Source organism: Glycine max, chromosome 8 (assembly GCF_000004515.6).
Source record: "Glycine max cultivar Williams 82 chromosome 8, Glycine_max_v4.0, whole genome shotgun sequence".
Taxonomy (NCBI): Eukaryota; Viridiplantae; Streptophyta; class Magnoliopsida; order Fabales; family Fabaceae; genus Glycine; species Glycine max.
In genome coordinates this window covers 46,705,488-46,809,573 of record NC_038244.2, presented here as the reverse complement: position 1 = coordinate 46,809,573, position 104,086 = coordinate 46,705,488, and the positions used below count along the sequence as shown (strand labels likewise).

The 104,086-nt window shown below is 32.8% G+C and overlaps 9 protein-coding genes and 2 pseudogenes across 15 annotated transcripts; 5 read left to right on the top strand and 6 right to left on the bottom strand.

The window, feature by feature from the left end:
* Window positions 1-11,514: 11,514 nt before the first annotated feature.
* LOC100803183 (galactolipase DONGLE, chloroplastic) lies at window positions 11,515-13,700 on the bottom strand. The gene has a single exon (XM_003530859.5). It carries the CDS (start codon window positions 13,198-13,200, stop codon window positions 11,731-11,733), a length of 1,470 nt encoding a protein of 489 aa, XP_003530907.1. The 5' UTR covers window positions 13,201-13,700; the 3' UTR covers window positions 11,515-11,730.
* A 10,886-nt stretch (window positions 13,701-24,586) lies between these two features.
* LOC100306168 (uncharacterized) lies at window positions 24,587-27,018 on the bottom strand. The gene is given in 7 exon segments (NM_001251708.2): window positions 24,587-24,929; window positions 25,339-25,412; window positions 25,494-25,591; window positions 26,441-26,521; window positions 26,606-26,697; window positions 26,789-26,833; window positions 26,970-27,018. Coding segments are annotated over 6 exon segments (381 nt in total). The 5' UTR covers window positions 26,817-26,833; window positions 26,970-27,018; the 3' UTR covers window positions 24,587-24,921.
* Window positions 27,019-35,941: 8,923 nt separating this feature from the next.
* Window positions 35,942-39,386, top strand: LOC106799623 (extensin-2-like; annotated as a pseudogene). Its single transcript, XR_005892465.1, has 3 exons — window positions 35,942-36,466; window positions 37,510-38,950; window positions 39,040-39,386. The product of XR_005892465.1 is annotated as an extensin-2-like (transcript).
* A 6,072-nt stretch (window positions 39,387-45,458) lies between these two features.
* LOC100802664 (extensin-2-like) lies at window positions 45,459-46,791 on the top strand (annotated as a pseudogene).
* Window positions 46,792-48,712: 1,921 nt separating this feature from the next.
* LOC100805865 (clathrin interactor EPSIN 2) lies at window positions 48,713-56,707 on the top strand. 2 transcript variants are annotated; one of them, XM_006586223.4, is made up of 15 exons: window positions 48,713-48,934; window positions 49,084-49,207; window positions 49,679-49,761; window positions 49,898-49,949; window positions 50,070-50,149; window positions 50,230-50,308; window positions 50,570-50,653; window positions 50,781-50,926; window positions 51,209-51,547; window positions 52,594-52,635; window positions 52,732-52,824; window positions 52,896-53,101; window positions 54,184-54,362; window positions 54,786-55,770; window positions 55,891-56,707. In XM_006586223.4, exons 3-15 carry the CDS (start codon window positions 49,727-49,729, stop codon window positions 56,337-56,339), a joined length of 2,769 nt encoding a protein of 922 aa, XP_006586286.1. In that variant the 5' UTR covers window positions 48,713-48,934; window positions 49,084-49,207; window positions 49,679-49,726; the 3' UTR covers window positions 56,340-56,707. The 2 variants fall into 2 exon arrangements, with proteins under 2 accessions (XP_006586286.1, XP_003532328.1); XM_003532280.5 differs by lacking the exon at window positions 49,084-49,207.
* A 1,097-nt stretch (window positions 56,708-57,804) lies between these two features.
* LOC100806389 (2,3-dimethylmalate lyase) lies at window positions 57,805-63,229 on the bottom strand. 3 transcript variants are annotated; one of them, XM_003532281.5, is made up of 8 exons: window positions 62,651-63,229; window positions 62,298-62,579; window positions 62,087-62,209; window positions 61,769-61,919; window positions 61,109-61,332; window positions 60,318-60,354; window positions 60,053-60,201; window positions 57,805-58,153 (listed from the first exon to the last, which is right to left on the bottom strand). In XM_003532281.5, the coding sequence occupies exons 1-7, from the start codon at window positions 63,113-63,115 to the stop codon at window positions 60,083-60,085; spliced, it is 1,401 nt and encodes a 466-aa protein (XP_003532329.1). In that variant the 5' UTR covers window positions 63,116-63,229; the 3' UTR covers window positions 57,805-58,153; window positions 60,053-60,082. The 3 variants fall into 3 exon arrangements, with proteins under 3 accessions (XP_003532329.1, XP_006586285.1, XP_040873664.1); XM_006586222.4 differs by having other exon boundaries at window positions 61,109-61,206; window positions 62,651-63,202; XM_041017730.1 differs by lacking the exons at window positions 57,805-58,153; window positions 60,053-60,201; window positions 60,318-60,354 and having other exon boundaries at window positions 61,109-61,325; window positions 62,651-63,202.
* Window positions 63,230-64,589: 1,360 nt separating this feature from the next.
* Window positions 64,590-70,020, bottom strand: LOC100805326 (solute carrier family 35 member F1-like). 2 transcript variants are annotated; one of them, NM_001255784.1, is given in 12 exon segments: window positions 64,590-64,976; window positions 65,618-65,679; window positions 65,791-65,877; window positions 66,354-66,422; window positions 66,605-66,656; window positions 67,245-67,327; window positions 67,630-67,706; window positions 68,240-68,434; window positions 68,718-68,775; window positions 69,328-69,422; window positions 69,500-69,600; window positions 69,822-69,992. In NM_001255784.1, coding segments are annotated over 12 exon segments (1,032 nt in total). In that variant the 5' UTR covers window positions 69,833-69,992; the 3' UTR covers window positions 64,590-64,834.
* Window positions 70,021-72,795: 2,775 nt separating this feature from the next.
* On the top strand, window positions 72,796-77,469 carry LOC100802132 (probable methyltransferase PMT19). Its single transcript, XM_006586221.4, has 6 exons — window positions 72,796-73,762; window positions 74,313-74,523; window positions 74,903-75,206; window positions 75,577-75,966; window positions 76,707-76,784; window positions 77,234-77,469. The coding sequence occupies exons 1-6, from the start codon at window positions 73,055-73,057 to the stop codon at window positions 77,433-77,435; spliced, it is 1,893 nt and encodes a 630-aa protein (XP_006586284.2). The 5' UTR covers window positions 72,796-73,054; the 3' UTR covers window positions 77,436-77,469.
* A 652-nt stretch (window positions 77,470-78,121) lies between these two features.
* On the top strand, window positions 78,122-91,226 carry LOC100804792 (DExH-box ATP-dependent RNA helicase DExH9). Its single transcript, XM_003532278.4, has 13 exons — window positions 78,122-78,581; window positions 78,659-79,078; window positions 79,154-79,492; window positions 79,569-79,673; window positions 80,296-80,406; window positions 80,925-81,175; window positions 81,504-81,627; window positions 81,716-81,998; window positions 82,093-82,247; window positions 83,202-83,351; window positions 83,435-83,667; window positions 89,234-89,498; window positions 90,761-91,226. The coding sequence occupies exons 1-13, from the start codon at window positions 78,351-78,353 to the stop codon at window positions 91,037-91,039; spliced, it is 2,946 nt and encodes a 981-aa protein (XP_003532326.1). The 5' UTR covers window positions 78,122-78,350; the 3' UTR covers window positions 91,040-91,226.
* Window positions 91,227-93,370: 2,144 nt separating this feature from the next.
* LOC100804262 (uncharacterized) lies at window positions 93,371-93,996 on the bottom strand. Its single transcript, XM_003532277.5, has 2 exons — window positions 93,893-93,996; window positions 93,371-93,773 (listed from the first exon to the last, which is right to left on the bottom strand). The coding sequence occupies exon 2, from the start codon at window positions 93,755-93,757 to the stop codon at window positions 93,527-93,529; it is 231 nt and encodes a 76-aa protein (XP_003532325.1). The 5' UTR covers window positions 93,758-93,773; window positions 93,893-93,996; the 3' UTR covers window positions 93,371-93,526.
* A 1,258-nt stretch (window positions 93,997-95,254) lies between these two features.
* Window positions 95,255-103,121, bottom strand: LOC100803733 (casein kinase 1-like protein HD16). 2 transcript variants are annotated; one of them, XM_003532276.5, is made up of 16 exons: window positions 102,453-103,119; window positions 102,230-102,358; window positions 102,084-102,157; window positions 101,889-101,958; window positions 101,754-101,809; window positions 101,299-101,370; window positions 101,064-101,158; window positions 100,909-100,975; window positions 100,648-100,777; window positions 99,975-100,193; window positions 99,067-99,197; window positions 98,334-98,508; window positions 98,147-98,237; window positions 96,189-96,346; window positions 95,691-95,879; window positions 95,255-95,607 (listed from the first exon to the last, which is right to left on the bottom strand). In XM_003532276.5, exons 1-16 carry the CDS (start codon window positions 102,753-102,755, stop codon window positions 95,548-95,550), a joined length of 2,019 nt encoding a protein of 672 aa, XP_003532324.1. In that variant the 5' UTR covers window positions 102,756-103,119; the 3' UTR covers window positions 95,255-95,547. The 2 variants fall into 2 exon arrangements, with proteins under 2 accessions (XP_003532324.1, XP_040873662.1); XM_041017728.1 differs by having other exon boundaries at window positions 102,084-102,358; window positions 102,453-103,121.
* Between the last annotated feature and the right edge of the window lie 965 nt (window positions 103,122-104,086).

Sequence of the window (104,086 nt, the reverse complement as noted above, 5' to 3'; positions counted from 1 at the left end):
AGTAATAAATTCCATAGATTTCTTCTAAAAAATTTCATATATTAATTCTTTAAAATTTTGAAATCTCTCCCAACACCATTGTAGGCCCGGATTGAGTATTTTTTTTTTTTATTCCATTTTTCCTATTCTGGGATTGAGTGATTTTTAGTTATAAGTTTCAAAAACTTTATAAATAATCATGTTTTAGTTTTTATTTTATTTTTATTTATACTTTTAAAGTAAAATCATTTTAAAAAAATTTTATCTTATTAAAATAAGTTTAAGGGTGCTTGTTTAATGTGATGACAGTATTAGCATTGATGTGGATGATGACAACTATACTCATGATGTAAAGGGTGGCAACACCCATAATTCTAGGATTAGTGGTGATGATATTTTTAGTGTTGATTGATGATGGTGTCATTAGCGGGGATGGTTTGATGATAATTTCAATGATGATAATGCTAGTATTAATGATCGTAGCGACAATAATAATGATGATAATAATTGTATCAATGATGGTGATGATCATGATTGTGAGTGTCAATGATAACAGTCATAATTGTTTTTATATTTTAAAAATGAATATAAATATATTCTAAAATTGAGTTAAAATTATTTTAGCTCCATTTTTTATCAAACACATTTTACTTTGAGAAGTAATTTGAAAACCAAAACCCAAAATTTCAAAACAATCACAAGCGGATTGTGGCATACATGATCCTTTATTTTTAGAGAAATGAAATAAATTAGTAAAACATTTGCTTTATTTAATTAGTTAGGTTAACATTAGTTTCTATTTATCATTAGTGAAGAGTTATTAATTATTTTTTAAATTATCAAAATTTATAAATTAAAAAATATTTAATATACAAATCATTTTAATTTTATTTTATATTATTTTGTATGTTTTATTTTTAATAGTATATATATATATATATATATATATATATATTACCAATTTAGAATTAAATTTCATAAATTAGCATGTAAATTATTTATATAATTTTTTAAAATTGATTTTAATATATAAATTATTTACACAAAATTATCCATAGGCAAGACAATAAAATACTTGTTTTATTTTGTTAACTATATTAATATTATTTTATATATATCATTAGTGAAGAGTTATTAATTTTTTTTGAAATTATCAAAAATTATAAATTAAAAAATATTTAATATATTAAATCTTTTTAACTTTATGTAAATATTTAGAGTAAAAATAATTGGTATATTGAAATTATATAAATAATTTATGTATTGTTTTATGAAATTTAATTATAAATTGGTAAAATAAAATATATAAACTATTCAAAATAAAAATAAAAATATTTATATATTAAATATTTTTTAAAATTTTGATTTTTGATAAATTTTTAAAAATAATAATTCTTGAATAATAATACATAAAAAATAAGATTAATGTATTTAATTAAAAAAATTAGTATATTAGTGATTTATTGTATTATTTATGAATTATCTTATTCATAAATAAAGGATCAAAGGTTGAATTCTTATTAATATATTTTTTATTTTCATTTTTTTTGTCGTAAGTGTCCTTAAAATGAATGAGTTATTTTAATTGTCAAAGTATTCGTACTATTTAAAAATAGCAATTATTGCAAGATTTAGCATATTTGTTACCAAATCACTAACATCACATCCAAACGATATGCCTTCGAAAGAGTGATGTGGAGGCAACAGGAGAATACGCCTATTTTGTCAAGATCTTAGGTGTTCAATACTCAAAAAAAGTTTAGTTTGAATATATATATATAACACTATATAAAAATCATTTTTATTTTATATAAATTTTTAAAAAGAAAATAAAAATATAGCATAAGTTCTAAAAAAATGATGAAACTCAAATAAGAACTCTTTTAGCAACTATATATAATTATTAATATTTTAATAAGTTAATAGCGTAAACATTGAAAATAATTTTTATATTATTATTTAATTATAAATTATCTTATATAAGATAGATTTATTGATGCTATAATAATTAACTTAATAATTATACTGATATTGATTTTTATTAGTTGAATGCGTAAAATATTGAGTTTAATGGTAATGTATTAATTGACAATTAATTTTTTTATGTTGTTAATCAATCAGAAACTATAGTTGATATGAATTTTAAGTTAATTATTAAAAAATCAATAAATTTATTATGATTTGTGATTAAATGACATTGTATAATCTGTTTTTTTTTTTGTTTTCAATTAAAATCTGTTTTAAAGTAGTTTTGATTCTTAATTATTTTCCGTGGGCCAAGTACAGCCACCACTTGAACAGTGTTAACACTCAAGAATTTCATAAATATATCTTGATGCTTCGGTGTTTAATTAAGGTTTGTTGAAGTCAAGTCAAGCAAAAGATTTGTGCAATGGAAGCATGTATCACGTACCTAGACGGTTTTTATTATACGCTGAACTGTTTTATTTTTTAATTGGTAAAGCGCCAAGAGTCTTTACTTTGACAGTGATATGTTACAATTGGTAAAAACAGGGCGCAAATTAAACTGAAAAATGGATGGTAGTAGACATCGTAATTAATCAAACTAGGGTTCCTCTTTTGATGGAATCTAATAATTGAATCCTGCGTTTACACCACAAAATCATGTAGTGGAAACAAGCAAGTAAGCAAAACATCCTTGAAAAACTCATTGATATAATATTCTTTTTTAATTACAAAAATATTGAAATAATTTTTATTGTGATCCAAATGGGCCTTAATATAGGTTCATAGTGCAATGGACTCAATCCAAAATATCTCTAATAAATGAGATATGGGATGTCAATTTTTTTTTTATCGTTTTTTGAGATAGTAGAACTTGATTTTTAACATATTCTCAATTAAGGCAAACATCTTAAACTTCGATTTCATATCACTTGTTAAACTCGTGTCAACATGTGTTATGAAGACAATATAATCTTATTTAATATATAGTGTCTCATCAGAAAAGTTCATACGTTCTACCATGTTAACCATGTCTTGCTACATCAAGAATTCTTTAAAAAAATACTATAGAACAAACCATGATTGTTAATTTTGATTGGAGTGACAGGTAGTGCTGGATCCAAAAAATTTTCTCGGTGAACGTAAGAAATAATTTATAATATTATAACAAAAAAATATCATCAAGCTAGTATAAAATATGTAATATTATGACAAAAAAATCTAAAATATTTATACTTTTACAAATTATAATTATTTTTTATATTTTGAAAATGCTCTATGATTTTTTTATCGTCAATACTTTACAAAATTAAAGGTATAAAAAAGTAAGATTAATATCAATTTATTCTCTCTATTTTATTTCTTATATTTTCTTACATTCATTTTAAAACAATTCTTCTAATAGGAGCAATATCTATTTTTTTATGGGAGCAAATTTTTTAATTACATATATACAAATAAAAAAAATATTGTGGGGGTAATTGTCCCCACACCCTGTGATGATTTGTATAGAGATGTTTATGATCATGTATGATTAAATCTATGACCCAATCCAATAAAAAAATAAACAGGATGGATTACATAAGATTTATGTCCTTTTTGTTAATTTAAACTCAATCTAAATCAACTTGATCACATTTTGTTTGGATCATGTGAATGTGCTTCAAAATTTAATTTATTTTAAATTTTAAAATAATTTTATAAGAATAAAATATAAATAAACAATCATGCATAATGCATAGATCCAAGTCTACATTATATTACATCCCAATCATATATAATTAAAAATTGGTTAAATTGGATTGAAGGGAAACCCTTAAACCTACCTTTATTAGACTATGTTTGGATAACAGTTAAAAAATAATTTTTAATTTTTTTAATAAACAAAATAAAAAAGAGAAAACATATACCATGAAATTTTATTTTTTTTAAATCTTCCACCTTAAATCTAAACATGAACTTACTTTTCCAATCATAAAAAAAATCCCAACATGAACTTAATAGTTAGGGATGTCTAATTCTAGAAGTCATTGCTTTCGATTTCAATTAAGGAGGCGCTGCAATTGAAAAGAAAAATAAAATCTATACTACTTATAGTTTCTATAACTAAATTAATGTGCGATCATGATTTTTCTAAATTGAGTTTATCTCATAATTGTGAAATTTGGTTTGATCCGATCGATTAGACGGATTAAATCGAGACCCAATGATCTAATTAGATCGGTTTTATTATTGGATTGATGACGTAATTAACTTAAGATATTTCATTATTATCGATTGTTATTTTTGAAATTTTAGAGTATGGATGAATTTTTCTAACTCAAATAATGTTAGTTATATATTTATATATAATAGATATTGAATTTTTAATATATACCAAATCAAACTAGACTAATTACTGATCTACCAGTTGGACTATTACATATCTATTATCTTGACCGGATCAATTGGATTTCATAACTATATTTTATATAATTATAAAGAGAAATAGTTTAAATTCCTGTGCAATTAAAAAGACATTACTTTTAGTCTCTACATGTAGTTTTCTTAATGTTTATGCAGTGTAGCACTGGTATTGTTGTGCATTGGAAACGTACGTTCTCCACTATGTTTTCGCTCCAAAAGATTAGGAGGGAGGGGAAGTAACAATATGGTGACAGGTGGGTCATAGTCATAATCCATCCTAGCTTAATTTATTTAATTAAATTATTTAAATATAAAAAAGAAAACTTTTCAAAGATGGTGTTAAATGAAAAAAGGATAAAATGGCTCGACCCGAATATGCCGGATCAAACCAATTCAATAATAATAAAAAAAAACTAAAGGTAAATACATGATAACCTTAACAGTATTAGTTTGAAATAATCCCATTAATTATCCACTTCTAAAAAAAAAACACAAATCAACCGTAATGGCATTACAGCGCATCATTATTATAACTTTTATTATGTATTGTCGAAGTGCCTAAACGCTAGTCCTATGAATGGGTCAAATCTAAATACACCGTTATGTTTTCTAATTATATTTCAACTAAGACTACTCAAGATTGTATTATTAGCTTTGATGACCGTTTCCCTTTTAAACTTTTTGTTTAATTTATTTTTATTAATTGTTTGCAATCGTTATACATTCCATAATTTTTATCACATATACCATATAATACTATTATAAAAAAAATCCAAAAATACGTAAAACAATTACAACTTAATGGCAATGACTTGGTATTTTTGTCATATTCATTTAGTGATATAATATTATGATATTATCACACTCAATTTTGTCCGGATATTTAAAAACATTTAAAATATAAAATGAAAAAAGAGAATGTTTTAAGAAGAATGAGGTTAATAAATTCTTATTTTTTGTTAGAGAATATAAGAAGATGAAGTTATATTTTAAATTATATTTATTTCAATGATGCGTTTGTTATGTTGTTAGAAAGTTAAGAGGAAGACTAATAACTCGTATTTTTGCTTTTAATTTAAATTTGAGTTTTATCATGATGAAAATTAACTCAAAAGTAAGTTGTTAAATTGTAAAAAAAAAAAACCCTCTTAATCTCACCTAAAAAGTCTCACATCGAGTAAAATACTCTATTTCATTATTTTCTTCTCCCATATAAAAATTAAAAAAGACCACCATTATTAGTTACATTCAAGAAAATGATTATATATACCCAATTCAAAGTATAAGGTCTATTACTTAGTTTATTTATTTATGAGAAATGCTAAAAATACATTTTTAACACATTTTTACTAATATATTTTCTTTTATTAATTAAAATTTATTAAAAACATTACATTATAGTGGGTCTCATTACATCTTATTTAATGATTCTTAATTAATTTTGTAATTTTTAATAAATTTTAACTAATAAAAAAATTATATATGATAATTTATAATTAGATGAAATACACTTTCAATATGGATTGAAGTGTTATGTCTTATTAATCCTATATTTTAATGAGACGAGTTATGACAATACAATCACTTGAATTTAATTTAAATTCCACAACACACAAGCCTTTTTTTAAAGAATTACATGAATTTGAGATTCTCATTGTTCCAAAGGATCGGATATAAAGAGAGAAAATCAAACATTTGAGTTAAAGTTAATTTTTAAAAATTATTTCATTTGAATAAAATTATTTATTTATTTATTTCAAAAGTGAAAAATAAATATTTTTAAACTTATCGTAATTTTACATATTTAATTAGAAATATTTGTCTTAAGATGATCATTGTAGAGTGCTAATATATTTTCTATGGCTAATCAACTATAAAATTCAAATTTGATTTCCAAGATTATTTCCTTCTCGAAAAAGCTTTTCAATATTTTTCCTAAAAGTAAATTTTGGTGTCAATTTCACATTTTTCATCAATATTTTTTTAGTTTGTCATTCATTTTTTAAATTAGGTCCTTGAATATCTACTCTTTTTTTTTAATTGGATCCTTCAGTCTAATTATTATTGCAAAAACTTAATCACAAAAACCTAATTAGTATCAAAATCTAATATACTCACTTCTGCAAGGCTATCCTAAGTATTACCTTTTTATGTTAGTATTCTCACATTCCTTTGTTTATATTTTCACAATTATAGGTTCTAAACTCAATATTCTCAACCAAGTTTTTTAATCATTATTTTGATCTCTATAGGTTCATTCATCCAAAATATTATTTCACAAATCTCTTTAGATTTTACCCCATAATAATCTTATTGTAAACTCACACAACTGACTCAAACAATTTATTTTCCATAAAAAATAATTTACTGACTTAAATAAAAATTGTCAAACAATTCAAGGACCAAGGAAGTAATTTAATAAATTATATATTATTACAAGTATTTACAATAGGTAAATTACTAAATTCTTTAAGCACGTTAGCTAATCAGAATTTAATTTCTGATCATGTATATAAAAGGAAGGTTTTGTTGGAAGAAATTATATACATGACTTGACGATAAAATTCTTAATTAACCTTAAAAGAATTATTGTCCACTTTCTAAGAAATTGCTTTAAGAGTTAAAAGTGTGACAAAGGGAGAGAATCATAGAGAATAAATTTACTTAATAAGATAATAAATTTATCTCTCAAATGAGTTATCTATTAATAACTAACTCAACTCAGGATCAATGTTATCTTTAATCTCATATAAAATAATTTGTAATCTATGATACTTATATTATTTTAAATTATCTATTGATGATATTAAAAGATAATATAATAATTATTGATTGATACTAATCTACAATAAATATTTTAACAAATTGAGCACGTGGTTTGCATCGGCTTGGATCATATGGTCACATAGAAATTATATACACTTCAAAAATAAGTATGTAAATGTTGAGATACGTTGAATTCAATAAAATGTATATCTTGGTTATAGTTAAGTGTTAAGGCGGAATGATTTTTCATTCTCCTTCTATTAATAGTGAACGGAACCAATGTAATGTCTTTTTATTAAAATTTTATTTTTTTGGAACCAATGTATTGTCTTTTTTTTTTTTTTTTATTTTATTGGAACCAATGTATGTTTAAAAGCTGTGCTGAAACTATTAACATACATGTTTTAAATCATAATATTTGACGTTTATGACTTCAATAATTTTTAAAAAAAAAAATCAAAACACCTTGTAGAAACCAAACCAATTGAGTTGCACCGCAAGGGTATGAGATGGAATTGATGATGCGTAGATCATTATGTTATATTTCATTTGGTCTCATATAAGAAAAAAAATGATATACTAAATTAAAAAAATTAGTTAATTATATTTAATTACATTAATTTTAATTAAAAATATTTTTTCTTTTAATTTATTATTTATTAAAACTTGATATCAACAATAAAATAAAGATTATTTTTCTTCTTTATTTTATGTTTGAGATCAAACGAAATATGTATATAAGAAACGGTAAAAAAATTTAAGTCGGGGTTGAATGTTATTATTACTAGACTTGACATTATACGGCAACATCAAAAAGAAAATAAAAGAAGTCAACATATATTTTTTTTTTCTGCAAGTATAATCATGACCATATATTTTTTTCCTCTTTCACATTCAATGATTTTTTTTTAACAGAACATTCAATGATTCTAAGCAGAACTAGAATGACAATAATTTCACTTCCTTCTCAAAAAGATAGCAATTTCACTTCATTATCTTTTGTATTTGTCACTAAAGCTGTCTTGATTAAAATATTTCTTTTTTTTTTGTTATATTCATTATTAAATGTACTTTCTATAATACCCTTTAATATTTTTTCCTATTTTTTTAATCACATCATCTATTTGATATAACGTTTGTTTTCTCTTTATTTTTCATCTTTATTGTAATTATAAAAGAGTTGTAAGAATAATTTTTTTCTTTTTTTGACTGAAAGAATAATTGTTTTCTCTCTTCTCTTTTTTTCTAGGTGATTTGATATTTGTAAAGAGGATAAAGAAAAAAAGTAGCGTAAAAATTGCCTTTATTTCACATTTTGAAAGGATTCACATTTTTTTTTTTGTTGCTACTTTATACATCTTCGTGTTAATCAGAAATGAGTCTCGTTTTTTTTTCACAGCAAAAATTATATCATTGATTAGAAGAGGTTTGTCACAAGTAGTGACAACCCAATACAAGCCGCTAAAACATAACAGGCACGAAAATGAGTCTCTTTTACTTTTTTCTCTTTTATATCTCAGGTAATTTGACATTTTATAGTTAATTTTCATATTCTCACACTCCTTTTATTGTACCTTTTAACAATCATTCTTTTAATCCCTCTCTTTCCTAATTAAAAGGGTTTTTACTTTATTAATTTCAATAATATTCTAATGCTAGCTTGTTTAAAGAGAAAAACTTATATCTGTGTAATGGTATCAACTCTGATGTTCTTACGTCTTTTCTCTTATTCACATTCTTTATTTTTTTAATCTCGTTTTATTTCCTAGCTCATCACTCTTCTTACGCTCTTTTCTGTTTTATCTTTCTCTTATCAAATGGGGTATATAAAACTCAAATAGCTGGTGTCAAAAATATTTTTTTACGATACTATTGATTAGGAGATTTTATAAATTTGGGAGAAAATTTTTTTGGCATTCATTTGGAGATTAAGTATGCAGTTCAGATCGAGACCTAGGCCTGCATTTAGACGAGGAACTTCTGGATCAAACAAGAAAGCAAGTTATATAGCTGTAGTCCTGAAATAATTCTACGTTACTTACATGTAATTGATAGGATTATTTTACGAAAAACACGTACACAAAATTCAAGCATGTACGATAATTATTAACTACACTCTAATTAAGAGGGCAGATCCTTCAAACAAAGAAAATCCCTTGTGGAAATTTCAGTGCCACATGCGACTGAACTTTGGAAAGATTAAGGTTCATTTTACCTTCAGATATCATATAATCAATAACCGAATGGGTAATATCTGGGAACTATGTGGAGCTTGAGTGATCTCGAATAGGATATATCTTGTTCAAAGGATCTTAGATAGCATCAAAATATAAATTTATCGCCCAAAAAAATTGCTTAATTAGAACTTTACAAGCTTCTTGATTCTTTCCAGGCCATGATTATATATAGTAAAATTTAAAAAAGGAAAATAAAATTAAAATTAAAGTTACGAGAAATAAATAAGAACAAGTGTATGAAACAAAAAAGCAAATAACAAACACCAGCAACTAGTACATACGGCTAGTAATGATTTTTAAACATCTCAATTTTTTAAACATCCCATAACACTTTTCATTTATTTTTATCATTATTTTTCTATCATATCACATCATTTAATTTGCATTTTCAAGAATCACATCTCCAGTATTATTATGTTTAGGAATACTAGCTATTCTCATGAGCATATTTGGTTGATATTTAGTAATTAAAGAAAAACAAAAATAAAATATAATAAAAGAAAAAAAAAGTGAAAGAAGAAATGTGAAAAATTAAAGTAGGAATTAATAGATGGTTATTGTATAAAATAACTTCTATTTTCATGTCAATAATAAAAAAAAGACTCATCCTTCTCCTTGAAAATAAGAAACAACATAATTATGATTTTTTTTTAAAATCTAAAAAGAAGATTTTTATTAAATGGTACCAGAAGCACCTTAGTAAGTTACAGAAAGAGATACACAAAGGTTAATTAATATTAGATACCGATGCTAGATGCTAATATCTATTAACCACTGTCATAAAAGCTACTCACTCTCAACCAATATCAACGACTGTCCTAGCTAGCTCAAATGTACTATCACCTGCCACTTTTACAAATGTCAACCTTATAAATTACAAATTGAAGAATTTCCTGCCTATACATGAATCCGTACAAATAACACCGTCTTCCTTTGCACTTGAACATTTACCCCTGTCTATGTATTATTTTAGTTTCTAGATGATTGTGTATTATTTTAGTTTCTAAATGCAATCATCAGGGCACACGAACCACTGGTCATATGAGTAATCAAAAGACAATTATGAGTAATTGATATTCCTGAAAATCAACAATTACATGGAATTAATGTTTTTTTCTAAAACTTATACCATCAAACATGGATCGAATGTAAAATTTTAAAACTCACTCTTTCGAGAATCTTTCTTGATATCTAGAAATAAACATAGCCTAGAATAACATCTGAGTATCTAAAAATCATTTTTGATACACAGAAGAACTTAAAGCAGTGGTAAATTACGACTTTGAACGTGTCACAGCCAATTCCTCTAGCGAAGTATGATCTTTTGGTGATTGGAAGTATTTGTCTAATCGTCCCTCTAATATATCAAAGAGAAAAAGAGGTTAGAAGGAGATCGTGGTTTTTTTTTTTAAAAAAAAAATCTACAAAACTCATATCATTGAAATGTAAGATCAATTTAACAGAAAATGAAATCTAAAGGAAAAAACATATTTTAAAGAATAAAGTGATATATGAGACCTTTAGTTAACAAGTGTCATCTTTTTATTTTAAAAAATTAATATAACAAATGTTAATAAATTTAAAGTTTAAATTTTAATTATTTTATTTTTGGACCAATATGTTGAAATGGTACCCGAAGTACCTGAGAATACACTTACATATGATAAAATCCAGATGCTAGCAACAGGGTTAAACTGTATTAATACCCAGCTAGATATAAATATTGCTTAACCCCACAGTTACCACACACAACAGGATAAAAACCAAATCTATAATTGTTCTAGACATTCCCAACCATCTAAATATCCCACCTCACATAAATGATAAAACTAAGAGTATTAAGCTTTACATATAGTATCCGCTTTCCACTGCACTACTCGTTCCCTGCACACCAAACCGACACATCGAGAGAACATACTTTGATCATTGAGTATAATATTCGAGCCAAAACAAACTCAATATCCCACTCGCGGTTTCTTGTTTATCCAACTGGAATTAGTTGATGCCCTAACTGTTATCTTCATATGCCCTGATTAAACAACATATATAGGAGAAAGATTTTCAGTTCACCATCCCGTTCTCCTTGCTCCATGTGTGGTGAGGTAAAAAAATGAGTGAACTGCAGAGAGCTGAGTTATTGCAAATTCAGTGTTAAAAAAATGGAAGCTGCATATTATTCACTATATATACGTTGCAAGTTATAAACATGGATTTGAAAGCTTCATCAATTTACAAGGATTTACATACATATATAGACCTCAGCAGTCTGCACTCTTCATTTTACAATTTCTAGCTATAGCTAATTCCTTTCTACTTGTAAAACTATATATTAATCAGTTATCTACTTTAATTTCATTACTTAATTACAAGATACTACTTACAACAACAAAAAAACCAAGCCAAAAAGCAATTCATCGCTCCAAGAACACAATATGTCCCTTGAGACTGAATTCAGCAAATCATGGTAGTTGTATGCAGTTAAGAATCCGGGCAAAGTTTTCATGGTTTGCGAGTTGAAGAGCAACTCTGTTGCTTTCTCCAACAAAGAATTTACTCCATCTCCATCCCTTTTGCGCTTATTTGGACGCCTGAGAAGGGAAATATAGGTATCCAAGTCATGAACGCAAGAAGGGTTTTGCACGTTGAAGAAATCAAGCATTAGTTCAACCCCCACATGAGCATAACACGAGCAACTCCAAGGGAACTCGTACCTACCACCCAACAAAACCCTAAAATTCTCGTTGAACACAACACCGGGTAGTTTCGTGATGGGGTCATTAACATTCGCTATTCGTAGCACTTTGACACCCAACTCCTCACAGCGGTGCTTGAATTCGGAGTTACCAACTCTTGGTCCCCCAAATGAGAACACAGTAACGGGCACCTCAGTGCTGCCACTCTTTTTGTTCAATCCAAGCTCGGCTATGTCATAGGCAAGCAAGATGGCCAAAGCACTTCCCATGCTGTGACCAGCCAAAGATATGCTAAGGTTGTCGTTCTCCCCTTTGTACCTGTTCATCAACCTTGACACCTCAGAGAGAAGCTGTTCCCTGCAACTCTCGAGTCCAAACTTGGAAGCTGAGCTTTCATCTGAGGTGTAAAGAGAGAGAAACCCTGACTCCACCTTCACTTGAGGTTGTGGATTATAGGGATCAAGCATGGCCGGTGTCAATGAACTCATCAGGTTCGAAATCCATTCTTGATTGGTAACTGTTCCGCGGAAAGTTACCAATATGTCTCTCCTGCCAAGTCTCTTGACAGCTTCATCTGATGACACAGCCACGTAACCAATCCACCGACCAGAAGAAGAAGAGTTAGTGATGTTGGGGAGGTTTATGTTTATGTCAGGTGTGGCATAGATGTACTTAGTGATGTTGTAGCCAGAGTTTGACATTCCCACCTCACTCAGCATCCTCTTCTTCCCGTACTTGCAGTTCAAGTATCGTTTGGAGTTGGGGTCGAGATCAAAGGCCTTGTATGAGGCGGTTACAAACTCGCCATAGCGAATGATCTCTTGGCGGAGAAGAGGGTGCAAAGGCTCCAAAAGGTTTTCCCAGTTGTTGCACCCTTGAACCTCTCTCCAGAAATTGGAAAGAGTACTAGTGTGTGTGGGCTTTGTAGTTATTGTTTTGGAAAGAGTACTAGTGTGTGCATGGCTGGAATTGGAGGTGCTGGTGATTCCTAGTATGGAACTCGTAGCAGCAATTGAGTGGCTAAGGGGAGACAAGTCATGTTTCTTTTTCATGGGAAGTGAAACCTGCCCAAAGGGGAGAGACTTTGTTTGCGAGAATGTGATGTGATTATTGTTGGTTCTGCTGCTGGGTATTGGGTGTGTGACAGAAGCCATTAAAGGAAGGAGAAGAACAATAAGTGTGTGTGAGTGAGAGAGAGAGAGAGAGAGAGGCTTCTTCGTGGATCAAAGGAAAGACATACAGTGTAGTTTTAAATGAAGAAGTGGAGAAGGGAATTGTGCGTGATAGGAGACCAAAAAGGCATGTTAGGCGAGGATTTGACCGAGACTTCAAAATTCGTATTTTTCGTTGAGTTTCTATTGTTTATATGGTCGGTTAGACATTATGTCACGAGTTGTTTCCCATTTTTTCTTTTTGTTTTCTGTTGCGGCTGGGCTGAGTGGAGTGAAAATTAAGAGAGAGTACTTTAATTAATACTAACACGATCATGTGGACCCTGTATTTTTTTTCTCTTGATTGAGGTTGACTTCAACTCTATATGCCAAAGAAACAGTTTTCATTCCTCTACCACGAGTGATCAAATATATTGAAAATTATTTCTGTAGTAATTAATGAAACCGATATCTATCGCAGCTGCAACCTTATTCATATTTCATACTGTCCTCTGACTTTCTTATAAATGAACTATGATTTTTTCTCTATATTAATTAAGGATACATTGATGAGGGTGTGTGTACATATTTGGTAAGCTAAGAGAAAAAATTTCATGTTTGAAAATTGTGATTTTTTAGAATAAAAAATTTCTGATAATTATAACATTCATCTACTTCAACCACCTAGCTAACATGTATTATTTTGTTATCCCTCTCTATCACGTTAAATCAGATACTTACATTTCTTTCTCTTTTATATCTTTTTTTTTTAAATCTTGTTCAGTGTCGACACAGATTTGTGGTGTCTACAAACCATTAATTTTGTTTTATCTAAGGGTCAAGATCTTGTTATTTGCTTTTAATTTACAAGCAAGTTTAAGGACATGTGGTTACTGTTTTACAGAAATCATATGGTTGTACAAAATGTTCGGTACGCGTATATATATCTTTTTCATATTAGGTTTAGGAAAGTCATCAATAAATTTTGATTCCATCAAATTTCATTTTCAGTGTGTATGTCAATTTTTAGTTTTAGGCTGCATGGCATTCCTGTTAGATATTATGTTCATGATGTTTGATATTCCTATGCCTAATTTCTAAACCAAAAATTACATCTTATTTATTAGGGGGAAAAGGAACAATTAAATTTTTTTAAAAAATGCGTTTAAGCATTAGAGATTTATTTCTTAAAAGTGTAGTAACCTGATATATATAAAATAATTTAAATCGTCATTAAATAATAATTATTAAAAAAATTAATCATCTTACCATAATAAATTTTAATTGAAAGACTGTATAAAACTTTTTACACTATCCCTATATAATTTTTTTTCTCATTAATTATTAGGCATAGAGTATATGTATCCGGAGTATATATCTTTTTCCTATATTTGTTTCATAGATGAACAAAAAGTTATAAGAGTAGCAGTTGGAAAGTTCCCAGTCTACTAATTTGCTACTACCAACATAAGAGTGTCTTTTGCAGTTTTAATTTGTATTAGTTAGCCGGGATTTAGGTTTATTTGATTAATGAGAACGAAGGATGTGCGTTAGGATTTTATTTTATTTTTCTTAGGTGTATAATAGAGAGTCTCTTTGTAAAAAATTGATGTAGTGTGTATATTTAGGAATAAAATTGCCTGAACCATTTGTTGGGGACTTGTGACCTAACTTGCATTGAGTCAAGGTTAGATTAAGCTTATTTATCAAACATACAAATCACACAATCATGAACAGCCAAATTTTGATAATGAGCATGCATGATAAAGAACTTCAATTAATATTTATTAATTCAATTGAACTTTAATTTGTTGGTTAATATATGGGATTTAAACTTCTTATATTAACGTTTATGCTTGTTTTTTTTAAAAAAAAATAAAATCCGGTTGCATTATTTGCAATCTCAAAAATTAGTATCCTATAATATAAAATCTGTTAAAGGAAAAAAATAATTTTATTAAATTAGGCATAAGTTTCCTCCGCAAACCCAAAAGTAATAATGCACATAAACAGTGCATAGAACTTACATGTGCAGCAGCCCATTTATGAAATATGTTCAGCTTGTAAAGTTGTAATCAATTTCAAGATTAGTTCTCATTTTAACCGATATAGATACGTACTTAATTGTCTCTGGGCAAGGATTGGGGGCGATTGCAAATTGTGGATAGTAAATGGCACAAGATGATATATTAAATAATTAAGCTTTTAGAGAAGCAGCACCGACAATTTTATTTGGGTACCCCTGAAGTATTGGGTATTTATTTCAGGGCAATTCAGACGAGTGGCAGTTGTTGTTTGACGCATGCTTGTGATTGGGTTTGGACAAACTAATGAGAATAGGAAAACAGAAGCATATCACACGTACCGTACAATGAACTTTCAACACGGACACGGTGCTATTATTATGCCATATATGGTGACGACTTTAATTTGAAGTCAGCTTATATATAACTTACGTGGCTCTATCCAGTGAAACCTTTTGGTCTTATGATCTATCTATCTCACACACATTTAAATGCTTCACACTTAGATCGTTCAGTGTCTATATATGGTTCTCTCTCATAATAATATCAATACTAAAAGGTTAGCTAGCTCAGTGTGGCGAGCATGCATGTGTGCCCCTTCACTGCGGCAGTGTGGCATCATTCACTTTTGCGGATAATTCTTTTCAAAGTGGTCGTCAACTTTTGACTCCCACCCACCAGCTATATATCAATGTACCAAATAATTTTGTAACCTGAAAAAACACAGCTTCAATAAAACTGTAAATCATCTAATAATATATATTCATTACTACATTAGTGTTGTACTATATAAACTAATTAGTTCGTTCACAATATAAAATGTGGCATATTTGATGAAATGATGATAGATGACCAATGCCTGAGTACTCTCAATTACAACCTTTTTCATGGCGCGCGCGTAAAACACACAGTTTGTTTTTTTGGCTCTCATGATGTTATCTCATTTGAATGGAAAATTCTATTGATGCTTATATACAATCTTTATAACCTGAAATGATTGGGAAATAAATTAAACATCCTAGCTCTTTACCGAAACATCTTTGTAGTTTTTCCAACCCATGCCTTCGAGGAACATATATCCTAATTAACTTGACAAAACTTGTCTACGGATAAGTTGTTGTCTTCTTTACAACATAATTAACATGCAGTTGTTCATACTACAATCAATCTTCTCAACCCCAACCCTAAGTACAGCTTTCACGTCAATCCTGTTGGTATATAGCGATTTTCAAGTAAGCATTATTTTGTTGATGTCAACAAGCATTTGTGCAAATAAGGCAATACACTTTTGAGGAACATGTTAGTTAGATCTAGCTATCACAAGCTTAACACATAATGCCTTCTCATGTTAAGCTTTAGATAGGATCACACCTATTGATATGGTTGCTCTCTGGTAACAAATAACACATCAATTCACATAGAAACTCTCACAAATATACCTAAATCACTTTCAGCTAAAACCTAATCTACGATAAAGAGCACAATGCAACAAGAGTATAACCAACAAACAAAAAGCTAAAACCAAATGTAAATACACACAATGGGGACCTGGAAAAAGACAAAGAATGAGAGAGAGAGAGAGAATTACTTGGAATTGGTGTTACTGTCAATGATAATTTTGGCAACAAATAGAAGAAGGGGAGAGAAAGTGAGAAATGCGACGAGGAAATTTTTTTAAGCACATATGACTCAAACTTAGTGACGGTTTGACAAACCTTATAAGGTGACACAAAATTAATTTGTATTAATCATATAGTTGGAGTAGACGAGAAAAAAAAATATTAGGTGATCCTGAATCACCACTTAATCTTTAGTTTTGACTAATATCAACATGATATGTAATTAAGTGTTGTTAATTTTTTTAATCTTAATTTTAAAAACTTAACATGTCACATAAAGATTGGTTAAAGCTCTAAACAGATGATAATCTAGGATTAACTAATAATATCTTGAGATTAGTGTAAAAGATTGATGTGTTAACTTAAAAGAAACTATTACATTTAGAAAATAGTGTCATTATGGTCAACCTCTCATTTCTTTTACATTGAGATAAAAAAAAAATCATTTCTTTTACATTGAGATAAAAAAAAAAAATTGAGACTGAGGTTGTGTCGAATTAGATTTGGTGTCTTGACTTACGCTAACATTTTGATTTTATTTCACACATTTCTTGAAATGATTTTACTGTAATTTTGTAGAATAAGCTGTGTAACATCATTATTCACTAGAGTAGGAGAAAATAATAATTTACCCAAAGACTTGTTTTTTGATAAATTAAAATAGTCTAATAATATGAGAAGTATCCTTAATACGAACTTTTTTTTTTTAGATTCATCCTAATTCGAACTCCATTCCTGGTGTATATGCAAGAAACTTTTGGTTTTTGATATCAAACTCTGGTTTTCTTTGAATCCATATAAAAGTAAACTCACCGAAGCAATAATTTTTTTCCCTCTAATCAGTATCTTTCTTTTATTAAAATTGGTATATTTAATTAGTATATCTTCAATTTTGTGTACATATAGTCAGCTTTAATTCATGCAAGCACCGAAATATATATATTAATATTAATTAGCTTTGACGGGGACATGGTTGGTTTAAGAATGTTCTACATATCTTAGATTTCTTTTCCAAAATGCAAAGAAGAGAAACTACAATCAAATTAAAATGGTACACTGTCATCATTCATCGCTTTCAAAACTAGTCTGTTGTCATTTATGAATATTAGCTTTATTCAACTTGCTACTGACTAGTAAAATTTTGCAAACTAAAAGAACGGAGTATCCATTAATTATTCAATTCCTCCAATACTAGCATACCCAGTTTTGGCAGCCATGTCTCATGTCACTAGACTCACTATAGCTACTAACTTCCTTTTATTAATGGTAATCCGAGACGATTCTAAGATATCCAACACTTTGAATTGAAAGTCAATGGGCTCGCAACCAACTTTTTGCATGCCTCCCACGATTGCATGCATGAACAACACTTTCTTACTTTACATTGCAAGTAGATTCATATTCTTTTACATTCATCCTCTTTGAAAGCTTTATATACATATCTAATTAATATATAACACATGTTATGGCATAAGATTAGATCGAGAATATTTAGAGCTACATTATAATTAAATAATCGTTTAAATAAAAATAGGTTGTAAAGTTGTTAAAAGGAAGTCGATTTTATGACCATGGAAAGCAGCCCGATAGAAAGAATCTAATTAATTATATTGACAAATACTAATACTAATCAAAGTTATATGGAACTAATTAAGAAAATAATATTTAAAAATCATAAAAAAAAATTATTTATTATGTCAAAAATATAATGCTTAATATTTATTTTATCAAGCAATAACTAACATTATATTAACTTAATATTCTCTTAACCTATGCCTTAAACCTGTTATTATGATTTTACTCTTTAATATTTACAATATTCCATCAAAACAAAAGGCACAACAACATCAAGAGTTATTGTTGACTTTTTTTTAGTACTACACCTCAATATAACTAAATTTAGTTTTAATTTTCTAAAAATATATATTGTTGATTTATTTCTCATAATTTTTTTTACAGATATATAGTCTCTATAAGTTATTATCAAATAATTTTGTAATACGTACATATTCCACTTTCTCTCGCATGCGTGCTCCTTCTTTCTTACACTCGAACCAATTATCTAATTCTGTAAAATGGTATCAGAGCTCTTCCGCATCTATTTATGAAGATCATTCACAGACGATTTCTTCTTAAAAGTTCATTCATGGCAAATCAGTTAATATATCATCATCTAACAAATTCATATATCAAATCCCTATTGAATGAAAGTAATTATTATCATTCTTTGTCCAGATCAAAGAAAATGGTCTTGCTCTCCAAAGAACAAGTCGAGGTTCATCCATCCATGCATGGTAGTCTATACGTACACCACAACCTTAGATCCAATGCATGAAGCATGCATGGTAGAGGCGCAATATACATATATAACATACTATGGTATATAGTTTCATGGTTTACATGCACGATCAATTTCTCTTAACTAATTTCTATAGCCAAATTTTATAGAAATCTGCAAACAGATAGACTTCAAAATGTCTGAATTGTAGCCGAAACTATAGTTGCTTTGGGAAAAGCTTGAAAGTTAGACAGGTAGGTCCTTATAGGGTTCTTTAAAAGCATCATAACTACAGGCAGATGCGTAGGCTATTCTTTAAGAGGCTAAACGTGAAATAGGTTTGAATTTTTTATTATTAATCTATCTAGCTAGGACGTACATAATTTGGTAATAATATTTAGGATTTTAACTTCTAATTATAACAAGCTAATAATGTACCAATTTATTCTTCAAATGATTTTTTTCCTACTTTTTTTTACTCATATTTTTCCTACTTAAAAATTTGGAAAATAGAGTTTATAAATAAGAGAAGATCTAACATCAATAGTAAAAGACCAATAAGATCGTATAATACACAGCAATTTATGTGCATGTGTGAAAGAGAGCTAGAGTATTTTGATGCGAAGAATTAATATCTTGACTATCTAATTATTTATATAGTCAACACTATTTTTTTTATTAAAATATACCCTCAATATATAGAGAGAGTCATATATACTAAGAATTTAAATATAGTGTAATTTTATACTAACAAATTTATGGAAATATCATTATCAAATTTTATTGTAACTATAATTTTTAAGGATAATGTATAATATATAAATCTATATTTATTTATATATTGTGACAGCAAATAAGAAGTTTATTATAATTATATTCTTCGAGCGGAATTGGACTTTTATTAATCTCTTAGTTAAGATCTTGAGTTTAAATTTTATAGATGAAAAACTTAATTATGAGAAGAGATCTCATTCATACCAATAACATGGTGAGAAGAAGAAGAAAAACACTATAAAAAAAAAAAGTCCATTTAGCGACTGCAATTTTGTGTCTGCAAGTATCAATTGCAAATAGAAAAGATGGAGATTCAGCAATGGAATTAGCACCGATAATTATATATAATATTTTGCTACCGAGGTTTGCAGTTGCTAATGTTGTTTAATTTTTGGCGACTCATATATTGGGTCACTAAGGTTGTAAAACAATCATTCACCATTAAATATTAGAGTAGACAGTCAAATTCGTTTTAAAAGTTTGATGCAGTAATAAATTGATTCTTAAAAGATATACAATATAAATTTAGTCTCATGAAAATAGTGGGATAAATTACTTATGTCATTAAATTTAAAAATTATTTTGTTATTAAGTTATAATGTTTAAAAATAATTTAATAATATATTATATTTATCGAAGAAAAATTTGATATTAAATTTTCTACGGACTAATTTGTTGCAATTTTTATATATTTATAAACTAAAATTTAATTTTTGATCCTTCATGAGCCAATTTGATTTAAATCCCTAATCTTTAAAAAGTACTTGTGTAGAGGCCATTGCATCCGTAATCTTTAAAAATGATAATTGATTTAAATCCAATGATTACTAGTGTGAGTACAAAATTAAATGTGAGTATTAAAATCGTCATTCATGCAAATGTAAGTTTGAATTAGAGTTTTTTATTATTAAGAAACTAATTTAAATGCATTGACAATATAAATTTGAAAGATTTTATATTGTCATCTTATATATAATAAGTTTAATTTTTTCTATAATAATTACTAAAAAAATATATCTAATATAATTTTTAATTATTTGTTAATATTGTAAAAATATTTATACAAACAATGCATCAAAAAATAACTTTTTTAATTAAATGCGGATGTAAGTATAGTTCGTAACCATTTTCATTTTCACTGACCGCTCTGCTCCGTCCATATGGCAGGTAGCATGGGCCTGTGACGCGTGGCCCAAGTCCCATGTGAATATGGCATATTTTGAAATTTTTAACGTAATCGTGGACTGGCAGAAAAATTGAACTTTTTACCATAATGAATTAAAGCAAAGAGAAAGCATGTACTAATTGAAACTAATAAACATTATGAACAAAAAAAAAAAAAAGAAGAAGAAGAAACTAGTTTACACTTTTTTTGACGAAAGACATCCTGTTTATAGTGACCTTCCACGTTTGTCATTTGCTTCAGCTTTTTGGTTCCTTGGTCGCAAGAAGAAGCTGAAGACATACTATTTAATTGGTTTACGTGACACTACACAGTTTCAGTACTCCGTGGCCAAAAGTCACAAGTTATTGGTACTTGAGCATCTCATTGTCAATAGTAAACTAATTTCGTTCTCATTGATAACACTTTCTAAAATGATTTTAATCTCACAAAAAGGACACAAAATTTTTAATACACACATGGCTTCGCGACGACCACCATAGTCTTGAAGAAGAAAAAATAACCTTGTGTATTTTTTTCGCTAATATGAAATCAAATGCCCTAAACCACATATTTTTTCTCCAACTATTTCATGTCCTGCAGCGTTGAAAGCAACTTTATCTTGTAAGGCAGCAAAGCATTACTCGAAAAGTAGATTCCCTTGGGTAAATATAATAAGAAAAATAGTAATGCAAAATAATGAAAATATAGTAATATACGGAGGTGCAAGCTTACATGTTTTTGTATATATATTTCCAGTTATTTTAAGTAAAATTTAAATACTACATGTGAAACAGGAAATGCCAATGTTGACACAGAATTAAATTTGTGACAACAATTATGATATGTCTCCAAAAATAGGTACATGATGCGAAGCTGACAAATGCCATCCGTATGATGTTTTGAACATAAGTGGGGGTTATTGAAAATGGAATGTAGCGTATAACTGTATTGTGCAATAAACTTAAAAGTGTGTCGGATACCAAAACCAAGGGTTCCGTCAAAATCGGAGAAGATGACATACAAAACTTACCCCAGGAAGTTAGTGTAGTCAGTTCAAGTGTGAATGACAAAATTCGAGCAATGGAGAGAGATTGAGACACGATGAATGTTAGAGTGAAGTTAAATTTTCAACCAGTGATTGATTAATTGGTTGGTTGGTTGATATGGTATTTGCATGGAAGTTTACTCGAGTTACAACAAACAAGCGTTACAAAATCAAATCTAATTTCGAACAAATGGTTTTGTATTGCGTGCTATGGTTATGTACCACCTGATTTTATGAATATTTCTAAAAGAGAAACCTTTTAGTTATTGTTAAAAGTAATAAGGCTCTTATATTCACACGAATAGAATTTCTAGGTAATGTACACTACCAAAAAAATGTCATTAATTTATAGGTAAAAGGTATTAAATATTAAAAAGTATTTATTTGAATTCAAATGTAGCTATGACTTTTTAAACTTATTTTTTTTATAAAAAAATATTTCTTAATAAAATAAGTAATTTTCTACTTTTTTATGTATTTGTTTAAACGTTTTTTTTTTAAAAACAGTTTTTTTTAAAAAAAAAACAAATCAATCCGCTTCTTACAAACATACTTTTAATAAAACAATATTTTTTAAGATTCAATAAATTGACCCAATATCTTATTAATAGTATTACAAAATGTCTACCATTTTAACTTACACATATCAACATTATATATATTTTAGTTCCTTACACTCTGTCTATCTCTCTACATTCTGCTTTTCTACTTATATTTTAGTCCCTTACACTATTGTTTCAAAGCACAGGAACTGTGTTCTAGCTAGTTTAGTTTATTTTTAAAAAGAAATCTCACTTGTGCAATAATTTGTATACCAAAAAGATAAAGAAAGAAAAATAATACCTCCGAACTCAAATATAGACAAAATTACTTAATTTCACAATAATTACGGAAATTTCATATATAAAATAAATATATTTTGTAAACTACCCTTAATCATATTTATTTGAGATAATGCTCACATTTTAGTTAACTTAAGTGTATTTTTGGAATAATCACATGAAAAATAAGTTTGAATTTGTGTGTCTGTGTGTAACGCCCTCAATTTGATTTTAATCTTTTTGAATTCAATTGCTTGGTACCAAAATCAACATGGATTATAAGCTAATAATAGGTTTGATTCTCTAAGAAACATTTTGAAAAAATCCCGTTTAGTTGTTTGTTTGTGATAGGATCGGAGAATGTGACAAACTAGGTGTTGTACTTCAGTTTTGTGTTTGGGTTCTTTGATTTGAAGACACCATGCATGCTGTTTTCCATCTTAAAGATTAAAAATAAGGTCTGATTTTCAATTGGGTGCCCATGCCAGCACATGATGTCTCTTAATAGTCCATTTTAGATTTAAATGTACACAAAAGAAAAGATAAAATGTGAAATGATGTTATCCATTAAACAAAGATGACAGAAAATAAGTTAAGGTGGTTTGATCATGAAAAAAAAATCATTAGAGATTATTTAAAAGAATAGATTATATAATTTTTAGCCTAAAAAAAAAAGAAAAGAGACCAAAAATGTTGAAAAAATCATCAAGAGAGATTTTGAACTTAATATTTCTTAAACTTACATTTTAAGAGCGATGAATAATACTATATGATTTATTTAGTCAATCTCATCTAGTGGGACAAGATTTTGTCGTTGTATACATTAATATCTCCCAATAAATTACTGTAATTTATCATGCGATTCTATGTAGTTCCCCATTAACATTCATCAACAATTATGAAGTTTTCTGTAAATAAGAAACTATGAAGTTTTAAAAGATGTCAAATTTTCCTAATACTTGGAAGTATAAATCTAATTTCATGTGAAATGCCAAATTCATTTTAGTAATACACGAATACCATGTTTTTTTTATGATTAAACAGGAATAAACGCCGGAAAACAACAGAATTACATTTGATTTAGAGCCATAGAGGCATTACAAATCAGCATGTCCTCCATAAAACTTGAAGGGTAATAAAAAAGAATACAAAATCATGGTCAATAGATAGACCAAACTTTGCAAAAGAATCAGAATCGGATTCCATGATTACATTACTAAAGCCTACGCAGACCATAGATGAGAGCCCACAACTCACTCTTGAAGATATTATCAACTTGAAGGGATCTTGCAAACCCCATGATGGTTGGAGATGAACCCCCCGCACGCCGTCAAACCAGAAAATCTAGTATAACCAATCCCTCTTGCGGTTGTCTCAGCCCAAAGCACAAATACCATGTTAAATAGCGTGGTCGGGTCTAAGCCTCTACGGTCTGAATCTTTGTTGGAAAATGTGATTCACATTTTTTAAATCTTTTTATGGATCAATAATTAAAATAGAAAGGCTCCATTCATGAAAACTTGAAGACATAAAAACCCAAGTCATTTCTCCACATTTTTTTTATAGCATAAAGTTTAATTCCAACACTAACACTAATAACCCGTGAATCTTTCATAAACCAAAAACATACAAAAAGAATTTCAACATCCTTTGGCGAGGTCTTGACAATGACAAGGCGCATAAAGCCGAAGGTTAATATATGTTCAGTCTGACATCAGTAGCAAGCCCTCATGCTATCAGACAACTGAACAGCATAACCAGCTTGTATTCTTGTTTACATTTAAAGCAACAAAATATGGCTACCAAGTACCAACTCTTCTACATAAATAACATGCTGCGATACTTCTCACTAAAGGAAGCTAATCTGCCTGATGCAAACTCTTGGAAAAACTAGCTTAACATTGCATTCATGCACAAGTCATTGGAAAAATTACCAATACAATCGAAACCCATGATTAGCCATATACTAAGGCATCAGTTAAATCCCTTCTGTGACAATCAAGGAGCTGAAAAGTAGTAGAAACAAAGATTAAGCACTATCCAAATCACCATAAATGATTGTAGCTAATCTTACACATTCAACAAAAAGTGAGGGTGGGTGTTGCAAAGAGAAAAAAGGAGAAAGATAGACATGCATGCTTTACAAAGGCCCTGCTTCCTTACTGCCCATAGGCCTGAAACTTCTGACTACCCCTCTCCTCTTTCTCTACACACATACACATACTAAGTTTCTCTCAGAATTGAATTAAATCGAAATAAATGGATTGTGAATTGATATAGGCACATTTATAGGACCACCATTCTTTATTTGAAATAGTAGTCAGAAGTCATCATAAAACTATAATATCTGGGTTAAATTGTAATTTTCATCCAAATATATTTGTCTTGAGAATGAATTTTCACAAGAAAACTTACGAGAGATAAACTGTATAATCCATCCAACAACAGGGATATGATAGAGGAACACTTTGATAGATGACCAAAATCCACTGCAACCAAAAGCATAAATGATAAAGTGTAGAATAAGTTTTGTAGTCTCATAGAGTTCAAGAAGGATGTCATCAACTAACCTGAAGAGAAAAACACAACTGTATATTTCAAGTATTATACCAACAATTGGCCACCTCACACAAATGAAAAAGAGACCTAGTAGAAATGATGCAGAACCCTGCAAAAAAGGCAAAGCAAGCTAGTTATCTCCATATAGAATGTTTCATTATTGATTCATAAAGTATTTCGAAATTCTATATAGGTGGATAAAGACACCAAAGAACTAAGGTTAAGATATGATGTAGTAGTAGAAGAACAAAGGACGAAAGATACAACAGACTGGCATCCATTCAAATAGAACATTTGCGGGGCTTAATGTTCATCGCAGAAAGAGATGCTGGAAATCCAAAGCAAATAATTCCTTAATTCATCAGGGTTAGTACTTAGAGTAAGACAGATTAGTGACCTAAACCTAACAGAATCCTGATTTTAGTAAGAATTATTGGTTTCTAAAGACAATTGGCACTGGGGAAAATCTCATACAGACAAGTAGACAAGCAGGAACTGACTGGGACAAAATCCAATTTCTCTGCTCCAAACTATCATTGAAACAAGCAGAAAATAATACGTTGCAAATAAACTGTGAACAAGCCTCTCAATCAATGAGGCATCAGGAAAATTGGAAATTTTAAGGGTTATGTATGTCAAAAATAAATTTGAGATACTCCATATATCAAAACTAGCACATGCATTTTCTTGGAGTGCTGGAAGGAAAGTTCTGATTATTCTGAACATAATTTAAAATTTGATGACAGATACTTTCCATTATGCAGTGTTTGTACAGCAATTTTACTAGGGTGTCAGCTATCAAACAGATAATTGGATTGGTTATCTGTTACATGACAGGCAAAGCAATCTATCTAGTATAGCCGATCCACGATCAGCATTCAATTTAAGGAATGAAAATTCTGCTCTCTGATTTAATGCAAACAATTTTTGCAATGAAGAGGGAGGGAGAGAAGAGTGCCTTAAAGTTTGCTCTATATGTGAAGAGTGCCCACGTGGAACGCCAACCAAGCAAAATGGCTACCCCTGCCAAGGAAAAAATCTGATACCAAAACCGAAATTAGGGTTATAGCAACCTCAATTGAATTCGAAATAAAAAAATTTAGATTGAAGAAGTAAGGCTCACATTTCCCAGAGCAAGCAAACCACGGTCAAAGAAAAGAATTATGCCAAGAAATGCGAAAAATATGCCGAAACCAATTAGGCCTATGCCAATCTCTGTCCAAGTTCAGACACACGCAGTGTCAAACACTTAAATTAGAATAAACAATAAAGAGAACGCAGTGGCATTGCTATGCTTCTTACTTACTCTTTATCTCAGTTATCTCATAGGCCATAATTGATTAGTCAAAAACTGCACCATAATTGACAAGAAATGGAGAGTAATCAGATCATGAATTAAGATACACTGCCCCTAACCCTAATTCCTACGACTAACTTTAAATACCAACCAAAAAATGAGTAATAACTTCAAGTTTTGGAAAATTCACCTCTAATAAGATGAGTTGATGCAGAAGAAGGAAGAGGATACTTGACGCTGAATTGCTGATGCTGTGTTTTTTGTTTTTTAATCTAAGTTTTGTACTTGCTATGACAGGCCTCTATGTTTTGGTCTCGTGGGCTCTAGCCCAAACAAACAAATAATAATGTTGGGAGGTTGCTTTCAACATACAAAGAAAAAAAATACATTAAAGGAAAATTGGACACATAGGTTGAGTTTGTAAAACCATCTATAATGTATAGTTATTTCTCATAGTTTCATAGGTCTTATAATTTCATATAGATTTAAGTATTTTAAATAAAAATTCACTTCAATACTAAGATTGTTAAAATAAGGACTTAAATTAATTTTATGATTCTTACGCTGTTTAAAAATATATTATTTATGATATAATATTATTAAGCAATGATGCTTATATAAACAACTCGGCACCATACACTTCAATGGAAAAAAAGAACTTAAGCAACATTGCTTAAAGTTAAATAACTCATGTAAACATCCTATTGGAGATGCTTCAAGTTAAAAGTAACTAATAAGAGAATTACTTCCATGTTTATGTCTAGGATTAAGTGTTTTTTTCCGTTAAAAGAGTTTCTAACATGTATCTAAACATGCACATAATTATTAAGACACATTTCTACCATATTAAGAATTAATTCTTAATGTAAAATAAACAAATTTTTAGTGGTAAAAAACCATAATAATTATTTTTTACTCCAAGTACATGAATGAGGCTTTCAGCAGTTCAGAACCTATTGTCATTCTATAGAAATTATAAGAGAAACACAAAATTCTTGCAGTTATCATGGGATACAAATTTTGAAGCATCTCAAACAAAGTGAAGAGAAGTTTGCATCAGAGGAGGATCGCACACCAGATAAGATTTTAAAAGAGTTTTTCAATTAGGAGCAGTTCGTGTCTTGGCTGTTAGAATTAATGATAGAGACCTTCCTTTACAATAGGAATGGTTGGTTGTTAGTACTCTCGAGTCTCGTCAAGTTTGGGCAACTTAAAAAGATTCTTTGCTTCATAAACAAGGGCCAAGATAGAATGGGAACATATAGTAGACAAAAGAAAGAGATAATTGTGTGAAGTTGCAAAATGATTTGAGAATACATTCAATGGAATCGAACTCTTATGAAGTAAGCAATTCACTCTAGCTAGAGAGTGTTAAAATATTAATCATTTATTTTTTTAATTAACAATTAAGATTACTTATTTTATTCCTACTCACTTTAGAAAAATAAATTCTCATTCAATCATAGATATAATTGAACAATGCCAATTGCAGTCTATTTCAGCTAGTAGACATCATAAGAGTTAGAATAAACTAATGGAATATTGAAAGAGTTTAATTTAATTGATTAAGTAGGGTGAGTTATTATAAACTCTTTCATATTTATGTTAGGTATAAAAAAAGTAACTATTGGAATTGAAATTAACTAAAAATTGCTTGTTCTTCTTCTCTAGCATTATAATCTTTTATCTTTTTTATTTATTACTTTGATGTCTTATGCATCATTATTTCTTTCTATTTTTCAACAAGGGAATAATTGAAAATTTAATAACTAATGCTATCTTAGAATTTAATTTTGAAATAATGAATCAACAAATTAATATTTAAAAAAATAAAAATTTAAGGAAATTAAAAGAAAAAGAAAAGCTATATAAATTTGGACTAAAATGCAAAGAATCACTTTTAAATATAAGTTGTTGAACAGTTTTGTCATCAAAACGAATTCTTATACTTCATTTAAATTAATTTTATAGAATCTTTTTATACATACATAAAAATATAAATATACACTGATATGCATCATTTGATGATTTTTGACAGTCGATCGTGTCGGTGTAGCTGGAGATCAGGGAAGAGTAAGCACACGATACCATACACAAAATGTGTATATATGAAGAAAGAAACACAAAATTTAATTAGCTTTCAACTAGCCGTTAGTAGCTGTGTGGTTATATTCTCCTCTCCAAAGTGTAATATGCCATGTAATTGTACATCTATAAACTTGTATGAATGACTTAAAATACTAAAACTTGTCGAACTTTTTGCATGATGTGTGGCTGCTGATCCGAATTTGTCCCCCCTTGATCGCTAATCACGTGCTAAAGTGTTTGCGTTTTATTGGAAATTTTTTAGATGATCAACTGAATGATCATACTATATAATGTTTATAGTCATTACAACCTACTGTACCACGTGAAATAAACAATTATCTTTTTGTAATTAATTAATATAAATGGAATATATACTTGCCTGTTTGAATTGGTTTAAATGGAGAAAATGTTTTTTTTTTATAATTTTTAAAAAGAATAGTTTATTTTATATACAAAAGTTAATTTAGATATTTTAGAAGATTTTAAAGTGTTTGTATATTTTGGATTTAAAAGTTGTAGCAGATAAAAGAAATTTTTTAATGCTTGAAAATTCAGAAGTAGGTTTTATTTTATTGAAATGCAAATAATTATTTGTGCAAATTATAAACTATAAGATACAATTTATAGTGATAAGCAAATGATGTTGTTCATTCTTTTGTTAGAGGAGCCACATCTCATCCTAGACTCAAACTTTATTACCATATTTCAACATGTATTTTCTATACTATCATCAATAAATTGATGTGATTCGGCCAGTTTTTGTCAAAAAAAAAAGAAGTTGTATTGACCGGTAAAATATTTTATTAGTTATTTATTTTAAAATTAAGCAAAATTAATTTTGATATCATTGATTTTCAATTATTGAATTAATTTAAAAGTGTTGTATTAAGAATGTGTTTTTGTTGAAAAATTTGTTAACATTAAGACAAATAGGATCCATATGGAATTGGTTTTTAGCTTTCAAGTTGAAAATTACTTGTATATTCTAATATGAGTGGTAGGCCAAATCTTCACATTTATATACAAGAGAAATTACATCATATTTTATCCCAAAATTTTAAAGTTGAAATTTATAGATTTTTTTTATTTATATAATGCTCAACTTTTTTACTTTGAACTCCAATAGTATGTTTTCTTTTTATATGATTTCCTAACCCGTCTTTAATATTTTTTTGGTTATAAATTAATATCCCTTATAGGCAGCTTATTAATTCTAATTGTCTATGCAAGCCACAACACACATGCTGGCTGCAGGTTCGAGGGGATATTTTGCTGAAGTTATTGATCATTAACTTAATGTTTGTTTAATGCTAAACTGAGGAATAACATAACAAAAAGACAAAGAGAACCCTAGAGTATTAGATAACTTTTCTTGAAAGTATACCATTGGGCAGATATTTGTTATTCAAACAAGAAATATGCACAGCACACGGTGCACGCATATGTTTACTCCCTTACGGTACACAATTGGCAAATCATATCCTATCCAGATAGTAAGTGGATATTTGTCCTTTACCTACATATTGGGGATATTATTTATCTGTTATTTATCTAATTTTTCTTAATTTGTAAGAAACCGAATCGTATTAAAAATTGGTAATGAATCATAATTCCCTTGTCTCCATTGAATATGGTCTAGCAAATTCTAATTGAATTTATGACCTAATGAAAATTTAAATTATCAAACCCGAGAAATCAATTTTAGAATTTCAAAATTCACCATTTTTTTTACAATTTTAAAAATGGGTTTTAGTATATATAATTTGGTCAAAATATTGAATTAATATCATAAAGCGTAGGTAAATTGATAATGCGAACTATCATGTGGCTCAAAGAGTCTAGGAATTAACAAATTGACAACTGATCATAATAGAAAGGGAAAATCAACATGCTGCCTTTTGAAGAGATTGACGATGCCAGTCAAGTTCTTAAAATCATGGTATATATAATACTAGAAATTTTGATTCACAAAAGATTAGACTTTCATTTTTCAACTGCATGATGTAGATAAAGCTGAAGACCTAAACAATTAACGTGATTCGCGTGATTTTCTCTTTGGGTAGAGAACGCGTAACGTTAAACTGTCTCTACAAGTTGAACAAAACATTGCTTGCATAATGCAAATAAGTGAATACTTGAATTTTGGAGCACCCACTTTTGGTTTTCCCTATTAACCTATTTTAATTATTGTGAGTGATTTATTTGATAATATTCATTTTATTGTTCTATGGTTAGACTTTTTGCTTCCTATGATGAGTTTTGAAAAGAAATAAAAAATGAAAAACATTATCAGCACGGAAACTTCTAGTGAGTAGCGATCGTTTAGATAAAGTATTTCTTCAGTTTTTGATAAAATATTAAGTATGCATTTGCATTTCAAATGCGAACGTGAGAACGAGATGGAGCTGTAGACTGTAGTTTAATGGAGAGGATCCTCAATCATAAGTAATTATATTCATAAGATGAGCGTGGGCACATGGGAGTTTGGCATAATTTGTGGTGTTGAAAATATGAACATCACTACGTGGGAATTCAACATGGAGGCAGAGAAAGAATATTCAAATATTAATCTAATTGATGATTTATTCCTTTTTTCGACACATCAGATCATGACCAGAAAAATTAAAATTAATTTTCGTCATATGATTTTATTTTATTTTTCCTTTTCAGTGCATATTCCTTTTTTTTCATATACTATCTTTTGAAACTAGCTAATATAAGAATACAAAATTTAAGAAAAAAAAATCAATATAAGACAACTCAGGTGACTATCAATTATCAACTAGTAGCTGGCATAAGGCAATATATATGAATATATATTATGCTATTAATTGCATCTCTTGATATTATATAATTCAAGTTAAATCTCAAATTATCAATAAAATTAACATTAACTCTTGGTCAGTATCCGAACTGGTCCAGTTAATCTTAGCATCTTCGTTTTCATGTGCTCGAGATTGGAGGACAATGTAAGTTTCAGGTTGGATCCTCGTTTCTGTACAATTATGATGGCTCCATTAAGAGTGAATCACGGTGAAATCCGATCACATACAACAACACCTCCAAAGTGCTAAGGGGAGGCGCATCACTTCACGATAGCAGAGATTAAAGAGATGGACATAATACACATTTGAATGCTCTACCTAGGACGTCGTCTCAAACGTTAGAGAAAATTTGTACAAGAACATAAATAAAAACATAAATGAAACCGTACATTTAACAAATAAAGTGATGTAATGTAACTATATTAACTAGAAATATCTAAAGATTAAATTTTCACGATTTAAAATAAAAACTTATAAAATTATAAATTATTGAGTGTTTTCTAGAATATACCATTTTTTTAATGAAAAATGTTGTTATTAATTAGCTTATTAGTTTTTATTAATAAAATAATTTAAACTCACGATCTCATCTTCATTTTTCTTCTTTTATTATCAAATTAATCTTATATCTCTTAATACGCATTTTATTTCACTCTAGAAATCCAGTCAATTCAATAATTGTCCTTGTTTATGACCCAACCAAACCTAGTTTGTGATTCACAACTCGATCCACGATGTTCAACTTTTAGCTTTTGCCTAATTTTTTTAGTATGTTTACCTTTTTAAAAATATGAAATTAATTTTTCAATTACAGTCTACAAAGACTAGATCTAATTAATATAAGTGACATTTTCAAAACCTAAACTTAATTTTCTCTGAAAACGCAATTTACTTAATACTAGCATACAAATTCTTATATATTAGTTGTCAAAGCCCAGTTTTTTAGTTTATCATAGTGTCTCCTTTATGCACTTCACTTCAGAATATTATGGCAAAATAGAAAATAATATCTTAATATATATTGAAACATAATGATTGACGTACTTTGCAATAATTATGATAAAGTTGGAATAGTTATTAAAGTTTACTTAATGAAGTTAATGTATACCTATCTAATTACCATATTAATTAGCTAGGATTTTGGGAGTATTTACGAAATATTTTAACTTGGCAGACAATTGTTTTACATATAAAAATACATATACTATGGTCAAAAAATAAAAATGCCTAGTATGTGTAAAACAAAATATGCTCTTGCAGTAAAAAAAAAAAAAATGCTCTTATTTTCTCAAATGTAAATTCTATGATAAATTTCGAATTTTTTTGCCTGGCAAATTCTGGATCATATACGCTAGAGCGATATGCTTATCTCCTATTAATTCACGCCCGTTTCTCATCAAACTGTAGTCATTACAGATCAGTGGGTTATTTAAAGTCTTCATTTTCTTTTTCGCAAAGCATTCAAAGTCTTCATAATTGTAATAACCTTTTACTAGTAGTACACCTAAAGCTGAGAATTTTGGAACAATATTGGTAAATGGAGTGGTCCTCTGAATGACTTTAACATAATTAGCTCCTCTGTAAGGCAAACTCGTTCTTTGACTTTCTCTAATTTTATCCTATAATATGTAGATCCTATATTGCATTATAAGCATAACAAAAAAGGCCACAGCTACACCGGTACCCCATACACGTCTGTGGCACTATCACATCCTTCTCTCTTTCTATCTTAATTAATACCTGCACCGATCTATTCTGACTATCGAATTTAATTATGGAACTAAATTAAGAACATTGTCCAAATCAAAAATAATGATCAAATGGCTTATTTTTCCATCAACAACAATCATCACAAATTCGATGAAACATTATCTAGACTTAAATTGAGAGACGTAGTATTACACGGCATTGACTGCCATTAATAAGAATAAAAGAAAGAGGATAAAAGGAAAGCACTGGCTAACATGGTTCTTAATTAGAATATGCATGGTAATTAATAGTAGCTAGACGCACATGGGGACATATGCAAATTAATTTGAATTGTAAGTCACTTAAAGTAAAACTTTAGGTTAAATGAATAAAACAATTATTATTTCATACACATGTGAAAAAGTAAGATTTTCTTGTTACAAAATGTGAAATAAGATTAATGATATAATGGAGAGAGAGAAACAGAAATATTATATAAATTGCTGTACAATTTTATTAGATGAGTATACTTAAATTCTAATTTCATTCCATTCCGTGTGTATATACGGTTCATTTTGAAATAGTTCCGTCCGTTTTTTTACAAAGCCGACACTCAATTATTAAGTGCTATATATACAATGCGCAAATAAAACTATTTCAGTTTCTTGGACGTGTTCAGAAATGTTACATGTGACCAAACAAAGAAAACATTAAGAAAATGATTTATCGAATACTCTCGATCGATCTGATATTGATATAATATTGTACTGGTCCGGAAATTGATTAAAAAAGGTCTGATTTTCACGAAGATAAGGGCGTAACTAAATTTTAATGAGGAAGAATAAAAGAAAACAATCATGATTTCCGCACGAAATGAAGTTCTCATCTGGAAATACATAGTTTGTTGAAGTCGATTTTACCGGCAAAAGCTGCAATGTGCATTTGATGCTGCTGCTTACAAGAACTCATATACCATCATTGACAAATAGCGCTAGCACACCTGAGAACAAAATTATTAATTACTAAAGATAAGAAAAGAAAATACTTGTGAGAAAATTAATTAAAAATAATAGATTCTTTTTAAAAGAAACGAAAGTAATTATTTCTTAAGAAAACAGAAAACATATATCCATAAGCAGCTTAAATTATATATTAAAATATTACACACATATATAGCATGTTAATTTTGGGTACGTACGCGCGTAACTGAGAATATGTAAATTAATGAACGATATTTTATAACGTATATATAGTCTTATACTTTTTACTTGCATGGTTGCACACATATAATTATTATATATCCAAAGGTTGCAATGGCCGCTGCTTGCCATTTCTTGAGCAAATCAAATTATCATGACCCTCATGGATTTCTCCATTATGCGAAATACACTATTCACTTTACCTTATTACCTCTGAACAAAAACAATAGAAAACAATTAGAAAAGGAAAAAGGATCGATGAAAAAAGCATTTTGAATTTTCTTTCAGTCAATAGAGGCAACTGAGCAGCTGAGAGAAATGATAAGAGAACAGAATTATTTGGGAACCTTTTGATTCATTATTGTATAGACTAGATCAGGAGCCGATTTATATTTAAATGAGTTGTTGGAAATTTCAATAAAAAAGAATCGAGTTAGTTGGAATGGAGCCATATGGAGAAAAATAACCAAATGGAAATAACATATTGTACTTAAAAAGTCACAAGGCCAGCTAGGGAAGCTTCATTTAACGCATTATTAAAATTAAAATGGTATCAACTGGACATATGAATTGGTCCCTCGATCATTACAGCTCCACTCTATATGAACTATTCCACTATAAATATGCATATCATGCAGCTTTTAGTCATCAATAAATCGTCTAGGATATACTATCATAAACATTGGAATACATAGACGGATTATTAGGGATTGGTAAAGGCCATCATTCTCATTTTCTATTCTTTAATGATCCGTAGCTGTATCCATACTCCACCCCACCACCCCACGACAATCCCCCCCCCCCACCCCCCACCAATGACACAACCCACAAACACCCCCCCCCCCCCCCCCCCACCACCAACACCCCCCACCATCCCCACCCCCCCACACAACACCCCCCCACTCCCCCCCACCCCACTAAAAATCTCCCACCACCCCCCCCCCCCCACCAAAAAAATCCCCCCCACCCACCCCCCCTCCACCACCATATTACACAATCGCCTCCTCCCCCATCTCCATCACCCCCCACCCTCCCTACTACTACAAAATCTCCCCACCACCCTCTCCCTCACCCCCTCCTACTACTACAATCTCCACCACCCCCTTCACCTCCACCCCATACTACAAGTCTCCACCTACTCCGCTCCACACATACTACACCCCTACCATTCATCCTCCTCCACTACTAAATCTCTCCACTCCTTACTATTACCACCACTCCCATCCACCACCCATACTATTACAAGCTCCCCCACCTGAAAATCTCCGCTCCACACAACTACTACTATAAATCTCCTCCACCACCCACCCTTCTCCTTCACCTCCTCCTCCTTACTACAAATCCCTCCCCACCCTCCCCCCCCACCTCCTTACTACTATAAATCCCCCCACCACCCTCTCCATCACCTCCACCTCCTTACTACTACAAGTCCCCACCACCACCTTCACCATCACCACCACCACCATACTACTACAAGTCTCCTCCCCCACCTGAGAAGTCACCAGCTCCAACACCATACTACTACAAATCTCCTCCTCCTCCATCTCCCTCACCCCCTCCTCCATATTACTACAAGTCTCCGCCTCCTCCTTCACCATCTCCTCCACCACCTTACTACTACAAATCTCCTCCTCCACCATCTCCTTCACCTCCTCCACCTTACTATTATAAGTCTCCACCTCCTCCTTCACCGTATCCTCCTCATGTGCCTTACTACTATAAATCTCCACCTCCACCATCTCCTAAGCCTCCTCCATACACTCCATATCCTCACCCTCACCCATATCATCACCCATTGATTGTTAAGATTGTGGGTAAAGTCTATTGTTATAGATGTTATGACTGGAAATACCCCCAAAAGTCGCACAACAAGAAACACCTCAAAGGTACCTACATTACTTTTATTTTTTTACTATTTCATTCTAATACATTCACAATAATAATATTATGAATACTTCAAAAATGTTACTTTTTGGTAATATTAATCTGTACTTTTGTTTTTCTCAAAATTTTAATTTGGGACATTGGCTGCCATATATGTTTCTTTAATTAATTTTTCTTTTTCAAGCTCATATTTTTATTTGTATAATTACATCGATATTGTTATGTGTGTGTTGTTGTGTCTAGAGAAGTTCAACTGCATTTATACATAAACAGTTGTTTTTAATACAATATAATATTCTTATAGTATTTTAGTCATATTTTTTTATTTTTTCTATTAAATCATTTAATTATTTGATATTTTCTCATTTTTTTCTTTTCTCTATAAAATTTGTAAAAAAAACTAATATAAAATAATTTTACAGTTATAATTTCTCCTTTTTTTATTTAGTCAACTAGTTTTTTTTTGTAATTATCATTTCAATTAAGAAATAAAACATGTTTCAATTTGAGAAAATATTTTAACAAAAAAATATTTTTGAGAATCTTGATCTATGCTAACTAATTAAACAAATGACCAACCTAAACATATACTACTTTTTAAAGTACCTATATTACCCTTTTCAAACAGAAAGTTGTCAATTTTTTTTTGAAGAGGACTTTAGTTGGAATTTCAATAAAAAAAAATACAATTTTTGTTGGAAAATAGAAAATATTGTTTAGAATCGACTATTTCTTATGTAATCAATGAAGCCAACAATCAAAATATGAAAAAGCTAGGATAGGTTAACTATTTTAATTTTATTTATATTATTTAAACGTTTAAAAATAAAGATTTATTAATGTAACACATGCTTCTTTTTTTTCGTACACGTGTTTTAAAAACACATCATAATGTTATAAGAAATAACTTTATTATCCCATTTTGTGTTCACAAAACATTTCCTTCCGTTAAAATTAAAGAAAACAATAATGTCATGGTTTTATATGTTAGATTGATTTGTCAATAACATGTGCGATCCACACATTTAATGGCATCGTTAATTAGGTGCCACGGTCGAAGTGACTTGTGAAGTTGGGAGCAAGACCATAAAAGCTTATGGTAAAACTAAGAGCAATGGAAAGTACAGCATCACTGTTGAAGGCTTTGACTATGTGAAATATGGAGCCACAGTCTGCAAGGCTAAACTCCATGCTCCTCCTAAGGATTCACGCTGTAACATACCCACCAAGCTTAATGAGGGAACCAAATTGAAGGTGAAGTCCAAGGATAAGTATGAAGTTGTGCTCAAGGCTAAGCCATTTGCTTATGCTCCTGAAAAGTCATATGATTGCGAAAAGCCCAAGCCCAAGCCTTCCCCTACTCCTTATCACAAACCATATTATTACAACTCTCCCCCACCCCCTTCACCCTCACCGCACCCACACCCTCCTTACTACTATAAGTCACCACCTCCACCACCACCAACATACTATTACAAATCTCCTCCCCCACCTTCTTATTACTACAAGAGCCCTCCTCCACCATCACCATCACCTCCTCCATATTACTATAAATCTCCCCCGCCACCATCACCATCACCACCTTCACCCTACTACTATAAATCTCCACCTCCTCCCCACAAAGATCCATACCATCCTCCTTACTACTACAAGTCACCTCCTCCACCATCCCCATCACCACCTCCTCCCTACTACTACAAGTCACCTCCACCTCCATCTCCATCACCACCACCACCCTACTACTACAAGTCACCTCCTCCACCATCCCCATCACCACCACCTCCCTACTACTACAAGTCTCCACCTCCACCATCCCCATCACCACCACCTCCATACTACTACAAGTCACCTCCACCACCATCCCCATCACCACCACCTCCCTACTACTACAAGTCTCCACCTCCACCATCTCCATCACCACCTCCACCTTACTACTACAAGTCACCTCCACCACCATCCCCATCACCACCACCCCCATATTATTACAAGTCACCTCCACCACCAGACCCATCACCACCACCTCCTTACTACTACAAGTCTCCACCTCCACCATCTCCATCACCACCACCCCCTACTACTACAAGTCACCTCCTCCACCATCCCCATCACCACCACCTCCATACTACTACAAGTCACCCCCACCACCATCTCCATCACCCCCACCTCCTTACTATTACAAGTCACCCCCACCACCATCTCCATCACCACCACCACCCTATTACTACAAATCACCTCCACCCCCATCACCTTCTCCACCACCTCCTTACTACTACAAGAGTCCTCCTCCACCATCTCCCGTTTCTCATCCTCCCTACTACTACAAATCTCCTCCACCCCCAACGTCGTCTCCCCCACCTCCTTATCACTACGTGAGCCCTCCACCACCAACCAAGTCTCCACCACCACCAGTTTACATTTATGCTTCCCCTCCACCACCCATCTACAAGTAAGCTTGGAATTAAGAAGCAGCAACAATAATAAGTCATGTAAGTTAGTAATCTTAAAATAGATAAATGTCTATTTTATATGCATTTATAAACTCTGAGAAGTATTGAAAACTTTTATTTTATTTCAGGTTCTAGTATTCATTGTGGAATAAATTTCCGTTCCATTTGGAGCAGAGTTAAGCATATAATTTGTTATACAAGTTCTTTGAATAAGAGTCTGAGTGTATCACCTCTAAGCTACGATCTTCATGACTCATATGAGGTTGCTTCTATTTATTTGGTGGCCATTTTTCAAGTGTTGTTCTTACTAAGTTCAAGGAAGCGACAAATCAAAAAGATTCAAGACAAGGAAGCAAGATTAGAAATGTTGATATCAATTCAGGCTGCTTTTAGAGCTTTCTTATTTGTTTCTTTGTAGATTAATATGGTTGATTGTGTATGATTTCATTCAAATTATTGTGAAATTCTTTTAATATATCTTTTTGTGTTGTTTGCAATAAATTTGTCAATATTTGCATAAAAAAGCATAATAATCTACATATCCCCTAAATTTAGGTCGTGTTTCTTTCCACACACACACACATATCCCAAACCTACATCAAAGCTCCAAACCTACCTACACTTGCATTAAAGTAACAATCGCACCAATCAGCATTTTGTGGACGTTGAAGCCCATTCTTTCGTATTCAAATCCTACCATAGCTAACTACGTGTCCGACGAGGAGCTTGATGACAAAGAAGTTGTTGAGGTCACCGAAGAAGCATGACATTTTGAAAAAGGGGAGGAGGAGAATAAGTAGATGGAAGGGAGAGTCGGAGAGAGAAAGAAAGGGGCGATAAACTAGAACAGGAAAGAATAACACTTTTTAAGGAAAATAATAATAATAATAATAATAATAATAATAATAATCCAGTGTAACTTGTCTTAAGATAAGCCTGCACTTATCTCAAGAAAAATTTAAATCCAATGGTCAAAATAACTTTTCCACTATGGTGGACATGACTAGGTCCCAGGCTAGTGGTGACAAATGAATTCATTTATCCATTATCCAATTAATTCATCCACAATAAATTCATCTAATTTATCCATAAAAAAAAATGGATGGATTCAAATCCATCAATTTATATAATTGTTTTTATCTCTTTTTTTTCAAACTATAAAATCAATAGCAATTTTGTCTTTTTTTAAAAAAAATATTTAAATATTATTTTTTAACAATTTTTGTTATTATACCATCAATTTTTATTTTCTGTAATTTTAAATTATAAAATCAATAGTAATTTTATTTCTTTTTTTGTAAAATATCTTATCCGAATATTATATTTGACTAATTCTACTTATTATATAGTAGGTTTTATTTTTCTCAAATTTTGTTAATCTATAATTATTAAAGAAGATGAAAGATGGATTCTTGATTCACATTTTGTTAATATACATTGAAGAATTGATAAAAAATTTAGTACATATAAGAATAAGGTCCCGTGTTTTAATAGATTATTATTGTAATTAACATTTTAAAACATTAATTTATGAATATATATTTTTATGATGTGTTAGATGAATTTTATTTTTTATTATCGGTCCTCACAGCCATTTGAGTTTGGATTGGCCCCTGCTCATATGATATATTACTGTCTAATGGCTTCAATTATGGCCTAAGTCATGTTTTTCGAAAGTGAAAATCCCTAAGCCAGTGAGAGGGAAGAAAAGAAGTGAGAGGGATTTGGGAGCGAGACAGTTTTGATTATTTTAAAAAACATGTCAATATATATAACTGATGTTGGAGACGATTAATGAAGTCATTTTATTTTTTAAAAAAAATGCCTGCAATTACTTGATTTTCTCATATCATATAAGCCACACCACCCCATGCACGTCTATATGCCACAACCACGATCTTATCTCTTTCTAACTTAACATACATGCACCCCCCACTGATCTATTTCTGACTATATATGGTATTTAATTAGCATTGTTCAATATATATATATATATATATAAATATATATATATATATATATATTATATATATATATATATATATATATATATATAATGATCAAATTAATGGTCTAATTTACTTGAGAACAATTATCACAAATTAAACTCGATGAAACAGCTAGACTTGAATTCAGAGACGTAATACGTACATGGCATTGACTGCCATTTAACAATGGTGATCATGAAGGAAAGAGGATAAAAAGAAGAAAGGCACTAACATGGTTCTTAATTAGAATATGCATGGTAACAGTAGTCAGACGCACATGGGGGAGATATACAAATTTTAATTTAAGTTACACAGTGAAGCTTCATTTATGATTTAGGGTATATTATGTAAAACAAATATTATTTCATATACACACATTGCACGTTCATATAATTCTTACTTTTTTACTTATATAATCAAAATAGTGGTAAAAATATTTTTTTCTAATTAATGTACCGCTTAAGTAAACTTAGATTCACCAAAAATAATATTTTAAGGATTTCCTCCAATGAAAAAACACTACTCAATAAAAAAGGTTGTTAACAGGAGAATATTAATTAATAATATACTTCGTGCAACTGTAATTATAATAATTCCGTACGTATCACATGCATTAGAATGTTTCTATTAAGAAACTGTCCTCATACAATATTTTACATAATCTTTTTAACGACTAAGAGAGATAAAAAATAAAAGAATTATAAATTTTCGTAAAATTAATTTATTATTACTAATCATTTTTCATTCCGTGTATACATACGCTTCATTTTGGAATAGATATATATCTATCTGTGCGTTCTTTTAGTAAACCGACACTCTATATTGCGCAAATAAAACTGTTTCAGTCTCTAGGACGCGTTCAGAAATTTTCCATGTGATCAAACATTCAGAAAACTCATCGATATACCATTTGTTACAAATAAAATACGTGTAATATATATATAATAGTTATGAATTATGATCATGGCCAGGGGTAGGGGTATCCAGTCCAGAAAGACTAAAAAAATGTGGTTTTCAATAAGATATACGGGCATAACTAAATTTTAAGAGAAGGAGAGGAAAAACAAATTAAATCATGACTCTTTCCACAAAATGAAGTCGTCCAATACCTTATTCCTACAAATCTTCTCCTCCACCATCTCTTCCAACTTACTATTATAAGTTTCCACCACCTCATTCACCATATCCTCATATCCTCGTGTGTGTAGTATGATAGTTACATAAAAATGTTTCTAATAATTGTAGGAAAAAAATTAGGATTTATTTTATATTCAAAATATACAATAATAATAAATAAATAAATAATAAATTAATGCATCAAAATGTAGGTTTTGAAGCAACACATTTTTTTTAATAGTCTAAAAACTCTACTTGTATCTATACTCAGGTCAATCTTTATTATCAAATTCTTTGATGGATGAAACTCTAAAGAATAATTTTTTTTCTACTTTTCACGTCTAAAACTAGACTTGAACCTTTTTCAGTCTTTATTTAGTACGCTTTGCCTCATATAGATACTTTTATTCATAATATTAAAGAGATATGGATTTGGGTGAGAAAAAAAAGAAAATATATAAAATAATTTCATTTATATTTGTCTTTATAAAAAAAATATTATCTCATATATTTTATTTTAAGAAGCTTACTGATTTAAGATAAAGATAATTCATAATTAATCACATAACTAATTACAATAATTAATCACATCCTTGATACATAGCAATTGAATATTATTCTTATTTTATGGACATCTTCACAATTATAAAATAATATTCCCTTTTTATATATTAATTATATTATTGGTCCTAGCAAAAAATATAATAATATTTCACTAAAATATTTATTTGATTAAATTAAATTCTCTAATTTAATTATCAAAATAAATTATTTTCTTTTGTAAATATTGAAATACTCGTTTGTGTGTGACCTTGTAGGTTCAATACTAAATTGATAATAAATTAATCATAATTAATTTATTAATCAAGTTAGGCGTTTAACAACACTCCTTAAAGTCCGGATAACCTGAAACAAAATCTTTTTCCCTTCGAGAACCAATAGAAGAAGAATATAATATTTGCTTCCATCATAGGTTAACTCTAGAGTATAGTATTATTGTCAAACTCTAATAAGCTAACACATGAATGACTTAAGAAACTATTTTCTTCTTTCATTCAATTGCCTTAGTCAATGTCTTAATTCTAAAATAGAACTCAAACTCATTACCTAGAATTGATGGATTCCTTCTTGATTAATCATTAATTTTACAAGTATTTAATCATATCTAATATTCATTCAACTAGTGTTCTAAGACATTAGGCATCCGAAATTAAAATATACAAATAACTTATTAATTACTATGATAATCTCGTGTTAAAGATCATTATTCAATAAAAATTTATTAATCTTTATTCAATAAAGATCATTACATATATATTAATCTATCATGATTATTGATGTCCTATTCACGATAATCATACTATCAAGAATAATTTGAATTAAAATTATAAAAAATTTGTTTCTCATTATCATAATCTCTATCATGATAACAAACATCTAATTTTAATCAATGACTTATCAAATTAACAATTTAATAATGAATATGATAATAAAATAAAGAATAATTTTTTACAAATTAATAACATAATAAATTAGATCTTCAACATACGTATTTATTCTCAAACATCTTAATACTATAAATCTCTACCTCCACCATCTCCTAAGCCTCATTCACCCTACTACTACTACAACTCTCTTCCTCCAATCTCCACCTCCACCATCTCCAAAGCCTCGTTCACCTTATTACTACAACTCTCCTCCTCCACCGGTCGTGTATTCTCCATACATTCCATATCCTCACCCTCACGAATATTCCCACCCATTGATCGTTAAAGTTGTGGATAAAGTCTATTGTTACAGATGAAATGCCCTCAAAACTCTCACAACAAGAAACACCTCAAAGGTGCATTCATTACCTCTTTTTATTATTATTATTTTTCATTTTGATACACATGCACAATAACAATATCCTTTTTATTATTATTATTTAACTGTAATTTTGTTTTCTACAATATTTAATTGGGGAACATGAGCTGCCCTTTTGCTATGTTTTTTTTAATTATTTTTTATTGGTCGTCAAGCTCATATTTTTATTTGTATAATTCTATCAATATCATTATGTGTATCGTTGTGTTTAAAGATTTTCAACTGCACTTATAATTGAAACATTATTTTTAATCAAGATATAATAGTCTTATAATATATTTTTAATCTTTTTTCTGTTTTTTTTTTCACTTCCACTTAATTTTTATTCTACATTTCTCTCTCATTTGCTCTTCTCTATATCAAATTTGTTCAGAAAAATATAAATTTAATTTACAATAATAACTTCTCTTTTTATTTATCCAGTTACAGTTACGAGACTGGTTCGATATTTATTATAGAAGAAATATTATTAAAAAATTATAATGGGACAATTTTTATTATTTTTTTTAGAGTATTTTTGAGACACATCTATATAAAAAAATTAAAGATAAAAATAATTAAATATATAATGCCAATTATTTATATTCGAATAAGAAACCCGTTAATTATGAGGAATCCAAAGTTTCAAATCATCTTAATTATTATCTTCTTTCTTGTACTTTAATAGAAAATATTGTAATTTTTAAATTACAAAATAATAATAATAACGATAATAATAATAATATTTTCTCTTTTAATTATTAATTTTTATTGATCTATCCATTTTTAATTGGAAAAAACTTAAAAGTACTCAGAATCAACTCAATATTGAATTAATTTGCGAAATTGACGATTGAACTATTGCTTAATTTTCATTCGGGTGTAACATTATTTAGTCAACTATTTTATAACTATCATTTTAATTAATAAAATCATTTTCAGAATTGATCTATGCCAACTAATTAAAGCAAATGATTGCTCACCTACACTATATTACTTATTGAAGTACTAATATGTCAGCCTTTTGTAATCGACTTTAGTTGACATTTTTATAAAAGTACAAATTATTGTTGCAAAAAATAAAATTAATAGAAAATAATTATATTTTTTTGTTCAGAATCGAATATTGCTGATATAATCAATACAGCCAACAAATGAATGTGACGAGAGTAGGTTCAACATGTTACTTTTTTTAATAAATTTTTTCAGGAAACTTTTTTTTAATATTTAAACAGTTAAAAATTGACACAGCTTATTAGTATTTGTCTTTAACACTAACTTATTTTTTATTTAATTTTCCATATAAATGTGGGTGTTAAAATAAAACTTAAATAAGTAATTTTTTATTATTCCACATTGTGTTCACAGAAACATGTTTCCTTCCTTTAAATTTAATTTAAAAAATATATAAAAGATAGTAATGCTCCCTAGTGATATGATAAATTGATTTGTAATTTGTGTGTGTGATTCAAACATTCTACTCAACCGCTAGGTGTCACGGTCGAAGTGACATGTGAAGTAGGAAGCAAGACCATAAAGGCTTATGGCAATCATAGTTGACGGCTTTGCGCAAAGCTAAACTTCCTGCTCCTCCTAAGGGCGCACGTTGTAACATACCCACCAAGCTTAATAATTGAAGGTGAAGTCCAAGGACAAAGTATGAAGTTGTGCTAAAGGCCAAGCCATTTGCTTATGCTCCTAAAAAAACCATATGATTGCAAAAAGTCCAAGCCCAAGCCTTCACCTACTCCTTATCACAAACCATATTATTACAATTCTCCACCACCCCCTTCACTCTCACCACACCCATACCCTCCTTACTATTATAAGTCACCACTTCCACCACCACCATCATATTATTACAAATCCCTTGCTCCACCTTCTTATTACTGCAAGAGCTCTCCTCCACCATCACCATCATCTCCTCCATGTTACTATATATCTCCTCCACCTCCACCTCCACCTCCTCTCCTAAAAGAACCATTTCATCCACTTTACTACTACAAGAGTCCCCCTCCACCTTCACCTTCTCCTCTCCTTCACTATTATAAATCACAACCCCCACCATCTCCATCATCACTTTCTTCCTACTACTACAAGTTACCTCCCTAGCTACTTCTACAAGTCATCCCTCCACCATTTCTGTCACCACCACCTTCATACTATTACAAGTCACCTCTTCCACCACCCCTATCACCACCACCTCCTTACTACTACAAGTCACCTTCACCACCAAAATCCATCACCTCCACCTTCCTACTACTACAAGTCATCCCTACCACCATCTCTATCACCGCCACCATCCTACTACTACAAGTCACCTTCTCCACCACCTCCTTATTATTACAAGAGTCCTCTCCCACCATCTCCCACTTCTCATCCTCCTTACTACTACAAATCACCTCCACCACCAATGTCGTCTGCCCCAGCTCCTTATCATTACGTGAGTCCTCCACCACCAACCAAGTATTGAAAGCTTTTATTTTATTTCAGGTTCTAGTATTCATCGTGGAATAAAGTCAAGTTCCATTTGGAGCAGTGTTAAGCGTCTTATTTGTTGTACAAGTTCTTTGAATAAGAGTATGAAAGTATCGTCTCTATGCTATAATCTTTATGAATCGGATAAGGTTGCTTCTATTTATTTGGTGTCCATCTTGCACATCTTGTTCATACTAAGTTCAAGGAAGCGACAAACCAAAATGAGGAAGTAAGATTTGAAATGTTGATGCTAATGCAGGTTGCTTTTAGAGATCTCTTATTTGTTTCCTTGTAGATTATTAATATTGCCCATGGTGTATAATTGGATTCAAATGATTGTGAAACTCTTTTAATTATATCTTCCTATGTTGTTTGCACCCAATATTGTCAATATTCAATGTTAAAAGGAGCATAATAATTTGCATATCCCCTCAATCTTTATCTTTCTTTTTAATCAGCAAAAGATGAATATTTGTACTGATGTGAGAGGGGTACAAAGGGTACCCAAACCTAAATCTTGATTGTGTTTCTTTCCAAAATTTGATATACAAGTTACTGCAGTTTTAACAAGTAACTCTAGAGAACCAAAATCCCATTGAATCATAGATATCTTTTTTTAATCAGCCAAAGGAAATAATTTTATTAAAACAAAGGAAAGGTACACGAAATTCCTTCCCCTGTACAGAGATCACAAAATAACAAAGGTTACAGGTAAAATACAAAGAAAAAACATGCAACCTCACGTGCCTGTAAAATCCATTTCCAGCTACTTATAACGTACACCTGCAATAATTGGCTAATCAAAATAGTAAGCAACAACTCCCTACAAGGAGGGGCCGAACAAGTCGTGACCACAAGGAAAGGTAATTCAGTTGGTATGAATATAATTGACCAAATCACCAAAAAAGAAGATACAATTGACCAATACCAAGTGTATTTCATAATGTTGAGTGTAATTCAGTTGGTAGATATCATAAGAGCTAATTAACTAACGGAATTAAAATAACTAAAAAATAGTTTCTCTTCTCTCCTTTATAAACTTTTATCTTTCCCATTTATTGCTTTGATTTTCTAGTTGTTCTTTTATCTTAGTCAAATGAGACAAAATTACACCTTACGAATATGCAGTGCACTGCAAACATTATCATCATTGGCCCAATAGCCGCAGAGAAAGTATGCATAACTATAACGATGGAAAGGAAATAAACATCAAGTTAACAGAAATATTTGGAAAATTAAGATGCAAATGCAACTAATTAAGAGATGACTGGATAGTTATAAGTTTATATGAAACAACAAATTCATGCATGGTATAGCTATTAGGAAGAGTGGCATTGCATAAGCACTAAGTAAAATCTATGATTCCATAAGGCATGAAGAATACCCAGCAGCAGCGTAAGGGTGGAAATTCTTCCTGCCGCCTGTTTCACTAGAATTAAATTCTAAGGAAAGAAGTGGCAGAGGAAACCTCAGCCTCAAATTAAATGACTCGATACGATGAAATAAGTCCAATTCCATTAACAAAGGGGGATTTGATATATAGCTCTTTTCTCTGGGAACATTTGCTGCAAGAGAAGAACATTTCATAATCAATCTAGTCTAGAAACTTTTATATAATACCAAGCCAGCAGGATCTTTAACACAATGAACTGGTGCAGGACATTCTAAACAACACAAATAAGTAACATACTAGAAATTTCAGAAAAAGGTTATTGTTGGAATAAGAAAATTTAAAAGTACACGGGGTGTGAATAGCAAAAGTGGGATGAGAATAACAACTTATAGGTTCTGGACTTTTTCTAACACATTGAAATAAACTATGATGCATCATTAAACTCTATATAGTCTAGTATTATAACACATGAATATGTTTATATGGATGTTATCTGTATGAGAAGACGTCAAAAGTGTAGTCCGATAGTAGTGAAGGGAAGGGTGGGTCAGAATTGGCATACTAGGCGAACATGTTTCGATTTATATTCACTTTGTTTTTCCTTGTCAACACAAGCTGGCTTGCTTTGAACAGGCCTAATTTATTTTGAAAAAAGCATCATAGAATAATAGACGGTTGATCCACCAAGAAAATAATACTAGTAAGATATAAGTTGGCACATTGGTGTCATGACAACAGAGACAAGGACTTGAACCCATTCACCAAATGCCCCCTAGGTACACTCGCATCATTATTATTACCCATATACTTACTTTCTTTTTTTCTTTTTCAAAACCAAGCAAATCAGATCCCAATACTAAAAATTTAATGGCCTAGAATAATAATAAAAGCATAGCCAATAAATAAATAATTTTAGCAGTAACTAATTTTTAATTAAGAAAAAATATAAAAGGTAATTGTTCCCCGCGTGTAAGTTGCGCTGTCTTGCTCGTCCTTTATGCTTCCGTTTAAGATTAACTCCGAAATTGTAGAGAGAGAGCGTTTTTGTGTTGTGTGTGTTTTCTTCTGTCACAACGTAATACTATTATTATTGTTGTTTGGGACACAACAACTCAGAGAGTTCTTGCAAATTTGCAATCTCTCTCTCTCTCTCTCTCTCTATCCCCTTTCTGCCGACGATTTTGTTTGTCCCCTTTGGATCAGGTTCGTTCGTTTGTTCGATCTCTCGGATCAGATCTGGATTCCTTTTCATTGCTGCGTCTTCGATCTCCTTTCTTTCTTTCTTTTTATGCATTATTGTTATTACTATTCGCAATCTCTTCGGTGGCCAATGATTTTTATTTTATCCTTAGATTTCGGATTTGATTTAGCTCTGCTGTATCTCTTTGGTTTGGATCTTCTGGCTGTTTTCTGTGATTCCAATGACAGAGTTTCATTCAATGTGTTTTGATTGTTTCAAGTTTGACATGCCACAAGGTGAGATTTGAGATGTGATGCGGGATAATGATGCTATCCTCCTGTTTTTTCAGAATTAAGATTGATCTCAGCAGAAGAAGATTCATGTTGGACTTATTTTTGGTTTTCGTTGTTGATCTTATATAATTGTGTTTCAATTTTGAGGTTATGATATTACTTTATACATGATTCATTTCACTCGTTATATTATATATATACCGACCGTGCTGACTGCAAACATTATTAATTGTTTTTTAATGCTGTCTGGCTTATTTGATTAATGTATCAAGTTTCTGACTAACTGGCATCTTCTGAAAATTATTGTAAACTGCTGTATTAAATTATAAATATTAATGCAACAACAAACAGATGATAATGCTTGAAAATATCCTCTTGGAATTCAAGTGACCATTATATTGTTGGGAAACTCTAAGCTTTTCTGGAACCGATGTGTGAATTTTTTTTCAAGTGAGCTTTATTTGTACATTGCAGTTCGTGCCCTTGTTGTTGGTTTGTAGCTTTTGCTGAAATCCAGCAATAATGAAGAAGGTTATTGGTCAAACTGTTAGGGACCTGTAAGTATAACTGTTCGTTATTCATTAACTCATGATTCAACATGTCATGTATAAAATTGCTATTTTAGGTGTTTATCACTATTTTAGAGGCCAATTGTATTTCCTAAATGTTCTACTCTTCATTGTATTCTTGCAGTAAAAGAGAAGTAAATAAGAAAGTGCTGAAAGTTCCTGGGATTGAACAGAAGGTAATTTTTGTATGCGATACTTGCTCATGAAATAGATGTTTCCTACCCTTAAATTTATGTATTATAATCTTATTTTGCAAAATCTGATGTAGATTCATTGTTTTATCTCCCCTCTTCTAGGTTCTTGATGCTACCAGCAATGAACCATGGGGTCCTCATGGATCACTTCTTGCAGATATTGCTCAGGCAACCAGAAACCCGTAAGCTTGGGTTCTTAATTGTATGCTTGACATATTGTGTATTTGACTACATAGAATCTCATTTTTAAGCATCCATGCAGTCATGAATACCAGATGATCATGTCAGTAATCTGGAAGCGAATTAATGACACTGGCAAGAATTGGCGACATGTCTACAAGGTTTTGATCAGACTATTTTATGTTTTAGATACAATTGCTAGCAGATGCCGCTAATTTTGTTTACATTTGTTGTCACCATCAACTCTACAGTGTATCTTCCAATTTGTGAAATCCATTTTAATACTTGTTTATATCCTTTGCAATAACGATGATGGGTTGTTGCACATTAAGAATTATCTTTTTGTTTTTTGCATTTGTTGTTGATCTTACTCTCTTAAAAATTATGTGTTTCTACATTAACTGCCCTTTGTTAAACATCAGGCTTTGACAGTACTAGAGTACTTGGTGGCTCATGGGTCAGAGCGAGTCATAGATGAGATCAGAGAACATGCTTACCAAATATCAGTAATTCTCATTTAGTCAATCCTACTTTAAACTTAACATAGTTATTGCCATTCAGGTTCCTAGTTTTGTTGAGATGATCTAAAATTTATAATGTGACCTGATAACATTGTAATCATCATATGAACAGACATTGTCCGATTTTCAATATATTGATTCCAGTGGAAGAGATCAAGGAAACAATGTCAGGAAGAAATCTCAAAGTCTGGTTGTCCTTGTGAATGATAAAGAAAGAATCATAGAAGTTAGGCAGAAGGCTGCTGCTAACAGGGACAAGTAAGTCTCCTCTCGTTAATTCTATTGATATTTTGTATTTTGTTATTTTCCAGTTGTAATGTAAACTTGATATATACCCCCTTGATTAGCAAGCATAAGACATTGCATTAGTAGATAATTTCTTTTTAACTTCCCCTGAGTTTTAGAATTTGATAATCTGTATGTCTTCTGAGTTTCTGGGTTATAGATCTAAAATACACAGTAGAATATGTGAAATTTGTGTGAATGTATGTGAATATCTCAATTTCTAGGAGATATTAACTGTCTTATATGAATCACCAGGTTTCGCAACAGTACAGCAGGTGGAATGTATAGACCTGGTTCATATTCAAGCAGTGGAGCCTATGGTGACAGATATGATGATGATCGTTATGGAAGCAGGGAAGAAGATAGAAATGGCTATGGTTATGGAAAGGAAAGAGAATGGGGCAATAGAGATGATGATCGACATAGTCGTGATGGAGATCGTTATGGCAGAGATTATGAGGATCGTTATGGCAGGGATGGATACAGAGATGACGACTACAGGGGAAGAAGTCGAAGTGTTGATTACCAATATGACACAAGAAGCAGGAGCTCTGATAGAGATCGTTATGATGATGATGGACAACACTCATCTCGGTATGAACCTATATGATTTAATCCCCGTAATTCTAAGGGCTGGACTAGCTCAAGCTTTTATACACTTGAGTCTAGTGTACTGTTAAGTTTTTTTAACCCTAATTTGTTACTTAAAATACACCTGTATCTTGAGAATCTCTGTGGAACTGAAAGATAAAAAACTTTGATCCTTTTCTATGCTTGAGCATTTAGGGGCATCATGCATGACCCTTTGTTTAATAGTTAGTTCTAGAAGTTCATTTAGTTCTGGCAGCATGACCTTCTTGTTCTTGTATTCATGTTTTCACATTATTGCTTCAAGTTGATGAAATGTAGGCTGTTCATTAGTGACTGATAGCTTTCATTTTGAGAAAAATAGGTTTACATTTTCAAGCTTTCCAGATTCAAATTTTAACAGATGGTGTAGAGAACCCAAACTATTCAGTACCTATGTGGCTTTTGATCTTTGTTTTAGTTATTTTAAAATGGAATATAGATTGAGCAATTTTATGTCAGTACATCTTCCATCATGCTTAAATAGTATACTTTTCAGTTGCAACTTGCAAACTCTAATCATCTATAAAGACAAACCTTTAAGAATCTATGTTTGACTATATTTGAAATTTGACTTGGTGATTAATTTGTGAAATCAGGATTTTACTTCTCATGGCATTTCAAAATTAAATTAATTTTGTCACTAAAATAGAAGCTAAGTTGCTAAATAAATGCTGCATAGAAGGAGTACTATACTTTATGTAGTGGTAAAAAAATGGTGTGTGATTTTTAAACTGTCAACATAATTATTGGAATGAAGTTTTGTCTCTTATGCATAAGAATTTATGAAAAGGTCAAAACAAGCTTTATATTTGTACCCAACTACCCATTTAGAGTGGGGTCTTGTGAGATCTATTGTTGCTTGTCCTTGGCCATTTAATTGTCAGAATATGAATATGGCTTTAGTTTCATCCTTCTTGTACTCAAATGCTAGAAAGAGAGTTGTGAACTATTTGCTGAGATGTGAATCATTCGGGCTTCTAACTTTATATTTTTATGCTATGATCTCTCAGTGGAAGCAATGCTAAAGCTGAAGACCAATCTCTGGAAGCAAGGTAAATTTGTCAATAGGAATACACCTTTTCTCTCTCCTGTAAGCATATTGCTGCTAGGCATTTTTAAGGTTGATAATGTACGATACAAATGGGCAGGCTTGAGCGGAAACTTTCTGAGCAAAATATGGGTGCTCCTCCTAGCTATGAAGAAGCTGTCAGTGAATCTCGCAGCCCTGTACACAGTGAAAGGTATGAACTTTTATACTACAGAAAGCACTTATTCACAGCAGAATCTGTTACTTATATTATTTTGATTGCAGAGATGTGGAAACTTCAGCAGCACCTGCTCCTAGAGACTCCTCTCCTCATGTAAATGATAATCCTAGTCAAACCTCTGCTCCTACGGGATCTTTTCCTGTAAACAATAATCCAACCGAAGCAACTACTGCTGCCAGTACTGCTGTATCTGGAGCTCAGGAAACTGAGGCGACTGATGATTTTTTTGACCCACGTGGTCCTGCATCAGGTGTTTATATACAGTTATAGTATTATGCTGGTCACTAAGTCTTCTGTCTGTTATCAGTAGTATTCTTGTAACAGTTTTTCCTGATTTCTTGTTTTGAATAATTCTTACATGTTTGAGTTGAATTTATTTGTACATGTCAAATTATTATTCAGTAGATCATCTCTCAGTTTCATAGGTGGAGGTTGGGTTTCTATTTTAATTGTTGGGCTGGAAGTTTGAAATATATGCCTCATTTGTAATTTGATTTGCATATGCCTTTGCATTACAAATATTGTTTTCTTTAGACCATCCCTTGAGCATTCATGATGAGTATATATCTGTTATACACCAAAGTCTTAACAATGTGGTTTTTTGTCCTAAACACCATGAGCTTGCCTCACTTGGAAAATTGTTTGGCAATATGAAAAATTTCACAGCATTTCTCTGCTGGCCTCATGTTCTGGTAACCAGGACTGTGAAATAGGTGCTGGCTACCTTTTATTGATGATTCTTCTGTAGTTTTAGATTTTTATCCTTGGACAAATTAATATCATACAGACTCTGGAGTGGTTATATACACACTATTTCATGCATAAATTTGAAAGATTTTTGAAACTGAATCTAAAATCCATTAATAAGAATAAGTTTCCTACATCCTTTAGTGGGAAAAGTTGGCCACTCATTAATGTAGCTCATACTAACAATTCTTTTCATTTACTCGTATTTTGAGTAGTATGTGACACAGCTGTATGCATGGTTTGTGGTCAAGATGTAACACTCTAGTCATACTTTGCTCCAGCCTCCAATATACTAATGAAATCAATGGCTTGAATTGACATTTGATGAATTATCATTGGCAAGCATTTGGGAGTTTAATGTTAATATGAGTGCTTGTTTGGATTAGTTTATTTTGGAGAAATTGATTTTCTTGCCAGCTTCTTGAGAGAGCTTTTAAAAAAAATTATTATTTCCCCAAAAGTACACTGAAACAATCATAACATCAGTGGTCTTGAAGAGCTTGCGTTAATGCTTTAAGACTACTTTCTTTGAAAAATAGCATTTACTAGGCCTTGTACTCATGATATCTTTATATTTCTTCTTAGCTGCCCCAGCCACCACTAGTAACGTTGAAATGGACTTGCTCGGCTCCCTCTCAGACTCGTCCTCTTCAAATGCATTATCTCTTGTACCAGCTGCATCAGCAACTGCAGCCCCTGATGCAAATGCTGGATCAACAGCTTCCTTTGCAGCACCACCATCTGGGTCCAATAATTTTGATCAGGTAGGTATTTGTTCCATAGCTTTTACTTTTTCTAGTGAAAAAAGGATATCACCCCTCTTTTCTATGTTTTGACATAGTACTAAAAATAATGGATTTGCACTTGACTTGGAATTCTTATAGTTGTCAGCTTTATGCCATATTTTTGTCCATTTTGATTTAGCATGTGTGACCAACTGGGTAGGTGGGGAGTTTTTGTTAATAAATGTACCATATTACTTAATTACTTAATTATTTATCCTATTTGTGGACCAAAATGATGGAGATAGAATTCTGAAAATTATTTTCTATTTCTAGAAAGGGCATATCTTTCTCATAACTTGGCTTTGAATAATCTTTTAGATACATCTTAGTGTGTATAAAACAGTCCCCTCTGTCTGTTAATCTTTGTTTAAATAATATATTTGCTGGTTTGACTTTTGGCAGTCTTTTGAAGATCCATTTGGTGACTCGCCATTCAAGGCTTTTACTTCTACTGAAACTGCTCCATCTCAACCCCAGACATATCAGAGTATTGAGCCATCCCAATCAAATGGCCTTAATGCAGAAACAAACTCTAACTTTGGGTTTGGGGACTCATTTTCTGTTGTACCATACTCTGCACCTGTTTCCTCTGACGCTCAACCTTTCTCTACAAACTCTCAGTTTCCGTCTCAAGATATGTCATCTTCACAGCCAGAAACAGATATTCTTGCAGACATTCTTCCTCAAGCACCATTATCTGAGATGCATTCACAGCAGAACATTCCAGTTCCTACAGATCAATTTTCTCAACAACCCTTTTCTGCTCCTAATGGCCAACCAGGACAAGTACAATCATCCTTTTCATCTCCCTCCAGTCAATATGCACAACCACCCTTTTCATCTCATGCTGGTCAACCTAGCTTGCATGCATTTTCATCTCCTACTGGCCAACATTTGCAGTCGCCTTTTGCTTCTCAAGGTGGCCAACCTGCACAATCAGGTGGTATGTATGGTGGATTGCACTCCCAGGGTGGATATCCAACCATGTCTCCTCAATCCCAAAATGGATATAATGGGCATATGAATAGTGGGAACTTTGGATCGACAGCAGCTTTTCCATCACACATGGCTCCCCAAGCTCCAACAGGACAGCTGTCACAGGGCACCAACTTCCCCCATCATGGAGGATCTACTGCTCACACTGCTCCGCATTTGTCTTCTTATTCTCCAACTCATCAAGCATCACAGTTTAACAGCCAGAGCTTTATTGGACAACAAGGGAATGCAGCCCCCTATAGCTCACCAATTACCAATCAATCATTTGCTTCTAATGCTTCACAATCCAATTCTTTAGTTTCTCAACCATCCAAGGACAAGTTTGAGACTAAATCAACAGTTTGGGCAGATACACTAAGCAGGGGATTGGTTAATTTGAATATATCTGGACGTGAGTGCTTAGACCTGAAAACCTGCTGTTTGTAACATTTCAGTTTCTACAGCATACTTTAAGTAGGACATTGATCTTGTATGGACAAACTGTTAACTTCTATGTTTTTTTTACATGCAGCTAAAACAAATCCATTAGCAGATATTGGGGTTGACTTTGAAGCCATTAATAGGAAGGAAAAGAGAATGGAGAAGCCCACTACCACAGCTGTAACATCAACTGTAACTATGGGTAAAGCTATGGGATCGGGTTCAGGTATGGGTCGGTCTGGTGCTGGTTCTCTAAGGCCTCCTCAAAACCCAATGATGGGTTCTGGCATGGGCAATGGTCCTGGTGTTGGTATGGGTATGGGAGGCTATGGAGGAGGCATGAATGCATCAATGGGTATGGGAATGGGGGGGATGGGGGGAATGGGTATGGGACAAGGATACCAGATGCAACCCCCAACTGGATTGCCTCCCGGCTCCAACATGCCAGGTAATTATAATAACTCCATGATGGGTTCAGGTAGTTATGGTCAGCAGCCATATGGTAGTTATGGTCAGCAACCATATGGCGGCTACCGATGAGATAGAACATTATGCCTAGATAGCAAGGTGAAGTACATTACTGATTGTTTTGCTACAAGTTGAGAAAGAGAAATGCCAATACAGTGCTACTAGTAGTAGTCTGTATTTTGAATTTATAGCGGTGTATCATTAAAGCTGCAGTTTGCTGTAAAGTGACCCAGTGTGATGTATGTGTATTTCTTGTTATAAATATGCTGTTACCATTCTTTTTGGGTCACCCTTTCTGTAGGTGCTTTGAGCATCAATGTTGTGTACCAGTGACTGGATATAATAACCTTGCTTGGGTTATTGCTTTCTTTGCTTGTTCCTCATTTTTTTAACACCAACAGGTGGTTTGATATTAATATAATTTTTCCATTGTACTTTTAGGATCGGAATTCACTGGTTTTTCTTTGAAGCTTTATAATTCTTGCTGAAAATTCGTTAATAATTCTTGCTGGGATAATGAACTCTGACAAATGCAACTCTAGACCCGTGTTAAATATTGTTACCCCCAATTCTGAACCATACGTTTTTTTTTCTTCATATTTTGGAGTTCTGTTAGGTAGTCTACTTGGTACGAATATCTATTTCTTCTGTCCCTAATTATAAGCTTTTTCAGAAATTTGTTTATCTTTTTTATAAAAAAAATCTAATTTTTAGATGTATTAATTATTATTTTTTTACATACTCTTAATTATTTTCTCTCCAAATATTAATGAGAAGCAAATAAGTGCATAGAGATTTGTCTCAGAAAAAATGAATAGAGAAATAAGAAAAAGGATAATTTTGAAAAAATATTATAAAAAACTTTCAGATTTAATGTTATTAATTAAATTTTATTTTTTAAGAGATGTGAATTTGTTTAAAGAGTCATATAATTATAATTGGGGAATAATATGGAATGGAATCCATTTCCCTTATTCTTGGTAGTGGCCTCCTTTTGGATAATTCTAAAGCTAATGTTACACGTGTAACAATTGATCCTAAAAAGGCATCAAGCATTGCTAAATGAAAGCATTAACAAGTCGCGTAAAATAAGATGCAGAGCTTTTGGTGCTGTATACTTTCGTTTAAAGTTATCTGATTCTTTTTCCTTTAGATGAATGGTGTTGACACCATGCTTTTTGGTGTTGGACATTCGTGACTTTGGTGGCGTCGATACCATGCTTTAATTGCTTTCTATGTTGGACACTGGACTTCTAGTGACGAATCCGATGCCATGATTTTCGTGTTGACACCAGAATCTTGTGTCCCAACATTTAATTTTACAAAATTTCACCTTTTTCAAAATTATTTAGCCTCCAAATTGTAAATTGCATTTGGAAAGCCAATTAAATATAAATGAGTATACTGGGAATCCAAGCTATAACATTTATCTTAAGTTCTAGTAAAAGTTGCTTAAAAATAATTTGAAGTGAAAGTAGTCGATGTAATTGTAAATAGACATATACACAACTATAGATTTAAAAAAACTTAGACGCCGTTTTGCATGAAATTGTGAGTTTCAACGCTCGGTAAACTTATCTTAGCGATATAGGACATGAGAATCTTTCTCCCTATCAGAACAAATAAATATAAAAATGGGCTGACAATAAAGGGAAAAATTATTTTCAAGAAATTTCCCATTCCTGACTATAGTTGTAATAACTTTTTTCTTTTTCCAGTATTTGGATAATAAATCCATGTGATATCTTAAATTACTGGTTCCCGATGACCATGCTGCTTGTACCACGTCCGGCTTCCTCACTTCCAACAACCGAGCTGTTGTGCCTAGATCAGGTTTAACCCTTAGCTTCCAGTTATCACCTTCATCAATATGAACCATCAATTTCCTGGAACATCATCATCAACAGCAACGAATATAAGAAACAAAGCTTTCTCATCCAAATGTTCCTGACATGATATTGTAGGAAATTGGCTTTATGGTGTCACAGTAGTTAATGGTTGTTCAGAAAGTGCAATTAAACAAGCCAACTTATTCCAATCGTATACTTGAATATAAGTAACAGTTAAACAAAAATAAATATGTCTTACCATACCACTAAAGAAAAGAAATTTGTAAGTAAAACAATTATGATTGCCGATTGTCATATAATACAATTCATAAATCTGGAATTACATAAATGAAATGAAAGAAAAGACAATCAAGAGTCTTTCCATTTATTAAATTCTTTATGTTATGCCAAAGACGAGAATTAACAAAAGTGCAGGAAGCAAAAGAATACACAGATTTAATATAGTTCGGCTCATATGACCAACATCCACACAGGCAGTCTGAGAGGTCTTTTTCTTTAGAGAACAGAATTTTACTGGGTACATCATGGTAAAAGGGAGATAAGAAATTAAAAATTTGCAAATGCAACAACACCAGTAACCCAGGAGCACAACATAGTTTTTAGCAATGAATGTAACAATTTCTGGTAAGGGAAGTTGTTGGATAGACATGATGTGTATCAAGTACTTTAAATTGTTGGTCAATATGCAATATGAAAAGAGGATTTATCTTTTCTGATTTGGTTCCGACCAGTCAGAAAACATGTTTCCAACTTTCTATTAGCCCGATGCACAAACTCCCAGATGCTATATCAATTTATGGCCGAAATAAAGATTCCACTGAGTCAATAAATATCACAAGCAATAAAGTGAACTAGATGATATATTGGCATTGCATAATAGGTTTCAGAAAACCTACAAGCAATAAATTTTTCATTCGCTCAGTAACTGATCACATACTCCACCATAGGAAAGAGCATGACGCTAGCTAATCAAATAAAGCTATAATTACTGACACCTCATAAGTTATGCCGAAATATCTAAAGTGTGCTATTCATGATCAACAAGAAAATGTAGAATAAGATAATAACACTTTCAAGGAGCTGCAAGAACCCCCCCCCCCCCCTCCCCCCTCTTCCTTCAATTTTCTAATTGTAATTCTGATGGTTTTAGGGGTCAACGATGGCAGAGTTGGTGGATCGCACTCACTTGGAGTACTTGGCATCATAGGAGTAGGATTGTATTCCTAAATGAAAGCTTTAATGGTCATAAATTGATGGAGGATGCATTAAACCTGGAAAGAGGATTTGATATCCCATTTCACTCGTGGTCTAGCAGTATTAGGGATGTTTTTAGTACTCGGGGGGAATAGTATATAAAATGTACGGTTTTGAGGGTGGGTGGTTACCTAGCTAATAGCCAGATCTTTGGTTCTCTAATACTTATTCTGTATATTGTATTAGTTAACCATAGGTCTGCTCTCGTTGATGCTATGCTGTTTGTAAATCAGTACCACTTGTACTGCTTTCACTAATATATATATATATATATATATATATACTTTTGCCGATCAAAAAAAAAGAAAATAAGCCAAACTTTTGATACTCAGTTTTGCTGGGTTTGGTAGAAGTAAAGCCAAAATTTTGTGGCAGTTCCCTGCTCTTTGGTGCATATATGGTTGGAGTGTGATTCTCATGTCTTTAAAGAGAGCTCTCTGAGTGAGAAGCTTCTGTAGGATATGGCACTTGGCTTCTAGTTGGTGTAAAGCTCATGATCTTTTTAAAAGGGTTTCCCTTATCTATGTTTGAGGGAGTGGGTATCTTTGCTCAATTTTTTTTTTTTATCTTTAGTTTGAGTTCTTTTTTAGGAGGACCTCTTATCCTCCAATCTCCTTTTATCTTTTTGATTAATTCCTTCTTTTATCATAAATAAAACAACAGTAGTCCAGAACAAGTTACCGTTAGACTTGAGAAAAGTTATGTCTGGAATCACTCCAGAAATACTTGAATTCTGTCACCCATCCTGTCTTGAAAATCTAACAAGAGTTTCCCCCCAACTTCCTCAGTAGCATCATCTAAAAGCTCTTTGATGTTTATGCCACCCAAAGCTGTATAGAGTTATGAAAAAAATAACCAACAAAAATTGTGAAAAAGAAGCTTTGAGTCACAAATTCAGAATAGATATATACAGTAAACTATAATAATTTCTAAATAGTAATAGTACCAGGAACTATGTTTGTGATTCCATCCAGAAACCCAGCCTGTATATAGCAAATTACATGTATTAGGAGAAAAAGGAAACAGGAAATCTTTATTGGAGAAATATTCAATTGAACATACACATAATTTAAAGATGAATAACTGAATGACCAGGGAGGGGTTACCACAGAAAATATGTATAACCATTACAAAACAAAAAGGTTGGAGATTGGCATTTATAAAACAAAAGTCATGTGTACTGTATTTCATTTCTCTTTCTGTTTTTCCAAATAACAGGGAAGAAGGGCAAGCACAAAGTGGTGGAAGAAAGGTGGTTAATTCAGGAAACTGGGATGTCCAATTATACTACTTACACCACTATTTCAACTCCAAATGAATCACTTTGATTATTAACTTGAATGCAACATATCTGATAGTTCTTCTTCCCAAGACTAATTGTTCAATTAAAACTAGAGAAGTTCACGAGGTTTCAATGGTAGCAGCAAATAACAGTGAGATCAATGTATGCCACTTTGCAAGCACAAGGGACAAGCAAAAAAAAAAAGTTAGAATAGTACAAGTACACATGGATTTTTGACATGTCCGAAATTGGGCTAGAATTAAAAAGAAATTATGTAAATGGAATCCACAATGTATTGGGATTCTAAAGATAAAGTTGCAGCAACTTATGGTAAAATCATTCTTATCAAATGTGAAAATCAGTAGGCTGCATCCTTAACTAGTTCTGACCAGTTAGTTAATATGAATAAATCATTATTCTTTTTTTCAGTACCACTGAAAGGTATGATAACTTACAGGAATCCTAAGATCAAGTCTCTCAAATCCATCTCTGCCAGTTATTTTTACTCTGAGAGTTCGAGACCAGATACCAGAAAAAGGGTTCCTTGAACTATCTGCACCATATTTATTGTACACATCATCAGGTGTTATAACTTCCACAATTGGATCTTTGAAACTTTGATTTGTCTGCTCTGTATCAACTTGATCTCGCCGTTGTATACTGTATAGGTTACTGCTCTCTGACAAATAACTAACTATTACTATGAGAATGCAAGAATGGAATGCACAATATATATTTACAATGTGAATATCAGCATGAGACCTTTACTTCTATCTTTGTTTCTCCCCTAGAGCTGAAACATAGAAATTCACTAATGAAAAAATAGCTATCTAAGTTTCTCTTAAGTCGTGACTATCTACGATTAATTAGATGGCCTTTGTTTATTTTGATAAAATACTAATGAAATATTTAACTTGATATTCAGCATTGAACATATCCACTTCACATAAATAGACCTTAATAAAGTTCAAAGGCTTCTCTCCACAAGCAGATGATTTCATAAGGTTATTCATCACCATTCATCAACCAACCCGTCCCAAGCCCAACACGTTTATGAAAGTAAAGGGCTATTATTCACTTAATTTTGTGTTAAGATCTGTCTATCCTATTCCTACCTCTCTTGGAAAGCTGCGGATTGGTGGTTGTAGCATAACGCTTCTCTTCTTCATAGTAAGCATTGAAACCTAAGATATCCTTAATTTCTTCAAAAGATGGCATGCTTCCGGGAGGAGGAATACGGCCACCTCGAATGGCAGTGAGTGAATCCTACAAATGCAGTCATGTTGAACAATAAGGCTTGTTGTAAAGGAGTTAAAAGGTGAATATAACTAAAATCAAATCAAATCAAATCATAAAACAAACAAGTATTTGGTAGCATGTCTCAATCCTGAGCTTATCAGCACATGTAAGTAATATGAAGGAAGAGAAGTGACCTGCATTGCTCGTATAGAAACCCCGATCAAGGAAAGTGGATACGCAACAATTTTAAAACCAATATCTTGAAGCTCCATAGGATTAAGTATGGGTGTCTTGCCACCTCCTTCGAGCATATTGGCCTACACAAGAGAAGAGGCACAACACAAGTGAACAAATGCATTCCCCGCCCTCTATAAATATAATCAAATATAATAAAGAGAAAGGTACCATTTTGGGAACGAGCGGAGAAACGTCGCAGAAAGCCTTCATCTCTTCCCTGGAAGCAAGGGCGTCGATGAAAAGAACATCAGCTCCAGCATCCGCAAAGGCCCTTGACCTAACAAGCGCTTCCTCCAACGACACAGCTTGCCGAGCATCACTGCGCGCCACAATCACAATGTCGGAACCGCTCTCTCTCCTCGCATCAACGGCCGCCTTAATCTTCATCACCGCCTCTTCTCGAGAAACCACTCGCCTCCCGCGCGTGTGCCCACACGCTTTAGGAGAAACCTAACTAATTAAAAAAGTTAAGTAAATCGAAGATGAGAATTATTTGATACAAAGCAAACTAACAAACTGACCTGATCTTCGAGAATGATTCCGGCGAATCCGGCTGCGATGTATCCCTTGAGAGTTCTCTTGAGGTTCATGGCATTGCCGTAGCCGTTGTCGGCGTCGCCGATGACGGGAATGGAGACGGATTGGGTGATGAGTTGTCCCTGATGGAGCATTTCGGCGTAAGAGATGAGGCCAGTGTCGGGCAAGGCGAGGCTGGCGGCGGAAATAGAGAAGCCGCTGCTGAAGCAGAATTGGAAGCCGGCGTTCTCAACGAGTTTGGCGCTGAGAGCGTCGAAGCAAGCAGGACCTTGGTGGACCCCTGGGGAGTCCAGGATTCTGCGAAGCGCCTTCGCAGGTGAAGAAGAAGCCAAAGAGCATGCTACGCCAAATGATGATTTGGATTTTGATAACAGCGAAACCGAACCAGATTCAAATCGGAAGAGGGAAGAAAGGGTAACACTGCTAGTGCCAACCGCTGAAACCTTCATTGCTCACTGCACTTTCATTACCAATCTAATTTCTATTTTATAACCATTCCCAAATTTATTCTACTCTTTCGTATATCAATTACAAAACATATAATTACTCCTTCCCCTCCGTTCACAATATATGAATTTTAAGATTTTTTTTTATAAGTATTAAGAAATATATATATTAATTAACTTCTTATTATATTTTTTATTTCTCTACTTAATCGTTCATTAACTCTTTTTATACACTACTCACACTACTATTTATTAAAGATAATTTTAGAAAAAATATATATATTCAATGTGGCATTGATTTTAAAAAATGACATATATTGTAGAATATTTTTTTTTAAACATCATATATTCTGTAATCAAGAAAGTAATAAATATCTCCTGCATGGTACTCGTACGAAGAATTAATTTGTAAATGTAAATTATTTTTATTTGAACTGAACTATAAAATTTGAATGAATTTATTTTTCATTCATCATTAATAAGCCATTAATTTTACTGTACCAGGCAATTTATTATTAGATGACCATGCAAACAAAGTCTTTACATCTTATGGGTAATTTAATTTTAACTATTTTTAAAAATAATTAAAGCTGAATTTTCATATAAAAATCTTAATATAAAACATAAATGTAAAATAGTTAATAATTATATTTTTTTAAAAGTGATTATTAAATAATAATAATAAATTATGTGAAGAAACAGCGATTCTATTTAACACTAGTTTGATTACTATTTTTTAAAGTAATTTTTTTGTTTTGATAAAAGTTATTTTAATTTAAAGTTCGAACCAACTTCCAAAATTCTATTTTAAACAATAAAAATTGTTTGATAAGGGTTAAAGAAGAAGAAGAATTAGAGTTTGATTAAAGTAAAAAAAAAAAGTAAATACATAATTTTGAATGGTTGTCCACACTCCCCCAAAGAGTGACAACCTAATCCCACATGCTTCCCTCTCTCTTCTCTAATCTTCATCACGGCCTCCTCCCGCGCGTGTGCCACACGCTTTCGGCTGACCTGGTCTTCGAGAATGATTCATGGCATCGGAATGAAGCCACTGGCGCCGAGAGCATCCAAATAACTACTTCTACTTGCTGTTCACTTTATCTCATTATTCAGCATTTCCCATTATTGAGAAAGAAAATAACATCATGTGAATTAAATAATATTTGCACAAAATACATTCTTCAACTCCAAGGAGATACTTTGAATGAGAGGAAAAGGTTGGTGGTGTTTTTTGTTTTTTATTTCAGGTCAGTCAGTTGATCCATGTTGCTCGATTATATTTCTTATTTATATTTTTACCCCTTCCATTTCTTTCTTTTCATTCCTTATTCATGTCACAACAATTTCCAATAATCAAAGACAACCTTAAATTGAGGACATAGAATTACTACTACTACTACTAATTTGACTCCAAAAGTTTCTATTTCTTTAAATTAATTTCTTACTTTAAAATATCAGATAATTAACAACATACTGACTAAAAAGTTGGCTATTGATCTCCAGATGATGAAGAGTTTTCTCAAAATTCCATCAAACGAAACTTTAGAGGATCCTTTAAATTACAAGACATGTGAACAAGAGCAGCATCTGAAGGAACATTATCTTCTTGGAATGCAATCTTGCAGGAGCTGCCAATACATAATAAATTTAGACTAATCTCCATTCTCTTGAGGATACTTTTCCTCATGGTTTTTCTGTGTATGAATCTGTAGGTCTATACTAAGCTACCCATGTTTTTGAGCTTCCAGCCGCAGCTCCTTTGCTATGATTTCCTGAATTGGCTTCTTCATCTTGTTTGACTGCAGGGCGATGATCATCGATAGCAGCGTTTGGAGGGTGTTGATCATCATCTCTGTCCCCTCTGCAATAAGTAAGAAGAAACACCATAGTGAAAAAAAAAAAAAAAAGACTCAATCTATTAGAAACATTAAAGGATACTCAAGTCTCCGTTTCCTGAATCAAGCTAGAGAGGAAAACAAAATGTGAAACAACGGCTTTTGAGAAGCACAAGATTATACCTACAACAGCTGACTGACCATATTGTTAATTGTGAAAAATCCTTAAAAATATAAAATCATGGGCTATTTATTAAAATCATCCTTGACCTTGAGCCAATGGAGCATTCATATATGTCTTTCTAAATACTACTGTGTCAATGCGTCATGAAAGAAAAAATAGAAATTCAGCAAGCAAGGAATCCCGCCACAAACAGATACAGAAACCAATAAATTAGGAATAGCTCAATTTCCCTTACTGGGCACACATCTAAATCAACATAAACCCCATCACCATTGACAAAGAAAGTGGTACCAAGCTATGCCCACACTTCTGATATAAATGTGTGGTTAATGCTCAATGCTCATTGATACTCAATGTAGACGTTAAGCTATGTCATAAAATGCTAGAAACAGCAGAATTAATCTAGAAATAATTCAATTTTAGAAAATCCTCGATGAACATCACAACAGTAACTATATGAGAAGAAAGTGCAACAATACTTACCCTGAATAGATTATGAGCCCAATGGTAACGGCACCAAATGACACAAAGTACATCCAATCAACCTGGAAATCATAATTAGCTCTAGAGATGTTAGCATGCTGAAAATGCGGCTCACATCTCATAGGAATTTCCCCGTGGGAAAAAATAACAAGGTTGTAACATTACTATCAGACCTTCTCATGGTACGCAAAAATACGAATTAAGACAGCCCACATGTCTGAGGTCAACAGAGACAAATTTAGCATTGTAGAACCATTGATCTGTAACAAAACAAGAGAGTATATTTAACAATACTACATCTCAGTGAAAGCTGGATGGGGGATATTTATCATCCGTCTCCCTTTGTTAAGCTAAACTATACCATGAATGTTCAGAGGGAAAAGTGGCACGCAAAAGATGCCATTGCCAGTTAGACATTCATAGGCTATAGAATAAGTTAAATTTCTCCAATGCTAGGAAAGAATTTCAAGAAATTTGATGGGAAATAAATTTTTCAAAGTACTACATAATTATTAAATTGTTTTGGTCCAGAATTAAAATCAGTGTAAAAAATGATAGAGAAACACTCAGAGAGAGAGAGAGACAGATTAAAACCAAAGAACTGCATTCTAGAGTTTTTTTAATCAATTATTTTGTTTAGTTCCATCTATTTTCTTTTTGGTACATTTATTCACTCATTTCATTCCACAGTCATAATAAAAAATATATTCAGAATATCTATGGTTTGAAACCACACCTTAAGCAGAACAGGGACTAAAGAGTAAAACATAAACATGGCCACTGCAAATCCAACAAAAGGAAGCGCCTGAAACCAACATTGAAAGAAATGAATATAAATAATAATGCTTACAGATCTTACATCACACTAATTAGCATTTTGTGACAACATATATAACATTATAACTTGGTATCAGACATCCTAGTTAAAGTGAAATTCTATAGTATCATTTTCTCAATCATAGTGAGAGAGTGATAAAGAGAGCTTACTGCCTCAGCCGACCAATGAATAGATTTAAGTTCATTGCGCTCAAGTATGCTTCTGTAATAATAATTAAGGATACAACAGGAAAAAGAAATGCAATAATTCTAGTCAATGGACATAAGTTTTTATTTTTCCTTGATTAAATCAATGTGAATTACATATCAAAACATCACTTTTAGAAAAATAAGTAATTAATTTTAGAAACTTGAAGTTGGAACTTCATTAAAATTGTATTTCATTCACCTGTGACTACAACTCGATCAATTTAACATTTCAAAGTAAATTCCCAAATCAAAATCCATAGTACAGTATAATTATGACACAGAACAATTTGTTAAATTACTGAGCAAACCAATAACTATTTGGCATAAAAAATGAAGTTAGATGCTTAAGTTATGCAACAGAACAAGCATCTATTGAAAGGTCAAACAAATATGATCATGCATAAAACAATAAATCCCGGAAGGAATGCTTGAGCCTCTGCAGCTGCTCCCAAATAGATTCCTCTGTGCAAATTTAATGGGAGAAATAGTTTATAGAATGTACAGCACCTTGTGATAAATATTCAGACAGAAAGCTAAGACAAAAATCAAAACAGCAAGAACCCATAGTCCTCCTAATGTATGTAATCAATTTGAAGGATACATTTGAATGGCACTGATAATGCCACCAGAGAGACCTAACATTGCCATAAGCTCAACTCTATCAGCACTTTTCACAAGAAACTCCTGCAATATAAAAGAAATAACAGCAACAAAAGGAAGATTACACATACTGAAACACTAATATAAGAAGTCAGGCGGGAATGTGATGGGAGTGCATCGCAAGAATTAGCCCAAACTAGTGGAACACAAACTGTGAAATACTAACTTAATAAGAATTTACATTTAGGACAGAAAGCACGTCCTTTGAATAGCAATCAATATTTTCAATAGTAGTTAGTGAGTATATATATTAATTTTCTTGTGCCACGCTATCAACTGCTCGAGTGTTGCAAAATTATTTTGAAGCAGAAGTACAATCAGCTTACCTCACTGACATTACTGATTGCATACAAGGTAGCACCGGCAATAACAAGAAGGTCCCCTTTACGAGGATTGCTTCCACCTATAACAGGTGAATATGACATCAAACTACTACCATAACTGGAATTAAGCATGTTACTGATGATATTAAATATAGGATAAAAATTTACTAGTTGCATGGTTTCTAAGGATAAAGATATGGAACACTTGCACACACTTTTTTTATGCGCTTGAGAGGGTGTATATACTGTTCAAGTATAAATAAAAGATAAGTTTAAATATCTTTATAGTCCTAGTAATTTTTCACTTTTTTGTTTTTCATCCTTGTAAAATTATTTTTTATTTTTAGTCCTTGTAAAATTATGTTTGCTTTATTTTTAGTCCTTGAAACATTTTAGATAGTAAAAAAAAAGTATTATTTAAAGCGTTATAAGGATAAAAAACAAAACAAGCATGATTTACAAGGACTAAAAATAAAAAAAATAATTTTGTAAGGAAAAAAACAAAATTATAATTTTGTAAGGACAAAAAAAATATACTAAATTGTGAAGACTAAAAAATATTTAAGCCTAAAAGATATTGATGTCACTAGGCAGTACGTAAAAAGCCACCCACCTGCACGGTCACCTGAATGAACATCAGAAAACACAACCAAGACAAGGCCAGCAACGCAAACAACTACACCAGTAATCTTTTTGAATCTATATTTTGTTTTCAAGAAAAGCCATGTAAGAAGCATGACGGACGGAATTGACCAGCAGTCAAGCAGCATCACACTGGTGAGTGAGGTGTATTGGTATGCCTTCACAACTGTTCGGTAGATGAGAATTACTTTAGATATTATTGCAAGTAAAATCATCTAAATCAACATATGACTTGCTTCATTTTAATACATAGGAAGAGTCCAATATAAATATACAAGAAAGGAAGGTCACGTTTGAGTAATTTCTATATGAATATTAAAATTTGGGTCATATAGTTTAGTCATCTGACCAATGATTGTTTGAGCAGACTGCATATAAATATATTAATTTCACCAATGTTTTTTACACTACTATATAATATCAAGTCTCTGGAATCATGAAACACTTACCAAGAAAATTTGCTTCTACATCAACCAATCCGAGAATTATATAATAGTACCATTTTGCCTGTGTTAGAAGCATATGAAGTTAGTGGAGTAGTCATCAAATGTTTTACTTACTTGAGAGGAAAACAGAGTAAAAAGTAGTAGAACAGCTGATCTTCCTGAAAAGCAGCACTCTCACACTCTCTCCGTGAAGCAGAAATAAAAGAATATCATTTCTTTTGCTCAAAAATTAAGAAGTCATTATATAAATACATGGCATGTTTTTACTATTTGCCACCCACATAAAAAATTTGCAGATTGGTGGAATGGTTGGAGCATCTAAACATTGGTAGATCAGGCATCTAAAGAATTACCCCTTCCAAGCAATAATTTTAGCAGCAGAGCAACAGAAAGAAAGGGAGATTTGGAGAACAGCAGCAGTTTTACAATAGAAGGAGAAGCATAAGGAGTTTAAGAGTAAAATAAAATACACGGATCATGCAAAAACTGTTAAAATCTTCTTGCCATCAATCTCTTTCAATCCCAATAACAGACTTAATCTTTAAAATAAAAAAAAAAACATTGCATCATATATTTGCAAATAATAAAACCCTAATGGCAATAGTATTATAACCTTGAGTGCTTTCCTTCGATATAGGAGAACAGTTCCATAGACAAGCGTCAAGAACACATAATTCAGAAACGACTGTGAAGTTGGAGCATTAATTCCTACAATAATGAAAAGAATTAAAAATGAAAATTGGCACGAGAAAGCATAGAATCGAAAAGAAAAATACTAAACATACCTTTTTTAGCCAATTCAGAGGAAGTGAAGCCGGTGGAAGTGATGAGAAGAGAAAGAAACTGACCCAAGCCGAGACCTATTAACGTGTTTCGGGTCCAAATCCTGGCAAAGTCGAACATCATATTTCCCAACACAACAGAATGAATGAAAGGTTGTTTTAATTAATCTAAATTCCTTCTATCTATTTAGAAGAAGAAGAAGAAGAAGAAAGGGAATTTGTGTTGTGTTGGGTGGTTGAGAAAGTGAAAGACAAGCCGAGACGAAACGAAACCAAAAAGCATATTGAATTTGAAGCAATGGGTAGAGTTATTGATCACACTCACTGCATGCTCATAGTCAAATCAATCTCTCTTTCACTTCCTCTCCCGCGATTGCACCATTGACCTTTATATATACAACTTGTCTTAATCTAATTTTTTTAAAAATGTAAATTATATTAAATTCAATGACAAATAAAAAATTTATTCGTATAAGAAACTTAATCTTACTAAAAATCTACACAAAATTGATAATCTTTAAAAATCAACTTATTTTCCAAATACAGGAATCTTATTTAAACGAATGGGTTGATTTTATTCTTTTAATCCTCGTGGGACCAATTTTGAGGATCACCTCCCAAATTATCAACTTTCTTTTGTCTTTAGGTAAAACATCATTCTCAAAAGCTTCCATTAGTGCGTGCTGCTCTACGCAATTATGTTTTCTGAAATTTTGAACATAAAAGAAAAATTGTATGAGGTATTTTTTTTTAAGTATACATATTTCAAAAATATTTTATGATTACATTAAATATTTTTTTCGTCACACGTATTTCAAACACATACTCTAAAATTTGAAAATTTCATTTTATTGTCAATCTTTTGTATTGAAAAATGTTTTCAATGTATATAACATACATAGGTTATCTTTTTGACTTGTGGAGTAGTCAAAAAAATCGTATCTTAGGTTACCTTTTCCTTTTAATAAACCAAAGTGGTGTACAGAAAGTTATGCTCACTCTAAATGATGATGATTAACACCCTCTTTCAGCCGCGTAATGTGCTTTCCCTTTTCTTTTCGGCTGTTTCAGTTCACTTTACTTTTTATTTGCTGATTTTAGGTTCTGCCTTCATCTTTTTACGTGGGAAAATTCCACGGCCAGCAAGGTACAAAAGATGTTGGACTTGGACCATTATCGAATATGGTTAATTAATTGTTTTTAATAGACATAAAAAATTAATTAATTTTACTATGCTGTTACACAGGCAATGATTGATAGACAAATAATGTTATTCTCACTCTCTTTTTTCTCTTCACACCATTTAATATATCACATATTATTGTTATCTCCCTCTTTGTTGTGAAATAGTATGTGTCATAAAAATATGTTGTTAAGTCCTTAGTTATTTTAAAATTAAAAAAAAAAGTCAATTATATTTTTAATAATAAAAAATATACATTTTTAATGTACAAAAATAATTTAAATTAATCTAAATATACATCTAGGACATATTTATTGATTTAAAATGTTTGTATTGTCATTTCAAATCTGATAGCATCAAGTATCATATAATTTCACCGCAAAAATAAAAATGATTATGTTTTATGAAAGGGGGGTTGGATTTGCCAAACAACAATCCAAACACGCATTAAAATTAATTTTATTACCAAATGCGCACTCATTAGTATAGTATCAAAAAGTAATCTAATTAAGTAAGGTGTAATTTTTTTTTTTTTCTTTGAACATACAAATTACAAGAGAGCAACTTCTGTGGACTGTGAATCTCTGTTGGAGCAGACTCATTCCCCAATGCCAGATCTCAATCTAAATTTAAATATTTTCAAAGTCAAACCAGTTACTGAATCAAGGAAAAACACTAATATACTCGCTCGTCTAATTATACTTATTGTTTTTTTTTTGTTTAAAAAGTAAGAAGAAAATAAAAGTAGAAAATCTGATATTTTAATTTTTTTTTTTAGAAAAGAAAAGAAAAAAATATATGATGATATAAATATCCTAAATAAAAATTAAATTTTGATAAAATTGAGGACATTTTTTGTCTTTTACGTATCTGCGCCAAGCGCAAGTTAGCAACTCGACGCCAACATACCTTGGAGGGGCCAAGATAGACGGCCCAAGGTCAATGGGCCCAAAACTAAAATCCAGTCCAGAACAATAATCAACTAACCGTGTTATTTCCATTCAAAATTAACGTTTTTTTTATATATTTTTTCTTGTTTTATTTCTCTTAAAACGTTACTTATTTCATCTAGTAACTGTGGGTTACTTACAAGTTCAAATTTTACTTATTTCATATATATTTTCATATCAATTACACTCAGAGTTACATGTTTCTTAAAATGTTATTTTTTATAATCAAAAGGAAATATTTGTTTATATTTTTTTCAATAATTTATTAAAGTATTATAATGAATTATTCTAATAGTATTTTTAAAATACTTAAAGAATAATATATCGACATCTTTAAATTTTTAAAAATAGTAAATGATTTTTTTATTCAATAAATTCTTTTTAAAATTGTTGGCAAATGTCACATTACATATGCTGTTGTGCATGCTTCAGAATCTTGAACGGGTGCAAGCTCATTGGAATTTTGCATTCCATTTGTCTGCCCAATTATACCCTTTGCTTCTTGTGATAATCAAACTCTACTATCACATAACAATATATAAATATGCATTGAAGTTTTAATTTTTAATAAAATTGAATTAAATTTATAAAAAGATAGATTAAATATAAAGTTCCATCTATCTTATTTGCTCTGACTTATTAGATAATGGTGGAATATAAAGAATGATCATATTATTATCATTATTATTATTTTTAAACAGTGACTAAAATCATTCTTAATTTTTCAAAATAAATTCATATTCTTTTAATATTGAAAAAAATAAAATATACATTGACACTATAAAGAGTTTTTACATTATCAATGAAGAATTGTCGTGTATACTAATTTGATTAACTTTTACAGTATAAAATTTATTTTGTTGAATATATAAATTTTAATTTTTTTATATAATCATCACTAACTTTCTTATTTCACATATACTCTTTTTTTAAGTTTAAATATTTTTATTTGTTATTTTTTTTATTATTGACATATCAATTTTCCTTAAATATTTTTAAATTTTATATATTTTCAATATCTCAAATATAATTATAAACTCATGTATGCTGGAGATACTTACATTTATGATTTAAGAACATGCATTGTTTTCTTAGAATAGTTACATGTGTAATTTGTGAGTCATTCAATTAACAATTAAGAAGGTTTTACATATCTGATCCAGGCATTAGTTAGTTGGCATGACATTAGCATAGAATTAAGAGAATTTATATGTAGTCTCCTAAATTTAAGAATTTTTGTAGCAGAAACTTTGTTTCTCTCTCACTGGTTTTCTGTATCTTTGGCAGAAACTCATTCAACTAATTAATAACCTAAAAATAAGTTTATGAAACCCCCCTAAATTTGTGAGATATGATAGCAAGGTTAGCAATTGATCCAACAAAGGACCACAGCAGATGTAATGTGGCATTTGCCATATAATTCACATGCATCGATCCAACAAAGGACCACAGCAGAACAATCCAACCAATAATTCCTTCCTCATTAATTTTTGTTTTCTCTTCCTCTTCTGGTATATATCCGTGACCACAAATACTATATCATTCATATACGTTGCAACTTCAGTTCACAAAGTCAACAACAACCTCGGAGTGAGAGAGATGAAGAACACCCCTGCTTGTCTCAAAATCTTCTCCGCCCTTCTTCTCTTGACCTCTCTCTTGTACATTCTCATTGCTCCCTCTTCACCTAGTATCCATGAAAACTTGCAACCCCAACAACTCCACTTTGACTTTGAGTTCTGCCCAGATAACTACACCAACCACTGTCCATGCCAAGACCCCATGAGGCAGAGACGCTTCCCCAAAGCTAAAATGTTCCGCAAAGAGCGTCATTGCCCTCAAAGCAATCAAAGGTTGAGGTGCCTCATTCCAACCCCAACAGGGTACCAAACCCCGTTTCCTTGGCCTAAGAGTAAGGACACTGCATGGTTCAGTAACGTGCCTTTTCCCAAGCTTGTGGAGTATAAGAAGTCACAGAATTGGGTTAGGTTGGAAGGTAACCGTTTTGTGTTCCCTGGAGGTGGCACTTCGTTTCCCGAAGGAGTCGATGCTTATGTTAATGCTCTAAAACGTCTTCTTCCCGTGCCTTTAGAATCTGGGGATGTCAGAACAGTGCTTGATGTTGGTTGTGGGGTGAGTCAGCTTCTATATCTTATTATGCTTTTTCCTTCCTTGTATTCTCTTTCTTTATTTTCTTTTGTCCTCTCTTAATTGTTTGCCCTGTTATCATTTCATTCGCCTTTTTTTAGCTTGTACTTTTACATGTTACTACAAGAGGAGTTTCTTGAGCAACAAAAACAGAGAGGCTTTTCAATCAAATGAGAGCTTATGTATAATCAAAGACTTTTTTTTATATAAAAATAACTAATAGGAAGTCTCCTTAGCCTGCTTTCTTTTTAAAGTTTAATTAGCATGTATTGTTAGTGTAGTTCCCCTTCTGCTGAATCTAATGCCACTGGGAAAGTACGATTTAATTGTACTTTCATGTTGTTGATTAGTTCTTTTTCATATGGCATCTGTTTAGTTCTACTAATCATGACCCATTAGTTACGAACCTTAGTTAACTGCTTTGATATTTTTCGTCTCTGCTCAATGTTGGATAATGAAACTTTGTTCTTCTTTTTGGGTTTATTTATTATAACTTCATGTAATGAATTTGTGTTCTGAATGTGCATAATCGTAGGTTGCAAGCTTTGGAGCTTCTCTGATGGACTATGATATCTTGACAATGTCACTTGCACCAAGTGATGAACATCAATCTCAAGTACAGTTTGCCCTAGAAAGGGGACTCCCAGCATTGCTTGGTGTACTAAGCATTCACAGGCTAACATTCCCTTCAAGATCATTTGATATGGTCCATTGCTCTAGATGCCTTGTCCCATGGACTGATTATGGTATTACTTTAATCTTTTCACTTAAACATTAAATGTATGCATTAGAAAAAATATATTTTTTTAATTTCCTACTTCCATTCTGAGTGTTGGAAAGTTCTAGGTCCCCTGCGTCAGTTATTGGGATGCTTTATATATCTAATGGGCATTTTTATTTAGTGTTAATTGGTTTTGACACGGAATCTAACATTGTAGCAGAGAACCCACATGCCGTTTATATTATATATCTGTGGAATCTGTGGAACAACTTCATTTAATGTCACGATCAAATGTTTCAATATAATAAGCTAACACTTAAATTTATCCAGCTAATTCATTGTAGAGAACTTGGTTTGAACTTAATTATGATGCTAATCTCTAATATTTGTTTAATTTGTTAAAGATGGGCTATACCTAAGAGAGATTGACCGGATTTTGCGTCCTGGAGGATTTTGGGTACTGTCTGGGCCACCCATAAATTGGAGGGTAAACTACAAAGCGTGGGAAACAGAGCCTAAGGTGTTAAAAAAGGAGCAAAACATTTTAGAAGACCTTGCAATGCGACTGTGCTGGGAAAAAGTTGCTGAGAGAGACCAGATTGCTGTCTGGCAAAAACACAGAGATCATATCAGCTGCATGCAAAAGTTGAAGACTAGGAGATCCCCCAAGTTCTGCAACTCATCTGAGTCTGACCCTGATGCTGGTTGGTAAGTTTCTTTATTTCAACTTACCATTGTTGAGAGGATGCACAAGTGAGAAAAGTAGATTGAATGGTTTTTAGTCCAATAGAAAGACTTAGAACAATATCGGAGATAGTTATTAAGAAGGATCTCATGGGGAATAATATTTATGATGATTTTAGTCTTTAAGTGAGCCGAATTACATTGTGTGATCCTTGTAGCCGACCATACCTGTGGGATCAAATTTTTTTTGTTGTCTTACCATTGTTGAGAGGACACTAGAAGATGGAAATATGTATGCTAAGGTTTCTGTTCCACTTTTACGCATAGTATGTTTATATTTAGATCATTTTCCCATGTATTATACTCATACTTCATAGGCATGACTATTCAACAGGTATACCAAAATGACTGCATGCATTTTTCCTCTTCCAGACGTGAAAGATGTACATGAAGTATCCGGTGGTGTTCTTGAGAAATGGCCTGAGAGGTTGGAAACTGTTCCACCAAGGGTCAGAAATGAAAATGATGATGGCTTCCTTCTCAAAACATATATTGAAGACAATCAGACATGGAAAAGGAGAGTGTCCAATTATGGGGTCCTTCTTAAATCCCTCACTTCTGGCAAATATCGAAATGTTATGGATATGAATGCTGGCTTTGGTGGATTTGCAGCTGCAATAGTGAAATATCCTGTTTGGGTTATGAATGTTGTTCCCTTTGATGCAAAAAGCAACAATCTTGGCATTATCTACGAACGAGGCCTTATAGGAACTTACATGGATTGGTATGCACAAATTATCTTTACTTTCTACTTTAAAATATTTATTGTATACTGGTTAGTTACAAGGTTTTGAAGATGAGTTTAGCATAAAAGATTTCAGCTGCAAGCATATTATTCAGAATTATGAAAGTAAATTTTACCTATTGACTTTCGTATCATCATCATGCATCCTGCACATGTTATTTTTGCAGTTAGTTTTTGTTTAGCTTCAAAGGTTGAGTATCAAAGGATAGAGTGTGATTGCTAACAGTTGGTTATTTACACAAATTTCTTTTCTCTCTGCTTGGCTTCAAGGTGTTTGATGTCGAACATGTATTTTGTCACTGTAATTAGACAATTAGTGCATTTTTTTTTAGCATAGAACTTGAATAGGTATAACCTATTGGTGCATTATATCTGCTCTGAACTTTCAACTCCATGAAGTTACAATAAAATACATTTTTTGTGTAATATATATGATTGTGGTATGATTACTATTGTGTGATTTATATTTAATGATAAGCTACAATGACTTTGCTTACTAAATAAGACTGTTCTATTCTTTTCTCATTTTGTCCCTTTTCTTCAATCCAAAGTTAACTGCATATTGTCATTTTGAGTCCTTTAGTTTCTCTTATTTTGGACGTCTTACATATGCTTAATTCATATTATTTATCTTCATGCATATACTTTGTCTCTGTTTGCATTTGAGCATGTACTTTTGAGATTGAAATAATGAAGGAACAACATTGCCTTGCTTGCAGGTGTGAGCCCTTTTCGACATACCCACGAACATATGACTTGATACATGCTAGTGGTGTATTCAGTATGTATATGGACAAGTAAGCTTAATCATAGCAGTATAGATTCTTTGAGCAATCTGTGTTGTTTCGATCTTCAATGTTCTTAATTTACAAGTTTATGATATAAAAATTGCTTGCTTGTTAGAAAATCTAATTTATGCAATCAGAAACTTTCAAGAACCAAAATAACACAAATAGCATCTTTGAGCCTGATACATGCATATTGAGAGAGAGAAAAAACAATAAATATAGATTACTATTCAATTTTAATTTAGATGGCCAAGATTAAAAAAAATAATAATTAGCATGACTTTATAAGGAGTCTTATTACTATTAATTTAACTTTTAATTTTGATCTGGATTTACACAATTCTTGAGATATGTTCTCAATATAGGAGTACATTGTATGATTTAAACTTTTAGTAGTTAAAAAGGGATGCAATTTTTCTAATTTGTACTGAACATGAAAATCAAAATGTCTCTTGTAGGTGTGATATTACTGATATTCTTCTGGAGATGCATCGCATTCTTCGTCCCAAAGGAGCTGTTATTGTCAGGGATCACGGAAATGTAATTCTTAAAGTAAAAGAAATAAGTGATAGAATAAGATGGAAAGGAATAGTAGTGGCTGGTGAACAGGATGGAGCTTTTCATCCAGAAATGATTATGGTTATAAACAATGACGACTAAATTTGTTATACTGTTAGTCCTGTTACCAGTCGCATCTCATTTGTTTGTTTTCTACTAATCTAGCTTCGGATAGTTCAATTCTGCACTTGTTTCTTTAACTTTTTTATACAAGGAATGCCCAAGCGCGCATGCACAGGGATACAAGAGCAGGATATGTGGGTAAAACAAAAATTATTAAACTCATCATGATTACATGAATTTGGGGGGGGCAAAATTTCATGAAAACAAATTTTTAAGAGCAAAATTTGCTACATTGTGAAACTTTTAAGAGTAAAAAATTACAGTTAATTTTTTTTTCGTTCATAATTCTCAAATGATAAACATTACTTGAAAGAATAAAGTTTCTTACCACTTGAAATTAACAAATATCAGTATAAAAAGCACACTATAATAGATAATGAAATATTATCAAAAATTCTAACACTGACTTTTAAGATTTGATTTCAATAATCAAATGAATAATATTTCTATTAAAAAATATTTTTTATTCCAGATTAGAGACGACGGATGACTCTAAATACATTAGAGTTTGATACTATTAGTGTGACTGGCGGCGTGTAATAAATATTGTTTCAAAAAAATAATTAGATACATATTTTTATTAAACAAAGCATTCTTTGCGAACGTAGTTACTAAAGTTTGAAAAAGTATTTATTAATTATATTTATATTTTTTTGAAATAAGAAACTTTCCATATTTAAGTAGCTAAAATTGCAGGCAGGTGGCGAATTTATTTAGTTGAAGAGTGTGGTAGGGCGTTGGCCACCGTTGAAGTTGGGCAAGGTGTGTCGCGGCGCGTAGGTATAAATGATTTGTTTATTTAGATTAGGGTTTATGGTTAGAGAGTAGAGAGAGGCTGCAATTAGGGTTTATGGTAGAGAAACAGAGAAACAGAGAACAGAGAGCATTTGATCGATGGGGTCACTAAAGAGAAAGTCCCCAGAGGAGCCTTCAAGTTCAACTTTGCAACCACTCCATGATTGTGTGCACCATGTCTCATATCCAGATGGTTACAACAACGTCCACGCTTCTTCTTCTTCTCCAACTCACACTACTACTTCAGAACCCGCCAAGAACTTCCCCTTCCCTCTCGACCCTTTTCAGTCCAAATCCATTTCTTGCCTCGAAAACGGCGAGTCCGTCATGGTCTGTCTTCAAATCGTATTCTATTTTGTTATTATTTTGCTTTGATTCCTTTTCTCACTTGTTTTCTATACCCTTAGGTCTCTGCACACACCTCTGCTGGGAAAACCGTGGTGGCATTGTATGCTATTGCCATGTCCCTCCGTAATGGCCAGCGCGTGGTCTACACTTCCCCTATCAAGGCTCTCAGCAACCAGAAGTACAGAGAATTCAAGGAAGAATTCTCCGACGTTGGTTTGATGACCGGAGACGTCACAATTGATCCCAATGCTTCTTGCTTGGTCATGACTACCGAAATCTGGCGTAGCATGCAATACAAAGGCTCTGAGCTCACTAGGGAGGTAGCTTGGATTGTTTTTGATGAGGTCCATTACATGCGTGATCGTGAGAGGGGTGTGGTTTGGGAAGAGAGCATTGTTTTGTCCCCCAAGAATTCACGTTTCGTCTTCCTCTCTGCCACTGTCCCCAATGCCAAAGAGTTTGCTGATTGGGTGGCGAAGGTCATTTGCTCTTTATTTATTACCTTTATTTATTACATTAGCTGCTGCTCTAACACTTTAGTAGCTTACTTGCAGGTGCACCAACAGCCTTGTCATGTCGTTTATACAGATTACCGACCAACTCCCCTCCAGCATTATCTTTTCCCTTCTGGAGGTGATGGTCTGTATTTGGTTGTCGACGAAAAGGGAAAGTTTCGTGAAGACAGTTTTCAGAAATCTTTGAATGCTCTCATTCCTGCCACTGAGGGTGACAAGAAGAAAGAAAATGGCAAGTGGCAAAAAGGTTTGGTGCTTGGTAGAAGTGGTGAAGAAAGTGACATATTCAAGATGGTGAAAATGATCATTCAGCGTCAATATGACCCTGTCATACTCTTCAGCTTTAGCAAAAGGGAGTGTGAGTTTCTTGCAATGCAGGTAAAGTCCAAATTCTTGTGCATTGTCAAAAGTATCTATTTCTTTTCATTCTAATGTCTTTTTTTTGTTTCCGTAGATGGCAAAAATGGATCTTAATGGGGATAATGAGAAGGATAATATTGAACAAATATTTTGTAGTGCTATGGACATGCTTTCAGATGATGATAAGAAACTTCCCCAGGCAAGATACTTCCTTAACTTTGGTGCCCCCCTCCCCCTCTTTGGGGCACATTACCACTGCTTATGCAGATTACTGAGTTTTAGCGTTTATAATTTCTCTAATTACTCTACAAATAAGTAGAAGTTCTTATTGATTTTACTTAAGGTCCTTATTTGGGGAGGAAAGAGTCGAAACCAAACTCAACTTCCATTTGTCAGTTCTATTGCAGACTATAACTGAAGTAAACAAGAATGCCACAGGAGTTGTGGGCTTAGGATTTATTAGGCTTGGGTTATTAGGGAGCTTTACCTAGTCTCTGCTGGAAGAGCTTTGCTGTATTTGTGGTTCAGAATTCAAGCATTTTATTTCTCAGTGATAATATTGGCTTATATTTTCAATTCAAGCATTTTAATTTTGGCTTCCCTTTTGTGCTCTGATCATGGTTGTTTCAAGGAAGTCACCATCTGCCTGTTTTGTATACACCATGGAATAGTCGGGGAAGTACCTGCCCTTGAATCCTCCCAAAACTTGTTTGATGATTAAGCTTGCTGTTTCTTAACACCACTGCTTTCTGACCAACTGTCTAGAAATACAATTTTAGTTGCATGTTGTGTCACTTTTAAGGTATCTTTATTTTTTTTAGGTTTCAAACATGCTGCCCTTGCTGAAACGTGGAATAGGAGTACATCACTCTGGTTTACTCCCAATTCTAAAGGAAGTGATTGAGATCTTATTTCAAGAGGGACTAATCAAGGTTTGTGGAAATGAATCATGAGATATGATACTTTTTTCATCTGTATAAGCCGTGAACCTGTATATAAACTGGATGCCGCACCTTGGTTAAAACTTAAAAGCATGAAATTACGTACCTTAGTTAAAAACATAACTACATGCTGGTAAAGGAGTTTATTAGCGATAATAGTTGCTTAGTTAGTAGCAATTATAACAATCTGTGTGCAGGCATCATATGGTATCCACCCCTGTATTATATAAATCTAAAAGTGATTATTTTTAAGAAATATTCTTTTCAGTCATTAAGCCATGTGACTTCTTATATTGCTCTGAAATCTCATACTAGTCAGGGGTTCCTTATCCTCTTTTTTGCTCTGTAGTTTTGGTTTTAATTTTTAACCTACTAAGATTACTATTGTATTCTAGGAGCAAATATATGTTCATTTGATCTTTTGTCTTAATATTGATACAGTTAAGAATCCTTGTTTGATTAAAATTATTAATTCTTGTGATTCTAACTACTGAAATATTTTTCTGTAGTGTTTGTTTGCCACCGAGACATTTAGCATTGGTTTGAACATGCCTGCAAAAACTGTTGTTTTCACAAATGTCCGGAAGTTTGACGGGGACAAGTTTAGGTGGATATCCAGTGGAGAATATATTCAAATGAGTGGTCGTGCTGGTCGACGAGGCATTGATGAACGTGGAATATGTATCCTCATGGTTGATGAGAAGATGGAGCCTTCTACTGCTAAAAATATGGTTAAAGGGGCAGCTGATAGTCTAAACAGGTAAATTGTTGGTTTAATTTAATTTTGGAGAGTTTCATATCTAACAAGGTTCTGCCAGATAATGGTTTACCCGTCCATTTTGTTAGAGGTCTTAATGATTCTGAAACTTCAGAAACAGGTTTCTTGTTGGTGCTCTTGACTATCCAGTACTTATTATTATTGTCCATAATGGAGACTGTTCAAAATCTAATGCATGATAATATGAGCTTTCGATGATATGATGTTCATCCACTAAAAGAAATGTTATCTATTTTCATATTGTAGCTTGCATAAATAAATTGTTATCTCTATTACATAATTTTTAAATTTTCCTTCCCCTGCATTTCAGTGCCTTTCATTTAAGCTACAACATGATTTTGAACCAAATGCGGTGTGAAGATGGTGATCCTGAAAATTTGCTACGTAATTCCTTTTTTCAGTTCCAAGCAGATCGTGCCATTCCTGATCTTGAGGTTTGTTTAAATTTATGAAAGATTGAAATATGATTTGTTCCTGATCTAGAAAAAGTATAATTCTTCTTTCTATTTTTTGCATATACAGAAACAAATAAAGAGTCTTGAAGAAGAGAGGGAATCAATTGTTATTGAAGAAGAAAGCAGTCTGAAGGATTATTTCAATCTGCTTGAGCAGCATAGAGCTTTGAATAAGGAGATTCGTGACATTGTGCTGTCTCCAAGGCATTGTTTACCTTTTTTACAGCCTGGTAGGCTTGTCTCTCTCGAATGCACATCAAGTGATGAAGATCTACCCCTCATTTTTATTGAGGATCAGTTGACTTGGGGGTTGGTCATTAATTTTGAAAGGGTCAAGAGTGTATCTGAAGGTGAGAATTCTTAATGGCTTATGGTGATTTATATATGCTCTTGTGTATTAGAATTTTAGTTTGTTGATCATAAAAATCAAAAAACCAATTTCAGATGATGCAAGCATAAAACCTGAAGATGCATCTTACATTGTTGATGTTCTTACGAGATGTGTTGTGAGGAAAGATAAAATTGGAAAAAAATCTATCAAGATTGTTCCTCTGAAAGAAGTTGGAGAACCTCTAGTGGTTTCGGTTCCTATCTCTCAGGTAAAGTCTTTTAAATTGTTAAATGATGTAATATATCTGCAAGGCTGGGACTTAAATGATTTCTTTTTTCAGATTGCATTTCAACAGTATGATGTTTCCAAATCTGTCATTTGGTTTAGACATTTAGTTATGATTGTAAAACAAGAATTCATATACCTCTAATAACAAGACTGAAGCACTTGCTGTTGCTGTAACTTTTATGCTTTTCACTTCTTAGGTTGCAGTAAAAATAGCAAGTTTCTCAACCAACAGGAGTTTCCAAATTAATTGGTAGTTTTACTGTGCATTTATTCGATAAAAGTTCTTAAATATTTCTTTCAAGGTATGTTCGAGAGTGGAGTTTTGGAGGGAAAGGAAAAGGTTGACAATTTTTTTTTTATTGTTATAGTAAAAGAGTTATATAATGTTTATGAAAATAAACACAAGATTAGGGCATCATATTTATGTTAATCTATCATTTTATTTCTTTTGATTTTTAAGCTATCAAATTAGAGAATATTTATTAGAAATGAATATTTTACCTTTTCTTCCCTTTCTCTCCAAATTTTCACTACCAAACATACCCTTGGGATTCTCCTTAAATTGTTGGATCAGATAATTTCATGAAAATTGCCAAGGGAAAAGAAAAAAACTAGTGTAGGAAGCATATGATGCTAACATTCAAAACTTTGTTCTGCATGGTTGGGTTGATGCGTTTTCTGTCATTGTTTTGAGCATTGCTTTTTTTAACTTCATTGATTTTTACTTACACTATAAATACATCATAACATTTGACATTAGATTCTTAATTTTATTTTTTAGAGCTATTCCCTTGAAGCTTCCATGGGATTTAAATTCAGTATTTTCAATCTGATATTAAATCCTCTATCCAATCCATTCTTAAAATGTTGAATTTAATGGAATTGTATAGGCTTTATGTTTAATAATGATTAGTAAATTATGTGTTGTTTTCAGATCAATACAATAAGTAGTTTGCGTCTATATATACCGAAGGATCTTTTGCCATTGGAAGCTCGAGAAAACACACTGAAAAAAGTGTTGGAAACTCTTACTAGATTTGGTGAGAAAGGATTGCCACTTCTAGATCCTGAAGAAGACATGAAGGTATTGTGCTCATCTATTCATTTATTCATTTTTTCCTTTTGAATCTTTCCCAATTACACAATCTTCATTTTTATTTTTATCAGATTCAAAGCAGTTCATATAAAAAAGCATCTCGTAGAATAGAGGCTTTGGAGAGCCTATTTGAAAAGCATGAAATTGCAAAGTCACCACTTATAAAACAGAAATTGAAAGTTTTTCAGAGGAAGCAAGAACTGACTGCAAAGATAAAGTCCATTAAGAAAGCATTAAGATCTTCTTCTGCTTTAGCCTTCAAGGATGAACTTAAGGCAAGAAAGAGAGTTCTTCGTAGGCTCGGGTAATGAAACTTCTTAAGTACTTTTGTTCTTTCCCCCACCCCTTTATGTTTTTTATGCTGCAAAACCTTGAAGCTTTGACTTGGATAGATGTTCGTGTTCTATTCTGAACTGCTTTATATCAGAAGTTTCTACCAACATATTTCTGAAAGGAATTAGTTGTTTCCTTGAAATATTATCTCAGTTTTTGTGCACAAATGCAACATGTTATAATTATGTGTATCTATTGAGAGATTTTCTGTTGTTTAGCTTTCTTAGTTTTCCTGCTTAGCTTGTTGTAGAAGACAGCAGTATGGCTTGTCTTGTCAAGCTGTCCCTTTCTTCCTTGATGTATATATATATGTTATTTTGAATGAAATAAAGTAAGCAAGTGAGAGAATAGTTCTTTCTCACTCTAGTCACAGCTTCAACTTGGTATCAGAGCTAAGTTCGTCCGCCGCCGTCGTCCGCCGCCGCGCCGCCGCCGTCGTCGCCATTTTTTTCCGGCGACAAGCAGGGTTTGGTGCACCTCGAAAAGCGCAACCCAACCCCACAAGTCGCGTGACCATCAGGTCACTCACGCGCCGTCACGCGCCCTCGCCGTTCGTTGCCCTCACCGGCGCGTGGCCGCCACGCGCCGTCTTCCCGGCGCCGGAATCCGGCCAGACCAGTGCCAAACGTCTCGTCGGCGCGTCCTGAGGCCATTCCAGCCCACAGTTTTTGGTTTCGACACTCGGAACGTGTCGACCTTGCTCATCTCTCCGTTTTCTCTTAGGGTTTTGTGCTCTTGAGTAGAAATGGCTTCGTCTGGTCCAGTTCTCTCCTTCTCCGGAACTCCAACCATCACAACAGCTAAACTCAACTGGAAAAATTATCTATCTTGGTCCGCTTCAGTGGAGCTGTGGTTTCTCGGCCAAGGTCACCATGATCACTTGGAGAAAGCTGCTGAGGAGGTTCCAATCGATAAAAGACCTGAATGGGAGAAGCTGGATTATCAGCTTTGTGCAGTTTTATGGCAATCAGTTGAGCCAGACGTTTTGGAGATCCTTAGATCATTCAAAACATGTTGTTCTTTCTGGAAGAAGGCTCGAGAAATCTTTGCCAATGATATTCAGAGTCTGTTTGATGCAACCATGAAGGTTACAGCTCTCAAGCAAACCAACCACGATATGATTGCACACATAGGTAAAGCTCGGGCTGCAGTGGAAGAGTTGAAGAGGTTCCTTGTGGCTGACTCGCTGGAGGAAGTGAACAGGAAGCTGGATAAGTACTATATGGTTCTTATCTTGAGGAGTCTACATTCAGACTTTGATCATGTGCGTGATCAAGTCCTAGCTGGAGACCAAGTTCCATCGATGGACTCTCTCATCACTAGGCTGCTTCGTGTGCCTCATGCACTGAAAGAAGAAAATCCAGCTGAGGTAATGGAAACATCAGCCATGGTTGCATCTCGGGGGAGAGGGGGAGGTCGGAACAGTAGAGGAGGTCGCAGTGGAAGAGGTGGACGTCCTCAATGCACATATTGCAAGAGGATGGGCCACACTCAAGAGAATTGTTACTCCCTGCATGGCTTCCCTGACAAAGTAGCTCAGGTAACTCAGACAGAAAAATCAGAGTCTAAGTTCTCTAATAAAGAGTATCAGGAGTATCTGAAGCTAAAATCCGAGAAATCCAGCAGCCATGTTCCATCTTCCTCTGTACCATGTTATTCAACAGCATGTATTTCTCAATCTGTTGACGGTCCCAGTCCTTGGATACTTGATTCAGGTGCCTCTGATCATATTTCTGGTAACAGGTCCTCCTTTACATCCATTTCTTTTCCAAAAATTCCTCATCTTGTTACTGTTGCTAATGGCTCCAAAGTTGCAGCTCAAGGGAGTGGTCAAGTATCTTTATCTTCCTCACTGAAGCTGGATTCTGTTTTGTTTATTCCACAGTGTCCCTATAATTTAATTTCATTGAGTCAGTTAACTCGTTCATTAAATTGTTCAGTAACCTTTACCGCTAATTCTTTTGTTATCCAGGAACATGGCACGGGTCGACTGATTGGAGAAGGACGTGAATCACGAGGACTTTACTACTTGAAGTCCAACTTTTCTGTCTCCTGTTCAGCAACTTCAAATCCCAAGCTTTTGCATGATCGTCTAGGACACCCAAGTCTACCAAAACTAAAATTGATGGTCCCTAATTTGAAGAATCTTCGAGTCTTAGAATGTGAATCTTGTCAATTAGGAAAACATGTTAGGTCATCTTTTCCACAAACTGTTCAAAGATGTAATTCAGCTTTCTCCACCATTCATTCTGATATTTGGGGACCAAGCCGTGTTACATCTTTTGGTTTTCGATATTTTGTAACTTTCATTGATGAATTTTCTAGATGTACTTGGGTCTATTTAATGAAAGACAGATCTGAACTTTTGCCTATCTTCATGTCCTTCCTCAATGAAATTGAAAACCAATTTGAAAAAACAATTAAGATTTTCAGAAGTGATAATGCCAAAGAGTATTTCTCTCATGATTTCTCTTCTTTTTTATCTTCAAAAGGCATTCTACATCAATCTACATGTCCCCATACACCACAACAAAATGGTATAGCAGAAAGGAAAAATCGTCATCTCCTTGACACCGCACGATCACTCATGTTAGCTTCTCATGTTCCTACACACCATTGGGGGGATGCGGTGCTTACTGCTTGTTTCTTAATTAACAGAATGCCTTCCTCCTTCCTTGATAATCAAATTCCTCACTCAATCATTTTTCCTCATGACCATTTATTCCATGTTCCACCTAAAGTGTTTGGCTGTACTTGTTTTGTCCATGATCTCTCCCCTGGTTTAGATAAACTTTCTGCCCGAGCAATCAAGTGTGTATTTTTAGGTTATTCACGTCTTCAAAAGGGTTACAAATGCTACTCTCCATCTACCAGGAGATACTATATGTCTGCAGATGTAACCTTCTTTGAAGACACACCCTTCTTTCCATCATCTACGAACCATTCTTCTTCCATCCAGGATGTTCTTCCGATTCCCTCTCCATGTCCTCTAGGTACCTCACACCAAGATGTCAGTGAAGTTCCATCCTCTCCAGCACATCCACCTGAAGTTGCTCCTCCACCACTTCTTACATATCAACGCAGGATACAGCCAGTTGGTTCTATAGTATCTGAAGATCCTCCTGATTCTCATCCTTCCTCAATCAATCCTCAGGCCATGGATCCTGCTACTTCTCATCCGTCTGATTCAGACTGGCCCATTGCCATCCGCAAAGGTACTAGATCCTCTCGTAATCCTCATCCTATCTATAACTTTCTAAGCTATCATCGTTTGTCTCCTTCATATTCTTCCTTTGTTTTCTCTCTATCTTCACATTCTGTTCCTTCTAATATTCATGAGGCACTGAGTCATCCTGGATGGCGACAGGCTATGATTGATGAAATGCAGGCTCTTGAACATAGTGGTACTTGGGAACTTGTTCCCCTTCCTCCTGGTAAGAAGGCTGTGGGTTGCAGATGGGTTTATACAGTTAAGGTTGGGCCTAATGGTGAGATTGATCGACTTAAGGCTCGCTTAGTGGCTAAAGGTTATACTCAGGTATATGGCCTTGATTATTGTGACACTTTCTCTCCAGTCGCTAAGATCACTACTGTCCGTTTGTTTCTTGCTATGGCTGCCATGCGTCATTGGCCCCTCCATCAGCTTGATATTAAAAATGCATTCCTTCATGGTGACCTTGAGGAAGAGATCTATATGGAGCAACCTCCTGGGTTTGTTGCTCAGGGGGAGTATGATCTTGTGTGTAAGCTGCGTCGATCTCTCTATGGGTTGAAGCAATCCCCTCGAGCTTGGTTTGGTAAATTCAGTCATATTGTTAAACTCTTTGGGTTGAAACGAAGTGAAGCTGATCATTCTGTTTTTTATTGTTATTCATCCCCTGGGAAATGTGTTTATTTGATAGTATATGTTGATGATATAGTGATTACAGGGAATGATGCTACTAAGATTGTTCAGCTAAAGGAGCACTTATTCAGTCATTTCCAAACCAAAGACCTAGGGTATTTGAAGTACTTCCTTGGTATTGAGGTAGCTCAATCAGGAGATGGTGTTGTGATCTCACAGAGAAAGTATGCTCTTGACATTTTGGAGGAGACAGGCATGCAGAATTGTAGACCTGTTGATAGTCCTATGGATCCGAATCTGAAGCTCATGGCAGATCAAAGTGAAATCTATCATGATCCCGAAAGATATAGGAGACTTGTGGGAAAACTAATTTATCTCACCATTACAAGACCTGATATTTCCTTTGCTGTTGGAGTGGTGAGTCAATTTATGCAAAATCCTCGTGCTGATCATTGGAATGCTGTTACACGTATTCTTAGATACATAAAGAGAGCTCCTGGACAAGGATTGCTTTATGAAGACAAAGGTAACACACAAATATCTGGATATTGTGATGCGGACTGGGCTGGATGTCCCATGGATAGGAGATCCACATCAGGATACTGTGTCTCCATTGGGGGAAATGTTATCTCTTGGAAAAGTAAGAAGCAAGCTGTTGTTGCTCGATCTAGTGCAGAAGCTGAGTACAGATCTATGGCTATGGTTACATGTGAACTTATGTGGGTCAAACAAATTCTTGAAGAGTTGAAATTCTGCAAAGTGATGCAAATGAAGTTATATTGTGATAATCAGGCTGCTCTTCACATTGCTTCAAACCCAGTCTTCCATGAGAGGACCAAGCACATAGAGATTGACTGTCACTTTATTCGGGAGAAGCTATTGTCCAAAGAGATTGCCACTGAGTTCATTAACTCTAATGATCAGCCAGCTGATATTTTGACTAAGTCTTTAAGGGGGCCTAGGATTCAGTTTATATGTTCCAAGCTTGGTGCATATGATTTATATGCTCCAGCTTGAGGGGGAGTGTTATAATTATGTGTATCTATTGAGAGATTTTCTGTTGTTTAGCTTTCTTAGTTTTCCTGCTTAGCTTGTTGTAGAAGACAGCAGTATGGCTTGTCTTGTCAAGCTGTCCCTTTCTTCCTTGATGTATATATATATGTTATTTTGAATGAAATAAAGTAAGCAAGTGAGAGAATAGTTCTTCCTCACTCTAGTCACAGCTTCAACTCAACATAATACCATTTGGTCCTTTTCCGTTTTTGTCATTTTGAAGTCTTCCATCTGCTGCCTCTGTTAAGGTGGATTAGTCATCCTCTGCTTTTTGTGTGTTTTTTTTCTCTCCCTAGTAGTGTTTCTTATTTCCCCCCATACAAAATGCAGCACAATGGTTTGTTGATTTTTTTTTGTGCTTCTAATTTTTGTTTTCTGCTTTAACCCCATTAAGTTAAAGACACCAAATCATCTTTATATCAACAGTTCCATGTGTTTGGTGACAGAATACTCTTATGCAGTTCTTAGATCTATCTAATAGATCTTAATCTCCTAGAGCCAACTTTTAATGCCCAATTTGTGTGTTTAGCAAAAAATTTATGACTTTTATATATGCTTCTTTCTATTAGATTATTTCAGCAGCCGTATTTGATTGAATTTTGTAGATAAAAATGATATTCACTTCAGATCTTCATTGCAGATACGCTACAAGTGACAATGTAGTGGAATTAAAAGGGAGGGTTGCTTGTGAAATTAGTAGTGCAGATGAACTGACCCTAACAGAGCTCATGTTCAATGGTGTTTTAAAGGACATAAAGGTGGAGGAAATGGTTTCTCTCCTTTCTTGTTTTGTCTGGCAAGAAAAAATTCATGATGCTGCCAAACCTCGGGAAGAACTTGATTTTCTTTTTATGCAATTACAAGACACGGCTCGGAGAGTTGCCCAACTTCAGCTGGAGTGCAAGGTAATGACCAAATGCCAATTCATTGCATATCTGGCATCTAACTGCACATATTGTGTTCCAAGTTTTATTTGTTAAAATCTAGGTCAATTAGTGTATCATCTGAAAATTATCAAAGTGTTATACAAGTTAGTTCCATTTTGAGGATGGATAATTAGATAAACCTCTTGTTATCACTCTGATCACCTGCATTTTTTCCGATCCAAATTTATCTGATATTCAGTTATGCACTTGGTTGCGAAACATAGTGGACTTGTTTACTACTTCTCCATACTTATGGGATTCGTTTGGTCAACTGCCCTCTTTTTGTTCTTCTTTTAGGCATCCCCCACCTCATCTTCACAATCCAGGAGTATGCTTCACAAACCACTTAGGTCTAGGAATTCTGGTTTAAAATCTGTTTTTCATTTAATTAACTCATTTGGCCATAGTTATACTAACTTTACCTTTTAGTCCTTATAACTTAGTATTTTTAATTCCTTTTAGTTCCTATGAATTTAGATGGGAGGGGCTAAAAGGGTTAAATATGATATGTATAAGAACTAAAAAAGATTAAAAATGGCTTGTGTAGGGACAAAAATGGATGATTTTTAAATAAAGGAACTAAAGTCAAAGTTTATGCAACTATAGGAACTAAATGAGTAATTAAATCATTTTACAAAATCCCTCCTCCTGACTGCAGCATCTCTAACTAGCAAATCATTGTTTTTCATCTTTGATGCAATTAATTTTGAGCTAGGTCCTGAGTTTTCTTTCTCATGTCTTAGTCATTCTATATACTCCCTCCTCCATTCATTATTATAAATCAATTTTAACTATTTCACATAGATCAAGTTCATTTAAATTAGTTTAATTAATAGTCTTGATTTTGAAAGGAAAAAAATCTAAACTTTTAAAAGTACCTTTATTTGAAAATCCCATCAACTCTATTAATTTCTCTCTCCACCTTAATTATCTTTCTAATACCTCGTTAATTTCAATATGCTAGTAACTGTAATTAGAGATTAAGGGTAGACTTGGAAAAAAAATCATGTTTCATAGAATTTATATGGTGACTTGTATGAAGGAGAGACACGAGTTTCGCAAATGACTTATAAAAGGGAATAGGAGTATATCCTTATCGCCCTTGTTAGCGTCCAATAGACTGCTTTTCCTTGAACCCTGTAGAGTTTGCTATCTCGTAGCTTTTTAGAGTGTCTTCATTTTATAGTTGTACAATGCTTTGACGAATTCTTTTTTCTTTGATCATTTACCAAAAAAAACAGGTGGAAATTGACGTTGAGAGTTTTGTTAAGTCGTTTAGGCCTGACATTATGGAGGCTGTGTATGCTTGGGCGAAAGGTTCAAAGTTCTATGAGATCATGGAAATCACTCAAGTCTTTGAAGGTAGCTTGATTAGAGCAATTAGACGACTTGAGGAAGTTCTTCAGCAGTTAATAGAAGCAGCTAAGTCAATTGGGGAAACTCAACTTGAGGCAAAGTTTGAAGAAGCTGTGTCCAAGATCAAGAGGGACATTGTCTTTGCTGCATCCCTGTATTTGTAGTTCCTTCTAGAAATTATTTATTTGCATACGCACAGTTATGAGAAGCAAATCATGTGGAAGGACACCGATTACATGAAATCGCCCTTGTTTCTCACCTTGGTTTTGATCTCCACTAACACCTACAAACATATAGAACAATTGTACTATTACTACAAGTGAGTTTAAATGAGCAAATTTGAGCTAGAAATCAACCTTTAAATTACAGATTGCTCGAGTTCAATTGTCCGATATTGAGCCATGTCAAATAGGGATAAGGTTCCTTTAAATGAGTAATTCACTTCAGATGATAAAACAAGTTATTTTAGTTGTTGCTTTTTGTTAATAGTAATTTTAGTTGTTAATAAAAAATGAAATTGAAGATTGAGATTATTTTAGTTTCAAATTATGTATTTTATGGTAATGATATAGTATGAACTTGTTTTAGTTTTTTGGGATAATATTTTAGAATCAAGTCAATCAATTTTTTATGTGAAATTTATTTTTAAGATTATTTTTAATTTTTCTAAATTTATTTAAAATTATATCTATAAATAAAAAACAAAAAAAAACAAAATCAATTTAAAATATTTGATGCATTGAATATTAAAAAGTAATAGTTAGAGTTAAATAAAATCAAGTAAAAATTTCAATAGTTGATAAATATGACAAATTTATAACATCGGATATTTATATAAATATATGCTATTATATCTAAATGTTAGTTAAAATTGTATAAAAAATGATGATAATAACTCGAATTTGAGTTCATAAAATAAATAAATAAAAAAGCTTAAATTTTAGTATAATTTTTATGCATTATTGTTATTGTAAAGCATTTCTCTATATACTTAAAACTCTTGAATTTATTAAGTTTTAGGATGCTCATTGTTTTAAACCTTTCTTCTTTTTTGTGTACAAACCATTTCTTTAAACTAACTGAAATTATTAAAAATTTAGAAATCATAAATTGTTTTTTCCTCTTGAATCCCTAATATCATCTTTTAAAACGTTTTACACTAAATTTATTTATTTTTGCTCAGCAAAAGTAATTGTATATATATAAGTACCAGTCGTACTAAAGTTACAATATGAGTTTAGGTAGGCAGCTGGTTCCGACAGTCTTGATAAGGCCCAAGCTAGTCACCTTATATACTACTACAATATCCAGCAGCTGGTATCCTCTCCCAGTTACAAAAGTCTACTGTTAGGTTGCTAGACCACTGGTTAAAGAGCATTGCAAAATCTTTTTCCATTGCTCTGAGCCATGTCCAGACTAGGAATAATGCATCGTCCATCTTGCTTCCATTGAATGTTTCATTTGAAAAAGTGATCCTATTCCTTTGCTGCCAAATAGACCAAGTTAAAGTTACCCACCAACACTTCCATCTGTTGCATATTATCCCTCCATTCATCCCATTTCCATACTGCAGAAAGTGTTGCCTCGGATTTAGAGGGAATGCGCCCGAGGTGTTGACCCAAGATAGAGATTCCCACCATAAAGGTAGTGTTTTGGTGCAGTTGAAGAATAAGTGGACTGCATCCTCCTCCTTATTTCTGCAAAAAGGGCACATTAAATCACTTACCTCTACGTGTCTCCTTCGCAAGTTGGACTTAGTTGGCAATCGATCTCTAATTAGCCGCCAAGCAAAGATTGATGTTTTAGTTGAGATCCTTAGCTTCCATAGGTCCGCAAAAGCTCCATCCAAGTTCTCCTCCGCTGTTTCTCCCTGCAACAGATTATACGCACTCTTTGTGGAGTAGTGGCATTGGGGTCAGGTTTCCACATCCAACTGTCTGTTGTATGTTGCTGAACTGCTATCTGTGCTATCTCCCCCAGAAATCCAACAGCCGAGTCAACTTCATTATCAAATAAGGGGCTTCTCCAACAGCCGAGTCAACTTCATTATCAAATAAGGGGCTTCTCCATGTAAGGTTCCATTCTCAGGCTGTTTCTATGTAGCTACCCCATTGTTGAATGAGTTTTTGTTGCTGACAGGAGATTTGATACAACCTAGGATATTTCATCATTAATGATTAACCATCACCAGTCCAGCAGTCCTCCCAAAATCTAATCTTATCTTCACACCCCACCCTCCAAATTGTTCCATTTTGAAGGACATTATTCAGCTATTGTTCATGATTTCTAAATTTTTAATTTTCTTATACATCCCAAATCCATAAGTTATTATACAAGCATTCAATTGAAAATTTTCCTAACACAAGACCTCCAAATTAGGTGTGCGTTGTGAATGATGAGAATACATTTAGATTGATAGGATTGGTCGAACTTATAACTATGAACAATATTTAAAAAACACGAGTAATCAATCAATCAAACCCGTGAGTCACTCGTTGAAGAGCATGACCTAATTTCTATTGAATTTAAAATTTTCAGTCTTAAAAATAGCCCAAAAAATCACATTACAAATTAATATAATTCCAGAAGCTGATTCTTACAAAGTTTCACCTGCAAGTAATGTATTTAAATTGAGATGGCCATGAACTTAGCTAGGTACTGGTACTGGTACTGGTGGTGGCGGCGGTGGTGGCGGTAGTGGTGGTGGCAGATGGAACTTGAGCAACACATGCCTTCAGGACAGCTTCATTCTGCCAAACGCGGAGAAGACGCTTCTTAGCGTTGGCTTTTCGGGTGGTTGTGAGTTTTATTCTCTTCCAAACTAGTCCTCCAGAATCATGCTTCTTCACAATCTCCATCACCCGCGTCCCCCAAAATGCCATCTATTGGATCCTAATTCTGATTACAATAGCCAGACACAAACAATCAATCACATTAGGTTACGGATTCCCCAGACATTGGATTGGAAGATCCGTAAAACAACAAAATTGAAATAACGATGACAAGACCCTCCTTACCTTCAATCGATACGAACGGAAAAGGAAAAGCTAGGGTTGCAACTCACGGACTGTTTCCGTGTGTGTATCTGTTGAATTAAAAAGACACTAAGGTCGACATTGTCCATTTTGGCCACAAATTTAATATAATAATTTTAATAAAAAATATTATTTATATTTACTTATATTAATTTGTCAGATTATTCCAAAAGACTTATCTTTTAAAGAACCTAAAGTCTAACATTTTTTAATCAAATAAGTTTTTATAAAAGCCCAAGCTTCATTTATTATTTTGAAAAAAAATTGACCTAACCCAATTCTCATGTAAATTAGGCCAAGGTTCCTGTTTTATGATTTGCCTTATTTTTATCTCTAAGTACACATAAAATGTGAAAAGATTCATAAGAACTTGATACATCGTTTAGCAATATATAAGGAGTTGGACTCCTTTCTAGTTAACGGAGGAATCCAATAAGAGAAGAAAAGAAAAAAACTTGTGAATCTTGTGGAACTTACATGTGTAGATGTATCCTATAATCATAGCTTTTATCTCTTATACTAGAGTTCTCCATTAGTGTTTTTTTTTTTCATATATAAGAAGAGCATGAAAGAGAGGAAAACATTGCTCAAGAAACAATAAAGTTTGTCGTTTTTTTTTTAAGCAAGTAAAGTTTGTCTTATAACTCGCTTGTATAAGTTATAGATATTAATTAATTTTTTCATTAATGAAGATTACATGCTCGATTTTATGAAATAGTTATAAGAATCGAATTTATGAAATAGTGGATTCGGTACACTTGTAAGTGGAATTTTCAATGGTTTGACTTTACACTTTACTTCAGCTTTTAAATGGAGATTAGAAGGAAGTGATAGCCTTTCAACGGAATGAGGTTCTTGGTTTTATTGTTGTAAAGGTTACTTGTTTAAAAAAAACCTAAACACTCGATGGGTTACTATTTATACATGCTAACTTCCTATCCTATCTGATTTATTAGATGTCTGCTTTTTCTTACCGTCATTTGATGTAAACATTTCCTTTCAGATCAACAGAACGAGGTCGGCAGACAAAGTAACCTAGTTTTAAGTTAATATTGGCACATTTAATTATAAGGAATTATTTCTGAATCAAAAATTATTTGAGCTAAAACAATTTTGGATAACTTTGGTATTAGATAACGTTTCTACTAAATAGCCGAACATCACTTTACTGCAAAATTAAATTTGCAAAACTTCATAGATTTAACTTGAAAACAGTCATTCTCGAGACCTACGCGATATATTTTTACAAAGAAAATGCCCTCCATGTATAACGTACAAAGAAAAGCATTTCACGGTAAACAAGTGTGCCATGCCTGAGGAAAATTAAAACTATTGGACTCTTTATTCACAAGGAAAACTATCCATACAATGTTTTTATTAGACTAGTCACGGAAACAATCTTGAAAATCAGACAAAAAAAAATGATAAAACCTACATATAATACATAATGGAGTAACATATAAAGCCAAGCTGTATACATTAACTGCCACATCCCCCACCCCCAAGGAACTTGTAATAGAATGGGAGGGGAGAGAGAATAATACTAAAGATACAACAATTCTCTGCTATGTTATACTTGATTGGGCCATTACAAAATATATAAATTTCAGACACAATACGTTGACCTGTGAAGGAAATTAGCATACTGTGCGCCCATAGCACAAACAAGCAAGGTAAAGGTTTTTTGACCATTTTTCCTGAACATAAACAGAACCAAAATGAAGATATCAGTCTCGGTATTGACTTTACAAAATCAAGCACTTCATTAATCAAAACTTACCTTAACATGTGTGCTTGGAAATTGAGATGTACGCAGAGTTTCCTGGGTTTCATCTCCTGGCCTGCGCCTAGGAATGCTAAGTATAAGAGCAGATTGATCCCATGTAGCAGCCGTTGCTGTAATCCTATAACCATTATCCCATCGTCTGTGGATTCCCTCACTAGGATAGAGAAAATCAAGTTCAACAACCTACATTTAAAAGATGGATAATGAGAGCAAGGATTAGGTCTAGTGGCAGAGTCAATAATTGAAGTACGGACTGTTTCAACCCAAAAGACATATAGATCTTTTGCACATAATCATTAGAAAAAAACAACTGTATATGAACAATAAGTAACTTAAATCATTTAATTTCCAAAGAAAAATTCAAGCAAGCTGTCATAAAAAACATGCCCACATTTTAAACTCAACATGAGATGAGTTATCAGATACAGATCTTTCAGCCCTAATTTTACCTGATGAAAATTAACCAATTCAATCTAAAAATATAAAGCAAACCTGATCACTGAATCCAGCATTTCGTGACATAACAACACCCCAACGACTTCCAGCAGTAGCCATTGAAGTCACATGAAAACCTTCTCTCCACTTCTTGTTTATCCATTTGAATGGGAATGAGTCACTTACTTTGTATGATTGTTGTGTATACTGTGTGCCTGCATAAATTAGACCACAAGTCACCAAAAATCAGAGTTAGCAACAGCAGAATGCTTGTATGTAGAGATCTGCAGAAATTCATATCTTGGTCCAAAGAAAAACACTAAAAATAGCTCACCTAAAATAACAGTAAAAACACAATACTTAAAAGGTGGTGTTTGTGCCTTTAGAATCCAAAGGCTACTGCCTCCCTCTCCCACTCATATACGAATGAATTAGTTTACAACTTCTACTAATTGTAAATTTGTAATTAGTTGTACACAATGTTGTTAATGGCGGATGGCGGTTCATGGCGGAAAGCCAAAAATCCGCCATAAAAATATGGCGGATGGCATAGCGAAAAATGACGGATGTCATGGCGGACAAAAAAAAATATACATATATATAAACTCATTGAAATTGAAAAAAACAAGAGGACTAAACAGAAAAAAAAAATTGTGGTGTCAAATAGGAAAAAAAATAAAAATGGGACTGTCAAAAGTAAAAAAGGGTGTCAATTAGCAAAAGGAAAAAAAAGCTGCAGACACAGAAAAGGAAGGGGTGTCAAACAGCAAAAACAAAACAAAAAAAATTACAGCTTGCGCACCACTTCGCAAAGGCCGCGATGTTCACTGCCTTCGTGCGCGTCGTCGCCGCCATTCGTGCCGGTGCTTGTCGCCGCCGTTCATGCCGGTGCTCGTCGCCGCCCTTCATGCCGGTGCTCATTGCTGCCGTGGGGTCGTCGCTGCTGGCTGCGCTCTGTGTGCGGGGGATCGCGGCTGGGTGCGGGGCATCGCTGCTGGGTGCAGGGGTTGAGCTTTTAGTTGGAGGAGGGCTGCATTCTTATTGAGAGGGGAGGGTTGTGCTTTTGACTAAGTTACCGGGTAGGGTTGGGTCGGGTCAGCCCAACTCCTACCGCGGAAAAAAACCAAAAAAAAAAACACTATTTTCCACCATGATCGCCATGGCGCCGCCATTTGAAACCCGCCAAGTCACCGCTATTTGGTGGCGTTTTTTTAAAAAACCGCCACGCCTTTCTGCCATGGCGCCGCCATGGCTGCTTTTTAACAACACTGGTTGTACGTACAGCATAAATATAGGTCAACTGTTACCTCTCCGCTCTCACTACTCACCAATAGCACCCCTTTACCCAGCACATCCTTCCAACCCTTCAGAAAATCCCAATCTAACCCAGACCAAAAAGTAGACAACAATATGTCCACTCTTGTATCAATTGAATTCAAACAGACAAAACCCCTATGCATGTGGAGAAACGACATACAACCTCTTCACCAAACTTGTACAAGTGTGAAGATCATTTAAAAACCCATTTACACAATGTTCATTAGTAATTATTCCAAATAAAAAATACACAACAAATTAAATGAACTCCATAAAATTCACCAAGTCTATCCAACCAATAAAAATGTGCTTCAACATTTGGAATGCTTCTTATATTATAATCACCTTTGCTTCAGTTTCTGTGGATCCTACAGAAAGCATGATAGTTAAAAGAAAGCTAAGACAAAGTTACTTTTCCCCCTTTTCCCATTTTTTGAGTGGAAAATCATGAAATCGGCAACAGGAGGTGCATTAACCCACAAAGGTTAGGCCCTTTTTGAGGGGTTTTGGAACTGTTAGAGTTAAGGCATGCCCTCATCACAGATTACTGGGCTATATATTGAGGGGAGCTTGACACTAAAACCAAAAATTTATTGATGTAGATAAACCCAAAACATGACCAAAACACCAAGTATAAAAAGTAAAATTGCAGCAATAAAGACCAAATTCCAAAACTAGTTCATTTTTAAAAAACAAACCTTTTGACATCACCACGAGAGAGCTCCCATTATTAGCCCCTGCAATAGAAGTAATGTAATAGTTCTTCTCCCACTGTTCCATGATCCATTCCTGAAAAGAAACAGAATCACAGGCAAGATTCATCATATGAAAACAGATAGCTAATTATATGACATGTACTGATTTACATAAATCATATAATTTCACCTTGTGTAAGAAAAATGGTGACAACTTATAAACTTGACTTGAAAAGCCAGTTCCTGCATCCATAATAAGGGCCCAGAGATTGGAACAAGAAGCCACACAACTAATCAGAAGGCCATCAGCAATCCCTCTCTCCACATGTTGTGCTAATCTTGCGTCCGCTACATTGTAATGGTACCTAATTACAATCAATTCAGAAGCCATAAGACACAGTCATAACAAAATAATCAAGCAGTAGAAACTTTTGCCTTGAAGGTAAAACTGTAACTTTATTCATGCAGAATACAAGCACTGCATTCTTTGTAAAATAACTAGATTCACTGTTATTGCTTCCTGAGTCGAGCAAAATAAACATTGCCACTACCGGTATTGCAGCATCTAGTCTATTGCATCTATGAATTATGAAAAATCACAAAAACTGCAGCAATCTCAACATTTACACTACCAGATTATACTTCCATAATCAGACTGTTGAAATTACTTATCTTTTGGCAAATACTGTTGAAATTGCTTAATCAAAGCATTAAGCAATTTCAACAGTGCATTAAAATTGTTTTTCAAATCAAAGAAACGTATTTTATTATATTACAAGAAGTAAGAGACAAGCAAACATTTCTTTGATTTGAAAACAATTTTTAACAATAATATAATACAAAAGTGCATTAAAAAAGAATGATCTCAGATATCCAATTGCTCAATTAAAGGAAGCTGCAACAAAAAGAGACTGCAGCTCTACCTTTGCTTCATTGGCAGTCTTGCATTGTAAACTGAAATCCATTGTGTAGCAGGAACCCCCAAACGAACCTTCTTTTTGGGCTGTGAATCATCCTCTTCCTCAATATTCAATCTACCCCTCTTCTGCCCGACCTGGTAAATTGTTTGAGGGAACAAGGGATCACACCATGAACACAAAGACCCAAACCATGAAATAAAAATAGTGCCAAAAGATAAGAGCAATTTCTCATGTTACTGTAGTTCCGTATGGTGAGTGATACAATATATGAAATACATCCAATGCTATCTTCCAGTAATTTAGAGTATCTTAATTCTTAGATTATCTCTTAGTTCCAATGTTTTCTTAATATCCCCAAGATTTGTTTTCATATTAACAGTATTTCATGAGTTTTCCTTAATTTAATTAAGATTATGATCCAGCATTAGTGTAAATTTATATTTTGTATCACAGATTTAACACATATCAAATCAATATCATTGCAGAGTATTAAGTCTCTTTTATGGCTTTTTCTTCTCTCGATACCTAAAACCCTATAACACTGCAACTTCAGCATAGCCCCACTAAGCCTTGCAGCCATTTTCTAACATGATTTGTGCAGTGTACAGTACAGTTGTCAGTGGGTAAGATTACTGAAACTTCAGCCTAAGCCCATTAAGCTGTATGGTTTTCTGATAGAATTTGTGTGTGGTAGTGCAGTGCGGCATACACTTGCCATGTTTAATGTAACTATTGTACATAATTAACTTTACTAAAATAGAGCATGCAGTTTAGGGACTAAGACAACATCCTGTTTGTAAATGGGGAAAAATTCCCCCAACTTGTTTCTGTGCAGTTTCTATATATACTAAATATAGAAGACTTGATCATTCAGAAAAACTGATACTCTAAAATCACACGATAGGCATTACCTTTTGAGCACCTTCAGTGTTAATTGGCCTCAATGCAGGATTCGGTCCAAGCATACCATCAAACAAAGATATTAGCCTGGAATAGTTAGGTTCTTCATCAAACTTCATGTTCACTACAATCTCAAGGAACTGCCTAAAAGGAGCAGGGCAAAAACAGCATAGCATCTCAGGAGATGTTCCCATCTTCTTTTTGCAAACAAGGAAGGATTTATGATCACCCTAAAAAGAAGGTAAAATCAGATTAAAACAGAATATGTAGAAAAACTCTATCACCACATGTAGTACTCACCATTCTGAAATAGGTGTTGTTATATGGTGTTGCAAAAGAATTATGAAAATCCCAAGTTCTAGATAAATAAATTCTCCAAACACATCCTGAATTAACCGTTTCTTGGGAGTATATGTTATTAATACCTTATCTCTCGAGCAAAAAATAGTTATTGTTAGAGGGAGGACAAAGTTGGAGAAAGGTAATAAACGTTTTCTTGGGAGGACAAAGTTAGAGAAAGGTAATAAACGTTTTCTTGGGAGGACAAAGTTAGAGAAAGATAATAAATGTTTTCTTGGTATTGTAAAACAACAGATAATTTGGAACAAAAAATAATTGTTAAAACATTTATTTCACAATGGAGGAAGTACTTGGTGAGAATATAAAATAAATAAATGGATATACCTGATAACCTTGCCAGGGTAACCTGCCTTTATGAAGGAAGATGAGTGTATATGCAAGAGATTCAAGATCATCCCTTCTACTAGCAGTTCTTCCCAAATGAGCATGAACACTGGCATATCGAACAGTCCCTCTGCAAAAATTAAAAATATAAGACTGAAGCAGATGGATAAATGATAACCATGAACATAAAACAACAAAAACCATAATAATAGAAACAAGTAGAATTTAAGAGAAAAATCAAAAGGAAAGAAAAAAGGTAACCTAAACATATCAGGACGTTGATCATATTCAACATGCTGCCCACTGGAGGTGTCTCTCCACTTTGTTGCTGCAAAATACGTGCTTATATGAGAAAGGTCAAAAAGGAGAGTGTAAATACGAATGAAATGCATCATCCTTGAATTGCAACTACTAACCTAATCCAAGGTCTACAAGAAACAATTTCTTTTCTTGTGGTGTAGAAGGTTGACCAAGTAAAAAGTTCTCTGGTTTTACATCTCCATGCACATAGCTGTAATGAACAATAGAAATATCATGTTAGGAAAACAATAAATTCAAATTAAACATTAAAACACTCAGATTATGGCAAAGGCAAACAAATAAAAAAGGAAATAGTTAAATATAAAAAAAAATCTTTTACCAACAACATACCCTCTTGCATGCATCTTCTCCAGGATCGACAGGGACTCGACTGCAATACATGCAACCATTTCCGCAGTCATCCTACACATTCAAAGGACAAGCAATAACAGATTTTCAAAGAAAAACAAGGAACAAATTAGTCATTGTAGAAAGGAAGGAAAATTAAGCTCAGACCAAAACCAAATTAAGGAAAAGAAAACCAAAAGATGACACCATGAAGCATGTAATACTACTAACCAACTACAACTATTGCATCTCCAACTTCTTTTTCTCCAATCTTTTAGTTAATTCAGTTATGTATACATGTGGAAGAAAATGAAGCTAAAAAGGAGTCACCTCACTTCTATATAAACATTTATAAAAAAGCCTATAAACACAAAATCAATTATAATCGCTCTTATTTTGAAACAAAAGGCCTATAAACCACACAGCAGATACAATAAAAAGGGTTAGCTTATACTCACGTCTGACTTGAGGAATTCCAAACATCCCACAAGCTTGGACCAAGCATGTCCATCACCTGCATACGTACCCAAATAAAAATGTTCTATAGTAAAGTTGGTGACGAGAAAATAAAATGGTTGTTGTGTAGGTCATACCATCACATAATATTCCCCTTGTCTCCCTTTGTAGTGTACTTTAGGTATTCCATGACTGCCACCAAGGGTGCTTTTCACAAAACAAAACATTAAATAAATAAAAAAACTCAGGCAATTTCACTTAAACACAAATCTTGTGCATAACCGAAAGCAATCGTCGACACATATCTCTTGCAACATAAACAAAGCACCTACTTGTACACTTGCCACTCGTAAGGAGGGCCATAGTTACAGCCTTTGCTGTTCCTGTGCTCAAATTTCAAAGCCACCTGAAACACGAAAGAATCAGTCAATGCCGTAGAAAATTGTTCAAACAGTGAGGTAACAAGAGAAGCTTTTACCTCAGTGGCACCAGCACCAGTGCTCCGGTCGTTACCACCAGTGACTCGTCGGCCAACAAAAACCTGTCCAAAGCCACCTTTGCCCAGCTTCCTCTCTACTTTGTAGACAGGTGAGCCTCCTACTTGAACCTTTTTATTAACAAATCAATAAACAATAAGCACCTTGACATATTACTCATTAAGCACAATATAACAATTAAAAGATAATAAAAGAAAACAATACTCTCTCCGGAAAAGGAGCTGCGTTGGTGTCATCTTCTTGTGCAACACCCTTGTTTGCACTCAAGCCACCGCTCTCGTCGGCCATGGCGGCGTCGTCTTTTTTAGTGTGATCGGATATTACTTTAAGGGGCTTCTCCTCTTTTTTGGCCGCCAAACGAGTTCTTGGCCTCTCTGCTGCCGCTGCTGCCTCCCTGGCGACTGCAGCGCGAGTCTTGACGTATCTCCCCGCGGGAGACGGTGGTTCAGAGCTTTTACGAGCAATCGGAGCACGACGTCGTCGCGGTCCACTACGAAGCTCCGACATTCTCCAAACCCATGCAATCGATTCGCAGCGCCAAGATCATTATCACGAAAGCTGTGACGCCCGATTCATCGATGCAATTGTTTTGCTTTGTTCACCAAAGAAGGAAATAACAAAGAGCAAGAGAATCGAATCGATGATGGAGGATTAGGGTTAGGGTTCGGTGGATGGATGGATGGATGAGGAAAGTGAATGATAGCTAGCAGATTAAAGATGGAAAGAAAAATTAGAAATAGAAAAATTCAATCCAATAAATAAATAGAATGAAAGAAACGGAAGATGAAAAACAAATTTTTTTTATTGGTCAGAAAGACTATAATTAAGGCATGTGTCTCCTCGGTTCACACTCCACCCAGTATCTCACAAACTTAGGTTTTTTGTCGGCAATGGTATTGATTTTAGTTTATAAGGTTAGTCACATTTAAAATTTATGATTTCTTCTTAAGATTATATTTTGCTGGAATCAAATTTATATTTTTTTTCACAAATTCAATATACTCAGTGGACATTCACATTAAATGATTGTTAATTATAAAAAATCTACATCTACATTTACATTTATATATATAATATAAAAGAAGAGATTAATTTACTTTAAGAGTATTTATTATTTTAATTATTAATTTTTAAAAAAATTAATAATTAATTACCATCGTTAAATTTTTGAAAAATAAATGAGAAAAAAGAATTAAGAATTACTCTTGGTTGGAGTGAATTCACCAATCCTCGTCCTCGTAATATAAAAGAGGAAACGATAAATATCTACCTTGGATTGTACCATCACTTTCATTTAATAATTTATCCGCACACGTGCTTTGTACAATTTAATGATCCGACATCGTTAAACAATTTGACAGTCTTTCTATTTTTCTAAGTATGTTAAGCATAAGATTTTTTTTATTGGGTTACAATTGTATTGGATAGGTTGATGAGTACCTTGACATACAACTAGGTAGTAATTCTTATATTTACAATAATATTTCTTATGTGTAAATTAATTCAATTTTTTATGTTAAATTAATTCAATTTATTCTCCAAACAAATAAATTTTATACAAATCACGTATCCTTTTAAAAATATTAAAAGAATATTTTTTTTACCTTTCACTTTAAACGATTTTTCGTATTATTTTGTGTAAATTATTATTATTATTATTAAACAAAATATTTTTTTAATCTAATTACTTTTTATTTTATAATTATATGATTTTTTTCCTATTCTGCTATGATAATATTATTTAGTGCTATCAGCTACAGTGTTTTTTGTATTAATGAATTTTTTCTTCAAATGTTATATCATTCATGCCTAAAATGTAGTGAGGTGATGGTTCCGGA

What these genes read in the sequence shown, in the direction of transcription:
- LOC100806389 (XM_003532281.5), bottom strand. Translation starts at nt 63,115, where the DNA reads ATGAAGGTTTCAGCGGTTGGCACTAGCAGTGTTACCCTTTCTTCCCTC. An exon ending in GAATCATTCTCGAAGATCAG is followed by an intron (nt 62,580 to 62,650) that starts GTCAGTTTGTTA and finishes TTAATTAGTTAG; the next exon opens with GTTTCTCCTAAAGCGTGTGG. An exon ending in AATCACAAACATAGTTCCTG is followed by an intron (nt 60,202 to 60,317) that starts GTACTATTACTA and finishes AACTCTATACAG; the next exon opens with CTTTGGGTGGCATAAACATC.
- LOC100804792 (XM_003532278.4), top strand. Translation starts at nt 78,351, where the DNA reads ATGGGGTCACTAAAGAGAAAGTCCCCAGAGGAGCCTTCAAGTTCAACT. An exon ending in TTCAAGAGGGACTAATCAAG is followed by an intron (nt 80,407 to 80,924) that starts GTTTGTGGAAAT and finishes ATTTTTCTGTAG; the next exon opens with TGTTTGTTTGCCACCGAGAC. An exon ending in GCAGCTGATAGTCTAAACAG is followed by an intron (nt 81,176 to 81,503) that starts GTAAATTGTTGG and finishes CCTGCATTTCAG; the next exon opens with TGCCTTTCATTTAAGCTACA.
- LOC100805865 (XM_003532280.5), top strand. Translation starts at nt 49,727, where the DNA reads ATGAAGAAGGTTATTGGTCAAACTGTTAGGGACCT. An exon ending in GGTCAAACTGTTAGGGACCT is followed by an intron (nt 49,762 to 49,897) that starts GTAAGTATAACT and finishes GTATTCTTGCAG; the next exon opens with TAAAAGAGAAGTAAATAAGA. An exon ending in AACATGCTTACCAAATATCA is followed by an intron (nt 50,654 to 50,780) that starts GTAATTCTCATT and finishes TCATATGAACAG; the next exon opens with ACATTGTCCGATTTTCAATA.
- LOC100805326 (XM_006584530.4), bottom strand. Translation starts at nt 69,620, where the DNA reads ATGATGTTCGACTTTGCCAGGATTTGGACCCGAAACACGTTAATAGGT. An exon ending in TAGTCCCTGTTCTGCTTAAG is followed by an intron (nt 65,878 to 66,353) that starts GTGTGGTTTCAA and finishes GTTTTGTTACAG; the next exon opens with ATCAATGGTTCTACAATGCT. An exon ending in TTTTTGCGTACCATGAGAAG is followed by an intron (nt 65,680 to 65,790) that starts GTCTGATAGTAA and finishes TATGATTTCCAG; the next exon opens with GTTGATTGGATGTACTTTGT.
- LOC100804262 (XM_003532277.5), bottom strand. Translation starts at nt 93,757, where the DNA reads ATGGCATTTTGGGGGACGCGGGTGATGGAGATTGTGAAGAAGCATGAT.
- LOC100803733 (XM_041017728.1), bottom strand. Translation starts at nt 102,755, where the DNA reads ATGTCGGAGCTTCGTAGTGGACCGCGACGACGTCGTGCTCCGATTGCT. An exon ending in CAGCTCCTTTTCCGGAGAGA is followed by an intron (nt 102,359 to 102,452) that starts GTATTGTTTTCT and finishes GTTAATAAAAAG; the next exon opens with GTTCAAGTAGGAGGCTCACC. An exon ending in TCTTGTAGACCTTGGATTAG is followed by an intron (nt 100,976 to 101,063) that starts GTTAGTAGTTGC and finishes CGTATTTTGCAG; the next exon opens with CAACAAAGTGGAGAGACACC.
- LOC100803183 (XM_003530859.5), bottom strand. Translation starts at nt 13,200, where the DNA reads ATGGCTTCTGTCACACACCCAATACCCAGCAGCAGAACCAACAATAAT.
- LOC100802132 (XM_006586221.4), top strand. Translation starts at nt 73,055, where the DNA reads ATGCATCGATCCAACAAAGGACCACAGCAGAACAATCCAACCAATAAT. An exon ending in TGTCCCATGGACTGATTATG is followed by an intron (nt 74,524 to 74,902) that starts GTATTACTTTAA and finishes AATTTGTTAAAG; the next exon opens with ATGGGCTATACCTAAGAGAG. An exon ending in TCTGACCCTGATGCTGGTTG is followed by an intron (nt 75,207 to 75,576) that starts GTAAGTTTCTTT and finishes ACTATTCAACAG; the next exon opens with GTATACCAAAATGACTGCAT.